This window comes from Pleurodeles waltl, chromosome 1_2 (genome assembly GCF_031143425.1).
Source record: "Pleurodeles waltl isolate 20211129_DDA chromosome 1_2, aPleWal1.hap1.20221129, whole genome shotgun sequence".
Lineage (NCBI taxonomy): Eukaryota > Metazoa > Chordata > Amphibia > Caudata > Salamandridae > Pleurodeles > Pleurodeles waltl.
In genome coordinates, this window is record NC_090437.1 from 1,254,476,152 (window position 1) to 1,254,620,330 (window position 144,179).

The following is a 144,179-nucleotide window of genomic DNA, read 5'->3' on the forward strand; positions in this document are numbered from 1 at the left end:
TGGATGAGGACACTGCAACGGATAACGTTACACCAGGAAATACTGCTCACTACTGCTCTATAGATCCGTTTGTCCGCCCAGCACTCAACTTGACATCAGATGATGTTGACTCATTTTTTAGGTCCTTGGTTGGTGACTTCGATGACACTCTTTAAGATCATGCATACAGCAAATAATTTGATGAATTGACTTGCCATTCCCAATTCAAAATTATGCGTTCAAATTAACATTGCTTTGGCACGCTGTGCTTGTCATGGTTGACATTAACATCTCTGTATGTGTTTTAGTGAAATTGTTTTTATTATTTTTTTAACACTTTTTAAAGATTTTTTAGCTGATTTTTATGCTTTTAGCTTTTAGTTCAGAGTAATTTTAGCGTTTGGGTTCCTGTACCTTCCTCATACCTGTTACGCCAATGGGGAGGGTGTGGTGAATCCTAGTTTGTTTTTAATGGGATAACAGGAGTTAGCTCAGCCTTTGGCTTGCAGACTCGTGCCCCCGTCACCTAGTGACTTTTAACCTACTTAGCTTGCTCTGTCTTAGCCCATTTAAGTATTTAATTCTTCTAAGATGGCTGCCTTGTTAATTTATGAGTTACATTATCAGTGTCACCGCGCTAAGGTGCCAAGATCAAGCAACAAAGACAATCAAACAGTAGGTGTTCACACTTAGGGATTTTCCCTCTCTATATTTTCGAGGGATTGTTTATATTAATTGCTGTCCCAAGAATGTCTGTTATCTATTGTTTGGGAACACACCTACGTCAGGGGTCCTTGTAGATCTGTATAAATACCTCACACTTTAGACAGATAATCTGAGGGATTCCGACCAGAGGGCATTGCCACCATCGCTGATATCGATGCTGCACGTCGTCTTGACGCTGACCCAGTCTCCGTGTCCCTGAGGAGTCTGATATAGAGACCTCATTCCAAGATAACGAGGGTTGGGGGCTCCTCTCATGGACATGGCATTGGCAGATTAGGTTTAACAAACCCAGCTCTCCTTTAGGTAGGAGGTTAGGCCTTTCACATTAGAGTATTAGGGCATTGTATATCTCATATGTCTTTCCTATGCATTGCAAGATAGTGGGGGTCCTTGTAATAATGACTCTCATCTTCAGAAGGCTACTCCTCCCCTGCCTTCACACCATTTTCCAAAGGGAGAGGGTGTAACACCCTCTCTCAGAGGAAGTCCTTTGTTCTGCCATCCTGGGCCAGGCCTGGCTGGACCCCAGGAGGGCAGAAGCCTGTCTGAGGGGTTGGCAGCAGCAGCAGCTGCAGTGAAACCCCGGGAAAGGCAGTTTGGCAGTACCAGGGTCTGTGCTACAGACCACTGGGATCATGGGATTGTGCCAACTATGCCAGGATGGCATAGAGGGGGCAATTCCATGATCATAGATATGTTACATGGCCATATTCGGAGTTACCATTGTGAAGCTACATATAGGTAGTGACCTATATGCAGTGCACGCGTGTAATGGTGTCCCCGCACTCACAAAGTCCGGGGAATTGGCCCTGAACAATGTGGGGGCACCTTGGCTAGTGCCAGGGGGCCCTCACACTAAGTAACTTTGCACCTAACCTTTACCAGGTAAAGGTTAGACATATAGGTGACTTATAAGTTATTAAGTGCAGTGTAAAATGGCTGTGAAATAACGTAGACGTTATTTCACTCAGGCTGCAGTGGCAGGCCTGTGTTAAGAATTGTCAGAGCTCCCTATGGGTGGCAAAAGAAATGCTGCAGCCCATAGGGATCTCCTGGAACCCCAATACCCTGGGTACCTCAGTACCATATACTAGGGAATTATAAGGGTGTTCCAGTAAGCCAATATAGATTGGTAAAATTGGTCACTAGCCTGTTAGTGACAGTTTGAAAGAAATGAGAGAGCATAACAACTGAGGCTCTGATTAGCAGAGCCTCAGTGAGACAGTTAGTCATAACACAGGTAACACATTCAGGCACACTTATGAGCACTGGGGCCCTGGCTGGCAGGGTCCCAGTGACACATACAACTAAAACAACATATATACAGTGAAATATGGGGGTAACATGCCAGACAAGATGGTACTTTCCTACAGTCCGCACCCCCAAGGATCATCTCAGAGCTTCTGGACCCTTGGAGTGAGCTGTGGACCCCAAATGAACCTTAAAAGAACATCTGGGAGAAACCCCAGAAGTTTGGAGAAGTTTGGAGAATTTTTGAAAAAAAGCTCCATAGAGGGACCGACCCACCGCAGCAACTCTAGCCAGCTTACCTCAAACGTCACCCGGCCTGATTTACAGGTTCGTCCCGGTGAAGAAAATCTAAAAAAAAAGTCTGAAGGTAAAAAGTTGACCTGGACCTCCCAGCCAGCGTAACCGAGGAGGGCTCCAGAGACGTCGGATCAAGATCCAGGTTTGCCCCGGTCGAAGGATTTTCACCTCGAAAAAACAACTAAGTCTGAAGGTAAAAATCTCCACCGAGGGCTCCCACGACACGTATCCGGAGAAGAGTTCCAGGAGGTCGGATTGGACTGGCAGGTTCGTCCCGCTGAAGAAAATCTTCAGAAAAACGACTAAGTCTGAAGGTAAACTTTTGACCGAGGCCTCCCACGAGCAGGGCTCCATCGCGGTCGGCCTTAAACTTTGACTTTGCCCCGGTCGAGGTGCAACCAGATGACCCGATTGGCGCTTTTTGTTTCTAGGCGCTAACAGTAATTCTTTGAAAATTAATATCTCAGTTCCCCTTATCCGATTTTATTCATTTTTGTGTCATTTTAAAGATAAAAATATGATCTATTTGTATAAATTGGTTTTGGATTTTTAAACTGTTTCCTGTGTTTTATTTAATTACTGTTTTGTGATATTTGAATGCTTTACACTCTGTCTCCTAAGTTAAGCCTTGTTGCTCGTTGCCAAGCTACCAAGGGTTGAGCTGGGTTTAATTTACTGAGACATAACTGGACCTAAGTGGAGGTTGGTGGCCTATTGCTAAGTGTAGGTACCTATCTGCCCTTACCAATAACCCATTTTTCAACAAGTGTATTATTCCTGGGATATGAGTTATCAAACAAGAGAAAGAGCTTGGCCCCTAACTTTCTAGAAAAATGTGCTCAACTGCACCCTCCTAACACACTTAAGAAATTACAGTCATTACTAGGTTTCTTTAATTTTGGCAGGACATACATTCCAGATTATGCACAACGTATCAAGCCACTTTATGACTTAGTTCAGCCCAATTTTTCTAGCAGACACTGGACAATTGAACACACATGCATCCTTAGGGAAATGCAACAGGACATGCTAGAAGCTAAACACTTGCACACATGTGACAATAAAACAAATTGGGTCATCAGAATAATTGCTGGTGCCATTGGATTTGCTTATGTCACCTTCAAAGCATAATGCTGGATAATGCAATATTGACTGCCGTTAAAGCTTCGGCTGCAGGCAAGCCACTTCCTAAAGGATACCCTACAAACTATACTTACCATATCAGTGCGCAGAATGTTGCTTACACAAAAATTCCTGGGGTTTGGAGATCGAGTGATCCCCAATGAAGACCAGAGATTAGATCTAATTAAAGCAGCACATGAGGGTGTCGCTTCTGCACATGCTGGTATACAGGCCATGATAACACTCCTACAGAAATGCTTCTGGTGGCCTGGTCTGTGCAGACAAACAAAGCAGTATGTCCTTTGCTGTGACATTTTCCAGCAGATCAAGGGCTCTAATATCAAACGTCCACCGCAGACATCCCTCTTAGTGTCCAACAGGCCACTAACGTGTGTGTACCTGGACCATTGTGGTCCCTTACAGCCTGATGGTGCATACAAATACATTTTAGTCGCTGTAGATTCTTGTTCTAGATTCCTGTGGGTATGGCCACAGCGGTCGGCTGACGCCCAGACTGTTATAAAAGACTTGCTGATCTTTATCAGTACATATGCGGTTGGAGCATTCCATTCAGACCAGGGCCCTGCATTTGCCTCTAAGGCATTCAGGGACACCATGGGGACGATAGGTATTGAACTCCATTACTCCTCACCATACCATCCCGAGGGAAATTCGGTCGTGGAGAGGCGGAATCGTGATCTAAAGCAGTCCTTAACAGCTTGAGTATTAGGTTCAGGCGGCATTTGGTTACATCACCTATATGGGGTCCAGAGAGCACTGAATAATCTGCCAAAATGGTCCTTGGGGAGACGCACTCCATATGAGGTTCTCTTTGGGATACCTATGTATGTCCCAGATCTTGATGCCCCTGGTATGGTGGCAGCAGAAACACCATTTGACATAAATGAACGTCTCACTGTTTTAAAGGAGCTTCAGCAATTTTGTGATGATAAATCATCTGCAAGTGCTGCCACCTTGGGAATAAGGGATTTAGCAAAAACTTTGACTGGCTGGATTCCTAAAGTTGGGATCTGGCTCGTGGGAAGATTGCAGTGATGGAGTTTGGTCCATCATACAGAGCACCTGTACCGGTCTTGGGATTTCAAGGCACCAGGACTGTCATCTTACCACCACTGTCTGGTTCTAAAACTAACAGATTCATCTCCATTGATAACATGAAACTACACCATGTGGGCGATCCTTCACAGTAGACCAAGAGGTCCCATGGGTCATTCCCGATCCCCTCTCAATACCCAACAGGACATACATCTACATAGTAGAATGAACATCACTACTACAGACTATGCAACGATGTCAACTGCTGTTCCAGACACCTCCTTGAGCATGGGGAGGGCGGAAAATGAACTCTTGCTAGTTCCTGTCACTACCTCAGTGACCACACCGGTTCACGATTTAGCTGTTATTTACACAAACACATCACAGACTAATTACACTGTCTACCAAGAGCCCCCAGGTGAAGTGGACCAAAGTAGAGATGGTGCACCAGCTCCCGTGTTTGCAAAGACTGCCTCTGGCTATTTCATTGACATTGATGATTTTTCTTCAGATTCATCCACTACTGTGATTGACAATGTTGCAAAAATAAGTCAGCTGTATTAATGGCTTAAAAGGAACTATTTGAAAAACCCATGGAACTATTTATGGTTCTGTTTGACATTTTTTGCATTATTTTTATGGATTGGTTTTCTGACTGTTTTCTTTTTGCTTATAAATGGTCACTATATTCCTGATCGCTCCTCTGTGGAGCCTGTTGATGAAGTTTTAACTCCACATCATTCTTCACATAAGGTCCGAAGAGATTTGTCCCCTGTAAATATTACAGCAATACCGATTTCTGATGGGATTGTTTGGGACAAAGTTCCATTCGATATATATGGGCCTACAGAAATTATTCAAATACCATAAGTGTTCAAAATTTCAATGACTGATGTAATTACACCGGATGTTGTCTCTGATGATTGGGATGTCCAAACAGTTGATTCCATGTTAACTGAAATGAAGGACTATTCCGCTTTTGAAAGTGATGATGTATATGAATATACAATGAATTATGGGGACATGTTCTGCTATAATAACTGGGGACATTACTACCTACACTGTGCCACCAGATACAGGCCAGTATTAAACTATACACAGTGGGAACACTGTTCTACACCACCGGTGGGGAGCCCAAAGTACTATAGTGATAAATGTACAGACTTTTCTGGGCATGACAAAAGAAAAGCAGAGTCGTATTATTTTAAAATACCTCCGCCACAAATTAGGAAAATGTTGCTAACTGATACAAAAACTGATTTATTCAGATCCCTTTGTTTTATGGCTCGTAGTTGAAGGTTACGAATACTGGAAGAGCACTATGGATTTGAAAAGTGTATGGAGAAGACAAGATTGGCAGATACAGGGTAGGGAGGCTTCATTTCGAGCATGCCTGATTCCTGTGCAAATGATTTTCTTAAATGACACTATTCAGCAGACATCCTCTCTAGGGTTAGCAAAAGTTAAACACTTGAACACGCCAAGTATCCCTGCTCAAGCAAAGTTTAAAGATTTGCAATACTTCCTTAATATGACCGAGGACAAGCTAGATGCAATGGTCAAGGCTGGTACCTACAATTCTTCACTTTCCAGTCCCGACGGGTGGTTAATATGGCCCATTGACACTGATGAGTGTCAAGCGCGTTTTTTGAACTCTTCAGGGGGTTTTCCAATTAACAGGCCAGACCCTCGCTTTATAGCAGGTCAACAGACAGGTATAGTTATGACATACAGTGTGGGTAAGCTGTGCCAGCAATGGGTACAGACCAACACGTTAGCCGCAGTTAAGAAACACCTGAACACTGTTTCTGAAGATGTAGACTTGCAGGATTTTCTGCTGGGTCGTAGAAAAAAGCGCTCAAAAAGGTTTTTATATGCTATGTACAATGAAATTTGGAAGCTTTCCCAGATTGAGGCTGCTGCGCGTTTAAGGCAAATGGATAAAGAAAATTTTGAAAAAGCATTAGCTGTTGTCGATAATGGCATGAATACACTGTCCAACAGGATTTATTCACTGTCAAATATAGTGTTGTCTGCTATTGATATCACTCAGACAGACTTGTCTTGGTTATATCATGGGCAAACACAGCTATGTTCCATCATGCAGCTGGGTTAGACTTTACAGACACTGAAAAATTGCCGCATTCCATGGATGTATATTAACGGGAGTGAATTCTTCACTGTTTTTTATTTTTCCAGGGAACAACAGACAGTGGCTAAAAGGGAGGCTAGTTTCACCATGCTTTGCGTAGAAAAGTTAGATAAGCTGCCCTTCACGGTAGCAGAGAGTCCTTCAACTGTCTGGCTCTTACATGGCATAATTAATTTACCAATTTTGACCTTTCGTTTCACGAGCTGCTTGAAACATCTTGCAGTAGGAAGCTACGAGCAACTAGGAGATAGCTATATTAAGGAAGAGTGGGAGTTGCCCTTTGATTATAAATGTCTAAACGGCGAAACAGAGATCTTTCTTAGCAGAAGCAAATGTGAGACTGCTGTTCTTCATTCCATGATATGTAAGCAGGTGTCTCTTCACGGTCTTTGCAATGCGGGGGTCGCAAATTTGGCCTTTTTGCTGAGGGCTACTCCCGTCCCTTTGATTCGCCCGGTATTTCACGTACTTTCCAATGGAAGTTCTGTGGTACTTAACGATCAAAGCTGTTGCGGCATGCGACCAGGAATTGCCTACGCAATCTTGGTCGGGAAGGTCGTTAAGTGTTGTGGACATGTTTTGTTTCCCCCAACACGAGAGATAAAAGTATCTGACATGTGGCCCCACATAGGTACTATTAATGTGAACTATGACAAGCTGAACAGGCTAAAGGCGCTATTGTTTCAAAAACAGGTCGCCTTGACATCTGCAAAAGAGACGTATGCTCTCCAGATTGCGAGATCATCAGCCGAGATACAATAATGCCAACTTCCCCAAGCACTTTGGAGAACTGGTATCCAGAATATTCAATGCTTCGAGCCCCACTGGGATTGTTCATTTCTTTAAGGCTGTCGGGTCTGGTTTCGTGTCCATCTTCCAGATTGTCTTCGGAGTCTTCCCGTCAGCCATCCATTCGCTTTTTTCAAGTGTGTTTGGTGGCTTCCCAATTATTTTGGCTTTGATTGGCGGACTACTACTGCTATTTCTTCTGATTCGCAGTGGTTGTTTCTTTCCAGCTACAAAGAGCAATGGAGCCGCTCCCACCAACTCCACTGTGCCGTGAGTGCATGGTTTGGATCTTCGGTGCAGCCTTGCTGGTGGAACTGGAGCATGACTGGTCGTTGTCATTTTGGCCCCTTCTCTGGTGAATACAACCAGTCTTCCCCTGCATATGGTGCCTCTTTGAACATCTGCCTATGGTCTGTCTTGCTGTTGCACCGACATCTCCTGTGGACCACGAACTGCTGATGTCCCCGATGAGGGTTCATACACGGTCATGCCCCTTAAAACTGAGGTTGCTCCGCGAGGCCACCTATGAACCGTCCGTTTTGAGATCCACTGTGGATGAGGACACTGCAACGGATAACGTTACACCAGGAAATACTGCTCACTACTGCTCTATAGATCCGTTTGTCCGTCCAGCACTCAACTTGACATCAGATGATGTTGACTCATTTTTTAGGTCCTTGGTTGGTGACTTCGATGACACTCTTCAAGATCATGCATACAGCAAATAATTTGATGAATTGACTTGCCATTCCCAATTCAAAATTATGCGTTCAAATTAACATTGCTTTGTCACGCTGTGCTTGTCATGGTTGACATTAACATCTCTGTATGTGTTTTAGTGAAATTGTTTTTATTATTTTTTTAACACTTTTTAAAGATTTTTTAGCTGATTTTTATGCTTTTAGCTTTTAGTTCAGAGTAATTTTAGCGTTTGGGTTCCTGTACCTTCCTCATACCTGTTACGCCAATGGGGAGGGTGTGGTGAATCCTAGTTCGTTTTTAATGGGATAAGAGGAGTTAGCTTAGCCTTTGGCTTGCAGACTCGTGCCCCCCTCACCTAGTGACTTTTAACCTACTTAGCTTGCTCTGTCTTAGCCCATTTAAGTATTTAATTCTTCTAAGATGGCTGCCTTGTTAATTTATGAGTTACATTATCAGTGTCACCGCGCTAAGGCGCCAAGATCAAGCAACAAAGACAATCAAACAGTAGGTGTTCACACTTAGGGATTTTCCCTCTCTATATTTTCGAGGGATTGTTTATATTAATTGCCGTCCCAAGAATGTCTGTTATCTATTGTTTGGGAACACACCTACGTCAGGGGTCCTTGTAGATCTGTATAAATACCTCGCACTTTAGACAGATAATCTGAGGGATTCCGACCAGAGGGCATTGCCACCATCGCTGATATCGATGCTTCACGTCGTCTTGACGCTGACCCAGTCTCCGTGTCCCTGCGGAGTCTGATATAGAGACCTCATTCCAAGGTAACGAGGGTTGGGGGCTCCTCTCATGGACATGGCATTGGCAGATTAGGTTTAACAAACCCAGCTCTCCTTTAGGTAGGAGGTTAGGCCTTTCACATTAGAGCATTAGGGCATTGTATATCTCATATGTCTTTCCTATGCATTGCAAGATAGTGGGGGTCCTTGTAATAATGACTCTCGTCTTCAGAATTCTGTTTCTTGCATTATTTATTATCCTAATCATTGCATCCCATGCAAATTGCAGTTATGTTAAATAAAAACTATTAAAGCTTTACTGCATTTTTGTCATTGCCTGTGTTTGTATAAGACATGATATATCTGTGAGATCGGGGTAATTTCGGTTTAACCACGACACTCCCTGAGATGTCTTATTCTCGAGTCCATGCATAAAGGCTGCCACAAATCACCTTTTACTATTGTGTTTCTGGTGAGGTGCTGCTAGTGAGCCGGTAAGGTTGGTACAACAGTTGAAATTTGTTGTAGGATAGGCATAGTCGCCTACAGACAAAAATACTGTCATCCGTTAACCAGCAGTCTTATCCATAGCAAGAGTCCAAACTACGACACCACAGTCCTCTTACAAAATCACATGCACATTTAAAGACAGCAGGACAGTAGCAGCATCATGCACTAAACTTAACATAGTCAATGTTAGAAACTCACAACGATGCAATGAGGTTGCGAAAGTAAAAAAAAAAACACTAGATATACCTTTATTTTTAAAAAACTACACCTACCCAAACTACAGTACCTGACCTAAACACTATCTAAAAATAACTACATATCTAACTACATCTAGGTGTCCTAAATTAACTGTCTTAAACACTACCTAAAAGTAACTTGACTTATTTTACAGTAACAAATGACATGTTAAACATCAACCCAAACCCCCTTACCACAGATAGGGGAATATTTAAGAGCCCCTAGCGTCACCTTAACGCTGCAATCGGGTCATTTTTTTTATGCTACAGTGGCACTAAAGTTTCTTTTTCCACACCCCATGCATTGCACCACTTTGTAAACCCTTGTGTCATATTATGCATAATGTATATAAGGTATAATGTATATAAAGTGGGTGTTCCGGTGCTAGGAGGCCTGCAAAAATGGCACAGTGGAATTCAACAGACTTCACTGCACCATTTTTGACATTATTTTTAATGCCTGCTCAGAGCAAGTGTTAAAAAGATGCTCCCAAAAAAATCAATTGGCCTTCTTGCACTTTGCTAAACTAGCATCAACATTTTTGGCTCTAGTGTAGCAAAGCACCACAATAGTGTAAAAACTGTTGATGCTATTGTACTAACTGCCACCATGGTGTGCCGTATTATATATATAGCACAACAATGGTGTTGTTAGGTCCTGGGAGGGGGGCGCAGGAAAAGTGGTGCATCAGGTCTGCTGTGCTACTTTTTCTTAAATATGGTCCTTAGAGTGACACAATACAAACATAAACTACACCCATACATAAACTAACTAAACATTAACATCTAAACAAATATAAATTTTTGGGTATTTCTTTTTTTTTTCTTTTTTGGCTTTTAATTTTTTTTAAATAATAAATCCTAAACATTACTCTCCTTCGCACTAAAACCTTATAAATATATAAAAACAAGAACTTATAAAATATCATTGAATCTAAAACCTAGTTTTATCTAAACCAGTCCTATCAACTGCCTAATTAATATCTTAACTAGTAAAATACTACAATGAAAAAAAACATGATAAATAACAATGTTCACACAAGTTTGGAGATCTACTCCATTGCCTCCTCAAGATTTGTCATGCGCATGTACAAACTGATCTACTCTACCCAAACACTGTCCAGTTCTCTGTTCACCTTTCTTAGTTCTTTTATTATGGTTTAGTGGAACACCGATTCCCTCCTGTGAGGCCTCCTGGCTCATGTGGGTCTCTGCCATATGGCTGCAAGGGTAGCCGGTGGAATAGGTGGCTGGGATGCCGGTTGGTAGCTTGGCCCTAGTCTGCCCTAGTCTGTCCTGGCCACTGGCAGATGTAGGCATTGCTTGTGTGCGCTGGTCTAGGAAAATCCCAGGACCCTGCCGCTCTTGCACATTTGTACAATTTGTTCATCTTCCTGGGTGCCTTGGATATACTCCTCACATGGAAGGAACTTCTACGCTGCATCTCATATGTACAGGTTTCATCAGATGTTATGTAGTCTTGGGTTAAAATATAAAAAATATTTAGCACATGCTGTACATGTACATATTGTGCGTGAGAAATAGTCTGCCATTGTAACACAACCACATGTCCCTGATTGAACCAATCCCAGCAATAAATATGGATATAGATTTGGATATATGGACAATATATATTTTCACTACATAGACATCTATTGCATGAGCCACTATGTGAGCCAGGAAAGCTCAGTCAGATACCATGGGTGTGCGTGCTCGAAATGTAACATTAGTCACAATGACAAAAATACCCTATCATACAGGAGTAAAATTCACACTCATGGTGAAGTCCATATTTAAAGTTCGGCACTTAGGCCTGTTTCAACACATTTGGAATTTAGATCTGCATAATGCAAATGTACTGATCATTGATAGACCACATAACTGTAAGTGGAAAAGGAGCATTGCGCCATTTTGTAACCCTTTGCACTACATCATGCCTGTGCCAGGCATAATGTATACAAAGGGGCATTCCCACGTTACGGGGGCCGAAGAAATGGTGCAAGGAAATATGTCAGATTTCCTTGCGTCATTTGTTCCGGCACTTTTAAAGCTGCTCAGAGCAGGCATTAAAAGGGGGCTTCCATTATTTATAATGGGCCCCTATGTACTCTGCAGGAGTGGCGACAATACATCAGTACATCAATAGCGTCATGAAAAATGATGCTATTGACCTCTACCCCGCGCCATGGTGCGCCTTTTTTTAAACACAGCACACACATGGTGGCGGTAGGGGGCGATAAAGGGCGCAAGAAAAGTGAGGCTGCAAATATGCCTCTAAATGTCTACCACTACTTACAAAAGTTATTTGGAAGTTGCATGCATCCAGCCAAGCATTTTCGTTGAAGTTCTTTTCCATTTAAAAAATGGCAATCACTGCATAAATATAATTACCTGGTTTGTGTCTGATATCTAATTTGACACCTTAGGTGAACAGTACGTGATAATGGCTGTAGTTCCCATTGAAAACGACAGCGATGCTCTGTGTTGACGATGTAAGGCTTGAAACATGGAATATGGCAGTGCACATCTGAAAGCGTTTCTAAATGGGTTCTCTAGTGTTCATCATCGTGACATACACAGTGCATGGGGATCGCACTCAGACCAGTGTGTGCCTTTAAAGAAGTATATGCGCACCCTACATGACAGCAAATACAACAACATACTGCAGCAATTAATCCAAAAACACAGCGTCCTCACTTAAGGGGACAAAATTAATTACTTGCGGTTGTATTCCTCGTGCATGACGTTCCTGCACCCACATGAGTCCAGTGGCAGCTCCAGCTGCCACACAAGAAACGCCATGCAGCCACCAACAGCCACCAACAGCACCTCCAATTGATCACGAGGACTCACACAGTATTCTAGGTCTTCATATAAATATTCCAGATCACAACACTGCAAACCAAACCAAACTGTTCCATGACCATTACAAACTGTTAGCCTCTTTAATGTGTGGAGTAAATACTGATATACATTCTAAATGTCAAATGCCAACTTTAGCTCAAAATTGAGAGGAATTCATCAGAGGGATGCTGTTTGCCAAACCATGCTGTATTGTAATTACTGAATGACTCATTGTGGAGTGAGTGTTCAATCCTCAATTGTTCCATGCAGTGCTCCATGCAGTGGTTGAACACACAATGAGTAAATTTACATCTCAGATTAAAGGATACAACTTCTGGACTTTGACTGCAGCTATGCTGGCATAGTATGTGTTAGAAATGGGGTCTTTGGTTGGCAGTCAGGTTACGCAAGGACCCTCACTCTAGTCAGGGTAAAGGAGAATCACCCTTAGTTAAACCCCGCTCACCCCCTTGGTAGTTTGGCACAAGCAGGCAGACTTAACTTCAGAGTTCAGGTGTAAAGTATTTGTACCAACACACACAGTAACTCAGTGAAAACACTACAAAATGACACAACGGAGGTTTAGAAAAATAGGAAATATTTACCTAAACAAAACAAGACCAGAACAACAAAAGTCCAAAATACACAAGTCAAGTTATTGATTTAAAAAGCAAAAAGAGTACTAAATCCTTGAGAAAACAGTAAGAACACTGTTAGCGTTGAAAAGTACCTGGGTAGCATCAAAATAACGGGTGAGTGTGCATCGGAAAAGGCAAGCGATGCGTCGATTTCTCACCTGCAAGCGAGACCGTGCATCTTTTCTCCTCCTCCAGTTGCATCGGCGTGTGTCATTTCTTCTCTCCGCGGGAGAGCGGTGCGTTGTTTTTCCGTGCCCAGCGATGTTTCATTGAAAATGTGTCTGCACAGTATCAGGAAAACCACGCTGTGTGAGTTGCGATGTTATCAGCCTCCATCAGCGGGTGTTGCATGTCTTTTCTCCAGCTGAGTGCATCAATTTACCAGCCACAATACAGGCGTTGTTTCTCAGCTGCGTCTCGGAAAGTGCGTTGAAAATTTTCCCGCACGGCGGTCTGTGCGTGGATTTTCAGTCTTGGTCTGCCAGCTCCACCTTCCAAGGTCCCAGGAACTGGATAGGGCACCACTAGGCAGGGCAGGAGTCATACCAGAGAGTCCAGGTGTTGGCAGGGGAGGTCTTTGATGGCCCTGAGACTTCAACAACAGGAGGCACACTCAGGACAAGCCCTTGGAGACTTCTTCACAAGCAGGAAGGTGAAACAAAGTCCTGTCTTTGTCCCCTTGCACGGGCAGAAGCAGCAACTGCAGGATAGCTCCTCAAAGCACAGCCACAGGCAGGGCAGCACTTCTTCTCAGCTCTTTAGCTCTTATCCTTGGCAGAGGTTCCTCTTGATTTCCAGAAGTGATCTAATTTTTCAGGGCTTTGGGTGCTCTTCTTATACCCATTTTGGCCTTTGAAGTAGACCTACTTCAAAGGAAAGTCTCTCTTGTTTGTGAGATCCTGCCTTGCCCAGGCCTGGCCCCAGACACACACCAGGGGGTTGGAGAATGCATTGTGTGAGGGCAGGCATACCCCTTTCAGGTGTAAGAGACCACACTTCCCCTCCCTCCTAGCACAGATGGCTCATCAGGGTATTCAGGTTACACCCCAGCTCCCTTTGTGTCACTGTCTAGAGAGAGATGCAAACAGCCCAACTGTCAAACTGACCCAGACAGGGAATCCACAAACAGGCAGATTCACAGAATGGATTAAGCAAGAAATTGCCCACTTTCTAAAAATGGCATCTTCAAACACATAATCTCAATATCAACTTCACTAGATAATGTATTTTTAAATTGTGAGTTCAGAGACCCCAAACTCCACATGTCTATCTGCTCCCAAAGGGAATCTATACTTTAATCATATTTAAAGGTAGCCCCCATGTTAACCTAAGAGAGAGATAGGACTTGCAAATGTGAAAAACGAATTTGGCAGTATTTCACTGTCAGGACATATAAAAAACATTAGTATATGTCCTACCTTAAACATACACTGCACCCTGCCCATGGGGCAGCCAAGGGCCTACCTTAGGGGTGTCTTACATGTAAGAAAACGGAAGGTTTAGGCCTGGCAAGTAGGTACACTTGCCAAGACGAATTGGCAGTTTAAAACTGCCCACACCACAGACACTGCAGTGGCAGGTCTGAGCCATTTTTACAGGGCTACTAATGTGTGCAGGCCCACTAGTAGCATTTGATTTACAGGCCCTGGGCACCTCTAGTGCACTGTACTAGGGACTTACAAGTAAATCAAATATGCCAATCATGGAAAAAAACAATCAACAGTTCAATTTACACAGAGTGCATATGCACTTTAGCACTAGTTAGCAGTGGTAAAGTGCTCAGAGTTCAAAAGCCAACAAAAACAGGTCAAATAAAATAGGAGGCAGGAAGCAAAACGATTTCTGATAGGGCTATACTAGTTGTGTAGGAAAATACACCAGTGGTACAGAAAAGTTAAATGTTACCTGTGGACTGCATAGTTTGTGAGCATAATCCATATGGTGGCCTGCAATGAATAATCTACTTTCTAACATGGGTCAGTATTTGAGCAAATTGTTTTCCTTATTTTTACAGCTAGGATAAGGAGGGACAGCAAATGTATTTTCATTTACAGTTAACAAGTTATTTAGCAAAATTAAAGATTGCATCAGCAGAAAACACAGAAACACATCTGCCCTAATACTGCACAAACATGAGTCAAAACATTCGCCATTTACATATATGCAGTAAAAATCATTATTCCTCGTTTGTGCATGCATATGGCTCCAATTACATATGCTTGCACCTTACCAGTTAATAGATGTGATGTAATTCTTTAGTAAAGTCAGCATGATATTTGATGGGTTTGATATCCATACAGGCTCAAAAGGTAACTATGCATTTGGCTCTTTCAATCTGGTCTTTCAAACTAGTGCTCTGATGACCAGCTAGTGCTCTTTATTGGGGTATAGTCACAGGTATTTTAATCATAAATGGTAACAGAATGTAAAGCAGACTGTCTCATGATGTGAATGACATTACCAAAAGCGAAAACAAATTCAAACGCCAAACTATGCAAAGACAGTGTCCTTTTGGTAGGAAATGTATAAGGTTGTCTGAAAAGACAAGAGAAATTAATTGGAAATTGCAAAATGTTCCATCTTTGTCGAGGCACCTATTTTATGTTTATTTTAAGAGTTTCCTTTGTGCTGCATTGAACGTAACAGGGCAGCCAATGTATTTCAATTTACAACACCCAGATAGCATTTTAGCTTTCTTGTCTGGATCATAAAATGTTCAATCTGCAATGAAATAAATCCTACAAAATGAATCCGGACAAATAACTCCTACACCATCCACTGTGGGCTACCAGACTTTAGTACAACCGCACCTAGTACTGTGTACACAGAATGTCAACATGATTTTTCATAGTCAAGGCTTAAGTGTACCTAATTTTATGAGAGGTGCAGGACAATAACGTGCATTCTTTTCAGAAGAAGAAATCAATGGCAATGAAAAAACCGACTTAAAAAAACCCATGTAGGCTCACTCCAATGGATTTCTAAATTGACCAAAAAGCGCTTGTGTAAAATGTCGAGCTAATTAAACACAATGCGTTATGTTTGCATTCTGACATTAAAAATCCTGCTTTTGCTGCAGAGGTTGTGAAATGAAATGCATAAGCATAAATGGTTGAGAGAGATGTAGGTGTATGCCACACATTGACTGCTGACCAGTAGCTATTTGATCACCTGGCTCCTGACTATGAGAGTCCTTCAAGTAATGTCTTTATATGTTACAAATATATTAGCCAAGATTTACCAAAGCATTGAACTAGCTCTCTCGCCACAAAGTTGTGGAAGGAAGTGCATACAGCAGCGACGGTTCCCATATTTATACTTTTTTTGCACCGCGGTTGCGTCACTTTTTGGCGCAAAGGCGGCGCTAACTTCCAAAACACCGCTTTTGAGTCAAAGAATGACCCAAACGCGGCGCAAAAAAAGTATAAATATGGGCCCAGATGTACTCGATCACCACATGTGACGTCAAGTCATCAAAATGTCACGGGTAGCGGAATTAACATCATACCCCATTTGATTTTTTACTTTCTCACACTACCCCCCACCCACCCACACCCACTCTGTCTCCTGCCAGCAAAGGTCCTATTACAGCAAATTGTACTACATTCTTTATTACACAAATAGTGAATAATACCTTATTATTCAATGTTAGTATAATGCAAAACAAATGACACAAAACAAGGAAACTGGAGCCCCCAACGGATGTCCATAAAGATGGTCTGGCTCTTTGTTCCACGGGTCGCAAGGGGCATGACAGGGGTCGCAGCTGTGATCGTTAATGACCCTTAAAACAATGTCCATCGATTAGCATGTTCTGGATTTTTCCAAAATGTAGTCCTTACCCAAAGACATTAATTAGGAGCAGATGAAATTCTTTCATGGAGTATACTCTGGTGGGGGGGGGGGGGGGGTAGATAAATGAGTAGGGCTTCTGACTCCAGGCCCGGTCTGGATTCAGGCTTGCCTATGGTGTTCGCATCCTGGAGCTCATTAAGTGAGCCCAGGGCAAAAGACTAGAGCACTAACCAATATGGCATCCCAGTCTTGTCTCGTTATAGCCTGGCACTAAACACAGCCAGTGATAAAGTACTTTGTGCCACTAAACAGTTAGAAGGCACCCCTCCTTCATTTTAACAGTCTCCCAAAAATTCCAGTAGTAGGGATTTCCTTACTTAAAATCACCAGCGTAGCAGCTTCTAATACATACAACATACAGTTAAAAACAATTTAGAGTTTTGCCAAATGCGACCTGAGCAGACTGACTGTCAGCGTCCTGGGGCTAATTTAATAGCGAGCCCGGACTGAAAGACTAGAGTGCTAATCAAATTGGCATCTCTGCATTGTCTCGTTATAGCTTGATGCTGAACAGGGCCGGTACGAAAATGCTTTGTGCAAGTAAACAGTTAGAGGGCTCCACCTTCAGTTTAACCCTTCTCTGCTAAGCCTTTTCCCCCTCATGTGCTTAGCCTTTTTTTGGCTATTTGGGGTAGTTTGAGCTTAGGCCCCCATACAATTCTGTCCACATTAGTTATCCATGCCAAATGTGTGTCCTTTTTGTCCAACATCCTGGGTATTCTAAGGTACCCAGGGTTTGTGGATTCCCCTGGAGGGAACCGAGGGAATAGCCAAAATGTAGCTAGATTTAGTTTTTTGGGGGGGGGGAGTGAGAAAAAAGTGCTTCAGAGGAAAACATCTGTTTTTTTCGTGCAAATGGCTTCAATGAAGGGTTTGTGGTGCCAAGCAGACTTGGATTTAAAAAAACATTTTTTAACACAGTTTTAGCATTTTACTGGGACATAGTCCATTTTCCTATTTTTCGTTCTTTTAACCTCCTTCCAGTTGGTGACAAAAATGGGTATGAAACCAATGGTGGATCCTGGAAAGCTATACATTTTGAAAAAGTAGACACATTTCTGAATTCAGCAAAGGGTCACTTGTGTAGATCTTTGAAACATTTCCTATAGAATGTAACTGTTGACATAAAAAAAGTTTTGAAATTGAGTTGAAAAAACTGCCATTTGAGTCTACGTTTTCATCTGTAATTTCTTCTAAATATGGAAGATTTTTTAAAGCAAAATACTGTTGTGTCTGTTGGACCCTTCTAGATGCAAGGATATATAGGGCTTGTACGTTCACCTGGAACCCTAGGTACCCAGAGCCAATAACTGAGCTGCACCTTGCAATGTTTTTTTGTTGTGGACCGTGTATACAGATATTCATTTGGTGAAATATAAACAGTGAAAAATAGGTACGAAAGAAACCTATGTATTTCCACAAAGACATGGACTTTGGAAGCAGTAATTATTTGCACATCTCTGAATTTGTGGATACCCTTACTAGCATGTGAATTAGAGGGCATTTCTCAAAATTACATTTTACATTTGGAAGGCGTAAATGCAGAGAAAGACAGTTGGTATAACACTTATTCAATTATTCTAAGTTCCTCTAAGTCTCCCAATAAAAATGGTACCTCACTTGGTATGCCTAGTGCCCGTGAAACAGCTCAAAACGCAACGTGGACACAGCACATTTTTCCACTAAAAGTTTTGCAATGTGTCTAGCTGTAGATTCTGGGCTCTAGCTCATCCCGCACGTAGGGAAACCTAGCAAACCTGTACATTTTTTTAAACTAGACCCGTAGGGGCTCTCACCATGTGTTGTTACCCAGAATCCCTTGAATATCTAAAAGTTTTCCTAAAAACACATTTACCTCACATTTCTGTGATGAAAAGTCCTGGAACTTGGGGGAGGCACAAACATCCTACTAACCGGCAATCTCCCAAACCTGCTGATAAAAAAAGTACCTCACCTGTGAGAGTAGACCTAGTGTCCACAACAGGAAACAATCCAAAACACAGTATGTATGCAGCACATTTTTCCACTGAAAATTGACCCTCCTTTTCCGATGTGGGTAGTTCTAGCTTTTAGACCCTATCTCTGTCGGCACCTAGGGAAACCTAGCCACCCAAACATTTTTGAAAACTAGACCCTTAGGGTGGGCTGACTTGCATAGTTCTCCTCACATCTTTCTACCCAGAATCACTTGCAGACCGTGCAAGGTGAGAAAAAAACATGTTCCTCACATTTCTGTGATGGAATGTTCTGGAAACTTTGAAAAAACTTTGCCCATATGTTTGTAGGACAGCCCCACACTTACACTATTAAACAAAAAAATCCCTGGTGCCTAGTGGACTTTCTGCCCCTCCCCAGGAGGTCAGATCGGGGACTATTGTCCCTATGACTGTGCCCACTTTTTTGGGATGGGGACATGGACAGGGCTGGCCCCTACTCCTTCACTAATAATTAAAAAAAAAATCCTGGTGTGCTAGTCGGCGTTCTGTCCCCCGTGAGGGGGGTTCAGATCAGGAGATAATGCCAATTAAGATGCAATACATTTTTATTTTTTTTACAGAGTTCAGATTCATAATGTATAATAGTGTTGGTAAAAATAACGGATCTCAAAACTAAACTAACAAGCAGTTGCAATGCAATGGGTCTCACGTTTACTTGAGTTAAAGCTATTAGCGTTGCTAACTCCTAACCAGACTTTTCTTGCCACATAAACTGAAAAGTAAAACAGTTTCACATAAGCGAGCTGACGGCCACCATGAGCGCAAAGCAAACACACAAAAGGGAACAGAATTCCGCTTAAAGTGAAATTTATTGGCAAAAGTGCAATTATCCATGTAACTGCAAAAGTGCAATTATCCATGTAACCTGCTATGTATCAGGGTCGATGTCATGCAAAGTGCTCGACTTCTGCCCAGCGAGATCACACTGCCTATGAAATAAATAGGAAAAATGCTGCAGAAACCATACGGAAAACATGCCCCCTAGTATGTTTTCAATAGTTGGCCGGTGCGCTTGAGGCAGGCTAAACACCAGAAGAGGCTAAACACCAGAAGAGCAATGAAATCAAGCTAATTTAAAGGCAAGCGGACGAACAACCAAATGGATGGGCTTGACATGGGCGTGGTTAAAAGCCCACAGAGAGATTACACCAGGGAGGGAGCGCTTTTAGCTCGACCCTAAAAAGGAATCAATCTGGATAAAGGACTGCATGAAGCTGGGGCAGAGCTAATGAAGGTCGGAGCTACAATCACCTAGTCTTATCGATGTAAAGTCTCCAGCTCTGATACACCAGGTCCAATGAAAAAATCTTGAAACTGTGCAAAAATCACCTGATTAGTTTCTGCACAGAGCAACCGTAAGGCATCCTGATGTTGTCTACAGCCTTGTTGTTTACATATTGGGATTATCCAAGGATTCCTAGTGTAAAAGGCACAGAATTTTTTTTTTTGCCAGAGTTTCCTGAGCCTGCGGCAAGTTGGATATGTAGGCCCAAATTTTAAAAAAGTGGTGCAGTGCCACTTTTCTTGGGTCCCCTTAGTGTGCCCCCTAACACCACTATGTGTGCACCGTATTAAACATACAGCGCACCATGGCGCAGGTTAGGAAAAATAGTGTCAACATTTTTAACGCTATTGTTGTACTTTGCAGGAACAGCGCCAGAAATGTTAGCGCTAATCACAGTAAAGTACATGGAGGCCCATTATAAATAATGGTGCACCTCCTTTTAACGCCTGCTTTGTAAAGGCATTAAAAAATGCCACAAAAAATGGCATAGTGGAATCTCTTAGATGGAGGTACACCCACTTGCATACATTATGCTTGGTGCAGGCATAATGTAACACAAGGGTTTACAAAGTGGCGCAATGTATGTAAATATGGCGTGGCAAATTTGGCATGATGAATAATTACACTATTGTGGATTAAAGAGGTGTTAAACCCTTTAAAATTTGGGTAATAGTACTCAAAAGACAGCAGGGGTTTCATTTCACTGGTAGTGACAGCAAGGGTACAGTGCCATATCGAAACTTTAAATATATACTCCTAACAGCTGGCGGAGAAGTATACTGTAATCTAAGAACTGCTCGAACCCTATCATAATCTTACAAGCTAGAAAGTTATCAAGAGCCCCTCCCCCCGGGACATTCCTAGTTTTCTCAATATGCCTATACTCCCAAAGCTTTTTTGAGAGAGGCCCTAGGTAGTTGGTTTGTAGCAGGGCAGGAAGACTAAAATTAATCTAAGCCATGTCCGGATAAGAGGTTTCTTATGATAGATAGCCATTTAATTTTGCCAAAGGTATCCTGAGAAATGACATCCTGAAAGGAACTAAAATAGTCTACTAAGGCAGGTGAATATTGAACTCTTCGCCGATATAGAAGTGGTCTGAATTGGGCCTTGTGCATCATACGGTCAATACCCAGACCTTGTCTAAGAGGAATCAATGGGGTATTTTTTAGTAGATTAGTTAAGGTTTTTATGAAAGTATTCTCAGCCACCCCAAGCATTCTGAAATCAGAGCTATCCCATTATTCGGCCCCTTGTAATATACTCAGTCTTGGCTCTATTCACCCTTATGGCAGTGGATATCAACCTAGCACAAGAGGCCTGATAAATCATTAAAATGGCTGCTAGGTAAGATTCAAACTGCTTCTCTCAGCCTGTGATGTCCAGGACATTGACTTAGTTAACATGATCCCCAAATAAATAAATTCTGATAGTCTATCTAGGGGTATACCCTCCAGAGTGATTGAGCCCCTGAAAGACTCATGAGGACTAATGGTCATAAATGTTGTCTTAGAATGACCACCCCTTGCTCATTACAGAAGTCCTAAAACTTGTCCACTAGATACTGATGACCACTGAGGCCCATAGTTATACTTTTTTTGTGCCGCATTTGCGTAATTTTGTGATGCAAAAGCAGCGCAAACTCACAAAATGCAATTATATTTTGTAAGTTTGCACCACTTTTGCGTCAAAAAATGACGCAAATGCGGTGCAAAAAATGTATAAATATTGGTCTGAGTGTCTTGGATATCAGGGGGGTATCATCAGTGAATATCAGAAGAGGGATCTTCAGACCAGCTAGGTAGAGGGCATCACTTTGGACAGCCTCTAAAGAGTGCACTACATCATTCAGATATAGAGAAAGTAGGGTCGGTGAAGGACACATCTTTTGCGAACTCCATCTTTACTGGCTATTTGGTCAGTGAGTTTCCCACCCCTTTTCCATCTAACGTGGGCATATTTAATCTCATGCAGATGAATCAGGGCATTTATTAAATCATGTGGTACCCCTTTATCTTTAAGAACTTCCCACAGCTTTGCTTCTGGGACAAGGTCAAGTGCACTTTAAGTTTACAAAGGCCATGTAAAGATGTGCTTTTAAGAGAAAAACTATCTTCCAGTTATATCAGTGAAAGCCTAAAAACCTGGTCTATTGTACTGACTCCTTTTCAAAAACCCACCTGCAAAGGTGATAGACTGATAGTCCTCAATCCAGCCTTCCAAAGTCCCCAAAATTTGCCTCGCAAAGACGTTCTGAGCCACATAGATTAGACTAATTGGACAATAATGTAATTGTTAGCCCTGTAATTTTGTATATCTGAAGAATCTTAGCTGGCTTCCAACTATGAGGAATAGGAACCCCTTTGAGAATGCAATTAAATAGCGTATTAAAAACAAAAATGCCCAATCATCAATATCTGCTAGGTAAAGGTTTTCTGGGATGTCATCAAGGCAAGGTGCCTTACCTCTTGCTATTGCTTTTGTTGCTGAGAAGGCCTCAGTGAGCTCCAGTTAAGGAGACCAGAGGAGCTAGTTCACATACCCCAGTTGCAGGTGCTTTATCAAAATCTGTGCTCTGTTTATAAAGATTCAGGAAATGAGATAACCATATCTCCGGAGTAATAGAATCAGCCATAGATTTGACTGATTGTTGATCACCATTAGATTCCAAACTTTCCTGCTGTAATTTAAGAAAAGCAGGTTCATGTAGCTTATCCCACAAATGGGTATCACACTCCCTAGGAGCTCTCAGTTGGACCAACCTGTATTCCTTTCTTTTAGCATGTATCATATCAGCATCTCCACAGACCAAAGCTAGTTGTAACTCGTCTTTCTTGTCATTATAGGCATTGTTATATCAGGTACGCGTGGTCCTTGAACATGAGCGTCCAGAACCATTTTGGCACATGAAACACTCCCTAGCAGACTAAAAAGGTCTGAATTGGTCCTTACATTAGCAGCCTGCCATGCTTCATTGTTAGAGTGTGCTGACGCTAGGATATATAGACCCAAGGAAGCATTCCCCAAGACATTAGTCATATGGTCTCTAATACCTCTAGCCCCTGCTACTTTGACCCATTTGATTCTCCTCTTATCATTTGTTGGAGCAACATTTGGGATTAGGGAAACTGGAACATTTACCATAGGGACAAACAAATCATTTAGAGAGCAATGAAGGGCAATATGACTGCTGCCTTTCAGCACCTTCAAGTCAGCCAAATTGCCCCAAAGATGCAAAGAAAATAAACAAAAGTCAATCCTGCTTGTGTGTCCCAGTTGATTAAAGGTGTGCCCAGCATGCAATTCTGAAGGTATAAGGCCAATGCATGCCCTCACACCATGAGATAAAGTGAATGACAAGAGCTGATAGGTAGCTCTTGCCCAACCTTTAACAGGATCAACATTACATTTCAGGATTCTCCATGCTTTATCTTCATCACTAATAGGAGAATCACAGCCAAAGGTCACGTCGTATTGAAATCTCCACAGCTGTTAAGAGAGTCATGGGGATAAAATGTTACCCTGTGAGAAGATAAGTTGCGTAATGTCTGGGTCTCTTTCCCGCTTCTGCCCACCCTGTTATAAACTTGACATATATAAAAAAATTGATCATCAGCCCTGGTGATAGTGAGATGTGAGATATATGGCAATACAGACATTTTGACATCTAATGCCACTTTGACCCAGATGAGGTTCCCACTAGATGGGCGGCCCCTCCGTGTTGGAATAGACGGTAGATAATATGTTATATAGCCAGATAGGTGTAAGGATTCGCATGACCAGGTTTCCTGTAGGAGACAAAGATCAAATCCATTGATGAGGTTCCCTCACAATGATCCCTGCTATATTCCAGGACAAAATGCCCATGGGATGGAAGGAGTTAGTGGGGGTAGCAACATTTTTAGTCATAGATGGGGCATCAAAGACCTAAGGGAAAGGCAAAGATGTATTATCACTACTAAGGACAGTTCTCACTCCATTCTGTAAAAAGTCCACAACATTGTTAGAGGGAGGCTGAGACATAGGCCATCATTTTGACTTTGGTGGTCTTTTTTAAAGACTGCCAAAGCCGTAGTCATGCTGGTGGACATAGGGGAATGGGCAGTCCCAACACTGGCCCCACCCTACCCCGACACAAGGACTCCACCCCCCATAATACAACCTGCAATACATCCTGGTGGTGTCCTGATGGCCGGACACTGCCAGTGGTGGAAGCGCCCGCTCCCTGCCGGACAACCTCCTCGTTGAACAAGGTAAGTCGGGTGTCTGACAGGGGGTGTTGGGTGTTGTGTGTGCGTGTGTGAGTGGGTGTTTGTCCGCATGTGGGTATGCATGTGTTTATAGATGTGTGTATGTGTCTATGAGTGCTGAAGGGAATACGTGCATGAGTGGTGAAATGAATGCGTGTATGAGTGTTGCAGTGAATGCATGTATGGTTGCATGTGAGTGAATGTATGTGTCAGTGTTGATGACTAAGTGTATGCGGGGTGCGTGTGGGTGTCTGTGTGCATGTGCATTATTCAGGGAGGGGTGCTTGCCCTGGAGGGGGGTTGGAGGAGGAGGACAGGGAAGGGAGGTTGAGGGGCATTGTGCTTTCTTGGGGAAGTCATCTGCCAATGACATAGAAGAAATTCCCTGTCACTAGTAGCTTTTCCCCAGGGTGTGCGTGGCGGTGCTACCGCTGCAGAAACCCTGGTGGAAAGCCAGCTCAAATTACCGCCGACGGTCTTCTGTGGACCACCGGGTCAGAGATAGTCATCTCCGGCCTGGCGGATCCAACCGACCTGGCCATATGAATGGGGATTTGGTGGGATGCCAGAGGCCAATCCACCACACTCCTAAGAGGCAGTCTTCACAGCTAGCCTTTTGGTGGTGAAACTGCTACTGTGGCCCCGGGGGTCAGAGACCACCAGGGTCATAATGAGGGCCATAGTGTCCAGTCACTCTACATAGAAGTTCTAAGGTCACCAGGCTGACTACTAGATGTCACCTTTGGATCAGCTGTGAGCTCAGTAGACGTGGAAAATTCCTCTTGTAGGCAAGTTAGGGATTCAGAATGGGTAGGAGGATTCAAATTAAACCAAATCAATTATATAGGTGAATAATCTCTGCGCATACCCAGGCTGAGTAAACAATTCACAAGGGTTTTCCTCTTCAGGTTTAATTTAGTATAATCGAAGCATCCTATGGGCACTGACAGATCAGAAAAGCATTGTGTCTGAAGAATATCAGATCAAACAACAGTATGGCATTTATACACTGATCGTATATGATATATACATTTGATTGTCAGTGACGTTTTATTTTCCAGGGCTCTCCTTGGTAGTTTGGGAACCTTTACCATGTAAATAAAAGGGGATTTGCCTAGCAGCTGGGACATTACTGGTTTTAGCATGGGTATGTCCTAACCTTCCTGGTGATCTCTGGTAGGCGATACCCTACAATCCCTCCTATGTCGGGTGGATGATGGTGTGCATTTAAGCATACTGGAGGTCGGGTGCAAAAGCCCTGAAGAAGATAGGTCGTTTGTAGGGGGATTAATAAGGTGAGATTCACATCTTTTCATAAGAATGTTATTTTTTCGTCAATCTTTTGGTTAATTAATGAGGTATAGGAAAACCTGCCAACCCCTTGGTTAGTGTCAGGGACAAGGGGTGGCTTGATAAGAATTCTAAGCTCTCCAATTTCTGTAATCAGTATCAAACCACCTCGTCTTGTATATTTTGCAAAATGTCAGCTAGATCAGTAGAGCCCAAAACCCTCCCAGCTTGGCCATCCAGACAGGCTGAGTTTGGGGAAAATGCATGCAGAGAAATAAATAACCTCTGTGAAGTTGTAGCTGCCACTGAGTGAGCGTGGAACTGATCAGGGCTGGCAAGGTGCGTGAATCAATAAGAACATAATATCGAGGGGGAAAGGGGCATGGGTGGTACTGCACTGTTGACAGGCACAGGTTGTTGTTAAATCACTACTAAGGCCGCTGGCAGATGATGTAGCGGCACCCAAATTTATGTCTGAGCTTGCTTGAGACCTGGGTATCAAGGCAGCATTAGACCTTTCATAGGTAATTGCTTTGCCTGTGTATCACTGGGAACACCAACTGCCAGGATACTTTTGACTTCCTTGATTAAATAGTTTATATCCTTGATTGTTAGATTGACCGATGGATTGTCAGAACCCAGGGTTATATCGGATTTCTAGTTCTTGACTCTTTTCTCCTGGAGGGAAATGTAAATTTCACTGCGTCAGTTCTGCGTGGCTTTTTGCCCACAAATGCCTACCTTGCATATCATCGCTGCCAGCTTGCGCCCAAGGGAGAAAAAGTGATGCAGAGGGCCTCCAGCATCACTTTGTAGATTTGAAGTTGTTTTTGCACCACCACAGCATCCCAAAAAAATGTATACTGTGGTGGTGCAAGGGCCTTGTAAATAAGCTAATTAATGCTTTGCCATCTCAAGCCCCAAGGGCATATGTAATGGAACAAAGCTCACAAAACCACACCCCACCAGTAGCAGATTACAGGCTTGGGATCACAGAGCCAAGAATAATAACAAGCCTAAGGCTTTGCCTGGGCAAGGAATAGGCACGTATGGCATTATGGGACTGCAGCACGCCTTTTATCCCAGCAAGATCAGGCACAAGTGTGTTATAGTGGCGGATCATGGGACTAGCAAAGGCAATGGCATCCTTAGCAGCTCACCCTTGAATGTGCCAGTGTTCATCGGGTGGCAGGGCAGTGCGGTTCACCTCAAGATAACAACAGAGCAGGCCAGAAAGTTATAATCCCAGTAAAAATATCACTGGCAGTCACAAGCAGCCCCGAACCCGTCCATTAAGTCACTATGGACAATGTGTTGTGAAAAATTCTAATGCTGCATAAAGAGAAAGTGTACTTAATGAGAGATAGCATATAATGCAATTTGGGGAAGAAGTGTGCAGGCAAATAATGCACTTTGGAGTACATCTTAGCAAGTGTATGCACCATCCAGAAATTTGAGATTCCAACTTATGTCAAACTACAGCACTTTGTTCCAGCTCAACGTTTAAGACCTTGTGACTGGAAAAACCATGTGATATTTCCAAGCTATCCGTTTCAAGCTGTAGAACACAGGTATGTAGGCAAATGTATCTTTTTGTCTGACCACCACCAACTGTTTCGTTCTGATGCTGCAATTAAATTTCACTAGTAGACTGCAGTACCCACTTTGTCACCACCTCAGTAACAGTTCAAAACATCACTGCAGGTTTACTATTGTAGCTTGGATGAGCAGTTCTGAAACTGATAATTTGACCTGCCAAAAAAAGAACCCCTTTTGGAGGGCCTGAGCCATCCTTTTATATTGTTATAGGTCACCCCTAAGTAAGCCCTACTGCTATAGGGGAAGGTGCATGGTACTTAAAGGTAGGACATGTAAAAGGTTAGAGTTAAACTTATCCTTAGAGTGAAGAGGACACAAAAGTTATTTCAATGGTAGCAGTGTTGTATGTCACATAGGAAATCACAGGAGAGATTATTATAATTATATTATTAACATCATCATTGTTATTATTTTTATAATTTAATTATGTTCCATTTTAGTTCAAGCATTACAAGCAATAGTTACTATACTGTGAATGGTAGAGAAATCTTGAGAAGGGAAAGCAAACTGTTCAGTGAAGAATCATTTTGGAATGTACAAGTTCAGTCAAATCCTCCCTAGTAGTCTCCTGGACCTTCACCTTGGGGTCAGCCTCCTCCCAGACCGTGGGAGTTTCAGAAGTGGGTTTACTACAACCCTTGCCCTTCTTCTTCTTGGCAGGCTCCTGGACAATTCTTCTAGGCTCCAGGTCCTTCTGACTACCCTCTCTGGCTCCCATGGACCTCATGGTCAGGAACACCCACTCAGGCAACCCTAATATCTCAATGTGGGACCTGAGCTTCACCTCCTTCCAGGGGGTTGCTTGAGGTCTTTGCCAAATAGACATTCTACAGGCATCAACGGACTCACAGGTACCCTCAAGGAACCCGAAAACCCCTCTATTTAAATCGAACCAGAGCTACTGTGTAGTGACTTTCACAGTTGTCAGCTGCAACAACTTTTTGGATTGCATAAAAGACATCCTGCTCTGAGGACACCGGATGACATCTTATAGTTGTCATGCTGGCTTCAGTATATCATCTGATGAAGCACAATAGGGCCTGCTTAGTGCTTCCATTTCAAAATGCACATTTTCACTTAGCACTTCTTTTCCGATGGTGACCTTTTACATGACTTTCCACTCATGTGGTAATGCACTGAGAATTCACTGTACATGCAACTTGTTTGTTGTAAGCCTTGCTGCCATCCAGTCTGTACACTCCATCTAAGGCTAGGCATACAGAATGTAACACCCTAGTATTATGATTGTCCTTGTAGACAGCTCCTGACTTGCAGACATATCATTGTATTAGCCATGTACCCATGACACAGTGCGACACAAATGGTGCTTGCATTATATAAACTGCTTCTGTGACACATTTAGCTGAGGAGCACTTCTGCTAGGATTATCCTGAAAAAGCAGTGCACAGTGGCCGAGATGCAGCTTTGCTGACTTTGATGCTGATTCTGACCTCTACCCTAAACAGGACATTAGCCTGCACTACACCAGACTGGGTTCCCATTACATCTTACCCATGTATGAGGAGTTGGGGTGTTTCAATCAATCTGTCAGAGGGTATTCCCACTATCCTCTCTAGCATAGGTAGTAACAGATAGGATTGTACCAACATAATAACATTATCATGGTTGAACTGTTTATCATTTTCACCATTTTTGTAATTCTGGTTACCATGCTTTGCCTTGTTGCCTAATAATCACAGCTCATATTTTTTTTACGTAAGAATAAGATTGTTGCAATAAATGTTTGAAACATTTCTGCAACGTTCTTGTGTCTCATCTTGGGTATGCAGAGTGACAACAAAAGGGTAGATATGTGTCCATGATTTCCTTGGGAACATGAGTAGTCATGTTCAAGGTTGCAAATACCATCTGGTTACCTGGTGTCAATGTCCCCTGATGGTATAGATGGATTGAGTTCCTATACATTGACATTTATGTTGACCAGATACACAGTCCTACTTAATTCATAGGAACAGTGTAACACTCTCAGTGTCACGGTTTCGGGTGGGTCTGATCAGGACTCTGGTTGGGACACCCCTTCAGGTCACAGAATATCCCAAAGAGGTAGTGTACTGGGGCAGAAAAGCAGCTAAAGGCATACACGAAAAGGACAGCTATGGACAGACACAGGAAACAGGAAAGTGAAAACAGAGAAACCCTTGTGTGAACAAACAGGAAAAGGATTACTAATGGACAAACACGCTGGGGTTGTACACAGAGTAGGGCGCAGAACCTCCCACAGTGACAGGGAATGTAAATGCCTCTGTGCAGTTTGCTCTTACAGATAGTCACCCTGCCAGCCCCATAGAATGGAGGCAGCAGAAGTGATTCTGTCTCTGGACCCTAGAGTACAAGCAAGGATAGTACTTACATACACATGACACGCTCTTTTGGGTCCAGCTGGAAACACAGTGGCAATTCCTGGAAAAACAGCAATAGCACACTGTCACTGTTAGGCACGAAAGACAACGTATAACACTAGACAAGGATAGGGGCTGGAATTGCCTCCTGGAAACCAGGAGCCAACCCCAGTACAAAGGAGGACACTTATACACTGGTGAAGTCTGATAGAACACTTACCAGACACAAATACAGAGAGGAAACAGATACAGAAGGAACAAACTAAGAGGTAGAGGCAGGAACTGGGAACAGACCCAGGCTGAAGCAAAGGCAGGACTAGGACTGGAAACAGGGCGCAAATATCTGGCTGGAAAAAACAGAGACAGGAATGGGAAACAGAGAGCAGGCTCTGGCTGGAACAAGCAAGGGCAGGGCTGAAATACAGAGAGTAGGAATAAGCAGAAAACAGGACTGGGAAACAGAGAGCAGGCTCTGGCTGGAACAAGCAAGGACAGGGCTGGAATACAGGGAGTAGGAATACGCAGTAAACAGGACTGGGAAACAGAGAGCAGGTTCAGGCTGAAACAAGGCAGGAGCAGGACAGAGAAACAGGGAGCAGGCTCTGGAGGAAACAAACAGGTACAAGGCTAAGAGATAGTAAGCAGACTCTGGCTGGAACAGTCAGGAGCAGGGCAGAGAAACAGGAAACAGGTTCAAGCTGGAACAGAACAGAAACTGGAGCATCATCTGAATAGGGGTCTGTAACACAAAGGAATCGAACTCCAATGCACGACAAAGGATCTCGAGGAAACGGCTGCTTATAAGCAGTTCCAAGCTGCAGAAAACCCCAGGTGGAACCACCTGATTGGGCTGCACAGGAGAGGTCTCAGGTGTGTGTAGTTGCAGATGCTCGCAAGCCCTGGAGGAGAGGATCTGGTGAAAAGGAGCAACTGTACTCTCCCCTAGAAAACAATAGGAAACATAATCCATGCTTTCCTGACTACCAGGCTGTGCATTATGGGATTTGCAGTCCCAGGAAGCAAATGTAATACTATAAAAGTATACCGTGGCGAAAAGAGAAACATACGGGAGTCAGCAAGGGACTCTAGATAAGTGTTCAAGGTGCTTCCCAGGCTTCCAACAGTTCCCTTACAGCACCCCCTAGAAATGAGACAACAGAGTCGTAACACTCAGAGCCTCCACCCTGTGCCCATTGATGATGACCCACTGCCTATACTTCTGAGGGTTGCTAGGCATGAGGGTCCTCTGTACCATCTCTCTGTCACCCAGGGACATTAGGGCAACCTTTACTCTGTCCCCACAGTATCTGGGACCATCTCCTCCTCAAGACCTACACTTGCCAGCCCCAGTGACTGCCCACGGTGGGGGGGCTGTGCCACTTTGGACACATGACATCCCCCTTTAAGTGCCCTTCCTGTCGGCATTCACAGCACTTAAGGGGTACCTTCCCAAAAGATTTACTATCAAGGAACCATCTCTTTTACTTTTCAGTTGGGGAATGTGAGTCGTAAGCCGAGGAACTAGTTTACCCTTTGTAGAACTTCTTGTTTTTGCTTTTATCTCCACCTCCTCCTTCTGATGGGAACTGTTGAAGGCTGATTATTAATAGAGGTAAATACACTCCTACGGCTAGCCATAATGCCCCCCCAACAGTTTTAGGCTCAGTCAAGGTCACAAAATATTAGCACCTGGCTCAACCCCCCGGTAGCTTGGCAATGGGTAGGCAGGATTACCTTAGGGGAGAGGTTTGCAAAGCATTTAAATATACCAATACAGTAAATAAGCAGGACACAACACACACTAAAAACCCCACATCAATTTATAAAAGGAGGAAATATTTTTATCTTTAACATGAAAACAAAACAAAAGAAATATAGGAAACCAGAGATATTAATTGTTAAAGATTAAAAGTAAAAATAGCACTTATAAGCAAATAACGCTGAAAGGGAAGGTCGCACTGGACAATGACACAGTCAAGAGTTCCAGCTGTCTGCAATGTAACACTTTTACTGTTACTTCCAGAAGTGTTTCTTGATGCAGGGAAGTGATTTGCAGCCCTAATCCAGGGTTCCAGGATCTCTGAGTTACTCCTTGGGACTACAGCTCCCACAACTCACCTGGCCAAGACCTTGTAAGTCCATTGGACACACTCCAGGCTGTAGAATTGTGAAAGCTGGTGCAGGAAAGCTCTTTTAACATGTTACGTTCAAGGAATCCACTCCTAAGTCCTTTTAAAATCAAGGCAAAGTCCTTGGGGCTGTTGTTCCAGTGTTCAATAGGAGCAATACTTCAGTATGCAGTCCTCTGGATTGCAGACCAGGGTTCCAGCAGGACAATCCTTGTTCTTCTTGAGGTTTCAGGTAGGATTTCCAATGCAGATCAGCCACTTTTATTCAATCATCTTGGGGGACAGTCAATGGGCATCCTTGCCCAATGAGCTGCAGGGTGCCACCCAGAAGCATGACAACTTCCTCAAATGTGTGGCATTTTCTTGTCCATAAAGCACTGCATTTCAAGATGGGTGATTTTCCTCCAGAGGACCAAGACCTGGCTAAACCAACCCACTGGTTTAGCTAATTTACATTAACTCAACTTCTGGACATCTGCAAATTCCTTTCCTAAGCCCACTATCTACCTGCGGGGTACATTGTGAGAGGGCAGGACTGGCTGTATTCCTTTCTGACTGGCTTCCTTTTGAAGCCTCAGCTTGATTTACTCAACCACCTTCCTGGCTAGAACTCCCCCATCAGATAGCTTCTGCTCAGGGCAGGTCACTTATCACCTCATCAAAGCATCCTGGCTAATCCTGTTAGGCCTGACTGATCAAGAGAGACCACTAGCAGGCTGGAATTTGGCTTACAGAAAAGAAAGTCTGATAACTTCTTTTCTGTACTAGTTATGATACAAGGACAAGATGCTGGATTTATCATTACCATTCATTTGAGTCCTTTCATGACAGATTTAGCTCCCTCTTAGCCATACTTAGTATTATGTAAAATATTCCCATTTTAACATATGGAGCTGGAGCTAAGTATCTACAATGGGGATGGAAATAAAAGGTGCAGCTTTTCCCTCACCAGGGCACATAATATATAACATGATGCCCTTGGTTATAGTTACATGGCACCCCACCCCTGGGGCATCTAGGGGAGAACTTAGGGTGATTTCTAAGTAAAGAGAAGGTCATTTATGCCTTGGAAAGTACCTTAAGTCCCAAAGTCGAATTTGCACACATTTGACTTTTTAAAGACAGTCTGCAAGGCAGGGCTGGCTTTAAAAATGACAGCATGCACCACAGTAGGCACCACAGTGGTGCATTCTCTAGTGCAGGAAATCTGCAAAGCCTCTAAACCTCCTTGCCCTATTATATACTAGGGTCTCATAGATAGTTTAAATCCCCCTTGCCCTATTATCTTTTAGGGACCAACATGGTTGGTCATTGCCAGTTGAAATTTTAACATTGTAACATTTGACCATGTACCTTTTATTAGGAGCACTGGCCCTGGGTCTGTTTAGCAGAGCCGAGGGTACAGTCAGGGTCAGCTACCACCAGTATCAGTCAGAAACATTGGAGTTAACATGCTAAAAGGGTGACTTTCTCACCAGGATCCTGCCTACTCTTGTGCCGAGACCCCCAGACACCTTCTTATGGAATCTAGTGCTAACCCAGAGGTCCACCTCTTTAGCAAACTCCCTGGGGTCAGAGAGCTTACTGTAAATCAAGTGTTGGTAGAGAGCTGAAAAACAAAGACTGGGCATCATGTTGTACAGCCCCTGTACATCTTTTACTTCACTACCCTTCACCCAACCATCTTGTGCCCTGCAAATGAATCAATACAATCCACCCAGGTCTGTGGAGCCAGCTTCTGAATGTCCACAAACTTCTGCCTGTACCTTTTTGGGGTCAAACCATATTTCCTGATAAGGACCTCTTTCATGTGAGGATAACTCATAGTGTCCTTCTTTTCCATAGCTGGTAGGGTATTCTTCCCCTTGCTAAGGTTATGCCCCCACAGACTAGCTTCCTAATCCTCCCCAGGGATACTGTGCATCAATAAGGCAACATCATAAGCCTCAAACCTCTTTTCAATATTGTCTCCCACAACAATGTCAGGCATCAGACCTTTGGGAATGTATATCCTCTTGTCTCCAGAGGCAAGGATTACTGCCACCATTACCACTGGACTCCACTTGCTAAGCTCCGATGTCAAAGCTTTTTTTTATGTCTTTAGCTCATGGGGCATCCTTCTTTTCTCCAAGGCTATTTTTTTCTCCTCTAAGGCTCTCTCACCCTTTTCCGTTTCCTATTACGAGTTCAATTTGGCAAGCTCCAACTTGAGCTTTCTCTCCACCGGTCCCTCTGCATTTCTGCAGATAGGCCTGTTGAAGTCACGTTCATCCCTGCACCCGTGGGAGGGTTTTACCCTCTCATTTACCAAGTTGCAGTACAAGGCCATCCTGTGGCTCCTGCCCTGATCCTTCTGCATTATCCAGCTCCTCCTCATCATCTGTTGGGGTCTGGTGGACCTCTGCACAAGCACTCAAGGCCTTTTGAAGCTCTGCCTTTTTAGTGCTCCTCTTAGCAGGTCGCTCCCTCTCCTGATTAAACTCCTTGAGCTGGGCCACCATGTAGCTCTCCATGTTGGTCAGCTGAAACTCCAACTTTGCAGATGGTTACAGACACAAGAGACAGGTAGAGAGAGGATACGTTTGGAAAAATCAAAAAGGCCATTCAGGAAGAATTTACTCTAATTGGTCTTTGATGTGGGATGGTAGTGTACACCAAATCACTGTATGACACTGCACAAACACATGCCTTACCCTCACCGCTGATCACAATGTGAGGGATTGAGTTGTTGTTTGACTGGGGTGTGTGTGTGTGTAAGACACAAGCTAACCCCAATTTAACCTGTCCACACCCTCTGGAGGCTTGCCACAAAGCAGACAGGCTTAACTTGAAGGCAAAGTGCAAAGTAATTGTGTTAGGAAAACAGAACCTAATGTAATAAATAAAACAAGACCAAATTAACAAAAATTCCAACAAGGAGAACTTGAGTTCTGATTTTTTATAGAATAGACTGTAAAACAGTGCTTAGAGGCTGAAAGTGCCATCCAGTCGCTCCAGACCAGGACAAAGTCAAAGGTTCAGGATAAACTCGATTGACTGTGTGCCAGCTACAGAGGTCCCCGTTGATTCCAAAGCAAAGTACCTTTGCAGAGCATTGCGTTGGGTCCAACCCACGCCATCAAGGAGATGCGTTGAAGTTCTGCACTCAGCAATGGTGCAAAGGTGCGTTGGAGTTCGGGTGAAGGTTCTGCCAGCGTTAATTCCGATGGGGGCAGAAGCTGCGATGCGGAGCTTTGCTGCCGTCAATGACGTTGTCATCGATAGAGATGTGGGGAACTTAGACCAAAGAAAGCACCACAGTGTCAGTTCAGACGACAATGCACCAGTTCTGTTCTACACAACAGTGGTGATCCATCGATTTTGCCCATGCAACAGTAGAGATGCGTCAGTTCTGCCCACGCAGCAGACAATGCGTCAGTTCTGCTAGAGTAAACACCTAAGGCCCACTGCCTAGGACCCAGGACTGGGGTGGCACAACGTGGCAGGAAAGACTCACAGATGGCAGAGTCCAGATGGAGAAGCAGGGTGGTTCAAAGTCTGTTATGTCCCTGAGACTTCAGATCAGGAGGCCAGCCAACTAACCCTTGGAGTTACTCTGGGGTTGGAGAGATTCAGGTCCAGTCCTTTACACTCCCAGTCAAGACGGCTGCAACCACAGATCAACACAGAAGAGCAGGAGTCCAGCAAAGTGGCAGGCCTTCAGCAGCACAACAGTCCTTCTTCCTGGCAGAGTATCCACAGGTCCAGAAGTGTACTAAAGTGGTGGTATCAGAGGTCCAGAACCCAGTGGTGCCTTTGAGGTGAGAGAGACTTAAAAGACATGCCTTTGAAGCACACAGAGTCCATGTCCTTCCTGCCCTGTCTTGAGACTTACTACATGGGGTTATGCAGGCCTTTGTGTGTGGACAAGACACAGCCTATTTAAATGTAACTGAGTCTGTGTCCAGCTCCTCCCCCCATGCTGCCCAGATGGCCAATAAAGGCCATTCAGGTCACACCTAGGCTTCATTGTGAATGACGGTCTAAGAGGAATACGCAAAGCCCAGACATGTGATCAGAGACAGGCAGTAGTCAGCAAATGGCTAAAGTAAGAAAATGCCAACTTTCTAAAAGGGGCATTTTGATCATTGTAATTATAATTCAAAATTCTATCTCTTCCAGGCAGTGAATTACACTTATAAGAAGTAGTAAGGTAATCCCAATGTTAACCTATGATAGAGATTTGCAGTAGTGAAAAACAAACTTCTTAAGCGCACTACTCACCCGGTAGGGTCTCAAACTAAACTTAATAGTAAATGTGCAATGTTTAAATTACACTGTACCCTGCCCTTTGGACTGTCTAGGGCCTACCTTAGGGGTGACATAGGTATATGTTGGACCTGACATTCTTGCTGTGGTTTCCATTTTTGTTGGCTTTAGGACTCTGGGTACTTTACCACTGCTAGCCAGTGCTAAAGTGCATGTGCTCACTGCTCAAAACATGGTAACATTGGCTTCTCCACAATTGTCATACTAATTTTACTTATAGGTCCCTAGTAAAGTGCACTACATCAGCCCAGGGTCTGTAAATTAAATACTTCTAGGGGTCCTGCAGAATTGATTGTGCCACCCACTTCAGTAGCCTTTCAAACATGTCTAAGGGATACAATTAAAAGCCTGTGTGTACAGTTTTAAACAGCTATGTCGACATGGCAAGTTAACCCTCTTGCCAGCCCCAAATCTTCCTTTTTAATACATACACCCCTAAGGTAGGCCCTAGGCAGCGCCTGGGTAGGGTGCAGTGTATTTTAGTTTTACATGGTCTAGTAGTGAAAAACTCTTACATTTGTTTTTCACTACTGCATGGCCTATCACTTCCATAGAACAACATTGGGATTGCCTTATTACATTTTATAAGTGTTATTTTCAACTGGGAAGAGATGGCACCAACAAGTCCGCGGTCTCTGGAATCACAATTTGAAATCACAACTTACAAAGAAGTCAGATTTAAAATTATAATTCTGAAAATGCCATTTCCCTAAAGTTGGCACTTCGTAGTTTAATCATCGGGTGCATTCTGCCTGTCTGAATACATGCCTGGGTAGGTGACAGCTGAGCTCTTGTGCACTCCCTCCAGCCAGCCACACACAAAGGGAGATTAGGTGTGACTGATGGGATAACCACAGCCTGATGGGCCATCCTTGGCAAGATGGGAGGGAGGAGCTGACACTTGCACCTCAATGAGCTGTGTCCTGATCCCACACAAAGAGCTCCATATCCCACTGTGGTGAGTCTGGGGCCAGAACACGAAGGCCAGGGACTCTGTGCACTTTAAAGAACTCTCTTTGAAGTCTTCTCCACTTCAAAGGCACCACTTGGTATAAGAACTGGACTTCAGGCACCACCAACTCAGTAGTCTTCTGGACCTGTGGATAATCTACAAGGAGGAAGGAATGCTGTGCTGCTTAAATGACTGTCACTCTGCTGGACTCCTGCTCTGCTGATCTGCTGCCTGCTGCTCTCTTTGCCTGGTAGTGAGAAGGACTGGACATGCATCTCTCCAAACCAGATCCAAAGTGGCTCCAAGGACTTGATTGCTTGCCTCCTGTTCTTCAGACATCTCAGGGACGCCAAAGACTTCTCTTCATCCTGCAACAGCACCTGGACTTTGCTTACTGCCCTGCCAAGTAGTTCCAATCTAGACGTGGACCCTTGAAAGTGGGTATATAATGCTGCAATTTCTAGAACTTGCACATTGATGCTGTTGTGCCGATCAAATATGGTGCATCCTCATCAATGCAGATGCATCGCTACTGCTGCAAGGTTCAAGGACAATGTATCACTGTTGACGGCTAAGTATTGTCCCTGCTGCGAGGATTGAGGACATTACATCACTATTGATGCCAAAGCATTGGTGCTGCTCCAAGGGTTAGAGGCACCATCCTGAGAACTCTGTGCAGCTCCGAGCCGACACATCACCCACATCTTTGGGATCTTCGCATTGCCTCCCTTGCTCCTCGCATTTCATCCTTGACATTGATGCATATCCAAACCAAGGTACTGTTTCAGCGTAGCAAAGGCTGGTTTCTGTATCTATCCCGAGCTTCATCACGGTCGGCTTGTCCCCAGTAGGCACTTCCTGCTTCCAAGTGTTACAACTCGGTTTATTTATAAAAATTCATATCTCGACTTTTACTGATTGAATCTTAGTCATGTTGGTCTTGGTTTGTTCATTAAATCAAGATCTATTTTTTCAACTTAGTCTGTCTTACTATTTGAAGGGTTGCACTTACTTTACACATTGCCTAATAGGTTAAATCCTGACTGCTACCAGATGGTGAGAACAGGTTAATTTATGGTGTGTAGATGACTTACCCTGACTAGGATTGTGGTTCCTGATTGGATAGAGTATATACCTTTGCCAACCAGAAACTCATTTTCTAACAGTATTAAAATGGAAAGTTTGGGCCTGGCAAAAGGTTTACCTTCACAACAATGCTAGTGCACCGAACAGATGCACTAGACACAGAATGCACTACTATAATGCCTGGAGGCTCAAAATATGAGAAACTTGATTACTCCTGTTAATCAATGTTCATACTTTGTCACGCATCCCAACACTTTTTTATTGTTGAGCAAGCAAATGCATCGTTCCATACAATGACCAGCCCCAATATTACTTCGCACTTGAGCTTGTGTAGAATCCTCACAAGATGACATACAGATGAGACATAATTTTAAGCTGAAACCCAATACATTTCAAGTGTAAACCCATCATCAGGGGTAACTGTAAAAATATCAAAAATGGAAGTCAGGGGCAAACCAATCCATAACTGCATCAAAACATGTTGTGACCACTAAGCTGCCCAAACAAACTGAAACGGAGTTTCTCAAAAACATTCAGGCCCTGATTCATACTTTTTTGGCACAAACTTATTGTATTTTATAATTTTGCGTCACTTTTGTGCCAAAAAATGATGGTAATGCAGCGCTAAAAAAGTATAAATCAGGGCCTTCGTTTTTAACCACCTAAGCGTGCACAGGCTCTCAAGGTGACTATGCTCCATACAAAGCCCCAAAGCTATGTGGCATCATAATAATGGGTGACCTTGTGGTGTCACCGAATTTATGGATTAATCAGGTGAGCGATGCTGCAAAACTCTGGTAAAAACATGCAAAAGATTCCTTGCAAAAAAGTGAATGTGACAATAAACTAGGAACAGGGCAATCTGCTGACAAAGGGATAAAAACAAGCATGCCTACAAAAACTACCCAGCCCCTGGGAACAAATGCAAGTGTACGTAGTGCAATGTGCAACATAAAATCCTACGGCACTGCTCCGACAAAGCTCTGTCCAAACATCAACAATCAACGGCCAACTAACATTGGTAATGTAGCTCTGAAATGAGAGGTAGATAACATAGATGTCACTCGGCAAATCAGGAATGTGTACAAGATCCCTAATGTCATGACCACAAAATGGAGTTGACGTGAGTCCCTGTAAGTAAACACCACAGTTAAAAACTACACCCGCTAGCCCTAAAAAGATGCTCAACGAGTATCGATATAACAAAAGGTGGCACTGTACCTTGGGTAAACGATATGCCGCTGTGAGTTCATGCGAAGATCTCTCCAATGTGCGCAGGAGCATAGGATAAACCTGGATCTCAAATGCCTTCAAGTGAAGACCGACGTGACATGAATGGGACTGAAGAAAGGCTAAAAGTAGACAGGCCGTGTCTTTTTGCATCCTGCCAGGCAGAAATTAAAAACCCAAAAGGAAACAAGAGTGATATTCTAACGTGAGTCCAAGAAATTAGAACATTTTACACAATAAATGCAAACCAAATACATAAGCAACATAGAGATTTAACTAAAATTACACCATTGATGTAAACAGTCAAATTGCCGTACATGGAAAATCATAAACAATCACTGATGTGACTAATCCATGAATACATCCCCTCAAGTGTTTAATATACAACATGAACTTTCCTAAAGGAATAGGACTGAAAAATCAGAAGAGGAAAGCGAGCAAGATTATACTAAAAACATGATACCGTGACCATGAAGACCTTCCCACATATATATTATGCACTATATAGAAATGATACTCGATATAAACACAGATCAAAATATGTATGTTATGGTGTTCCAATAAGCCCAATGTAGCCTTTAAAAATAGCTCAAATTACGAGAGTTCTAACAAACTTCGTATGTAGTGATGTCATAAAACAAGAGCTTCCTGTGTGTAATCATGTTGCAGGCCAACCGATACTGACAAAGCTTCAAAACGAACATCCCTGTAGCAAAGATGGACCTCAGATGAGTCAATGTACATTGTAACCTGTGAATACAACGATTCTTGGCAAGAACACACAGATAAGAATAATGTGATTTAGTATGGTGAGCCTTGTGTGCTGAACTGTGTCACTGGTTGGTAGTATGACTCTGAAGAAAACCTCTAAAGAAAACAAAACATCTCTAATTTTTCATTGAGCTGATTTGGTGGAAGACTGTCAAGATTGTAATCCAAAAGGTCTCCCTTTGGGATAATAGTCTATGATTAATACTTTCAGGGTTGAATGCCACTACTTCCAGAATGGCAAACATGGTACACTTCAGTTGAGCTATACTGTGATTGTGGTCAAGCCAATGTGACACTAGACAAGAATTTCTGTTCTTGTTTTTGATCATACTTTTATGTTCGGTCAAACAAATCTTGATTTTGCGTTCTGTTTTGCCTAAATAAAGATGGGATACAAGGGCATATGATGGTATAAACCATGTTTGACGTGCTGCAGTCAGATGTGTGATGCAATTGCAGCAACCAACCATTGTTGGGTTGAGCTTTAGTATTGCCCCCAATGACATTCTTGCAGTGAATGCAATTGTGACATTTCTTCATGCCTCTATGTTAAATGTCAGACTTTAGTGTAGGATAAAATATCTTTGAGCTTCCCTGAGCTTGTATGAGCAAAGATTTTGTTGGAAAAAAGACCCTTAAAATCAGGTTTGGATTGAAGATTTCCCCACGTTTGCAAATTATGGGGGTCATTATGACCCCGGCGGTCGGTGTAAATGTGGCGGTAGTACATCCAACAGGCTGGCGGTACATACTGCCACATTATGACATTGACAGGTTGGCTGAAGCCAACCTGCCAACATACCACACTGACCGCCATGGCGGTAGAAGCCGCCGGGTCGGAGATAACAATCTCCAACCCAGCGGACGCTTCTGAACTGCTGGCGGCAATATGACCCTGCCTAATGCCATGGTTTTTGTGGCATTCAGAACACCACGAAAACCATGGTGGTAGGCCCTACCTGTGACAGGGAATTCCTTACCTGTCACTGGTAGGAGGGGAACCCACCTCCCCAACACTCCGCAGACAACCCCCACCCCCCTCTTTCCACGCTCCCCTCCTTCCAATCCTCTCCCCCATACACGCACTCGCAGGCACACACCACGAATTCCCACACTCACACAGGCATACATGTATTCATACATGCATGCATCCATTCATTCACGCACGCATCCATACACACATTCAAACTGACATGCAGACACGCATTCACATTTCCATTCATACACGCATTATCACAAATGCATACACGCATTATCACAAATGCACACACGCACGCAAACAACACTACACACTCATTCACATTCACGCACACACTCACATATTCATGCACCCCCCCCCCCACACACAACACCCCCCCCATGTCGGAAACCCGACTTACCTGCATACAGGGGGTCTTCTGTCAGGGGACAGAACAGGGCGCTGGTACAGACTCTGGTCACATGTAGTGCACTCTACTAGGGTCTTACAAGTAAATTAAATATACCAACTGAGCATAAGCCAATGTTACCACATTTTAGGTCAAGAGCACAAGCACTTTAGCACTGGTTAGTAGTGGCGAAGTGTGCAGAGTACTAAGGCCAGCAAAACTGAAGTCAGCAAGAACATGTCTTAAGGCAAACGGTTAGGGGAAACCATGCACAGATGCCAGGTCTAACAAATCCATTGCTTGACTTTAGGGGCATGACCCCAACCCCGTCCGCAGGCTACCAGATATTTGGCCTACAATAGGCCTACAAAAGGCCAGGTGCTACTGATTTCCTGTCTGATGCTTCAATGTCTTTTATGTATGCAAAAAGGTCTATGTGTGGGTCTGTAGTGATCACACCCCCTGTGATTGTGGTCAGGGCCAAAAAAACCTCCTCCCAGTATCAATAGACCACAGGAAAGGTCCAGACCAGGTGGGGGAATCCGGCAACCATCACTCCCTGTATCACAGACATTGGCCATTTGCCATCAGGCCATATCTATGCAATTGTTTAGGGGTATAATAAGCATGCTCAGGAACTTATAATATATAGTATGCAGTTTACTGCTAGAGGATGTCTTCCCAGTTTTCATGCACCCAGAACGAGGGCCTTAATCTCCTTGAGCTTTACGGTAAAGCATATTAATCAGATGTCCTGTGGAAGATAGCATGGAGAGACCTGTCTAGTGTGGTAAATACAACGGGCTCATCGGGGAACTCTGGGATCCTACTTCTACAACTACTTTTAATGAGATAGTATGTGGAAATTACCAGGGCGTATCTGGGCACTCTCCCAGGAATTCTACCAGGGTTAAAAAGAGGCCCTGTTGTTATATGCCACCTCAGTTGAGCAGAACCCTCTCTTGCAATTTGGACAGCCTTGCTGCCAATGGTCACCGCTAGAACAAATAAAAGTGGCAGAGGGGACATCCCTGTCTGGTGCCATGTGCAAATTCAGAGGGCTATCACATTGCTGAGTTTATGGAGAGATGTACCATAGGTTTGTTGCATAATACCCATATCCATCCCAGAAAGGGACACAGAACTTTCACTATCACAAGTATAAAGAAGAGAAAGTTCCACTCCAGAAAGATGAGTGCCTTAGGGCCTTCGAGGAATAACACAGCTGCATTAAGTTCAAGATCAAGCAATTGCAGTACAGCTAACAAGGTGCACAAATTCTGTGTTGTGGAATGCCCTGGAACAAACCCTGACTGGTGAGGCCTAACCAAGTGTGGCATAAGGAGGCAAACCAATTGACTACTACATTGTCCAACATCACAATTAAGCAACAACAGTGGCTGGTAGAAGTCACACTGATCGGTAGCCTTCCTGGCTTCAGAAGTGTCATGGCACCACCTCCTACATGGTCTACGGTAGTATTTCCTTTTGTCTGCCTTCTTTAAACAGCACAAGTAGCTTGTGGCCTAGGAGTTGAGCATAACACATATAGAATTCTGCCTGAATACCATCCATTCCTGGTGTTTTACAAGTGGGCAACTAGCCTATAACAGTCAAGAGTTCGTACAGCATCAATGGCTGGTCCAGGAAGAGAATGTGCTATTCATCCCAACCCCACTTTCTTGAGATATTGTGTAAGGGATTCTTTGAGCTGTGGCCCCATGGAAGGATTAAGCATCACATAATAAGCTTAGAATACATTTTATATATACTCAGGAACCCGGTAGGTCATACCCTGCTTGTTTTTTTTATATCAGTTATATAATTGAAGATTCTTGGATGCTTAATCAGTGTTGCTAGAGTCTTCTTGGTTCTCTCCCTCTGCAGAGCTTCAGACCCATGCATATCTACACCTGAATTTGCATTTCAGCTTTATTCAGTGATCTCAATCACAATGTGCTCTAAATTATCATTGCAACCTCCCTTTGCCAATGTTACTCCAGGACCTTGCTTTCTCACGCTAAACCTGCTAGATCTCTGTGAGAAATTGGGTTGTTGTTTGACTGGGGGGTGAGTCGCAGTCAAGCAACAGAAACAATCCCTTGCAGGATGAACCACAAAAAAGTCACTAATTTAACCTGTGCTTAGCCCTGGGTAGCCTGGCACATACAGAAGACAGGCTAAACTTAAAGGACATGTGTTAAGTATTTATGTTGCACACAAACAGCAATACAGTGAAAACACAACACAATAAACACCCCAGACCAATTTGGAGGAAATTGTAATACATTGTTTGACACCAAAACCAAGAAAATCCAATCAGTAGAGCCAGAGTTATGAATAATTAAAGTTTATGGTTCAAAATAGCCAGTCCTCAGTTTTGGAAAATGGCTACCTTGGCACATTTAGCTCCACAACCATGGGTCCAGGAGTGGAAGGAGACCTTTTAGGGGGTTCAAGACTTACTCAGCCTGGGTCCAGGTGTGGGTTCAAGATGGTGGGAGCCTCTTATGGCCCTGTAGCTCTGAACAGGAGGCCAGTTAAACTAGCCATTGGAGTTACTTCTGTAGTCCTAGGTGCAGGTGAAGATGCAAGACTTGATAGGAGGGCTGACCTCTGGGGGTTCAAGGCTGGCTCCAGGCAACAAAGTAGACCTCCCATGTACTGTAGCAGTCATGTAGGGCAAAGCAAGTCAAAGCAGCAGGCAGTCAGATCTAGTAGTAAACTGTAGCACCTTGCTCCTGGAAGCTGGGAGAAGTTTCCAGAAGGGTTCTTTGAAGTTCCAGGGGTTCCTGCCCCCCTTGGCCTGTCTCCTAGCTGGCTGCACTGACATTACAAGGTTGTTAAACCTATTGGGTGGTGGAAAGGCCCAGCCTATTCAGGTGTTCGTGGGGCTGCACTTAGCTTCGACCCCCATCAAGTCTGTTAATGGAGCATTCAGGTTCTTCTATTCCCACTATTGTGTGACTGTCTGAGGTGACTTCACAAATTCTTAATTGTCTGTTATACACAGGCATGTCCCATAATTCAGGCTGCAGGCACAGATGGCTAAGGTGCAGGAAAATGCCAACTTTCGTAAGAGTGCAATTTTCAAACTTGCAATGGCAAATCTCACTTTACCATTGAAGAGGGTTTAGCATTACAAGTTCAAAGATACCAAATATGATATATCTACTACCTCTGATTTAGGAACTACAACCTATAAAATCTAACAAGGAATCCCTAATGTTATCCTACGGGAGTGGTAGGTCTGACAGTAGTAAAAAAAATGACTACATGAGGTTTGCACTACTAGAACATGGAAAACTAAAAAGAACATGCCCTACCTTTTAATTACACCGCAACCTACCTCATGGGCTACCTAGAGCCCACAATAGGGGTGACTTATTTGTAAAGAGTTTTACATTATAAGTTGAAATGGCAATTGGACACTACCTTCAGGCTGAAACAGCAGGCCTTAGACATGTTTTACACTGCTACTCAAGTAGGTGGCACAATAGTGCCGCAGATCCACTGGTAGCATTTCATTTACAGGCCTGTGTATATGGTATACCACTCTGCAAGTGACTAAAAAGTAAATTAAAGATGCTGATCAGGCATATGCCAATCAACTCATGTTTTAGGAAGAATGCACAAGCACTGTGGCTCTGGTTAGCAGTAGTAAAGTGCACAGAGTCCTAATGCCAGCAAACAAAAATCCAGCAAAAAGTTGGAGGAGGACAGCAAAAGGTTTGAGGGTGACCTTCTAGAAAGGGCCATATCCAACAATCTCCAGTCAGTTATTGGAGAATTTCACTATCTTTGCGTATACAAATGTCCCTAGTGGTAACCCTAATGGCTTCCTAAATGCTAGCAGATGAGTCCTCTGTCTCCTCATTCCTTTCAATGAGAATTCTATTTTCTCCTCCCCTGCGGCTCCACCTCAAACACTGGGTCAAAAAGAACTTGGGAAGAAACTTGTCAGTTACAGCCTGTGAGGAAACCTTAGGGATCCCTAGCCTAAGCTGCACTGGGGATGTGAGCTGAATGGGTGTGTGCAGCATGGTCATCACTGTGAACCGATGTTGCCAGCCAATGCACCAGTCCTGACCACCTCCCCTCTGTGCACTCCAGATTAGATTTGTTCGCTGGCATTAATATGTCTGGACTTCTATACACCACATAAGTGATATTCTCTCATTGATGCACTTAAATGTGTAGAGGCTAGACTGTGGTAGATGGGGGGGTATGTGACCTATCAAATCTTTTCTGTATCATGCAGTTTAAGCCTCCTCTCCAGATTAGTTCATGCAGGTTTGTCGATATTATCTTCCACCAAAGCTGGTAAAAAAATTCAGGAACATCTGCAGTCTGGCTGTAGCAAATTACAAGTGTAATCTTTGAGGTGCTTAACTTCACCCATTGTGTGGAAGACATGCTGCCCCTGCTCATCTATGCATGTGCCTCCCTCACAGGAAATTATCTCATCTTTGATTAGTATGGCAACTTCTCGTGCATATAAGAGTAAGACTGTATGATGCCCATTGCATGGAAAAGCTACTTGGTGCAAGTTCTGTAGGCTGTGCATTCACTCCCACCTGATTCACATTGCAGCACAATGTAAATTTGCACATCCTCTCTCTAGTAAATTCATCCCATCAGACTAATTCACCTGCCCTGATTACAACAATCAAGATAATCTACTAAACAAAAACACCACATATAAACACCGTGACATTAATCATGTGCAGGCGTTAATCCATTGGGTAGTAACAAGTGCCAGTAACTGACCCTCAACTAGTGTCTAGGGTGCAGGAGAAGCCTGTAGTATGTCTATTGAGTGCCCATGGTCACAGCTAGTTGTAGATGGGAGGCTGGTCGGGCATCATATAGGATGTAATCTGGTTTTCCTTGAGGACAGCATCACTTCAGCACTGGTAGAAATAGGCCTTCGCTCAACTATATTAAACAATACCATATATATTGCTGTAGCGGTTGTCACCAGCATGGTCCTTGAAGCAGGGTGATTTTTTGCAGCAAGCGTTGAATAGGCAGGACAGCCCATCCTAGCTGATTGCAACAGAATCATAGGCCTGTCACATACAGACTAGTTTGATGAGCTGGAGGGTACGATCTCCCAGAGTCTCTGTGCAAGGGAGATGCCCACAAGTGATATCACTTTGTGAAGAAATTGAGCAGCTTGCTGCCAGGATTGAAATATTGTTTGTTTTCCCTGGTAAGAGATCTGCTGCCTCGCTAGATAGAGCATTACATATTGTATGCTTATTTACTGCAGTTTATTTATCTGACAGCAGTGAATTTTTACCCTGCCTCTTGTATTACAATGATGAGGACTAGGAAGAGAGACACCAAGTTCCCCTCAAACAACAGAGTATGTCCCTCTCTGGCAATGCAAAGGGCAGTATAATGGTCTCTAAAGTTGAAGGGGTGTACCATATTGAGTGCAGAATGTGTTCCAGGTGCCGGTCTGTTGACTAAGGATATGTTGGCCCTCTCTATCATGACCAGCGCGGAGAAGCCATCCACGCCAAAGAGCTTTACCATCATCCCTTTCACCTATTGTTCCATTCTCCCTGTGTCCTTGGATTCAGGCACCCCCACAATGTAGATATTCTAAATCTTTAATTTTGGTATCTACCAGGTTGAGTACCTTTTCCATAATAGGTATGTGTTAGAAATGGGGTCTTTGGTTGGCAGTCAGGTTACCCCCTGTCCAAGCCAGGTAAAGAAGAATCACCCTCAGTTAACCCTCGCTCACCCTCTTGGTAGCTTGGCACAAGCAGGTAGGCTTAACTTCAGAAGCAATGTTTAAAGTATTTGTACAAACACACACAGTAACTCAGTGAAAACACTACAAAATGACATAGCACAGGTTTAAAATAATAGGGAATATTTATCTAAACTAAACAAGATCAAAACTACAAAAATCCAACATACACAAGTCAAGTTATGAATTTTCAAAGAATAAGAGTCTTACGGCCTTATGTATGAACACTTTTTGCCATAGACACAGAATGGGTAAAAACCTTTGCTACATCTGGCCCTTAATCCTTAGAAAACCGCGAGAACCCGGTTAGCGCTCAAAAGTACCTGGGTAGCATCAAAATAAAGCAGCACGGGTAAGTGTGCGTCGAAAAAGGCAAGCGGTGCGTCGATTTCGCACTCGCAAGTGCATCGTTCCTTCTCTGGTCGGGTCGGCGTGCATCATTTGTTTTCTCCCACAAGAGAGCGATGCATCGATCTGGGCAGACACCTCGGATCCGAGCAGGCTTTGCCTTTTTTTCCGCACCCAGCAATGTTGTGTTGAAAATCCTGTTGCACGGAATCAGCAAACCGCGCTGTGAGGGGTTTGAGTCATTATCAGCCTCCGTTAGTGGGTGTTGCATGTCGTTTCTCCAGCCATGTTGCTTTGATCTTCCAGCCGCGATGCAGGTGGAGTGTTGATTTGAGCCATGAAGCCAGTGGCGTGTCATTTATCAGCCGCGTCACGGAAGGTGTGTCAAAAGTGTACCCGCACAGCAGTCTGTGCGTGGATTTTCACTCTTTGTCTGCCAGCTTAACCAATCAAGGGCCCAGGACAGGGGACCACTTGGCAGGGCAGTAGTCTCAGCAGATAGTCCAGGTGCTGCCAGGGAAGTCTTTGATGGTCCTGAGACAGTAACAACAGGGGGCAAGCTCAGTTCAAGCCCTTGGAGATTCTTCACAAGCAGGAATGCACAACAAAGTCTAGTCTTCACAGGCAGAAGCAGCAACTGCGGCATAGGTCCACAAAGCACAAGTCACAGGCAGGGCAGCACCTCTCATCTCTCCAGCTCTTCTCCTTGGCAGAGGTTCCTCTTGATTCCAGAAGTGATCTAATTTTCAGGGGTTTTGGGTACCTTATACCTGTTTCTGCCTTTGGAGTAGGCCTATGTCAAAGGAAAGTCTGTCTTGTTTGTGTGATCCTGCTTTGCCCAGGCCAGGCCCCAGACACACACCAGGGAGTTGGAGACTGCATTGTGTGAGAGCAGGCTCAGCCCTTTCAGGTGTGAGTGACCACTCCTCCCCTCCCTCCTAGTACAGATGGCTCATCGGGATATGCAGACTACACCCCAGCTCCCTTTGTGTCACTGTCTAGAGAGAGGTGCAAATAGCCCAACTGTCAAACTAACCCAGACAGGAGATCCACAAACAGGCAGAGTCATTGAATGGTTTAAGCAAAAAATGCTCACTTTCTAAAAGTGGCATTTTCAAATATACAGTCTCCAAACTAACTTTACTAAAAGATGCATTTTTAAATTGTGAGTTCAGAGACCACAAACTCCACATGTCTATCTGCTCCCAAAGGGAATCTACGCTTTAATCACATTTAAAGGCAGCCCCCATGTTAACCTATGACAGATAGGCCTTACAACAGTGAAAACCGAATGTGGCAGTATTTCACTGTCAGGACATATAAAACACATTAGCATATGTCGCACCTTAAACATTCACTGCACCCTGCCTATGTGGCTACCCAGGACTTACCTTTGGGGTGCCTTACATGTATAAAAAGGGAAGGTTTAGGCATGGCAAGTGGGTACGCTTGCCAAGTCGAATTGGCAGTTTAAAACTGCAGACACAGACACTGCAGTAGCATGTTTACAGGGCTACTAATGAGGGGAGTACAATGACTCGATGTCCAGTGTGACTAATAACTGTGTTGTTGTATTGTAGTCACTGCCTTCTAGAATATTTATCATGTGCATCGAGTCTCTTAGATAAGATTTTGTAACCCACACCAGGGAAGAGACTCGATGCGCATGATAAATATTCTAGAAGTCAGTGACTACAATACAACAACACAGTTATTAGTCACACTGGACATCAAGTCATTGTACACCAATATCCCCCAAGACGAAGCATTAGAAATCATGAAGATTTATTTATATTTATTTAGAAAAAAGACCCCTACCACACAAAGTCCCTACTAATTTAATCACTACTCTCGCCTCGTTATGTCTGAAAAACAATATTTTCACATTCAATGGAAAAATGTCTCTACAGGCAAAGGGAGTTACAATCGGATGCAGTTTTGCTCCAGAGATTGCTAATCTAACAATGGATTTTTTTGAAAACCAGTGGATTTATCCTGATAACAATCCATTCAGGGAACATATAAAGAAATGGCCACGATATATAGATGACATATTTATGATATGGGAAGGCACAGCAGAAACACTTATGGCATTCCACGGGTGGATTAACCATCGCACCCCTGATTTGAGGCTCACGATTTCTTCAAATCCCACAAAGATCAATTTTTTTGATTCATTGATCAGTTCAGAAGAAGGAACAATCAATGTGAACCTATATAAAAAGGAGACAGACAGAAACACCTTATTGCATTTTACCAGCAACCATCCCCGTAACTTAAAAGAAAATCTTCCCTATGGCCAATTCTTGAGAATATGCAGAAATTGCACAAATAAAGAAGAGTCCTACGCAAATGCAGATGATTTGACATTAAGATTGATACAAGGAGGCTATCCCAGAAAGTTAGTAAAACAATCATGCAATAGAGCCTGGTACACTCCCAGAGAATATCTCCTTACCACAAAAGAGAAAGAAAAAGATAAAACAATTCCCCTCACATGCGTTCTGACCTAAAATCCGAAGGCCAACAGAGTCAGATCAATTATAGAAAAAAACTGGAAGATACTATGGCCCTCATTCTGACCTTGGCGGGCGGCGGAGGCCGCCCGCCAAAGTCCCGCCGTCAGATTACCGTTCCGCGGTCGAAAGACCGCGGCGGTAATTCTGACTTTCCCGCTGGGCTGGCGGGCGGTCGCCTTCAGACCGCCCGCCAGCCCAGCGGGAAAGAGGCTTCCACGATGAAGCCGGCTCGGAATCGAGCCGGCGGAGTGGAAGCTGTGCGACGGGTGCAGTTGCACCCGTCGCGTATTTCACTGTCTGCGCAGCAGACAGTGAAATACATGTAGGGGCCCTCTTACGGGGGCCCCTGCAATGCCCATGCCAGTGGCATGGGCACTGCAGGGGCCCCCAGGGGCCCCACGACCCCCCCTACCGCCATCCGGATCTCGGCGGTCCGACCGCCGGGATCTGGATGGCGGTAGGGGGGGTCGGAATCCCCGCGGCGGTGCAGCAAGCTGCGCCGCCGTGGAGGATTCAGTGGGGCGGCGGTACACTGGCGGGAGCCCGCCAGTGGTGCCGGTCCGACCGCGGCTTTACCGCCGCGGTCGGAATCCCCATTGGAGCACCGCCGGCCTGTCGGCGGTGCTCCCGCGGTCCTCCGCCCTGGCGGTCAAAGACCGCCAGGGTCAGAATGAGGGCCTATATCCACTAGGCCTCCAGAAACCTCTTTTTTCTTTTAAAAGAGGTAAAAACATCCGCAACACCCTAGTACACGCTGCTTTCACCACCGAGAAACAAAAGAATGACCTGAGAGGCATGTTAAGTCTTCCTCCCTTAATTGGACATTTTAAATGCAACAGCTGTACAGCGTGCAAATACACTGAAAATACAAAAAGTGTAGAAATAAATGGCAAGGATCACTTTCAGCTCAGGTTTTCCAATTGCAACACAAAAAATGTGATATATTGCATTACCTGCCCATGCAAACTGACGTACATTGGACAAACCACACAGCCAGTAAAAACATGTATACTACAACATATGTCCAGAATCAGATGCAAAATAATTACAGCCCAGCTTGTCGAACACTACATAGAGAAAACCCAGAGAGATGACAAACTAAGGTGGTCAGTAATATACGTGGCAGAGAAATTACAAACTGGTAAAGAACATTTCACTATTTTGCGCAGAATGGAGGCTAGATTGATAGAAAAATACAACACTGCGAGGGGAGGCTCAAACGACCTAGATGAACTATGGTCTTTGATAAAAGAGCAATAGAATACTATATTTGCAAGTAGGCTGTATGATCCAGGTGGAAGACGTGCCCTGCTTAGAACATTTCTAAACTCCTACTAGAGGTTACAATACAAGAATCCTATTAATTTAAACTGCATAGCGTGTGAGCCTAGCCCCTGCTTGCAATATCCTTATAACCTCAGTAAGCCTTAGCACATTCCACATAGTCAAAAAGCGGTCACGAACACACTTGTTCATGGAATAATGTAGAGGACCACATTCATTCACAGCACGCCTGTCTACAATATCTAGTAAACCTTTTTCGCGTTGCAACATAATTCAACAGTACAATATTCAGCAGGACGAACACACAGTACGTCAGTTTCAAAATGGCCGCCATGTTTCACATTACAAACGTAGGCAGGTTACTCTAAGTCCTTCTTCTTTTTCCATTCTTCATTCTCAGGCGGACGAAAGCCAAAAAGCATTCAAATCTATCTACACGCCCACGCCACACATATGCTGGACGCGACAGCTGCGTGAGGGCGTCGCACAAACAACTCAGAGCTACCCTACCGAGGTAGGTTTTCATGAGGCATGAGCGCGCCTGTTAGGACACTACAACGCTTAGTAAGGCTAATAAAACCATAATATTAGCGACCCTAAAACTGCCCTCTTTGTCCCTTTTTTTTTTCACAGTCCCGTAACAAATGGAAAACGGACCACGGGCCGGCTACGCCACCCGCTTGCAAAGTAAGATAGATTAGCTGATTCTAACTTACCGCCATGCTTATTTTGTTGTAGCTTTCATATAGTTTATATAATCCACAGTAGATCTCTAACAGACGACAAAGGCATTTGCAATGTTCCTCGGCTATTCCTAAAACAGTGCACACTTCATGTAAGTAGGACAAAGTGCAGACACACAACAGAGTGCACACCTATGCAGGCATGTCCTTTAATAATTCCCCGCCCCCCATTTCCAATCACAGGGATGGAAACCGAGTGAGGAAACATTCACAATCTGAATGACATGGTTAGTTGCTTTTCCATATTAATAAATAAAGTAGTGAGCACCTATAACACTAATAGGGCTTAACAACCTACAAAAAACAAGTCACTATGTATTAACTTTATATGTCTGCAATCATGTTTTGAAATCAACAATCATAACAGGAGGTGTGTTTTCACCTGTGCACTTACAGTGCACATACATGGGTGCATGTTGGCTTCACTGATGGGTGCTATGATAATTGATTTACGATTAGTTTTAAATCTTAAAACCGCTTAAGAGAATACACAGTTCAGTGCAAACAGAAAGGTGCTCTTTTGAGCACTGGTGGTCCTTCAAACATCTATGTGATGTCCATAGAAAGATGATATAACTATTCATTTTGTAATATAGGCACTGAGTGTCATGTCCTGAATGGGCCAAACAAACCACAAAGGCCGAAACGCATAGACAATACAGATTTCGGAGGAATGCCCTTGGAATTTAAAAACTATGGTTTAAAGAGACAACAGATGGTACCATAAATACACAGGACGACAAAGACCCTATTAAGTGATACCATGAGACATTCCTTCCGGCACAACAGACTGCTAGCTCAAAAGAGCGGCAGCATTTAAAAAGAAAGACTCCAGTGCAAAATAACTGTGTCCTTCATATATTCTTTTTGAGTTTTGTTTGTTACATTCATTTGTTTGTCTATATTTAATGTCATGTAAGAATTATTGTGTGATATATGTGTAGCATGGTTCCATAACACCAATATGGACCACTATTTTTAAGAAGCCTTCTCACAAATTGTTGTTCAAACTTATTTATAATAGTAAGATTGCTGAAGGGAAAAGCTCCTAAAGAACAGACTAAAAGCATTGAAAATAAACAAGACAATAAATGTCTTCAAGTGAGTAATTTATTTCCTCACTCTTGACAGACGGCATTTCATATATGTATCTCACCTGTATACCCTAGCTCATATCATGGTCTTTTTGGCAGCAAAGGAAGTTGATGAGTAGATGGGGGAAGAATGCTATTGTGGAGGAAGAGGATCGAAACCTGCAGGTTGATATTGTGGCGAATCAGAATCTGACACATTGCCTCTGAGATAAACCTGACTGCTCATGGCAAGCTACCAAGGGGGTGAGCAGGGGTTCTCTTAGCTGTGTGACTTTCTTAGCCTGATTACAGTGAGGGTCCCTACTTGGACTCGGTACAAACCACTGCCAACTAGAGATCCTATTTCTAAAAGTGTGTATCACCCAAATCAACACTCTTGAGCAGATGCCAAATAAGAATCACCCACAACCTGTCAACTCCATCAGCGTTGCATTCGGAATAACTCTGCAGCCATCATGTGCATTTCCAAGAGGTAGGCTATGTGAATATCTCTGCACTTCAAATAAGAGCACATGTGATGGCACTGTCTAACAAGCTGAAAATGCTTGTTAAACAGATATTATAATGAGGTTCTTCCTTATATGTTTATGTTTCTGGTCATTAACAACGGGAAAATTAAAGCAATCAACTGATCTTTATCCCATATTTTAAAGGTTCCTTATCTTGCCAAGTGAAAGGGAAATATACATAACTTGAACACCTGACAATTACATTTGTTAACTATTCTCTAGAATGACTGGACCAAAAGTCACCAAACCTTGAAGAGCAACTAAGTGAGGCTGAGATCTGTGTGCTTTTCAAATGCTGTGCTTTCCCGCTGACAGTGAAACTTACTGTTAGAAATTGGGTCTCTAGTTGGCAGACATATACACCCTTGTCCAAGAAGGGACCACAATCCTAGTCTGGGTAAGTCACCACACAACCCAAATTAGCCTGTGCTCACCCTCTGGTAGCTTTGCACGGAGCAGGCAAGTTTAACTTGGAAGGCAATGTGTAAAGTATTTGTACAATAACGCATACAGTAACACAGTGAAAACACCACACAGAAGAATAGATAATATTTATCTGAATAAAATAGGGTCAAAAGGATGAAAATTCAATGTACACAAGCAAAGTTATACATTTAAAAAAATTAAATTGCGTTAATGCACCTAGAAGCACAATAGCTTCAACTGGGGCTATCACAACATCGTTGATGTAGCCGTTCCCAATAACCCAACGGCACAGACACCAGTCACAGAGTGACATGGACCCCCAGACACAGTACCTTTGGAAATGAAGAAACAAAGACATCGCACAGAGTTGTGGAGGTGATGCGTTTCTGGAGCCGGTGTGGCGTTAGTCCCTACTGGAGTCCAGGGAGGGAGATGAGATGTCGGTTCTGCACTGCGAAGCAGGGGCGGCAAGGCATTGGTTCCATCTGGCTGCAGTGGAGTGGAATGGGGCGTCAGTGGCAAGGCGTTGGTTCCTTGTGACCCAGTGGGGTCAATGGCTCCAGTTGGCCGACACGATGTGTTGACTTCACAGTGTCGCGATCATCCTGCGGGACATCATCATGATTGCAGTGATGTCAGACTTGTGTTGGAGACTGCAGTTGTTGTGTGTAGCGAGGACCATGGAGCCAGAGCATGCAGCACGTGGCGTCAGGCAGCGGCATCTGTGCTGGAGTCACTGAAGTCGGTCTTTGAGTCACTGAAGTCAGAAAACTAGTTGGAAACTAGGAGGTGAAGTCTTTGTTCACTCTCAGTCTTCATAACAGGAGGAATATGAATCCCAGCCGCTGGAGAGCACTTCTGGTGGAAGGCAGAGTCATTCCAGAAAAGTCAGAAGCCAGAGGCAGCAATGCAACAAGCAGGGCAGCAATCTTTCTCTGCAAAGCAGTCCAGACGAGTCATTTTGGCATCCAGGCAGTTTCTCTGATAGAGTTAAGGTGTAGGCCCAGAAGTGTCTAATTTGGTGTGGTCAGATACCCAATTGATACACCCCAGAATACATTTGAATGCCTTTGAAGTGGGGGGAACTTCAAAGAGTGGTTGTGAAGTGCACAAGTTCCCCTTTCAGACCAGTACAGTCTTCCAGGATCCCTGTGGTGGAGTTATCAGTCCTTTGTGTGAAGGCAGGCCAATGGCCTTTGAAAACCCTTCCTGCCTAGGTTGACCCATTCAGTATGCAGATGAATGCAAATGTGACTGAGTGTCCTGTGTTTATGGTTGTCTCGGTGGAATACACAAGGGAAGCTGTCAACTAGCACAAATCAGATGTAAATTGGAGACAGGGCTGTAAGGCACAGACGGCAGTACGTGCAGAGAAATTCCCACTTCCTAAAAGTGGCATTCCTAAAATAGTAATATTAAATCCAACTTCACCAGTAAGCAGGATTTTCAATTACCATTCTGGTAATAATAAACATGACAGTGCTACTCCTTCCAGATCAGAATCTACCACTTAAAAGTATATGAGGGCAATTCTAATGATAGTCTATGGGAAAAGCAGGCCTCACTGTAGTGAAAAACGAAATAGTGAGTTTTTCACTAGCAGGACATGTAAAACACATAGGTACATGTCCTGCCTTTTACTGACATACTGACATAACACCCTTCCCCACGGGTTACCTAGGGCCTACTTTAGGGGTGACTTCTATGTAGAAAAAGGGGAGTTTAAAGCTTGGCAAGTAGTTTTTAATGCCAAGTCGAAGTGGTTGTGAAACTGCACACACAGGCCTTGCAATGACAGGCCTGAGACATGGTTAAGGGGCTACTTATATGGCAGGCACAACCAGTGCTGCAGGCCCACTAGTAGCATGTAATTTACAGGCCCTGGACACCTCTAGTGCACTTTACTAGGGACGTATAAGTAAATTAAATATGTCTATTGGGTTGCAACTAATGTTACCATGTTTAGGTGAGAGAACAGAAACACTTTAGCACTGGGCAGCAGTGGTAAAGTGTGCAGAGTCCCAAAACCAGCAAAAACAGGGTCAGAAAAATGGAGGGAGACCATTAAAAAGAGTGGAGGATGACCACCATAAGGCAATCAGGTCTAACAGTTACTTATGGGTGTTTCAACCCAAAGTGGTACATTGGAGTGTACTGGCCTTTTGTGGTGCATTTGGTGCAGGGTGGACTTAGTGGGAGATATTAATTATTAATGGATTCACATTAAAACTATCTCTAAAATATGTTTGTGTGCACCTGTCTATGTGTTTGTTCCTATGTTGAGCTAATGTTGCCTATATTTAGTGTTCACGTTGCACAGCATTATTTAATCACTTAGTCAACGACTATTAATATTATGTAGCTGAGATTTGAAAAATTGGAGTGTCTAAAATTGTCACTCAAATTATTATTTCTTTCCTCTGTCTATCATAGTTGATGGTGACTTTTCAATACACATACTCAAGAGTAATCACTAACAATATACCTTGGAATGTGTGTTTGATCCTTACACAATTATCCATGTGCATTGCTTCAAAGACTAGTATCTCAGATTTTATGTGTAAATTATTGCTTTGGGGAATTAAAGTGAAATGCAATTATGAACATCTATAAACCCCAAATAGATATTTAAAAAAGTCGTAAATAATATGTGGCACTCAAATATATGCCTTTGCATCCTTGCTCATCATATGATAACCATCACCATAACTATCACCTCTAAATCAATTTCAGCATTGCTCTATTAAACTTTTCTAACCTATTCTATTCTTCAAACATATTTTATGTATTTGAGGTATTTATGTTCCATTGTAGTCAAAGAGGACTTTAAGTAATCTATTGGAGTCTTTTTTTCATGCATATTGGGGAAAATAGTAAAATAAAAAATAAAATAAAAAATGTATATTCTGTAGCTCTTTATGATTTAAAGCTGGTATTCGCTACCCACATGGGGAGAGAGGGGGAATATGACCCAAGCACATCCTCCATGATGTACACATTCAACTTAATGAGCACCTAGGTCTAAAGTTGGTTTGCACAAATGCTGTTATCTGGTGTTTTCGCTCGATAATATCATAACCTTTGTTTTGTTCATAGTTCCATTCACCTGTTGAAATCGATCACTATGTGCCTGATTTATACGTTTTTAGCACTACATTTGCATAATTTTTTGACGCAAAAGCGGCGCAAACTTACAAAATTCAATTTAATTCTGTAAGTTTGCGCCACTTTTGCAAGCACACTAAAAAAGTATGAATCAGGCCCTTAGTGATCTTAGTGGTGTGTTTCAATAATAACACACCAAAAACGTTTAAAGAAAGCTTTTATATGTAAAGGAAGCTCTCTACCCCACAGGAATGCAGTAATAGTAAATATAAAATCTTGTCAGTACTAACACACAAGACGAATGCTTTTAGGACGCAATCCTTAATATGGTGACAACAGAGATCTGAAAGTCCCGAAGAAGGCCATCGACTCATATTGGTGTGAAATTTCAGCTTAAGCATGTTGATTATCAAGAGGTGGTAGTGTGATCATTTCTCAGTGACCATCCATTCTTTGATATATTTTTTTAGTCCTGTCAAAGAGACCTCACAAATAAAATCCATCTGATTGGTAAGTGCTTTAGTCAGCTTAGCTTTTTAAAAGTCTTCTAATCCCTGCCATGTAATCTAGAGCCTAACATATTTAGGGCCAGATTTACAAGGCACTAGCGCCACCGGAGTGTCACTCCGGGGGCACTATTCACTACACCATATTTACAAGGAGCATTTAAGCCACTTATTGTGGCTCAACACCTCCTTGTAAATATGGGCCTCTCCGATGCAGTTTTCTGCGTCAGAGGGGCGTGCAATGGGTTTTGACGCTGTCTCAGATTTACAAGAATCTGTAAATCTGTAGCAGCTCCAAAATATAACGGCAACCCAGGGGTGCTGTTCGCATGGTGCAATGAGTAGGAATACTTTTATTCCTCCTCATTTTTGCTTTTTTTTTATGTCTGCTGCATTTTGCAGCACACATAGAAAGAGCAAAAGGCCCTGACTGATTGCTCATGTGTAGGAAGGTGTCCATTCCTGCACATAAACAATCACACCTCTCAATGTAGACACCCTTGCACCATGGTGCAAGGATGCCTGTGTTGGCAACTAAATTTAGCACCTGCGCAGGGGGAAACACAGGGGTGCACCGTATTTTTGTAAATACAGAGCATCCCTGCCTTTCAAATTTTGTTGCAGTTCCGCGATGCGCCACTTTTTTGTTAATCTGGGCTGCAGGGGGTCCACAAAGGTATATAAAACTGTACCATCAGTGTTGTAGCTTTAACCACGCTGAAGCATAGCGTACTAAATGGAGAGATATCTTGCAAAACGAAGTGGATGTGTTTATAACCTTCATCAATCTACTTAATGTATGGTGATAGTAAATATGTTTTCAACAAAAGGAACTAGCTAGAGTAAGACATTCCTTTTAGTTACCACTTGCATACAGGGATATCATGGTACCCTTATGTCGGAAGGTTAACAAGACTGTCAAGAAAAGCCACCACTCAATTGCAGAAAACAAAGGCCTCAATCTTAAAATTATCTGCATATGTAGGTCAGATTTAAGCGTACAATGAACCTAACTTGTGCATAATCACCTTTCCAATTCACGAAAAATAATGTTGCACTTGTTAATTGATGTACTCAAGCTGGTTTCCTGGTGAGTAAATATACTCCTGCAGGGTGGGGAGACAGTGTTTCAGAGAGGAAATGTCATGTAAATTTGCACACAGATACTAAAAGATCGTTTTCTTGTCCTTCCCCTGAGAAAAAGGTTAGTTCCTAAAATCAGTATTAAATCCATTTCTGTGGTGTGAGAACATTGAAATTGAGTTAGTCTCAGCTTGGATACAATAGGTTCATTTGGCTACACTCTTACAAAAATAATTTTTGATTCATCACTGAGTGCCATAAACGAGGTGAAAAAGAAGTTACCTTTTCTCTAAAAATGCATGTAGCCTCATCAAGCAATTGCTTTCTATTTTCTCAATCTAATCTAATCTGCTTTTTTTTAAGCATTTAATGCTGAGTTCTCTGAAGTAGGGTGGGAGAAGTTGCAAAATTATTTTCCACACTTGGAGGCAGATTTAAGAAAAATGGCACTGCACCCAGTACAATACAACTTACCTTGTGCCCTTAGCGCCCCTTACCTCCACCATATCTGTGCATATTTAAAATACTGCACACCATGATGCATTGGAGGGGGCAATTGCATCAGAATTTTCCACACTATTGATGTACTGTTCAGGGTTAGTTCCAAAATATTGGTTCTAATACTGAAGAGTACATAGGAGCCCATTGTAACCAATAGTGTGCCCCCTTTTAATTCCTGCTCTGAGCAGGAGCTAAAAATGCCCCCAAAAATTGCGCAAAGAAATCTTTCAGATTTCTTTGTGCCATTTATTTGGCCCCCACTTGTATAGATTATGCCTGCAGCAGGCATAATGTGGCGCAAGGGCTTACAAAGTGGAGCAGTGCATGCATTGCGCTACTTTGTGACTGGCACAGCGATTTTGGCCTTGTTGGGCCACTTTGGCGTAAAAAAAACTGACGCTAATGTGGCGCAAGGAGGCGCTAGGCCCTCTAAAATCTAGGCCTTAGTGTCTTTACTTCTCGCAAAAGAGCTATTAGTTTTTATATTTGTCACTGAAGGGTGGCAATCCATTTGAAAATAAAGTCATTGACAATATTTTTTATCTCAAGATCCCCATGTTCCCCAATTGTTCAGAAGACTAAGGGCCTATGATATGGCCAATGGATATCCTTCAAATTCGTGATGGAGTAACTTGTCTGCTGAACTCTAAATCAGGCCCTAAATGACTTCCAGTGGCCTGCCCGTGTGGTTGTCCTCTTTCCAGTTTGCCATGAGGCAAATGGGTGCGAGATATGCATTTACATACTAAAGGCTTTATACAAACAAGCACCAAGATATGTCTATCCAGTAGAAGTGGCTTAGATGCCTATTCACTTTCTGGAGGTGAATATTTCTGCATGATGAATCTTACAGCATGGCACATGTGGCTGAGGAATAGTTCCTGCAGGATATTTTTGTTCCAAATAAGTCTTATGTGAGAGGAGCTATGTGGTCAGCTGTAAGGAAAACTTGGGATTACACTAGCAACAGCAAATATTAAGACCTACAAGACATTATACTTGCAGAATTACAATCGCACAAGGCTCGAGTTCTGTAATTCACTCACATGCAATTTTCTGATTTATTTGTTGTTCTTTACATCTCTTCAGAAAATGTAAGCATCATAGTAGTTTCGTATGAAACTAGTCGACAGGCCGTTAAGCAGAAAAATTACCAGATGATATTCACTGCTTGTGCTTTTCACGTCAAAAGAGACCATTGATGGATCAGGGCTGAGTGTGATTCTTTTAAGACTAGAGATATAAACAAATTGTAAAAATGTACCCTGACAATTCACATAAGAAAATCCACACCGGAATACCCACGCTATAAAAAAGTATCATGTACAAACCTTGAAAGTTTACCAAATTTAAGGATCATTACAGAAAGAAAAAGAATATAGTTAGTCAATTAATTCAACCTTACTTAAAACATAACTAAATGAAAATCGGTATTGGAGGTAGAAGCTGACCTTTAGTTTAATCAATAGCCAGAACGGCTCACGGTCAAGTAAATAATAAATCAATGAACATTCTGTGACAAGGACCGTCCTTGCTGCCTCACGGAGAGAGGTTCTCCTAAGCAAATGAATTCTCACCTCAACGCAGAAGCTGGTATCTGGTCAATGGGTTTGACTGAATTGTGGTTACAAGACATTGAAACAAACCTGTCTGGCTCGTAAGCTACACTCCTTTTGTTGCCTTTCCGATTTCTAAGGTAGAAAGGTTTGCAAAAGTCTCATGAAACAGCGTTAGTTTATTGGAAAAAAAACATTTTGAAGTTGTTAACCATGTGAGTTTACGAGTCCCAGGGTTTGCAGATAACTAACAAGGCACCATTTTAAAGTGTATGTCAATATCCTCTTTCTTTCCATCTCAGAATTGTAGTAAAGTAAAAAAAAAATCACACACGGATTTACAAAATAAATATCAAAACGTAAAAAAATCTTCCTAAGTCAACGTTTTACCATTTATACATGTCTACAACATCCTATGTCCCGCATGATTAAAGCCTTCTTTCCACATAACGGCCCAATCAAATAAAAGTAATAGATGTCCATTTAATCTCTGTGGTCCTTTTTGAGCCCTTTGTGCACATTATTAATTTGAAATGCCCATACATGTGAACCAATAACATTTTAGTGCGAACCAGACTGGAAGCAGATTTGTACTGAAAATTCTACACTATTGATAGGATTGTGTATTATTGATAATAACATACTTTCAATGCATAGCATGCCTGGATATATTCACAGAGTTGGCTGTGACTGTCACACTGGGGCTTCAAGAGATCTACAGCACACAACACATGAGCCCCAGTAGTCCCCAGGAAAATCTTCTGCTGCAACATTCAAATGTTTCTCTTTCTTGCAGAGTAATTTAAAGAACATTTCGGAATGTCATAAGCTTATTAACTCTTCCGCCTTAGGCTATAAACTTTGTCAAAGGCCCCTCTCTGTTGTTAAATGCCCCCATCTGTGTTCCAGGCCTTTAACTCAGATAGAGGGACTTTAACATATGAACTAGCCTCTTCTGAGGATATATCTCTATAATAAGGTCTGCTTTCAAGAACTCTGAATTATATAATGTAATACTGTTTCATCAACCAACCAGAATGTAATTTTCACATTTTTGAATTGCTCACTGTATTTTGTGAAAGACAGAGTTCAAGTAAGCACTCACTGTTTCTTCCCAGTTCTATATTCAATGTAGATTATAGAGAGCCCTTTGCTCAGATCGCAAAATGTTGGTGGTGGATACAATTGTTAGGTCCTTAAATAATACTCGCTTATTTTAACATTCTCTTGAATGACATGAACACGATTTCACATTCCCTTTGAGTTTGGTAAGAGTGAATTGGGAGTTTCTGTAACTTATAACGACTGGAGCAAAGTTAAAACCATATCCGACAAAAAAATGCTCGGGAGAAGCGACAGTAATAAAAAAACTCTGTGAATGGAATTAGTGTGTTGATCTCAAAGTTAGATGAATGTGGCCAACTTCCTCGGTCAAAGACCGTTTACATTCCATTACATTGGCATTCTCAGAATTTCGTCAGCAAAATAAGGGTTGGAAGATTGCTACACTACCTTGAGAGAGAGTTACTTACAAGTGTACAAAAGTCACTTTGATGAAAAGGCAGTTGCTCTTGCGTAACTTATTTGTAAGGAAAGTGGTTATTAGTTGAGAAAAATGTGAGTGCTTGATGAGTAAAAAGTCCAAGATCATCTCAATTTACGCACACACATCCAATAATGTACACCTGGGTGTTGAACTTTTTTGCTTATGCAGGGTCATCCCCAATCTTTTTGCCTCCTGCCTCCTATTTTTTCTGACCTGTTGCTGTTGGCTTTTGAACTCTGAGCACTTTACCACTGCTAACCAGTGCTAAAGTGCATATGCTCTCTGACTAAATTGTATGGTTGATTGGTTTATCCATGATTGGCATATTTGATTTACTAGTAAGTCCCTAGTAAAGTGCACTAGAGGTGCCAGGGCCTGTAAATCAAATGCTACTAGTGGGCCTGCAGCACTGGTTGTGCCACCCACATAAGTAGCTCTGCATTGTCTGTGTGTGCAGTTTTATCTGTAAATTCGACTTGGCAAGTGTTCCCACTTGCCAGGCCTAAATCTTCCCTTTTCTTACATGTAAGACACCCCTAAGGGCAGGGTGTAGTGTATGGTTAAGGTAGGACATATAGATATGTGTTTTATATGTCCCGACAATGAAATATTGCTAAATTCGTTTTTCACTGTTGCAAGGCTTGTCCCTCTCATAGGTTAACATGGGGGCTACCTTTACATCTGATTAAAGTGTAGATTCCCTTTGGGAGCAGATGGACATGTGGAGTTTGGGGTCTCTGAGCTCACAATTTAAAAATACATCTTTTAGTTAAGTTGATTTTAACATTGTACGTTTGAAAATGCCACTTTTAGAAAGTGAGCATTTTCTTGCTTATACCATTTCCGTAACTCTGCCTGTTTGTGGATTCCCTGTCTGGGTCAGTTTGACAGTTAAGCTGGTTGCACCTCACACTAGACAGTGACACAAAAGGAGCTGGGGTGTAGTCTGCATTTCCTGATGAGCCATCTGTGCTAGGAGGGAGGGGAGGAGTGGTCACTTACACCTGAAAGGGCTGTGCCTGTCCTCACACAATGCCGTCTCTGACCCGCTGGTGAGTGTCTGGGGCCAGACCTGGGAAAGGCAGAATTTCACATTCAAAAGAGACTTTACTTTGAAGTAGGCCTACTTCAAAGGAGAAATTGGGTATAAGAAGGGCACACGAAACCACAGACTTTAGATCACTTCTGGACATCAAGAGGAACCTCTGCCTGAAGAAGAGCTGGGGAGAAGTGCTGCCCTGCCTGTGGCTGTGCTTTGTGGAACTATCCTGCAGTTGCTGCTTCTGCCAGAGTAAGAGGGCAAAGACTGGACTTTGTGTGCCTTCCATCTTGTGAAGAAATCTCCAAGGGCTTGATTTAGAACTTGCCTCCTGTTGTTTGAAGTCTCAGGGACAGCAAAGACTTCTCTCTGCCAGCACCTGGAGTCTCTGGAGAGACTCCTGCTCTGACAAGTGGTGCCCTATCCAGTCCCCGGCCCTTGAAAGGAAAGCTGGTGGAAATCCAAGGAAATCGACTTCGGACGACTTTCTGACCGATGCCGCTGCTGAATCCGGTGACGACGCCTGCAACGACTCCGTGATCTTCGCTGGAACACGACCACCTTCGCAGGTCTGACGCCACTGCAGCCCCGCTGAAGTCCGCAACTCCGTGGAAGTCGCCGCACCATGTCGTGAACGACGGCAGTCGAAGTGCGCGGATTCAACGTTTCGCATAGATGCCGCGATCCCCAACTTCGCGCATTGACTTGTTTTCACTCTTCACCAAAGGTACTGTACTTGGGGGTCTACGCGACTCTGTGTCCGGCGCTGCTGGTGTCGGATTGTTGGGAACGACTCCGTCACAACGCCGTGTTAACACCTCATCAAATGTTTATGTTTCTAAGCGCTATTTTTGAATTTAATCTTTAAAAATTCATAACTTGACTTGTGTATTTTGGATTTCTTTTGTTTTGGTCTTGTTTTGTTTAGATAAATAATGCCTATTTGTCTAAACTGGTGTTGTGTCATTTTGTAGTGTTTTCATTAAGTTACTGTGTGTGTTGGTACAAATACTTTACACCTAGCACTCTGAAGTTAAGCCTACTGCTCTGCCAAGATACCAAGGGGGTAAGCAGGGGTTAGCTGAGGGTGATTCTCTTTTACCCTGACTAGAGTGGGGGTCTTTGCTTGAACAGGGGGTAACCTGACTGACAACCAAAGACCCCATTTCTTACATTGGGCTAAACCCCTATGACACCGAGGAGATGGGATTGTTTTTGAAAGGATAAGTGTGCACAATAGCAGCTCCATAACGAATGTTATACATCAACAAAACGTTAATAAGAAAAATGACACAAAAATGATCAAATTTGAATTATACATTTTTGGAGTAAAAAGAAGTGACAAAGAGCAAAGGGTATCAGAACTCACTCTACGTGGTTAACTGCGACCTATATAAATATAGGAAATTTCAGGGAGACTAGGATGGTCAAAGTTTTTACCTTCTAACTTTGGGCTCGAGGAGGGCACCTGTGGACCCATTCCATGGTGATTAACCATGGAAATGGGTCTAGAGGTCCCCTGACGCCTGGTCTGACCCAGGCGTTAAATAATGGTGCAAAGCAAGCTTTGCACCATTATTTAGCCCCTCCTCCCACCCATGCATCATTTTAGCATGGAGGGAAAAATATGGGGCTATGGGGTTAGCACCATTTTTTAGATGGGAACATCAACTTTGCATCTCATTGACGCATGACGCACGGTAGGTTCACACATCTAAAACATGGTGTAAACTCCAATATTTTGACATTAGATGTGTCTAAAGTCAAAATATAAATATGGAGTTAGTTTTGTGCTGAATTTGCATTAAGAAATGATGCAAATTAGGCACAAATGGAGTACAAATATGCCCCTTAGTGTTTTGTTAACAGAAGTTGAAATCCTCCAGAAAGGTGAGCTTCCAGGCTGTCTAGAACAAGGTCATACTCAATTACCTATTGGCCAAGATCCTGCTGAAATTGTTTTATTGGCAGGAAAAGCTCCGAGCAGGAAAATTCAAATTTCACACTTACCAAATTTCTCTTGGTAGACAAATACATTTTGCTCCTTCAATCAGTCAAGATTTGTACACTGGGATTACTCTCCTTGTTTTGGAACTCAAATGCATCCAGTAAGCTGCTGCCAGGCAGGTCCCACTGATGCCAGATAGCTTAGCCACAAGGGTCCACTGAAGTCGTCTTTTTGGGTGGCAAAAATATCCAAGTAGGGACAACCCATTTTTTTGCCTGCATGGGCAGATAGCCTGGGGTGGTTACTTCTCTCTCAACATCAAAACATTTCAAAGTCCCAACTTTTTCACCTTTTTGAAGTCCTCCTTTTGGTTACTTCTAAGACTCCCAGGACCCCAGGGACACTGCTTAGAGACCTGGCCCCACTGTAACAGATACCACCAGCACAGTCCAGTCCAGATCAACTTGCCACAGAGCAATCGGTCAATCCTAGAAAATTCCTCATGCAGCTTTTGATGTCCCTGTACACAAATGGGAGGTCAGCCAACTGACCCTTTGGTTACAATTCTTAGTCATAGACACAAGTGGGAGCAGGACTAGTCCTTCAGGTCTCCCACAGGCCACAGACAGCAAGACCAGTCCTCTTCTGTTATTCACAGGTCCAGATGTGTTTTGATGACTGAGGGAAGGTTGCACTTTTGTTGACATCACTAGCCAATAGGTTAGGGTGGCTCCTGAACACTCCCATATTAAAGTCCCCAGGGGCAACACCTCCCTCTTTTCCAGCACATCCTGACTGACTTACTACCCACTAGACCACAGTGCACTTTTCATTGCGAAAATCACACCTTTCCTGCCCCTAGAAAAGGCTAGAATCCATTCAGGAGTGTGTCTGGGGCAATGAACAGACCCTTCCCCCTTGACCATACCAAATATATTCTGGGACCGACTCCCCCTCCCACTGGGATAAAGCCAGGTGGGATACAGCTGATCCTTCCTACAGTTGGCACTGGGATCAAAGGACCCCTCTTTAATTTATAGTTCATAATGATGGGCAGGTCACATTCTGATGGCTTTCAAGTTGCTTAAACCCTCACCAACCCCACCCCAATAGGTCTTCCTATTAAAAGGATCACGGTTCTATGAGTAGTATTGACATCAAGTGGAAAGCACTCAGAGGGAGGCACCTGAAAGCAGGCTAATAAAAAATAGTTTGCCTCAAGGCAAGGAATTTTTATCAAAGATCCATCTCTATGATGGAATTGGATCTGTAATAAATGTTGCATCAGATTGGCTTTGTGCATTTTGTCTAAGCATCCACATACAAAGGAAGCTTAGGTGTGACTTGATGGGTAATCCACATCCTGATGTTCCATCCTGGGCAAGATGGGAGGGAGGAGCTGAACACAGCCTTACACTTATATCTGAATAGGTTGTGTCCTGTTCCCACACAAAGGACTGCTTACCCCTCTGTAGTGAGTCTGGAGCCAGGGCAGGAAAGATGGACCTCTGTGCACTTCAGAGCCCCTCTTTGAAGTCTCTCCTACTTCAATGGCAACACTGGGCATAAGAACTGAACTTCTAATCCTTCCACTACATAACCTTTTTAGACCTGTGGATACTCTGCCAGGAGGAAGGACTGACGTACTGCTGAAAGTCTGCCACTCTACTAGACTGCTTCTTCAGAAGTACTGCTTTCTTGCTGTGCTGACCTGTTACCTGTTGCCCTGCCTGCCTGGGTGAGAAGGACTTGATCCACATCACTGAACCAGAGTGACTTCATGACTTATTGGCTTGCCTCCTGATTGAAGTGTCAGGGACATAAAAGACTTATGACTCACCTGGTATGGCACTTGGATTGGGCCATCTGTGAGTCTGTCCTGTCAAGTGGTGCCAACTCAGTCCTGGAACCTTAGAAGTAGGTTTGATGTGTTGCTCCAGCAGAATCCATGCAATACAGACGAAGCAAGGACTCAGACCGGAGCATCCACTCCACAACAAATGCATCATCACGGTTGCAAGTATTGACTGCAGCGCATTGCCGTCTGCGTGGTTCATCACCTCCATTCTCGACAGATCTCTGCCGTTGCATGGCTCAGACCAATGCATCACCTTTCTTTGTGGACCAATGACAGTGCATCGCCTAACCTGTGCCCCACATCATGTCTTTGGCTATGATGCAACTAAAGTACTTTGCAGCTGTCCAAGGCTGGTCTCTGTATTCGTCCCGCATTGCATCGTAGTCAGCCTGAACTTTTCACTTTGTCCCAGTCCACCTGACCAGATACTTCTGGCCTGTTGGCACTTTTTGCTTCTAAGCGCTATTTTTTAATTTAATCTTTATAAATTCATAACTCTGGTTCTACTGATAGGGTTTTTGACATTTTTGGTCTTGTTTTATTTATTAAATTAGGCTATATTTTCCTATCCATGTATTGTATTATTTAATTTGGTATTTTCACTGGTTCACTGCTTGAAGTGTTGCACAAATACTTTACACATTGGGGGTCATTCTGACCCTGGCGGTAATTACCGCCATGGCGGAGGTCGGCGGTAGCACCGCCAACAGGCTGGTGGTGCACCGCTGGGCATTCTGACCGCGGCGGTTCAGCCGCGGCCAGAAATGGAAAGTCCGCTGCCCTTGAGAATCCTCCATGGCGGCGGAGCGCGCTCCGCCGCCATGGGGATTCTGACACCCCCTACCGCCATCCTGTTCCTGGCGGGTCTCCCGCCAGGAACAGGATGGCGGTAGGGGGTGCCGTGGGGCCCCTGGGGGCCCCTGCAGTGCCCATGCCAATGGCATGGGCACTGCAGGGGCCCCGGTAAGAGGGCCCCACAAAGAATTTCAGTGTCTGCTTTGCAGACACTGAAATTCGCGACGGGTGCAACTGCACCCGTCGCACCTTCCCACTCCGCCGGCTCCATTCTGAGCCGGCGTCCTCGCGGGAAGGGTGTTTCCCGCTGGGCTGGCGGGCAGACTTTCGGCGGTCGCCCGCCAGCCCAGTGGGAAACCCAGAATGACTGCCGCGGTCTTTTGACCGCGGTATGGTCTTCTGGCGGTTCCCGCTTGGCGGGCGGCTACCGCCGCCCGCCAAGCTTAGAATCACCCCCATTGTCTCTTAAGTTAAGCCTGAGCGCACTGTTCCATGCTACAAGGAGTTGAGCACAGGTTATTTTAGTGTGTGTTTGTGACTTACCCTCACTAGGCTTGTGGTTTGTTACTGAAAACATAGGAAAAGGAGAAGGCCCATTTTTGCAAATGCATGAATTAGGAGGAAGATGTGCAGAGTCGTACATGATCAGAGAAGAATACAGGCCCAGAATGCTTATGGCATCCAAATAGAGAGCTCAGGACAGGAAGCACGGAGACAAGATAAGGACAAGCAGAAACATTTATTCATGATGCAGCTGCAAGTAGAAGGCCATAGAAAGCTTGAGTCATAACGTGATAACATACACACAGGGAGAGCGTACATTCCAATCCACGTTCACAAGGGAAGGCCACACCACAGTGGTTTTAGAAAGGGAACATGATAAGCTTTGATGCTTGAAGGCCAGCAGCTGTGCAAGGGAGGCCAGACAGACATGGTTCCAAGTCTGGAGTTAGTCAAAGGAGAAAGTACTGATATCCGTCAGAACGTGGGATAAAAGACATTGTGGTTTATTAACAAATGTGCTCATGACAGATGTGTAACCTTCTCTTTTCTGTAAATGCGCAATTAGATGCTTTCTCATGAGAAATGTGGCTTCATGCTAACGTAGGTAGAGATACAATGTACCAAGCAGGCGCTTAAATGACAAGTGATAAGACGCATTCAAGGTGTCGTAAATGTATAAAAAGGGCTGTTTGAACTGATAAAGTTGAGTGCGGTTTCAGTCACAGAGCTGTGCTGCCCTCCCAGCCGTTAGTCATAAATGCTCATATTAATTGCCAAACTGAGTCTTGTCGTTCCTTTATTCCTGACCCTACAACATCTGGCTTAGCCAGCCAGGAGACGTTCTTCTCTTCCCCCAACCGCGGCTGAAGGAAGCACTGCCTGCACTGCTTCAATAGAACACTGTGCGCAACAAAAACAGGTGAGCTTACACCTGCCTATTCAAACAGGCAGTAGGGGATTCCAGATGTTGCTGGCCTAAAGGGTGGAGAGAGGTTGGGCTTTGTACCTTATTATTTTTAATTGCATGATTCTTTTTTGGCAACTATAATATGACAAGATGCATGCATGATTTATGTGGGGTTTAAATGTAATTGTTAGAAATGGGGTTTCTGGTTGGCTAGGGTATGCACCTCAGCCAGGCAGAATTTACCCACTCTAGTCAGGGCAAGGGAGTTACACGTCCAAGATAACCCCTGCTCACCCCCTTGGTAGCTTGGCACGAGCAGTCAGGCTTAACCTGGAGGCAATGTGTAAAGCTTTTGCACAACACACACAACACATGTGACGCAATATCCCCACCACAAAGGAAATACAACACCAGATTATATGAAAATATACTGTATTGTACACAAGGCAATTATCAGACCAAACATCACATATCAGTACTATCCTGCTACCTTAGCAGTTGTCAGAACGTTACACATTAGTTACTCTGCAACCTAGCAGTAGTCACACATTACACACAGGTTACTCAGTATTCTGCAACATAAGCAGTAGTGAGGAAAACACGTTATTACATCACAGCACTATTCATAAGAATATCATAAAATGCCCATAGTAGGAACATTAGAAAACATATGGCAAGTTAGAAAAACATATTAGCAAGCATGTCCATAAAAGGAACATTTGCATACACATATGTGAAAACATCAAACGCAGGTAGGTAATATATGAATCAAACAAAGGTCTGTAGAAAGAACTTTGCATTGCAACTATATTGGTCCTTTCAACAGTACCTGGTTGGATGAAGGCACCTCCAGTTCCTAGAATGCAAACAATGGGACCCCTGGCGCTCCTATGCGCAAAACGGGGGCCTCCCTTATACTCTGGGGTCAGAGGAGGGTGACATGCACCTCCTCTCTTTTATAGACAGGCCCCTCCGGGGACCGTGATTAATGGGGGACCCCCAGGGCCTCAACCGGCCCTCACGAGGGGGGCCAAAGCCAGCAAAAACAACTTAGGGCAGAAGGGGGGCACCACGCATCCCCTCCAGTTTAATGACAGGCCCCTCCGGGACCCACGATCTCTGGGGGCCCCCCTGGCCTCCACTGGCCCTTCCACCAAGGGGGGGGCCCACAATAATGCCCGTTTTACCTAACAGCAGAAAAAGAGCGTCCTGCTCCTAATGCAGAGGCCAGGGGGAAGGGGGGACTCCCCGTGCCTTCCCCTGGTCCTGCCGTGAAGCCACAAGAAGATCAGACCCCTCCTGGGGGCCGAGCAGCCACTTGCCTGCACCCGATGCGGTGCGCAAGTGTTCTTCCAGCTTCCCGGGCCGCTGCAGTGATCTTATTTAAAGGGGCACAATGCAGCAAGGAGCCTACGAGCTCCCAAGGCTCCATAAGCGCGCTGCAATCAGCGCTATGGCAACCGCAACCATGGAGAAGCACCCCTCGTGAAGAAATGGATGCAGGGGTAAAGGGCCACCGCACCCTGCCCCTGGGGAGCAGAATCTTAAGACAAGGTCCTCAGGTGGAGGGCCCAGCTACAGGCCAGCACAAGGGAAAGGCAGCAAGTGGCAAGTCCTTCACAGTGACCAGGCAGGTCACAGGTCACCATAGCAGCAGCAGTCCATGGTGGTTCCTGGTGAGTCCTTTCAGCCTTTGGTGTCCGGTTCCAAGATGATTCCAAGAGTCTACAAATTGTGGGGAAAATTCCCCTGTACATATAATCAGTTCTTACAGTGTTTTACAATGGTAGGGAGAGGAGGTTCCAGCCAGTTACAACTGGTTCTGGGAGTGCCCCCTCTCTCCTTTCAGCACAGGCTCCAAACATCAGTGGGGGGTTAACGACCCTATTGTGTGAGGCAAAGGCACAGTCTTTACAAATGCAGGTGTGTCCCGCCTCTCACTTCTCTCAGCCCAGGAAGACTATTCAGTATGCAGATGCACCTCTGTGACACCTCCACCCTCCCTGTGTACAGGCTGTCTGAAAAGTATGCACAAAGCCCCAACTGTCACTCTGCCCAGACGTGGATTGGAGTCAAGCTGCATAAGCACAGTTAAATGCGCACTTTCTAGAAGTGGCATTTCTGTTATAGTATTAAAAAATACACCCACACCAGTAAGCAGTGTTTATAATCACCATCACAACCATACCAAACACGCCTACACTACCCCTCATAAATCAGACAATACCCTTTACACATAAGGCAGGGCATTTCTAATGCAATCCTATGAGAAGGCAGCACTCACAGCAGTGAGACACCAAGTTAGGCTGTTTGTCACTACCAGGACAGGCCATGCAATATGGCACATGTCCTGCCTTTCTACATACATGGCACCCTGCACATAGGGCTAGCTAGGGCGTACCTTAGGGTTGACTTACATGTAGTAAAAGGGGAGTTCTGGGCCTGGCAAGTAAGTTTAGATGCCAGGTCCCTGTGGCAGAAAACTGTGCACACAGGCCCTGCACTAGCAGGCCTGAGACAGGTTTGAAAGTCTACTTCAGTGGGTGGTGCAAGCAGTGCTGCAGGCCCACTAGTAGTATTTAATTTACAGGCCCTGGGTATAGAGATACCACTGTACAAGGGACTTATAGGTAAATTAAATATGCCAATTAGGTATAAGCCAATCATACCAACTTTAGATGGGAGAGCACCTGCACTTTAGCACTGGTCAGCAGTGATAAAGTGCTCAGAGTCCTAGCGCCAACAGCGAGAGGTCAGAAAAACCAGGAGGAAGGAGGCAAAAAGACTGGGGATGACCCTGCGTCAGGCAAAAAGTCCAACAGTAATGTTATGTTGTTATGGTGAAAATGAACTGTGATTTCCCGGTTAGACCGGTAGACTAGCTAGGGTTGTAATGCAATGTTTTGATGGTAGGGTATAAATGAATTGTGATTTGCCGGTTAGACTGGAAGGCTAGCTAGTGCGACAAGCAGCGGTGCATTACCCAAGGGGCAGCCCCTGGAAGAGACATTCATTTGGGAATGCCTACCAGGTATCCCAGTTACATCCGGAGGGTCAGAGTAGAAATAGTGAGGTGGACCGAGTAACAAGTGTGCACACTTTGCCATGACTGAGTCAGATGCCCGGTTCACCAAATTCCCAGATTTAGTAACATCTGGAAGGCGGCCTTGAGGGAGAGCGACCAGGGCTGAGATATCAGTGGGAGTCTGAGTACAATCAGACCCTTGGTTTCAAACCTACAAAGCGCAACAGGGACAAGTCAATGCATTTCATGAGTAATGAGTAAAAAAAGAGGACAAAAATAGTACAGTGTTTTACAATCATAAGGGTCATGTTATAGAGAAATGGCAGATGTCCCCACCAGTTGTCACGCAGTCAGATATAAGTAAGGAGGAGAGGGTGCGAGATCTCTGCCATATTTTTGACATCCCAATAGACACCCTTAAAGTGTACCGTAAAGGGGAAATAATTAGTGTAAATAAAAACACAGGAGGTCCGAATAAACAATCCCAAAGTAAGTAAAGGTTGATAATTAAGCCCTATGAGTGAGGTTGATGATTCTCTGTGGCAGGAGACAGATACCATTGAGTTAAAATTAGTATTTAAATGGGCTCACGGGCAACCCCCATGCCCATGCAACACCCCGCGGTTTGAAATAATAACACAATCACCCCTTATATTAGAGGCTCTTCTTGATGCATTTCTCACAGATATTCATAATTTCACAGCCTTAAACAATGAATGACTCAACACATCCCAGAGCACCACAAATAGTCATCTACATACATGACAACGTTATAACATGCATTGCGTCAGGTACTAATCCACTCAGACCCCACATAAATTCACCCGCCCCAGACATCACCATAGAAGAGGTGTTACACAGATTGGCGATAAGTATGGCTGTTGTTCACCAATACGGTCTCACAACCATATATGTAAAGTCAGGCAATACTGAGTAAGACTGTCCTTACACAACACCGCTATAGGTCAGTAAAAGTGGTAAAGCAAAAATACACACAAGACGAGAGACAAGAAGCTGAAGAAAGATACACAGTGCAGCGGTCAGACTGCAAGGAGCACGCATAGGAAATACCCGTCCATTGGGAATCATGGATACCCCTCTGGACCATATGATAAAAACGTTCCCTTCAGATAAGAAAAGAATACTAAAATATTGCAAGCAGTGACATAAAGGTACCGAGGGTCATGCTCAACCATGGCCAAAAGAAGGGACATTTGACAATGACATAGCTGAACACACATTGACTCACATTCACTCAACATATAAAAAAAAGAAAAAACTGAAGAGGGAAGCTATTCTGTCACTATGGCGAGTATTCTGTCATGAAAAACAAAAGGAAAAGTCTATTGCACCCGAAGAGGCTATGGCACAAACACAAACAGAATCCCCAGGAGAATCACCAGCTGCAGGGTACCAAGATCCTGTTCGGGTTGAGCCTAAGGAGGAGAGGTTAGTGGCACAGGGAGCTGAGGCAACCCCAGCTCCTGTCCCATCAGCTCCTCGAGCTGACCCAGAACAGAGCGGAAGAGACAGACTAGTAAGTGAATTGCAACACATGGTGAGACAGGCAGAGCAATCTAGGAGCCTTGCCCCCCTCCGGGGACAATGGACCACAGGGCACGTCATTCTGAGGCTTGGAGACACATCTGCAGACACACTGAGAGAGGCAGCAGATGAGTGGATAGAAGAGGAAAAAGAATGGGAGGGAGGTGTAGAGATGCCACAATACGAGGAGCCCCCGGATGGCTCAAAGGTCGTAACAGGGCAGAAGATGATGAGGATTGGGACAGTGGGTTTAATAGGAGTGCGCATGAGCAAGGAGTTAACAGAAGGTTATACAATGTTCGTCCACACCTTACACGAGAACTAGTAATGACAGCCAGAGATGGCGCAGATACAAAAAGCCGGTCAATCCTCAAAACAAGGTCAGAATTGATTCCTGTTAGAAATGTTTTTTTTTGGTGGCAGTCAGGTTACCCTCTGTCCAAGCAAGAACCCTCACTCTAGTCAGGGTAAGTCACACACAATCCAAATTATCCTGTGCCCACCCTCTGGTAGCTTGGCACGAGCAGTCAGGCTTAACTAAGAAGGCAATGTGTAAAGTATTTGTGCAATAAATCATACAAAAACACAATATAGCACCACAAAAATACACCACCCAGTGTTTAGAAAAATATATTATATTTATCTGGATAATTGCAGGTCAAAACGAATAAAGATGCAATATGAAATTGTAGAGCTATCACTGAAAAGTGATATAAAGGCCCTCATTCTGACCCTTGCGGTTTGTAACCGCCAGGGCAGAGGGCAGAGGAAGCACCGCCAACAGGCTGGCGGTGCTTCTGGGACAATTCTGACCGCGGCGGTAAAGCCGCGGTCAGAAAAGGGGAGCCGTTGGCATGGGCACTGCAGGGGCCCCCTAACAGTGCCTCATTAAGATTTTCAGTGTCTGCTTGGCAGACACTGAAAATCGCGACGGGTGCAACTGCACCCGTCGCACCCCAGCAAATCCGCCGGCTCCGAGCCGGCTTCATCTTTGCTGGGGCTTTCCCGCTGGGCCGGCGGGAAAGTCAGAATGCTCCCCGCGGTCATTTGACCGCAGGGCGGTGTTTGGGCGGTTTCCGCCCGGCGGGCAGCGCCCGCCGCCCGCCGGGGTCGGAATGACCCCCAAAGTGTCTTAAGTCTTTAAAAAGCAAACAAAGTATCTTTCAAGCACAAAGTACCTGGTTTAAAGTGTAAAATCTCCGCAAAGGTCCGCAGAGGAAGAGATACATAGAAAAATGGTGTGTGTGTCGGTTTCTCCCCTGCACACACGGACTTGCAGCGTTATTTTTCGCGCAGGGAAGTCGTGCGTCGTATTCAGGCGCGCGGACAGTCTCCTTCTGTGGTCACGGGATTACAAGATGTCCAGGGGTCTGTGCGTGGAATCCTAGGCTTGTTTTCCTGCTGCGTGTCGTTCCGGTGGGCTGTGCGTGGAATCTTCTCCTTCACGGCAGGCATTGCGTTGATTTCTTCTCTGTAGTCAGGCGGCATTGTCCAGGCGAGGCCGTGTGTCGAAGTTCCGGTCGCACCGCAGGCGTTGCGTCGAGCGGCGTCTTTCCGGATCAGCGTGCAGTGAATTTTTCACCGCGGAGCAAGCTGTGCGTCAAATTCTTCGGCGCACAAGGTGTCCAAATGTAAAAGAGAAGTCTTTTTGGTCCTGAGACTTCAGGGAACAGGAGGCAAGCTCTATCCAAGCCCTTGGAGAGCACTTCAGCAGCAAGGCAAGAGTTCAGCAAGGCTGCAGGGCAACAGCAAAGCAGCAGTCCTTTGTAGAAAGCAGTCAGGTGAGTCCTTTAGGCAGCCAGGAAGTTCTTCTTGGCAGGATGCAGGTTCTGGTTCAGGTTTCTTCTCCAGCAAGTGTCTGATGAGGTAGGTCAGAGGCCCTGTTTTATACTAAATTGTGCGTTTGAAGTGGGGGTGACTTCAAAAAGTGGCTAAGAAATGCACCAGGTCCCCTTTTAGTTCAATCCTGTCTGCCAGGGTCCCAGTAGGGGGTGTGGCAGTCCTTTGTGTGAGGACAGGCCCTCCACCCTCCCAGCCCAGGAAGACCCATTCAAAATGCAGATGTATGCAAGTGAGGCTGAGTACCCTGTGTTTGGGATGTGTCTGAGTGAATGCACAAGGAGCTGTCAACTAAACCTAGCCAGCCGTGGATTGAAAGGCACAGAAAGATTTAAGTGCAGAGAAATGCTCACTTTCTAAAAGTGGCATTTCTAAAATAGCAATGTTAAATCCAACTTCCCCAGTCAGCAGGATTTGGTATTACCATTCTGGCCATACTAAATATGACCTTCCTGCTCCCTTCAGATCAGCAGCTGCCACTTCAACAATGTATGAGGGCAGCCCCAATATTAGCCTACGAAGGGAGCAGGCCTCACAGTAGTGTAAAAACAAATTTAGGAGTTTTACACTACCAGGACATATAAACTACACAGGTACACATCACCCTGCTCTAGGGGTTACCTAGGGCACACATGAGGGGTGATTTATATGTAGAAAAAGGGGGGTTTTAGGCTTGGCAAGTACTTTTAAATGCCAAGTCGAAGTGGCAGTGAAACTGCACACACAGGCCTTGCAATGGCAGGCCTGAGACAAGGTTAAGGGGCTACTGAAGTGGGTGGCACAACCAGTGCTGCAGGCCCACTAGTAGCATTTAATCTACAGGCCCCAGGCACATATAGTGCACCCTACTAGGGTCTTACAAGTAAATTAAATAGCAATCATGGATAAACCAATCAATAGTACAATTTACACAGACAGCATATGCACTTTAGCACTGGTTAGCAGCAGTAAAGTGCCCAGAGTTCAAAAACAACAAGAACAGGTCAGAAAAAATAGGAGGAAGGAGGAAAAAAAGTTTGGGGATGACCCTGTCAAAAAGCCAGGTCCAACAATGCCTATAGAGATAATAGAGCAAGAGGAGGGTAGCTATTATTTTTACCCCTTCTCAGAGGAACTGGCAAGGTGGACTAAAAGAAAAGGAAGGAAGCCATGGCCCCAACAAGGGTATTTTCAACCCTTTGATTTAGCAACTGCAGAAGATTGCATACGGCAGGAACTGGGTGACCAAGGTTGGAACTACCCGTACATGCAAGAATGCCTTGCAGTTTGGGAAAAGTATGCCATAGACAAGCCAACTAAAGTGACACGCAGTACTAGACCAGATCCAAGGTTAAGTCTCATGTCAGGAAGCCCTTGGCCAATAACTCAGTTGTCCCTTATTTTTAAGGGAGGGCAAGTGCCAACATACGTACCATGGCCACAAATGGACAAAGAGAATTTAAAAATAGCACTACCCCCGCTGTCTGAAGGTGCATGGAAATGCATAGGATGTTTTGAAAAACACACTGCCGGGGTCAAACTTGCCTTAGGTGATGTCAAAAGCCTGCTCAGCTCATTAGTAGGAGATGAAGTAAACACAATTTTTGTGAGGGCAGGGTTCCCTCAAGTAACATTGATAAATATGCAGTTTGATGGGTCATCGTTTAACAATGTCTGCCAACATGTTTGGGATGTGCTCTGACGGACGTATCCAGATAGGCCAGACATTGGAGCCCTTATGGCAGAAAGTATAAAGCCAACTGAGGATATTGCAGAATTCATAACTAGAATGAAGGAACGATGGGTGCAGGAGGAAGAATGTAACTGGGAAAACACAGGAGGAAACACAGTTTTGTTTTATAATGTATTAAAACGAGGCCTTCCCACAAATTTAGATGGAGTGGTGGGAATAGAGGCTAAACCATGGCCCGAAATACAGGCCCACATAATACATTATTTTAAGCGAAAACAAGAAAAAGACAAAGAGAGGACAGAACAAGCAGAAAGGGCTGCAGCGAAGTTGGTGCAACAAAAACTTAAGAAGCTGAGTACAGAAGGGGCACTTGTGACTGCACCACCAATGTCTGTCACAAAGCCAGTACAGGTTCAGGCACCAGGAGGACAACCAGTAAGTGATACAAGGAAGGGACAGAGGAGTTTTACGGGAGAGCAAGAGACAACACAAGGGAGAAGACAGGGAAGCTATAGGGCAGGACAACAATGTTATTATTGTGGTAAGATGGGCCATTTTGAAAGAGAATGCAGAGCCAGGAAAAACGATGAGAGAGTGCAAGGTTGGAATACCCCACAGGGGCAGATGAGGCCTCAACAAATGCAATGGGTGCCCCAGCAGCAAGCAATGCAGGGACCCCCACAGGGCCCCCAAGCCCAGTGGGCTGCACCTCAAGGGCCAATGTCACAAGGCGGGCCCCAAGGCGTCAACAATCCTACGGGAGGACAGTCACAGGTACAGGTGGGAGGGGTAACAGTGCAAGGAGGCAACCCCTTCCATGCATCACCCCAAATGTTTGGGGGAACACCAACTCAAAATTATACGCAATGACAGAGCCCGCAGATAGCCACTGTGTGTCCAATACTATTGGTAACCCGCAGGTCAGATGAGGAACCCACTGTGACGGTAGCCACAGAAGGTCGCCCCTATATGTTTTTAATCGACACTGGGGCCACCAAATCGTGTATTAAGGAGGGAACGCTACCACTTTCTTGCAACTCAATGGACACACAAGGGTTTTCTGGGGCTGTGAGCAGGGTTCCATTCACCAAATCAGTGAACATGATTGTGGGAGATAAACAAATTGAAGGACCACTAGTGAACTCCCCAGAGTCACCAGTCAATCTTCTTGGGAGAGATTTAATGAGTAAACTGAATATGACCATCTCCTTCTTGGAGGATGGGTCAATGGTATGTTACACACCAGGTGTCACACCGAGCAGGATATTGTCCCTCATAGCTCATGAGGAGCTAGGACAACAGGTCAGAACAGCTCCTGTCGACACAGAGGCTTTTTTGCACAGTGTATATGCCTTGATAGCCCACACACCAGCACTACAAGGGAAAACAGTGCAGTTACCAAAGGAACTGCTGTTCAGGCCTTACGAGCCTGTGGATCCTATTAAAGAACCTGAAATGATATTGGAAATATCCGCTCTTGAAATAAGATCAATATATGCCGTGTTGCTGGCAACTGACAGAAGAGAGGAGATGTGGGCATCAATAATATTCACAGATCCTGGGGTTAAATTAAGAGATATATCAGATGAAGAACTATTTGATGTTTGCCCACTAACTGAGACAGTTGTGTTTGAGATGGACATTGATATTAGAGTGCAGCTATAATACAGAACAGTGTCCAGACACGCACAAGACCCAACAATAATTGAGAGAGATTTGGCAAAAGTCCCAGAGGTGTTGTGGACAAAGGGTCCATATGATGTGGGACTGATCAAAGGGGCTGAGCCTCTGAAGATTACCTTGAAACCTGGAGCAATTCTGTCCAGGATAAGCCAGTACCCCTTGTTCAAGGAGGCAGAAGAGGCCATTCTCCCTGCATTACAAGCATTACTTGAGCATGAAGTAATATATGAGAGGTCGACACCGTGCAACACTCTGATTTTCCCGATACGCAAGGCAAAGGAGGGAACTTGGTGAATGATTCAAGATTTCCACTCTCTTAACGATGTAGTGATACCAGAATTTCCAGTGGTACCTGACCCATCAGTCATACTAACAAAAATTCCTAAAGAAGCCACTTATTTCTCAGTGGTCGATCTCAAGAATGCGTTTTTCAGTATTCCACTGCATTCTGACAGCCAATATTAACAGTGAAGAAGGATTTAGCAAACATAAACTGCAGGATTACATTGTTACAATACGTAGATGATATCATGGTTTGCAGTGCCACTGAAGACATATGTAGAGATGACACCATTGGTCTCCTCTGCATGCTTGCAGAAAAAGGTTACAAAGTGGATAAAAACGAATTAAAGTACGTGCAGACAGAGGTCCACTACTTGGGACAGATAATATCTAAAGATGGGAGGAGGGTGACACCGGACAGAGTAGAGAGTATTAAGAACATGTCTAAGCCCACAGCCACAAAACAAATGCAGAAGTTTTTAGGACTCTGCAATTATGTGAGACAGTGGGTATTTGACGACGCCACTCTGACTGCACCACTTCTCACTGCTTTAAAAGAGTCCCACACAAACACAAAAAAAGTAGACTCGACCGATAAAAGGGAGACAGCCTTCCTGGAGCTAAAGAGAGCAATAACAAATGCTCCAGTGTTAGGTACACCTGATTATAATAAACATTTCTACCTCTTCTGTCATTGTAATGGAACAACGATGACAGCAGTACTAACTCAAAAGCCATCTATGGGACACAAACCAATTGCCTACTACAGTGGGCTGCTAGATCCCGTCATGAAAGGGCATAATTCATGTGAGCAAGCTCTGGCTACAGCAGCTTTTGCAGTTCAAAAGAGCACCACCATAGTGATGGGATCACCTTTAACACTTTATGTAGAGCATGCGGTATTCGCTATCTTGCAAAAGAGCAAGAGCACCCTTCCAACTCAGAGGGTATCTGGATATGAAGTAGTACTGTCAATACCATCCTGCGACATTCTTTGCACACCCAGTTTCTGATGATGAACAAGTACATGACTGTGCCACTTACACCCTAGAGAAAGAGAGTGGTATAGGAGAAGACCCCATCCCTGGGAGCATGCTGCTGTTCGTCGATGGGTCTTCTTTTATAGATCAGGAGACTGGGATTAGGCACTCAGGAGCACCTGTTGCAAAAGCCGAACAGCAGGGATCCTCTGACACCTTACAGATAGTGAGTCAAATACCCCTTCCATCCCATTTTTCAGCACAAGCTGCAGAATTAGTAGCTATTATTGAAGCGCTGAAACACACTGAAGGACTAGAAGTTACCATTTATTCAGATTCAGCATATGTCACCACCACCATGCATTCTAGCATTCACCGGTGGGAAAGGAGGGGATTTCTCAAATCTGATGGGTCCCCTGTAATGCATAAAGATCTATTGGCGCAATTGATAAAGACTTTGACTCCGCCATCTAAGGTAGCACTTATAAAATGTGCAGCACACACCAATCAGCAAGACCTTGTCTCCAGGGGAAACGCCCTGGCAGTCTGGGCAGCAAAAGAAGCAGCTAAAACATCTCCAAATTATAGTGAACAGGATGAACACACGTTAACGATGATGACAAGCAGACAACAGAGTGCTACCGAGTTACCACCCCAGACACTGAGACAGCACGATTACATTTACGCGAATTGCAAGAACAAGCACTACCTCATGAAAGGGAGCTGTGGGAGCAGCGAGGGTGTATGCAGTCTCCAACAGATTTTATCTATAGGCAAGAAAGCACAGGTAAGCAAGTGATGCCACAAGCCCTGCTGTATACAGCCCTAGAGCAACTACACGTCCCTGCACACACTGCCAAGAAATATCTTCTTGCTACGTTACAGACAGACTGGTTCATTCCACAATTATCTGAAATGATTACGATGTATATTGCAGAATGCGCACTATGCCAACAATACAGCCCTAGGCCCACACTAAAAGTATTTACATCAACAGTACCACGTCCGACAGGCGCATTTTAAAATGTACATATAGATTTTGTTTACATGATTGAGAGATGTAATAATTACAGATACCTTATCGTGGTGGTCTGCCCCTTTTCAAGGTGGATCGAGGCAGGACCTTGTGTACATAATGATGCCAAAGCAGCAGCCAACTTTTTGATAAGAGGGGTCATACCTAGGTGGGGAATTGCAGAAGCGATCCGCTCAGATAACGGCACACATTTCAATGCAATGCAATGTTTCAGCACATCAGCACCTCTTTAGGAATAAAACATAAATTAGCATCTGTTTATCATCCCCAAAGTAATGGTATAGTCGAACTCCTTAATGGCCTGTTGAAGAACAAAATCAGTAAATTATGTGTCACAATGCTGAAGAACTGGCTGTATTGCCTTCCCCTAGCCTTATATGCTCTCAGGAACCAACCAGGAAGTGACCATCACTTGACCCCTCACCAGATGGTAACAGGGCGGCCCATGCCAACTCCATTAACAATAGCTCGTCAGAGGACAGATGCTCAAAAGACAGTTGAGGACAGGAGATGTCAAGTTCTTCTCTAACAGGTGGCAAGACAGGAGAAGTGCACCACCGCAGCCCAGCAGACCAGTCCAATTTCCGTGGGCCAGCAAGTGTACATCCGTAATTTTGTACGACGATGGAGAGACAGCAAATTTGAGGGCCCCTACTTAGTTACTCACAGCACCCCTACAGCGGTGAAGGTGGAGGGCAGAAAGCCATGGATACACCTGTCAGACGTTCGATTATCTCCGGCTTCATGTCATACATCACCATCTTCACAGGAACTTTTAGAGGAGGACAAAGACAAAGACGAAGGACAGCGTCCTTCCTAAAAAGGCCAGCGGAGCTCCTATTCGACACTGCTGGTGGACAGTTATGTATTTCAATTTTGTTTTTCTGTTCATGTTTTGTTATGTTAGCAATTACCTTTCAATGGTATTTTAGTCCACGCATGGCAATGTATCAGTATACTAAGCGCTTGCAGAGAGACGAATATAAGTATGAAAATGTATCCCACAATATTCATGTTAGCTTACTAGACAATGTATGGTATCAGCACATGACAGAGATAGGCATGCAGACTACTAATGAATCATCTTTTGTTTGTTTCCTGATTCCGCATGCTAGTGACACAGACAGGCTGCATTCGTCAAAAGAGGTATCTCCAAATATTACTCAATGTTTATTACATTTGTACCTTTGCAGAATGAGAGCACGGATGCAACCCTTACAGATAAGAAAGGGGGCGTTCCTAGTAAACACCACACAATATGAGGAGGAGCCGATATAACAAATGTCCTGATAGATCGCAAGGAGTTCATAGTGAAGTTAGAAAAAATGGCTGAGACAGGGGTAATGAAGTACAAGAGTAAAAAATGGAAAAATAGAATATTAGAGCAGGAATTCCTGGGAATATCACGATCTACACTTTTCTGTAAAAACTATTCAGCCACACTTATGCCCCAAGATTGTCAGGAGAGGCCATATTTTCGAGTAAATGGATCAGTATACGTCCATGGTCAGTGGTACCACGGTGCAACCTTTGGATGTAGAGCTCTCTCTTTATGGATGGGAAATAAGAGTGACAATAGCACACAGCAGAGGTGTCAGGCTATATGGACAAAAACATATCTAGATTAACTTGGGTAGAAACGCCATCCACTCTTCGAGCAGGTAGAACACCAATTGTTTTCTTTTTATGTTTCTGAGGGAATGGAACAGTCCCGGTAGGGAGAAACATCAATTGCATCACCACAAAGTACAATGCTGACATGCAATGGGGCACCTCCAGTCTGATGGACTACTATTGGCAATGCAGAGAATGGCTGTACTCGCGACTTCCTTCCGGATGGAGAGGTCTTCGTTCCTTGGTGTGCACAGTCACAGTGACTGTGCACACCCCCTCTCTGGTGATTCCAGGGGTGGACATCTCAAAGTTACATGATCACCCCATGAGCCGTCCATCGACCTTGCTTCACCACCGGAGGAAGTGATATGCAGATTATATGGGTATTACAACCTGGGGAGACGTTCCACAAGAGCACAGGTTGTTTAATGATGCCCATCTTCGGAAGCATCTTCCCCTTTGTCCAAGCAAAGGCTACTGCCCGCTGGCTGCAAATAACAAGATGAGAATTGATGAAGACCATTAATGCAACTGAAGATGGGTTCAATGCAGTCAAAGAAGAGATGCGGGCTGTGAGGGTGATGCTTATGCAACATAGGTATGTGCTAGACTTGATGACGGCCCTGGAGGGTGGGGTCTGTGCCAAAATCGGAACTGCCTGTTGCACATATGTGCCAGCCAATGATGCAGACAACGGAACAATAACGGAAGCCATAATGACTCTACATGACTTACGAAAGAAGATGGCAGACGAGGGGGGTGCCCCCGACGAATGGTTGTCAGGGTGGTTTGTATGGATGCCATCCTGGTTGTCAGGACTGGTTAAGGGGTTATTCCCGATACTTGTGGTGATCTTATTGATGTTTTGTATCTTTCAAATAGTGGTAGGATTCTGCAAGAGAGTTAGCCAGAAGCTGGGTGGGATGTTCACTATTAGGGTAGCCAGGAAAGTACAGGAGGCCGAGGACAACATATATAAACTAATGAGTATATGTAGCAGGGAAGGTGAAGAAGTATTTGAAAGTTCAACTAAAGGGGGGAATGTTACTGAAAATATAGGAAAAGGAGAAGGCCCATTTTTGCTAATGCATGAATTAGGAGGAAGATGTGCAGAGTCGTACATGACCAGAGAAGAATACAGGCCAAGAATGCTTATTGCATCCAAATAGAGAGCTCAGGACAGGAAGCACGGAGGCAAGACAAGGACAAGCAGAAACATTTATTCATAATGCAGCTGCAAGTAGAAGGCCATTGAAAGCTTGAGTCATAATGTGCTAACATACACACTGGGAGAGCGCACATTCCAATCCACGTTCACAAGGGAAGGACACACCACAGTGGTTTTAGAAAGGGAACACGATAAGCTTTGATGCTTGAAGGCCAGCAGCTGTGCAAGGGAGGCCAGACAGATATGGTTCCAAGTCTGGAGTTAGTCAAAGGAGAAAGTACTGATATCCGTCAGAACGTGGGATAAAAGACATTGCGGTTTATTAACAAATGTGCTCATGACAGATGTGTAACCTTCGCTTTTCTGTATATGCGTAATTAGATGCTTTCTCACGAGAAATGTGGCTTCATGCTAACGTAGGTAGAGCTACAATGTACCAAGCAAGCGCTTAAATCAAAATGCATAACAAGTGATAAGACGCATTCAATGTGTCGTAAATGTATAAAAAGGGCTGTTTGAACTGATAAAGTTGAGTGCGGTTTCAGTCACAGAGCTGGGCTGCCCTCCTGGCCGTTAGTCATAAATGCTCATATTAATTGCCAAACTGAGTCTTGTCGTTCCTTTATTCCTGACCCTACAACAGGTTCATGCTTCGGCAGGGTGCATACCTCTGCCAATAAGTAACTCAATTTCTAACACTGCTGGTCAGTTGTGAGGATAGAACATGTGTTTGTGCAGTGACATACAGTGACTTTATGTTCACTACTATTCCACATCTAAAGACTACTACGATTTTTTGAAATTCTTCCTTAGTTTATGAATTGGCCACTTTCTCACTTTTCCAAATTTAAGTGACCTAACTTCCTTTTTATACCATGGATGGAATTTCAGCAGGTCTGAGCTGCTGCAACTCTGAAAGCAAAAGGAATTGAAAGCAGACAAAAAGTCTACCAAACTGGATCTCCAGGTAGCCTGTGGGCTTTTGAGGAAGTGCGGAGATGGTAGACCACCTCAGAGGAGAATAAGGTGGAGAACAATGAGGAGGAGGGAGCACTATCAGAGGAGGAGTAGAGGGAGGACCCAGATCTGAGTCCTGACTATGAGTCCCAATCAACCCCAGCAAATGGCATAAATGCTGCTAATGCTCAGGATGGAGCAGGAAGCAATGTATCTACCAGAGGCCAGTACCGACGGGAGTTGGAGGACAGGAAGGAGGAGAGGAAACCTAAACTGGAACTGGCCTAACTGAGAATGGAGGTGAAAAAGCCAGCACATGAACTCAAACTTAAGGAGCTGGACTTCAAGGTCAGTCAGGCAGAGTCCAGCAGTAATGGTGGCAGCATATATACAGTGTCCACTGGAGAAGGAAAGGCCCCCATACCAAAGGATTTGGTGCCCAATTTTGTGGTGGGAGATGGCATTGGCAAGTGATTTTTAGCTTATGAAGTGGTTCTAAGGATGCACAGGGATCCTGAGGAATACTGGGGGTAGTTTGTTCAGATATACGCACACAGCAGGGAGGGAATCCCTCCTAACACTGGAGGTGGAGGACCAGACACAGTACACTCCTATAAAGGCCATTCTTGACAAGAAATTTAGGTTGACACTTGAGGAATATAGACGTTCAAGGGCAGCCACAATCTTCCTACACAGACCTTGGCAGATTTCCCAGACTATTCCAGCAAGGCACTGAAGTGTAGATATTTATACAGGGCTGTACAACCTAATTTTGTGGGTGCAAATGCATGACATTTATTTCACAGAGATATTCCAACACCTGGTTGATAGCAAACTGACTGACCCCAGGAAGATTGCTGAGGAGGCAGACCTTTGGGTCAGCACCAGAGTGTCCAAAAAGGGATCTGGGGGACTCCCAAAAAAGTGGCCAGGGTCCACAACAGAAAAAGGAGGAGATAAAAAGAAAGATTTCTCACAAGGCCCCAAAACAATTCCCAAGGGAAAGGGTCTCATTCTGAATCTGACCAACAGAAATGGAGTTGTCCTGATACAAATCAGAACAAGACTCTCAAGTGTTATGAGTGCTAAGCGTATGGGCATTACAAGGTGGAATCCCAAATGTTACAAGAGGGAACAGTCTCCCACTGGAGGTAAGACAGCAGGGTTGGCCAGTGTAGTGCTTGGATAGGAGTTTCTCCCAGTCAGTGGGGCGAAGTCAGTGAGAATACCATAGTGTCCCTGGGTGATGTGGAGATGGTGCCTAAAGCCCATATGCCTTCAAATACTGCAAAATATAGGCAGTGGGTCACCATTAATGGGCAATGTGCTGAGGCTCTGAGGGACCAAGGAGCTTGCATGACTTCAGTATGGAGTCAGCTGGTGGCCCCAGAGCAGATTTTACAGATACATTCCACCAGGTTGTAGTAGCTGACAACTGTGAGGGCCACTAGTCAGTGACCCTTGTTCTATTCGAATGTGGGGGGGTTGCTGGTTTCCTAAAAGTTGCTGAAAGCTTTGCCTGAGGGATTGAGGCAACAGGCCAAAGCCCAAGCAGCTGGTGATGCCTCTGGGAGTCACCACATTTATTGGGAGGATGGCTTCTTATATAATGACCCTAAGGTACCTGTGCAAGGGGCGACAAGAACTTTGCCAGGCTTGTCCTCCACTTTTACTGTTCGAGAATGAAGAGTTCCTTGTATACTTTTGTAGAACTTGCTTGACCTTTCAGGCAAGTTGGAAGACAGGGTAGATGCTGAAAGTTCCCCTGAATCCCTTGCCTGTCATTGGCACCCCCTTTGAGAGGGTCACCAAGACTGATGCTCATCCCATACCCCGGGCTGATGGGCTCAATAATAGCTTAGGGGCTGCCCAGTTACTAAGTACATTTGATCTGACTTCAGGGTACTGGCAGATTGCCCTAACTAAAGGAACCAATGAAAGATCATCCTTCTCCACTCCAGAGTGCCACTATCAATTCAAAGTGATGCACTCTGGATTAAAGAATTCCCCTGCCACCTTCTAGAGGCAGGTGAACCAAGTCTTGGCTAGAATGGAGGCCTTCAATGCTGCTTACTTAGATGACATAGATGCCTTCGGTAACAGCTAAAAGGATCATCTGTTTCACCTACAATATGTGTTTCAGGCTCTGCAAAATGCAGGCCTGACTGTAAAGGTCATTAAGTGTCGGATAAGGCAATGGTCGGTGGTTTACTTAGAACACCAGGTGGGTAGGGGTAAGGTGCAGCCTCCCTAGGCCAAGATAGAGACTATCATGGCCTGGGAGCCCCCCAAAACTCAAAGTGAGTTGAAGGCCTTTCTGGGCCTTGTAGGATATTGCAGGAGGTGTGTCAAGGGATATAGCATCATTATTGACCCCCTGACTGAAATGACTTCTAAGAAGCAGCATTGAAATGTGATTTGGAAAGCATTAGATTCTATAACATTGGCCATATGCACATCCCCTGTGCTTAAGGCCCTGATTTGCCAGGGAATTCATTGTTCAAGCTGATGCCTGAGAGCATGATGTGGGCAGGTCTTTCGCAGCTTAGTGATGAGGGCCTAGATCAATCTGTAGCATTCATCTCTAGGAGGTTACTTCCAAGGAAGAGAAGTGGAGTGCTATTGAGAGAGAACCCTTTGCTGTGGTCTAGGCACAGAAGAAGCTGAGACCATACCTGTTTTGGGAATCACTTCTGGATTCAGACAGACCACAAACCCCTCAGGTGGCTAATGCAAAGGAAGGGTGAGAATCCCAAATTCTTGAGGTGGTCCATCTCCCCACAGGAAATGGACTTTACGATGGAACACAGACCTGGGTCAGACCACACCAATGCTTATGGTCTCTCTAGATTCGCCTGCCTTAGTAATGAGAACTCTCAGGAGGTTGAATAGATCTTTCTACTTTCAGTTGGGGGTACATATGTTATGCCTGTCTGCTTTAGTGTGGTCTTTACCCTACCTTTTTGCCTGCTTGCCTCCAATTTTGCTGAATTATTTTTTGTTGGCCTTAGGGCTCTCTGCACTTTACCACTGCTAACAGTGCTAAAGTGATTGCACTTTCTTCCTAAAACATGGTATATAATTACTTGGCAGACATAATTTACTTCTATGCCTCTAGAAAAGTGCACTACATGTTCCTAGGGCTCGTAAATTAAATGCTACTAATGGGCCTGCAGCACTGCTTTTGCCACCTACTTAAGTAACACTTTCAAACATGTCACAGCCCTGCCATTGCAGCTTGATTGCAGAGTTACACTGACATATTGACTTGCTTTTAGACTGACAGCCTTAGGGTGGTCACCCCTAACTTTGTGCCTGCCTCTCTCCACTTTTTTTGGACACTGTTTTTGCTGGTTTTAGGACTCTGAACACTTTACCACTGCTAACCAGTGCTAAAGTGCATATGCTCTGCCCCTTTAAAGATGGTGACATTGGATCATATCAAATTGGCTTATTTAATTTACTTATAAGTCCCTAGTAAAGTGCACTATATGTGCCCAGGGCCTGTAAATTAAATTGTAGTAGTGGGCCTGCAGCACTGATTGTGCCACCCACTTAAGTAGCCCCTTAACCATGTCTCAGGCCTGCCAATGCAAGGCCAACATCCTCCGATCACACGCAATCACTATACTCTCCTACGCAGATGACACCCAACTCATCCTCTCCCTCACCCTCAACCCCACCACTGCCAAAACCAACCTACATGCAGCTCTCCTCGACACTGCCAACTGGATGACAACTAACCACTTCAAGCTTAACTCCAACAAAACCGAGATGATCCTCTTTGACCCCAACAAAACCGTATGGGACGACTCCTGATGGCCCACCGCCCTAGGACCCGCACCCAGCCCCGCAAACCACGCACGCAACCTCTGCATCATCCTGGGCCCCTCCCTCTCCATGACACAGCAAATCAATGCTCTTACCTCCTCCTGCTTCCTCACACTCCGCACTCTAAAAAAATCCTTCAAATGGATTCCCCCAGAGACCAGGAAGACAGTCACCCATGCACTCATCAGCAGCAGACTAGACTACGGTAACACCCTCTACACCGGCACCACACTCACACGCAAACTACAAAGAATCCAGAACACAGCCGCGCGCCTCGTCCTTGGCCTCCCCCGCCACGAACCAATCTCACCACACCTCAAAACCCTTCACTGGCTCCCCATAAACAAGAGAATCACATTCAAGATCCTCATCCACGCACACAAATCCCTCCACAACACCGGCCCGACATACCTCAACGAAAGAGTGAACTTTCACACTCCCACCTGCAACCTCTGATCAGTCAACCTCGCCCTAGCCACAGTCTCCCGCATCCAACGCACCAACACAGGAGACAGGTCCTTCTCCTACCTCGCCCCCAAAACTTGGAACTCCCTCCCTATCAACCTCCGCAAAACCAAAGACCTCCTGCTCTTCAGAAAGAACCTCAAAACATGGTTGTTCGAACAATGACCCTCCTGCCCCCCCCGCCAAGCGCCTTGAGACCCTCACGGGTGAGTAGCGCGCTTTATAAATTTTTTTGATTGATTGATTGTGTGTGCAGTTTCACTGCCAATTCAACTTGGCATTTAAAGTTAGTTGCCAAGCCTAAAACTCCCCTTTTTCTACATATAAGTCACCACTAAGGTAGACCCTAGGTAACCCATAGGGCAGAGTGCTGTGTAGACAAAAGGCAGGATATGTACCTGTGTAGTTTACATGTCCTGGTAGTATAAAACTCCTACATTTTTTTTGCACTGCTGTGAAGCCTGCTCCTTTCATAGACTAACGTTAGGGCAACCCTCATATACTGTTTGAGAGGTACCTTCTGATGTGAAAGGAGCAACAAGGTCATATTTAGTATGGACAGAATGGTAATACAAAATCCTGCTGACTGGTGAAGTTGGATTTAATATTACAATTTTAGCAATGCCATTTTTAGAAAGTGAGCATTTCTCTGCACTTAAATCCTTCTGTGCCTTACAATCGACGTCTGGCTAGGTTTAGTTGACAGCTTCCTTGTGCATTCACTCAGACAAACCATAAACACAGGATGCTCAGTCTCACTTACCTACATCTGCATATTGAATGGGTCTTCGTGGGCTGGGAAGATGGAGGGCCTGACAGTTACATGTCAAAGGACAGAAGCCTGCCCTCACACAAAGGACTGCCACACCCCCTATTGGGACCCTGGCAGACAGGATTGAACTGAAAGGGGACCTTGTGCACTTCTAAGCCACTCTTTGAAGTCTCCCCCACTTCCAAGGCACATTTGGGTATTTAAACCGGGCCTCTGCCCCTTCCAACTCAGACACTTCCTGGAGAAGAGAACCTGAACCAGAACCTGCACCCTGCCAAGAAGAACTTCCTGGCTACCCAAAGGACTCACCTGACTGCTTTCTGAGAAGGACTGCTGCCTTGCTGTTGCCCTGCTGCCTTGCTGCTCTCTGGCTGTGCTGAGAAGTGCTCTCCAAGGACTTGGATAGAGCTTGCCTCCTGTTCGCTGAAGTCTAAGGACCAAAAACACTTCACTCCCTGTGTGGTGGAAATCGATGCACAGCCTGCAGAAAATGACGCACAGCCTGCATCGCAGTGAGAAAATCGCTGCATGCCAAACCGGAACGAGGCAGACTGACTTCGCAAGGAGAACAACAACGCAACACCAGCGTAGAGACTGGAAGTTCAACGCACGGTCCACTGGCTCGAAGCAAAGCTGAGCAAGAACAACGTAGCCCTACTTCCTGAGAGGAATCGACGCAGCACTTGCCGTGCAGTAGAAATTTCCACGCAACTCCCACCAGATCGGCACAGCCCCTGTGACTTCGTCCTGCAAGCGCCGGATTTCAATGCATCGTCCCTGGGGTGTCCGAAAACCTAGCAGCCCAAAGATGATACCAGTCTACGCGCCGGAAATCAATGCAAAGCCTGCCTTGCGTGAAAACTCAATGACGCATCGTCTGTGTGCGCCAGAAAAATCGACGCACACCTCCCCGTTTTCCACGCATCTCCTCCTCTGCGGTCCCTTGCGGAGAATTTGAACACAAACCAGTTACTTTCTGCTTTTAAGAGATATTTGTTGCTTTTAAGAGACTAAATACACTTTATATCATTTTTACAGTAATATTTCATCATATACTTATTGCATTTTAATCGTTTTGACCTGCATCTTAACAGATAAATATTATATATATTTTCTAAACACTGTGTGGTGTATTTTTGTGGTGTTCTACTGTGTTATTGCATGATTTATTGCACAAATACTTTACACATTGCCTTCTAAGTTAAACCTGACTGCTCAGTGCCAAGCTACCAGAGGGTGGTCACAGGATCATTTGGATTGTGTGACTTACGCTGACTAGAGTGAGAGTCCTTGCTTGGACAGGGGGTAACCTGACTGCCAACCCAAGACCCATTTCTAACACTTGCCATTTAAAACCCCTTGACAAGCATTAAACTCCCCTTTTATCACATAGAGATCACCACTACAGTAGACCCTAGGTAGTACATAAGTCAGGTTGCTGTGTAAATAAAAGGTAGGACATTCACTTTTAAGTTTTACATATCCTAGTAGTGAAAAACTCTCAATTTGTTTTTCATTATTGTGAAGTCTACCCCTCTCGTAGGATAACATTGGGGATTCCCCATTGCATCATTTAATAAGCTATAAATCCTAATTGAGAAGGGATGGATCTGTTATGTTTGGTACCAATGCAATTGTAATGATAAATGATCTTTAATGGCAAAGTTGAATTTATCATTATAATTTTGAAAATGCCACTTTCAGAACGTTGGCATGTTCTGCAGTTAGCCCTGTGTACCTGCAGCCTGTCTCCAATACACATCTGGGCTGGGTGACAACTGGGCCTTGTGCATTCCCTCTAGACAGCCACACACCAAGGGGACTTGCTTGTGACTTGAAGGGCCATCCTGGGCACGATGGGAGGGAGGAGCTGGACACAAATTTACACTTACACCTGAATAGTCTGTGCCCTGGCCTCACACAAAGGTCTGCTTAACCCCTTTAGTGAGTCTGGATCCAAGGCAGGAAGGGAGAACCTCTGCGCACTTCAAAGTCCCCCTTTGAAGTAGGGAGACTTGGGTATAGGAACTGGACTACAGATCTTACCACTTCAATACACGTGTTGATCTGTGGATCCAATGCCAGGGAAAAGGACTGCTATGCTGCTGAAGTACTGCCACTCTGCTGGGCTGCTCCTTTGGAAGAACTGCTTTCTTGCTGTGCTGACCTGTTGAGTGACTCCAAGGACTTGCTCGCTTGTCACCTGATTGAAGTCTCAAGGACATATATGTCTTCCAACTCACCTGAACTCTGCCATCTGTGTGTCTGTCCCGCCAAGTGGTGCCAACCCAGTTTTGTACCCTTGGAAGTGGGTTTGAAGTGCTCCTCCAGCAGACTTCATACATCAACGTTGATGCAAGGACTAGGAACTGGTGCATCACCTCCACCACAAATACATCACCACCATTGTGAGGATCAACTTTAATGCATTGCCGACTGTGTAGTATATTGCCTCCATTCTTGATGCATGACCGTCATTGTGTGTATCAAAACCAACACATCACCTTTGCTTGTTGACCAATGACATCACCTCACCTGCACTCCGCAGCTTGTCTTCAATGACAGCAGAACTAAGCTACTTTGCAGCAGGCCAAGGCTGGTCCTTGTATTCAACCTGTGCTCCATTGCGGTCAGCCTGAACAGCTGTCCCCATTCAGCATGACCAGATATTCCCGATTGGCTCTTTTGGCTCCTGAACTCTATTTTCCAATTTTAATCTTTAAAAAAATAATAACTCCGGTTCTACTGTTTTGAATTTTGTCATATTGGTCTTGTCTTATTTATTAAATTAAGTTATATTTTTCTAACCAGGGGCCAGATGTAGGAAGCCGTTTGCATGGTGCAAACTGCGAAAATCGCAGTTTGCGCCATGCAAACAGCCTTATGCGATGCTTATTCACAATTTGCGAGTCGGTACCGACTCGCAAATTGTGAATGCGACTCGCAAATAGGAAGGGGTGTTCCCTTCCTATTTGCGACTCGCATCGCAATTCGCAGTTACCACCAGTGTCACACTGGTGGTAACTCATTCGCAAAAGGGAAGGGGTCCCAAAGGGACCCCTTCCCCTTTGTGAATGTTGCCCAAAAGGTTTTTTTAGAGCAGGAAGGGGTCCAATGGACCACTGCCTACTCTGAAAAAACGAAACCAAATGGTTTCGTTATTTTTTTTATTTTGCAACTCGTTTTCCTTTAAGGAAAACGGGCTGCAAAATAAAATAAAAAACTGCTTTATTTAAAAAGCAGTCACAGACATAGAGGTCTGCTGACTTCAGCAGGCCACCATCCCTGTGAGTGCAGGGTCTTGCTATGGGGTCGCAAAATGCGACCCACCTCATTAATATTTATGAGGTGGGTCTTTGCAACCCCATAGCGAGTCGCAGACGGTGTCTGAGACACCGTTCTGCATCCGATATTGCGACTCGGAAATTGCAAGTCGCACCGACTCGCAATTTCCGAGTCGCAATATCGGAAATTCGCACATCTGGCCCTAGGTTTGGTATCTTTTTGTGTGATGTTTTCACTGTTTTACTGTTTGAAGTGTTGCCCAAATACTTTACAGAATGCCTTTTAAGTTAAGCCTGACTGGTCTGTGAGCACAGGTTAATTTAGGATGTGTTTGTAACTTACTCTGACTATGATTGTAATCCCTGCTTTGACAGGGAGCATACCTCTTACAAACAGTAGCCTGGAACTCAGTTTCTAATAATTAGGATCATGAACTAGCCTCAGTGTTTTCTCTGCAAGGACATGAAGGGTAGCAAATCAGTTTTAGAAGCTGAAGATGTCATTGAACATGACCTTTGCTTGTCTTGGCCGTCTCTGCAGAGTCACCCCAAACTTGTTCCTGTTATTCCCTTCCATTGTTGAACTTGTTTTTTTTTTGTTTTTTTAGAACACTGCTAACCAGTGTTAATGTGCTTGTGCTCCCTCTCTCTAAAACAAGGTAAAATTGGCTTACCCCTCATTATCATATTTAATTTACTTATAAGCCCTGAATATTTGGTATCACATGAACCCAGGGCCTTTAAGTTAAATGATACGAGAGGGCCTGTAGCACTTTAAAACATGTCAGCCTGTAGTGCGGTTTTAAACTGCCACTTTCATTTTTTTCCCAGGCCTAAACCTTCCTTTTTAATATTTATAAGTCACCTCTTAGGTAGGCCCTAAAGGCTCAAAGGGTAGGGTGCATGATATTTAAAAAGAGGATGGGTGGGTTTTAATTTTATATGCCATGGTGGTGAAAAACTTCTAAAGAAATATTATTTTTTACTAATGTAGGGCTCATCTCTCCCATCGGCTAACACTGGGTTACATTATTACATTTAATATGTGCTAACATTATATTGAGAGCAGATAGAGATATGCTGTTTAGACTCAAATACTTTTGCCATTTAAAATCCTCTTAAATGCTAAAGCTGGAATTCAATTCACAGTTCTAAAACTGTAACTTTTAGAAAGTTTGCATTTTTTTGTCCTAATCTTTTGTGTATCCTGCCAGTGTCCTGGGTCACATAACAGTAAATAGCTTTGCTGGTTGGGTGTGTATATTTCTCCCAGAGAGTGACACAAAGGGTACTGGCTACGGACAGGATGGCCCATACTGCCAGGATGAATGGGGAAGAGCAGTGCCCTTCCCAAATTGCACTTTAAAGGGCTTGCCTGCAGCACACACAAAAGAGCCAGACCCCAGCATTTTGTCATTCTAGCCTTGCTGTTGGAAGGGAGGAACTGTCCAGAACCAGATATGGGGGCAGGACACGGTGTCCTCATGGATGAGCTATGGGCTAACAACAAGCTCCAGATGCCTCCCTGCAACTGCCCAACTGATTTGCTGCAAATGGAACTGTCTGAGCTTGCAACTGGACCTGCATGAGCACTGCTGCTGGTCCCTGCTGGACTGAGTCTTCATCCCCAAGAGGTTCCATCAAATCCAACGCAGCGTTAAGCAACTCGGCACAGGACTTGGCATTGCATTTCCTGATTGGCACAGACGTAGCGTGATGCAGCTTAATGCAGAACTTCACACCATAAGATTCACAGCTCCTGATTGAAAAATTGATGTACTGTGATGCAAGTCAGCCCAGGACTTTCCATTGCAGCACTGAGCAGCTCCTGATCAGAACTGACACCAAGCAACGTGAAGCCTTGCATAAGGACATAAGGTACAAATCTCAGAGAAACTAACCTGGTCCCTGTATTTTGCCCACACTCCATCACGGTCAGACTGAACTTGTGGCTTTGTCCCGATCCGGAACCAGCTAGTAACCACAGCTGGCACTTTGTGCTTCTTGGTGCTATTTTTACTTTAAAAACTTTAAATTGGATATATCTGATATACTGATATACTGATTAGATCTGTGTTCTTCTTGTATCATTGTATTCATTAAAATGTACTTCACATTCCTATATTGGTTTGACATTTTTCTTGTGTTCTGTTTTCACTTTATTACTCTTTGTGTACTTTATATATTGCCTACAACTTGTCCTAACTGATTTCTGCCAAGCTACCAGAGTGTTAAGCACAGGTTTATTTAGTGATTTCTGTGGTTCCCACTGACAAGGATTGTGGCTGATGCCTGAATGGGGCTTCCACCCTTATCAACCAATATTCCAATTTCCTGCACCGAGATATGCCAAAACTGAAGGTAGTGGTTTTAAGGCCTATAAATGAGGGTGGGAAAGCATTATTTTCGAAACAGAATAGTAACATCTCAGCTCCAAAACCTACTTGTCAGAGGAAGGATTAAAGTGAGTTAATGTTGTCACTGAGGTTGGTCCAAAGCCACTGAAATGGAATCACTTGAGGTGCCTCTGGCAAAGCTATGGCCCTTTCTTAGTAGACCAGCAAGAACTCTTTGGATGATTCAGGGCAAGAGGAAAACGTTTGTGCAAAGATGTTGAATAGGCAATTTATAGGAATGTGGTAGACAATGCAGTATGTAAGTTGGATATCTCCCAGTGACTTTCCAGGGCTCGGCATCTATGCTTATTGCTATTTTGCCCACAGAGTACATGTAGTTTTATAGTGCCTTGATAATTTGATTTTAAGTAGATAGTGTAATAGCCCAGGTTTCCTTCTTAGCATTCAACTTTTTCTCTTAAGAGGCTTAGCAGCATAGGTGTCCGAGGAGAGAAAATCAATTGCATGTCCATGTGCTAACACACTCGTTTCAACCTTTTTTGATTGAATGACCAATTGTGCATCTAGCCAACACATACAGTATCAATCATGTGCACTATCTAGTCATTATTATTTGTTTCTGTTTTTTCTAGTTTTACATGTGTTACATTTCGATGTAGCTATCATATTGTTAGGTGTCTATTTATGTACAGTAGATGACCAGCTCACCTAGATCCAGTAGTTAAACCAGGACAACCAGCAGACACCATCCTGCTCAAATGTACCTTAAGTATCACAGCAAGATTACCTTTAGTGAATGTTCATATTTGAAGTACACATTCAATCTTCTCAAAAGAGAAAAAATAATGGAAAATTATGAGCTATTTCTGCATAGCCACTGGAGCTTGGAAGGAAAACGCATCGTATGACATTTTATACCATTTAGATTTCTTAGGCAGTAATGATTTCATTTAGGAACATGTTTTAAATCAATACAGCAGAATCAAAGCTTTCTAGTAATATACTAAAGAAAGGCATATTTTTTCCTAGTAAAAACATATTTATCTTAAACTGTCATGATCCCGAATCAACGATGTAATATATTTATTAGCCTTAAAGGTAAGGTTACTGGAGGAACATTACCATAACAGTAACAATGGCCTATGTTTCTGAAAAGTGGCTCATATGAATAGTATTGTGCACATAACCTGCAATTATATTTTACAGCACCACTGACTGTCAGTCATAAAGCCTAATGCGCCTGACATAACTGTGTGTGAGGCACATCAAGTTAAAAACTCCGCTATTGCAAAGGGCTGTCTAAATATGTCACCCTGATTCACTAGTTTCCTAGCCTGACATCTCTGCCTAACCCATCCTCAATTTAAAGTCAAATTCGCAAATTGATCTAATTTATCAAATGGTCAACCTTTGGGTAAAGTAAAAAAAAAAAAGAGAACTGTGCATCATTGTATCAGATTAGAGTGGCAGGCGAGGGCAAGCATTGCAGCATATCTATGGAAACTGACAACTTTACCGTGGAATATATACAGATTATAGTTCCATAAAATATTTAAAATTCAGACAGTTTAGGTTTAACAGGAAAGAAAAATCCTGTTCTATTTCATTAAAAGCTTGCATTTTATTTAAACAAATGCACATGTCAAAATGCAGCAGTAAACCTTTGAATAAACACCCTTATTAAAAATTCACCTAAAAAAAGCAGATATTTGTCAAACATGTATTAAATTGTCTACAAGGCGGGTGCATTTAACCACGTCTGTAGTATATTTAAATGCAGATGTATTTATGGGCTGCATTAAGTGCTGCATGTTCCCATTGGATGCCATGAGAGCGCTATGCTGTTGATCGTTTATTTAGACTTTTTACTGATTTCAGGCGGAATACTGTGCACAGATGGTTTTGTCAATGATATGATGCCAAGAGTTTAACATCACCGTAGGTGGCACATTAACTCCGTTGCAGAACAGCTGACTGAAAAGGCATTAGGGAGCGCAGGAGTCCAGAACAAAGAAGGAACATAATCGGGCTCGAGTTCAGCCCTTAAGTCACTAATAGCCATTTGTCACCATTAGTAACAATCATCATAGTCATACATTATTCTCCAAAAATCAATGCTACAAACAATCGACCTACTAAGCTGTTTCAACTTGTAGACGTCTTAATTAATGCCACCTGCGGTAGCCACTATATCATGCAATCCACTGCTTACTGCAATGGAACTCCAAAGTACCTCGACTAATGAAAGGGAGTGAGTGCCGCGCTGGAGCACGTCCAACGCGTTCTTTTAATCCTCCCGATGTGTTCTTTTAATCGTTTTAGAGGACAGCCAGCATTTTCGGCTGACCTAGGATATTTTGACTCATTGGATATTCATGATTTTCCTGTTACTCAGTTTCTACATCTAGATGCTGCTAGGCTTTGAGTTATGCCCACTTTTAAGGCATCCCAATCGATGTGTGATCTTCTAATGTGTAGGCGCGAATGTCATGCCATGTCCAACAACAAAAAAGATGATAATTCTTTCAGAGGAGGAACAGAGATTCAGAATAGCTGAAGGTGGCAAAATAATTTGCTGACTCTAGGCCTCATGGCATGTCCGTGGTGTTTGGGGGTGTTAAGACTCCGTCTTGTAAATAGTGGTACGGCTGCGTGAGTATTTACTTGGTGTGGTATTAAGTTCACCTTTTGATTTCCTCATCTCGGAATGGGGGACAATGCGGTAATCCCACTTGTTTTTCGCCAATTCTGAGCTGCACAACTTGAAATGCACTTTATTTGCTCCTGAGTTGGCATCAACATAGCCTCTGTAATAAAGGCCTCCGATTTTGTCCAATACATCTGAGAGACACGCAATAACCAGTTATTTTTCAAATGTAAACAAAGATAGTACATCATGTCAGTTGTTTGACACATTTTTAGGGTTCTCCCAAACCCTAAGTGCCAGGAAAGACCTTGTAATACTAGATCTGTCTATTGGCTATTCCTGTGATATGGAATAAGCAACGATTGTTTTTTCTTCCTAGCTACTAACCTCAGGGTAGTAATAATAGTGTGCTGATCAGTGTCACCTCATGAAAGTGGTCAACCGCAGACCTTTGAGGAACGTTCCCGCTCCCCTCAAAGGGCTACTCGGATATCAATGGATTTCAGTGCGAGATGAGGGGATGGCTGACGGTTGGTGAATCAGGAGTCTGTGACCAGGAGAAACTCTAGCGAGTATTATCATTATCTTGTGTGTAGGTCTGCGCTATGAAGTAGCTGGAAATATTTTAGTGTCCTGCCTGTGGGGGATGAAGGCCGTGTCTGCAGGTGGGGATAGATAAGATCATATTTGTAAATGGGATGCCAAAGAGGGATGAGGGAAGAGGTAAGTGGGTGAATTACTTATTGTGGCCATGGTGCATTGCAGGGAAACATGAACGGCTTGCCTTTAGACTCATGTACCTGCTCTTGGACCTATGGCTGAACAATTGAACATCAGTGCTGGAAACTTGTCCTAAGACAAGGCTGATGCTGGGTTACAGAGTTTGTCTCTTGCTCCTCTAAATACTGTCCATGAGCTATGTGACTATCCTGAGGCCTGGTCCTTCAGCTCTGTAGAGGCCTTGGGCTTTGCCTAGATGGCTGAGTTATGAAGAGGTTGTCTTCCTCAGGAGAGCTCTGGGGAGGAACTCCTTGTTTTCCCCCATATCGATAGAAATAAATAACTTTTTCCTGATATGATTGCCTATATATAGATCTGTGTGTCAGACAAACTGATGTGTTAAGACACTTGTTGCTCCACCTGGGAGCAGAATGAGAAGTGTGTGCTGCCGCACATACCAGTTACTTCCCTAAGTTTCTTAGGCAAAAGAGAGCAGCAAGCAGGTACATGTATATCAAGTATGTAGCAGCTACAGTAGCAATGGGACTCAGTGGTGCGAAGGCCACTGCATCCCAATTAATACTTCTATTTTGCTACTAAAACTGCTGTAATGGTCAGCTATGTGCCTTGTTCGTATTAGTGCCCATGGCTCCCTTTTGACGCTACTGAAACCTTATTATGGTAAATATACATATTCAAGGCCTCATTTTCAAGAAACAGAAGCATCGGCCTGAAGCGTCAGATTTCATGCGCTGCCGAACGATTCCCTAATGATGTAATGGATGCACTGTATTTACTATACAGAGCTCCATGGCGAATGTTTTTTAACAGATGCATCAGAAATTCTGACGCATCTGTGGCACTAAAGTGGAGCATTGCTGGACGAGCACCAAAAAAGGACGCTACTCCAGCAATGCGAGGAAGGCTCCCACTGAATGCATGCGTCAGTTTAACACCTGCTCAGAGCACGTGTTACAATTCTGACGCAGTGAAGACGCAGAACGACAGTGAAATGTAAATTTCACTGTGTCAGTTCTGCGTGGCTTTTTGCCTGGGAATGCCTACCTTGCATACATTATACCTGGCGCAGGTATAATTTGACGCAAGGGTTTACAAATATTTGTAAATATGGAACAATGTAAAGCACTGCTAGCTCCATCGTTGCATAAAGAAAAATGATTCAAAGGCGGCACCAAGGCTTGTAAATGAGGCCCTCAGTTTCGTAAAGCTTTTGTTTTGCTCTTTGCTTTGAGTCCATCTCATTTAAATGTGCAACTGTTTATCAGCTCTGCTAATTTGCAACCACGATTTAGACTGGTTGCCCTGCTAATAAATATTCATGTAGATTATATTGGCCAAGTCAATAAACTGTCAGCAAACGTTTACACTAGTAGCATAAAAAGCTATGAGCACGCACATCTTATCTTAATCGTGTCATAGTAGGTGCTGCGAACCTCTTTATAATGTACATCAGTGTGTGTCTATCCAAGCTCTGCTATGTCAGAGCCCACACACAAGACATGATGAAGAAGAAGCTAAAATTACTTAGTAGGAGAAAAATGACACTCATATATCGAACTCTAGTCACAAAACAGTCAATAATTTACTCTTGCATGCTCATGTTTACATTTAGATTATATGTATGACTATTATGGAATTCAGGGTTGCCTCATTCCTCCCTTAAATCTGCGACAGACGCAGATTCCCAGGAGACAGTTCCATGTTACTTCCAGGCAGTCCTGTGCCATGCGGCAGTGTTTGTACTTTGAAAGGTTTTTTTTTCGAGAAATAAACTCTAGGGAAAATATTTACCCCATGGAAAAAAAATCTCTTTCGCCTACACCCTTGCCAAATGAGATGGGCTCAATCCTGTTATACACAATGAATATTAAGGGCAAAAGTTACTAAAAAAGTGGTGCGCCAAAAATTGCAGTGCTGCACTGCGTCACTTTAGAAATGCAGGAATACATTGTGCATACTAAAACACGGTGCACCCCGTGTTTCCCCCTGCACTGGCACTAAATTTAGATGCCAACACAGGCATACTTGCACCATAGTGCAAGGGTGTCTGCATTGAGGGGATTGATTATTTATGAGCAGGAAGGTGTTCCTTCCTGCACATAAACAATCTATAATGGCAATTTATGGCAGAATGCGGCACACATAGAAGTACCACATTGTCATTTTTGAATGATTGTTTATGTGCTGGAAAGTGTCCTTACTCCACATAAACATTCATTCATGGACTTTTGCTCTTTCTATGTGTGCTACAGAATTTTCATTACTATACGTCAATCCAGCCACTCGGCCTCACCCGCACCAAATTTCTGCAACGCCCTGGGTATGTAGTGGGCCTTTGGTCCTGGGACTATGAGGGAGCCATACCTAAATCATCAATGTCCAGGAATTTGGCCCACCAGGGGGATTCAGAATAAAGAAGTGTGGGAGATTTTTAGCCCTGGGGCTTTCTTCTGGTACCCCCCACCAGAACTAAGACGTCAGGATGTCTGTACCCTTGCCACTTTTCTTATTTTTCAAAAAATTTCAGGGACTTGGCTGAAGCCGAGTCCTAACATGGCTGCCAACACTTCCTTGTTGAAGTGTTGGCAGCCAATCATTTCTCAGCACAAGATCGGGAGGATTTACAAAGCCTTCGCATCAATATATAAACAAGAGCTGCATTTTTACCAAATTGGGTGGTTTGGGCACTATCGCTGTTAAAAAACATTATGGAAAAATAAATGAGAAAAAGGTGTTTTAGGGCCCCCCTTTTTCTCACCCCCCACAAACAGACGCTGAATTGAGCATCATATTTTCTCAGAAAATGTCATGAAGATTCATCAAACAGCATCAAAGTTATCAGCAAAACAAACATCACTTTTTCAATAGAAACTGTGACCTAGCTAGAACTACCTAGTGGCGACGACCACTATAATATATATATATATACATATATATATATATATATATATATATATATATATATATATATATATATATATATATATACATATTGCATCACCTATGATATCTTCTATGATATCATTGATGACATCTCAAATGACATCATCCAATGCATTTTCTAGATAGTTTACATAGCACAGGTTACTTCCAGCCTGTGTCCAGCTAATTGATGTAAAGGGTTTTGAAAATGCTTGCGCTTCTAATGCATCATAGGTGTCTAGAGGTATTGAACATGTTATAAATCATTGTGCTGAAGAGTAACTTTGTGTGCAGATGACAGTTAATGACATGTGTCCAGCATGTTACACACAAGTTTTTTTGTTTTTCAGAAATTTGACATTGCTCCCGCCAGGTGAGAGCAAACACAGGTTTTCCTGCCAGTGTGGGCAGGGAAACCACTATGTCCTGGTGTAGGCAAACTGGAACATAGAAAGAGCTGACCCTGGGGGATGCGGTCCCCGGCACCATCAATTGCTCTGGTAGGTGGGAGGGTCTGTGCTATTGTGGCTAGGCCCCAGGAAACGGGGCCCATGGGTCCAAATCAGCCCAGGGAGGGGGGTGAGAGTCCCCTTCCATTTGGAACATTGGGGGATAGGGTCCCTGTGCCAATATCAGCCTTGGAGGGGGCCGTGTGCCCCCCACCACTTTTGATAAGGCCAACCCCCTAGGGATGGGGTATTAACATTATCTGGGCACTGGCAGGTGTGCTCCATCCCCATATTATTATAAAGTAGTCCTTCGGGTTCTGGCCCACACGGGGGGGGCTAATAAAACAAGCACAGGAAACCATGCTTGGTTTTTAAAAAAAGTTTATTGCTGAGCCTCGGCAAATTTACAGCAAATGTTTTAACATAAATAACATTTTTGACCACAGACAAGGCCCCTGTGGGACTCCACCACTAGCACTCAGGGTTCAGGGTATTCCTACTCTACCCCCTTGTGGTATTTTTTATCTTCTTTGTGGGTCTCAGGCCGAGTACCAAGACCCAAGAAGAGTTACACCACTTCCTTGTGGTGGCAGCCAATCAGGTCTCAGTATGAGGTCTGTTAGATCTTCCAACAGAAAACCTGTCAGCCACCTTGGCTGTAAGCCTACCAGATTTAGATGTTGGCGGTCCCATAGACAATAACTTGCTTGAGTCCCACCGACTCCACCAAGTATTTCCATCTGCCGCCAAAGCACCACTGACTGCGGGACTCCAGCTACACTTACTGCTGAGCAGATTCAAAACTGACTTTCTGCCAAGTAAATGTGTCGGTCCACTTCTGAGTTGGTAGATTGAGTGGGGAGAGAGGTAAAACTCACCTGTTTTCCCCATTGTTTTCCTGTTTTTGACTGGACACCACCCTCCGTTGCTGCTGCCACTGGACTCTGGAGAAAACACCAACCCCCATCTCTGGACACAAAGGTAGGGAACCCACATTGGCTGTGTTCGTTGAGGAGTCACTGCACATGTGCTCGGGACCACTGCAGACATATATATGTCACAGTAATTTTTTTAAATTACTGTGACATGCACACGTCAAGGACAAGGGTGGTTCAGACATGACTGGGGACACACTGGTGCACAACACATATCGCACACATACACAGCTGTCATTATGATGCCAGTACTTATTGGCAAAGGAATTCTGGCACCACAATGATGGTCCATTTGTGCACATTGCCAGGGAACCTGTACTTGCCATGTTGTGCTTTGAGTTGTGTGTGTGAGTCAGTTTGTTTATGTGTGTATACGATGCGATTGGCTGGGTGAGGGGGAGGGAGCTGGCGTTGGCACTGTGATTGTGTCAGTAAGTGTGCCACTTGCATGTGTCCTTGATGTTGTTCTACATGTTGTGTTGCATGTTGTGCTGTTGCGTGCAACAATCATGTGAGTGGTGTTGTGTGGCATTCGTCTCAATGATTGTAGTTGTAATTGTGTGTGAGTGTGTTTGTGTAGATGAATGTGTTGGGTTGGTTGCTATGGTTGTGTCATGTATAGGTGCAGTGTCAAAGGTGTGTGTATGTTGTGTCACGAATGTCGGTCAATCTGTGTTTGTGCCATTTACATGTTGTGTTGTGGTGGAATGTCAATGGATACGAGTGTGTATGTGGTGTGTTGTGAGTGATGCGGGGAGCAAATATGTCAAAGGTACAGTGTGTGTGTGCATGACTTACCTCTATTCCATAGCCACTGCCATTGTACAATGCCCATTGGATCCCTTGATGTCCTCCCTCTGTCAGGGAACAGCCACCAGTAAACTGCATGCTGTGACATCTAAATATGGCTGGTGAAACACCATCAACTTGACAGTCCTCTCAGATCCAGCTCCGACGTGACTGGGCGAGGCAATCGCCAAGATTTATATCAGGCCCTAGGTCTTAAATATAACTACCTACTGGCGATCAACAGTAGGTCAAAAACGATATATATACATATTTATTTTATATATATATATATATATATATATATATATATATGTATGCATACAGTGATAACTATTTCAGGCTAATAACTTTGTGTATATATATATGTATGTATATATATATATAATAATAATATATATGCACAACACTCCAGTGCTCCAGTGCTGAATGACCACCAAAGAAGACAGGCTCTCCCGGGTACGTGCAAAATCAGTTTAATTTATTAAAGCTGATTTGATCCGTACAGATGCGTTTCAGCTAGAAACCCCTTTCTCTTTCTCAAGGTAGATGAACCCCATCACCATTGAAAAATAAGTACAAACAGAAGCATAAACACTGAAAAAATACTACACAGCTCGAACAATGTCCAGCTGACAATTCACTGTGTCAATCAACATAATATTCTTATTAAAGAGCACAATTCATTCTAAACCACCTAATATAATGTGATTATTTAGAAAAAACAAAATAGAAACATAACAAAGAAAATATATTGAATCAATCATATATAAAAAAAAAAAATGTAAAGCAATAAAATACCCAAATCCATTCCCAAATTCATTCTAAATATCTGGGGTAAGACAACGGTATTACTGCATACCGCACATCATACATGGATGCATTGTATCTGTGACTGTGGGGAAAACATATATCTATACTTACATATAGAGCTAGATAGATAGATAGATAGATAGATAGATAGATAGATAGATAGATAGAGTGTGCTTAGATTCTAAAATCCTTAACATTTTGTATATATAACATACGTACATGTGTTTATATGTTCATTGATGACGATAAGTATGTTTCCATACACACATAACCACACACACAGATTGTAATCCATATATTTTTTATGTTATTTATTTAATTGCGTTTATATGCACATTCATGGAAATATATCTCTATTTACACACACACACACACACACACAAACACACATAATACACTAAATATGAAAACTGGGGGAATGTTTCCTATTCTGAGTGATGATTAGTGGGTCATGTTGTCAGGAAGGGTGTCATAAGTGTATGTCAAGCCATGCTGGATATTGTTATTGAAACAAAACAAAAAAAAGTCAAAGGTGAGAAAGGGGTCACCTAGGTGATATCATGGTATCAGGCAGCTTTGGAGACAAGTTTATGTTGATGGCCAGGAAAAGAGTAGAAAAGATTTCAAACATGGTGGAGCTCATCCATGAGTTCTCTGTTGCTAAACAGACCTATCTCTATGGAAGGGAAGTGCAACTTTACTGTGCAATATTTTAAATGTTTTAGGTTGTAAATTAAAGATATGAATATTATTGGTTACTCAGTTTCTTGATTTGGTTGCCTGTAAATTGTTACATGTACTACATTTTAACTATTGTAAATAGTACTAATAATTTATGCCTTTTTCCTCCTTCCAAGACAACAAAAGAAGACTAGAGGAAAGAAGAAGGCCAAAGCTCGTAAGTGGTGCCAGGCACCAAGATTAAAGGTATGACCATTTCTCTTAAGTTTTGTTTTTATTGTTTGATCTAACAATGATTAATATAACCTTTTCTTATACAGCATTGAGTTGTATATTTTCCTTATTTTGTATTTTCCTTTTTCAGTTTCTATATTTTAATACAGCAAATCTTCTGTGTTTATCTTATCATTAAGATTAACATTCCTTTCTATTTCCTCAGCCTCCTTTGGTGCTGATCACATTTCTCTATTCCTTCACAACTTTTTCCCCTACTATGACAGCACTAGTAATTAGCAAACAGGGCGTGGCTTCGGGCGTCAAGATGGCGGTCGCACTCTGAGAGTGCTCTGGACCCCTCCGTCATCCGCCAGAAGAAGCCGGCAACATCCTGCTTGAAATACCCATCTGATATATCTGTTGGGCTCCCTGATCCCTTCAGACCAGCCTAGAGCCCGAAAAAGAATACGGTGAGGTGCAACGGGGACTCGTGAAGACACCCGTCTCTGCAGCCAAGATGGCGGTGTGATGCGGCGCTCCCGGCTGGGTTACGGGCCGTGGGAGGCGCCGCGCAGACACCAGGAATCACCGCTGATCCTGCCTTCAGTTCGTCCTGGGCCTGAGCGCTGATGTCTCCGAGCGGCCGTGGAGGAGCAACGGTGGAGCAGGAGGAAAGGAGGCCCCTCGCTCCAGTGGTGTGCCTCCCCCTGCCTCCGGGGCTCGCCGAGAGGGTGGCCGGGACGAGGAGCAGATGGCTTTGGGCCCAGGGCCAGGCCCTGTGCGAGTGGCTGCCTCTGTGCCGGAGCGGCCGGAGCGGCCGGAGCGGCCGGAGGTGAGAAGGCGCCCTGCCCGGCCGCATTCTTGGAGTGGCCCGGGCATGCGCAGCCTTCCGGAGGTGGCCTGGTTGCTGGGACACGGCTCGGGGGACGACCGCAGGACTCACCTGGAGGTGCTGGTCACCAAGTGGGGCGGCGGCCTAGAGGTCGTGCTACAGGGCTCTGGTGGGCAGACGGCCCCGGCTCTGATGGGCGGAGACCACAGGACTCACCTGGAGGTGCTGGTCACCGAGTGGGGCGGCGGCCCAGTGGTCGCGCTACGGGGCTGCGGCGAGCAGACGGCCCTTGCTCTGACGGGCGGAGGCCGGTGTCCCTGAGACTCGAGGGCCTAGCTCCTGATTGGGCTTGGCTGGGCGGCACCCCCCTGGAGTCTTGGTGCTGGGCCTGGCGAGCCGGTGGCCCCATCACCGCTGGGTCCGACTGGCGGCGCCTGGGAGTCGGCGGAACCGGCTTGTTGCTAGAGTTCGCCAGTACAGCCATCTGTTAGGGCCTGAGGTGTGTGCCCCCGCTGGTCTGGAGGAACCCCCCCCCCCGGAAGTGCCCAAGTGAGACCTGGGGGCGTGGGTGATAGTAAAAACACGGGAAATCAGACCTGCAGTCCAGGAGGTGAGGAGAGAAGGCGCCGTACCCGGAAACAATCATGGGGAAAGGTAGAGCGAACAAGCAGCCACCTCCCTCCCAACAAAAGATCAACCAATTCACTACAGGAGCTGCTCCCCAGAGCGATAGGGACGCAATCGCCAGGGGCCCTGCGCCAGACGGAGTTAACACTATCCTTCAAGCGATCCAATCTTCTCAACTGGCCCTGGAGACCAAAATAGGGGAGGTCAGAGAAGATATGGGCCTTATTAGGCAAGATCTTAGAAATGCGGTGGGTCGGATCACGGAGGTAGAAGGCCGAGTCTTGCAGGCTGAAGACGACTTGGCTGACCGAAGAACCAAGGTGGCCCAAGTACAGTCCCGAACAGGAGAACTTCACCGACACGCCGAAGATGCCGAAAATCGCTCCAGGCGCAATAATCTGCGCATCATAGGATTCCCTGGGGGTGCGGAGGAGAATAAGGCTGATGAATTTCTGGAGCAGTGGTTTAAGTCCTGGATGCCGGCGCGGGCCCTCTTGCCTGTGTTCGCAGTTGAGCGCGCCCACAGGGCCCTGGCGCCGCGGCCCCCCCGGGCGGTCCCAGGAGACCGATGATAGCGCGCTTCCTGAATTTCAAGGATCGGGACAACATCCTGAGAGAGGCCTGGAACACGGCCAACATTCACTGGGAGAACAACAAAATCCTAGTATTCCCAGACTACACTTGAGAAGTCCAGACACGGGCCGATCATATGAGCTTGTAAAACAAAAACTCAGGGCCATGCAACTTTCCTACATGCTCTTCTTCCCGGCACGTTTAAAGGTCTTGATGGCTGGAAAGTCCTACTTTTTTGAAACCCCGGAGGAGGCGTGGGACTGGCTGACTGAAGAGGGTGTTGGGCCACGAAGAGGCCCCACCGGGCCGGATGGGGGCTCCCTCGGGAGTGGACCGCCCGCCCGGGCGGGGCAGCGGAGGGGCCAGAGGCGTACCCGCTCCAGACGCGGGGGGGCCGAGGGGCCCTGGTGACCCTAAAGGAAAGGGTGAGAGTCGAGGCTCTGATCCAGAGACAGAGGGCGTCCCCGGAGGGGCTCTGGGAGCCCGAGACCCGGCACGGACAACAGACGGCGACCGCTTGAGCCAGTCCCCGATGCTTGGCTGATGCAGGTTACTTAACCTCACTCATGACCGACGGATCTTGAGAGACCCACACAGAACCGGCGGGTGCGGTTTGGAGCGAGGCCCACTGGACAGCTTGGTGCCTCCGACCGCAGCTAAAACTCACTATTCTTTCCTACTTTGACTTCTGTTCATCGATTGTACATGATACGATTTGCATGGAGGGGTCCACCACTCCACTCCAACGACAGCTCATCTGGCTGTTTTGTGTTCGCTTTTGTTGGGTAGTTGGGCGACAGATGCTTCCTGGGTAGAAGTATGGGGTGGGGGGTGGTTGGGGAGTGTAAATTTCCTTATTGATTCAGTTGGGATGGTATTTGCAAGTTTCCTTTTTGGTTTGGGGTTTTTGTTTTGTTGCTTAAGACGGTCACCTTGGTGCCCAGTGATGGGCATTCAGCGAATCTACACACCTCTTCCCCTCATGCGTGGCCCACACTGACACAAGTCTTATCGTGGAATGTGAATGGCCTTTTAGATAAGATCAAGAGGCCTGCAGTGTTCAGTACTCTTCGTAGATATGCCCCCCCGGGTGGTCGTACTACTAGAAACGCATCTCCTTGGGACTAAATGTCCCATGCTCGCAAGGGGGGGTATGACAGAGTTTACCATGCAGGTTTCTCCAGGGGCTCTATGGGGGTGGCCATTCTTCTGCACCGTTCACTGCCCATGGTAATTACAACCTCACGATCTGATGCACAGGGTAGATACATTATAGTGTCCGGGTCGCTTCATGGGATGCCGATCAGCCTCGTATCTGTGTACGCCCCCCCAACAGGGTTTGAAGCCTTTCTGCACTTGCTCCACAGGTTTTGACCGGACTCCCTAACGGAGCTACGTTAATAGGGGGGGATTTCAACGCCGTCCTGGACCCCAGATTGGTTGTGTCCTGTAATGTCACTGCCCCCAGATCTGTTCGGACCTCGATCCTGAGGGGTTGGGCCGAAAGTCTGGGCCTGTGTGAGGTGTGGAGATCCTGGCACCCCATGCCTCCTCCGGCCGGCCATCAAGACCTGTGTACATTTATCCTATGTTGCCCAGATGAGGTCCAACACTGACCGTCTGCAATCACCAGTTGGTGTTTTGTAATGTGTTTTTGTTTCCCTTTTCGCTTTTGTTTTTATTTCCGTGTTCTTCAAAAATCAATAAATCTCTTTATTAAAAAAAAGTAATTAGCAAACAAGATTCCTCCATAACCTCCTGTAGGAAATCCTCAGATTCTACATATTTAACCCAGAAATTTTGAATTTTTCTGGACTGTATTTATGCTGGACTTCTTTGCACTTTACCATGCTAAACAGGAGTAAAGTGCTGTTTCTTTACCGTATTTAACTTTCCTGGAAGTTCCTGGTATGTAATATGGAAAATGTAGTCAGGTTCTGGAAGTTAGATGCTAGCTGTGGACAGCAACACCTCACGTAGCCTGACAACAGTAGATTAAAACCTGCTGCATAGACTTGTCAAAATCACCCTTTTGACAGGTAGGAAAATATTAAATAAGTCATCTCTGAGTGTATCCTACTGTCTATAGGGTAGGTTGCATATTATTGCATAAACTTGTGCATGATCTCTTGACAACTAGGCCCAAAACAACATTATTAGTCAGACTGTGTCCGGCACAGAGAAAAATATCAAAGTATAGATTACACACGTAAATCTATAAATTTTGACCTATTCCAGCTAGAGAGACCAATCAAAATGTTAGTTTTATATTGAATAAATAGCCTATCTAATGTAGAAGTCCGATTTTTATATGCCTTTTAGAAAGTTATCTTTACCCTGCTCCAAGCTTCTAGAGGCTATTTTACTTTAGGTCTCCAGAAACTGCGATGACTCTACATTGGCCAGAATTCAGTGTGAAAGAGGTAGTAAAACTGCTCCCAGAGCAGAGAAAATGGCTTGGGACTATGGAGGTAGTTTCTACCTCTGGCATGGAGACAGGTTGTGGTGGGCCTGAGCTTCTAATTCACTTTCAAGATGCCTGCCTTTCTTATGGAAATGTTAGATGATGCCTGGGAAGGCCCCTTTCTTTGTCCCCATAGTCAGGCTGGCACCAATCCCAGTGGGAGGAAAGCTTACCCCCAAACCAGTTATGCGTGAGCACAGAGAAGGACACTACTCATTATTCTGGCCATACCACTTGGTGAGCACACATGCTTGCCACCTCCTTAAGAATACTTTCTAGACCTGTGGAAGACCATGAGTGGATGGAAGTGCCATCTGGAAAATTGAGAGGCCCTCTGAAGGATCAGACCTGCTCCCTTTCATACCCAGGGCAATGTTGTGGAGTCAAAAGGTCAATTAGATGACCTCCTGTGATCCTGTCTGGATACAGGGACACAACAAGCATCAAGAAGCATTTTCTGAAATGTCTAGCAGACTAGTAGCAGCTGGACTTTGATGGACATCTGCTGTTGGCCTCTGCTTTGCACCTTCAGAGTCTCTCTGACCCTCCCCGAGGACCTGGGGTGTGCTGTTATGGTTGCTTGGGTAACAAAAGAAAATATGGAAAGTTTTCAAAACTTTTCCTCCAGAGTTTCAAAACCTGTGGTTGCTTGGGAAGCAGGAGAAAGTATGGAAACTTTTAAAAACTTTTCCTTCAGAGCTCCAGTGCCTTAGCGGGACCTACCGGAAAAGGTATCTGCCCCTCTAAATTGGGCTAGTGGACACAGAGCCATTTCTCCAACAGCCCTTACTCCATCAGGTGTCTGAGCCATTTGGCCACGGCAGAGACAGATTCATCTGCCAAGCTATGACACGGTGGGCAGACCATTATGTTGGCATCTGTTGTGATGGAGTATGCTTACTGCCAATATATAAATTGGCCTGGAGGTCCAATTCTGCCTTTGGACTTTTGACATTTTTAGCGAAAAGGCTCCAAAGCTCTGGCGGGACCAGCTTGGTTCAAGTATCTGGCTTTTGATTTGGAGGCTACAATTTCAGTGACATAGTCAGTTGCTGCATTGGAACGTAGAAACTATTTGAATGATTTCTTTAAAAAAGTGATAAACTCCCTTTCAGAACTCGGCCTCAAATTGCACCTAGGACCTAGTCTACTGCTTCTATAGGCTACATTGCTTTTTGGCACAATTTCTACTTAAAAGTTTTAAATGGTTCCTTGTTGGATTTTTATTATTTTGTTGTCATTTTCTTTATTAAATATATTATATTTTTTCTAATTCAACTTTGGGATGTTTATCGATGCTGCATAAATGCATTACAGATTGCCATAGGTTAAGCCTGCTCTTTTCCATAGCTACCAGAGGTTGTACTCATGTAAAATTGTGAGATTTTCAGGATCCATTTAGAATTGAAGCAGGGCAGTTGCGCACCCCAAACATTAATCCACTATTTTAGATGCCATTTTAGTTATCTCCTCTTCCTTCCCTTCATTTTCTCCCTTTATTATTTGTTTTAAGATCTTTTGCTAGCTATTATTGGAATATTTTATTGTGTCAACATTTTGGCTTTTTAATTTTTAAAATGTAGAAGTAGACCTCTAATAGTCATAATGTGGCTAGTAATTATTTCAAATTTTTTGGGTGTTACTTTTTTACTTGTACAAATATGTTGTAGTCGGTAATTATATCACTGAATGTGTGCCTTTTCTACAGCTTGTCCTGAGAATCTAAGGAAGGAGGATCAGCAGGACAACCACAGTAGGAGGGGCCAGGAGCAAGTGACTAATGGGCTGAGTGGTAAGTCAAGATCCTTAATCCCAATGACAGCTATTGTATTTGTTGTCATGTTCTCCTTCTTACTATGTTTATGCCTCCACCTATTAACAATCAAATGCACTGGATAGAAAAAGTATGCTGACCAGTACCCAACTGCCTACCCATCTCTTATACCATGTACCAACTTTACCCTGGGCCACAGTTATCTGATACCTTCTTCCTATGTTTCTTCTTGTGCCATGACTTTCACCTGTCTTTCTTCTACCTTCTATCAATCACTTACTTAACCAATCCAAAGCTAATCCTAACACTAGCTCAAGTTTTGACTGCGAGCAAACATAGACGTAAGGAGTAACACTCACTCCCTGACCCTAACAAGAAATGTATAGAGAAAATACAAATATATCCTTTCTTTGGAAAAACCTGCTGCTCCATTGGAGGCCAGACCTGGCTGATGATCGACCTGTGGGAAGAGGAGGTGATGGCAGGACCATTTGGTTTCCAGCTGGCTACTGGTGACCATCACAGATTGTGACTATTCAACATCCCCCACCTTCATTAAAGCAGCTAGTATGAGACAGTCAAATCAAATCAAATCAAATCATTAACATTTATAAAGCGCGCTACTCACCTGTGCGGGTCTCAAGGCGCTAGGGGAAAGGGGGGGTTACTGCTGCTCGAATAGCCAGGTTTTTAGGAGTCTCCGGAAAGCGGGGTGGTCCTGGGTGGTCCTGAGGCTGGTGGGGAGGGAGTTCCAGGTCTTGGCCGCCAGGAAGGAAAAAGATCTCCCACCCGCCGTGGAGCGGCGGATGCGAGGGACGGCAGCGAGTGCGAGACCAGAGGAACGGAGGAGGCGGGTGGGGACGTAGAAGCGGAGGCGTCGGTTGAGGTATTCCGGTCCCTTGTTGTGGAGGGCTTTGTGTGCGTGGGTGAGAAGTCGAAAGGTGATCCTTTTGCTGACTGGGAGCCAATGCAGGTGTCTCAGGTGTGCGGAGATGTGGCTGTTGCGGGGTACGTCAAGGATGAGGCGTGCCGATGCGTTTTGAATGCGTTGCAGGTGATTTTGGAGTTTGGCTGTAGAGGGTGTTGCCGTAGTCCAGGCGGCTCGTGACGAGGGCGTGGGTCACGGTTTTTCTAGTGTCGGCGGGGATCCAGCGGAAGATCTTGCGGAGCATGCGGAGGGTGAGGAAGCAGGCGGAGGACACGGCGTTGACTTGCTTGGTCATGGTGAGAAGAGGGTCCAAGATGAAGCCGAGGTTGCGGGCGTGGTCTGTGGGGGTCGTTGCGGTGCCGAGGGCCGTGGGCCACCAGGAGTCGTCCCAGGCGGACAGGGTGTTGCCGAGGATGAGTACTTCCGTTTTGTCAGAGTTCAGCTTTAGGCGGCTGAGCCTCATCCAATCTGCGACGTCCTTCATACCCTCTTGTAGGTTGGTCTTGGCGCTGGCTGGGTTCTTGGTGAGGGAGAGTATAAGTTGGGTGTCGTCGGCGTAGGAGGTGATGATGATGTCGTGCTTGCGAACGATGTTGGCGAGGGGGCTCATGTAGACATTGAAGAGTGTCGGGCTGAGCGATGATCCTTGAGGTACGCCGCAGATGATCTTGGTGGGTTCTGAGCGAAACGGAGGGAGGTAAACTCTTTGGGAACGGTTTGAGAGGAAGGAGGCGATCCAGTCCAGGGCCTGGCCTTGGATCCCGGTGGAGCGGAGGCGGGTGATTAGGGTGCGGTGACAGACGGTGTCGAAGGCAGCCGAGAGGTCGAGGAGAATGAGGGCGACTGTTTCACCATTGTCCATCAGGGTTCTGATGTCGTCAGTGACTGAGATGAGGGCGGTTTCCGTGCTGTGGTTGGTTTGGAATCCGGTTTGTGAAGGGTCGAGCAGGTTGTTGTTTTCCAGGAAGGTGGTCTGCTGTTTGTTGACGGTCTTCTCTATTACCTTGGCTGGGAAAGGCAGAAGAGAGATGGGGCGGAAGTTTTTCAGGTCGCTCGGGTCAGCCGTAGGTTTCTTTAGTAGGGCGTTGACTTCGGCGTGTTTCCAGCATTCGGGGAAGGTAGCAGAAGAAAAAGAAGAGTTGGTGACGGTCTGGAGGTGCGGGGCGATGATGTTGTCGGCTTTGTTAAAGATGAAGTGAGGGCAGGGGTCCGAAGGGGCGCCTGAGTGGATAGAGTTCATGATGGATTTGGTTTCTTCAGTGTTGATGTGGGTCCAGTTGTTGAGGGTAATGGCCAGGGGTGCGGGTTCGGTGGTGTTATGTTGGGTCTGGTGTCCGAAGCTGTCGTGGAGGTCGCTGATCTTGCGATGGAAGAAAGTGGCGAGGGATTCGCACAAATACTGTGAGGGCGTGATGGCGTTGGCGTTGTGGTTGGAGAACTCCTTGACGATGCTGAAGAGTTCTCTGCTGTTGTGGCTGTTTTTGTCCAGTCTGTCGGTGAAAAAGTTCTTTTTAGCAGCGCGGATCAGGCGGTGGTGTTCACGGGTAGCGTTCTTGAGGGCGGTCATGTTGTCAGCGGTGTGGTCCTTGCGCCAGGCCTTCTCGAGGGCGCGACAAGTTTTCTTTGATTCTTTGAGGGTGTCAGAGAACCAGAGAGGTTTTTTGGTGTTGGTCTGTCGATACGTGCGTTTGGGGGGAGCAAGGTTGTCTGCGCAGTTGGAGATCCAGTTTGTGAGGCTGAGGGCTGCGTCGTTGGGGTCGGTGGTGAGGGTGGGTTGGTTGGCGGCGAGTGCTGAGAAGAGTTGCTCTTCGGGGATCTTGTTCCACTGTCGACGAGGGATGGGTTGAGTGCGGAGGTGGCGGGTCTCGCATCGGAATGTGAAGTGGACACAGCTGTGGTCGGTCCAGTGTAGAGCGGAGGTGTGGCTGAAGAAGACGTGTTTGCTGGCGGAGAAGATAGGGTCAAGCGTGTGTCCGGCGATGTGGGTGGCGGTGTTCACCAGTTGTTTGAGGCCGAGGTTGGCGAGGTTGTCGAGCAGGGTGGTGGTGTTGGGGTCGTTGTTTTGTTCCAGATGGAAGTTGAGGTCGCCTAGGAGGATGTAGTCCGGTGAGGCGAGGGCGTGCGGGGAGATGAAGTCTGCTATGGCGTCGCTGAAGGGGGCGCGCGGTCCGGGAGGACGGTAGACGAGGGATCCTCTGAGGGTGGTCCTCGGGTCGGTGCGAATCTGAAAATGCAGAAAGTATCACTACTTGTCAGTGCAGTTAGCCCTTAGCCAGATGGGCTTGGAAGTGGGAGTGCCAAAGGTATTTGAGAGGAGCTGGGCTAAACAGAAAAGAGAGGTTGGAGAAATGAGCTGGTGCTAAGTGGGCAGCATGAAAGATGTGCCTAAAGTGCACTTCCAAACGACAACTTAAGCATGGCTACTCTGCTAACATTTGTATCCTATGCGTTGCAGGAAGGCATAGAAATTACTGATTCCTAAGATCTACAAGGCTTTGATCCATTGGATGACATTTAACTGGCTTATTAAAGTGACATACAAGTTGTTGATTGCACCCTACAGTGGTGGTAAAATGCATGATTAGGCAATAATTGGGTTCTACTTGCTGGGCATGGGGCACAGACCTCTGCCCAATATGGCGTCATTTATTCACCTAACTCCAAATATAATTGTCAGAAATTAACCAAGTCCCCAATGAAACCCACAGTTAACTGCAATATTTGACTTAAGGAGTGAAGCACCTCCTGTGCAGATGTTTCACATAGAATTGAAACGATACAAGCCATATATATGAAAAAAAACACTGACCTAGCATTATGTAGCTCTCTCGCAGCATATGAAGGATTATGTTCCATTGTTAGATTTATTAATGGGGTATTAGGGACCACTAAAAGACAAGCCTGCATTCTTTGCCTTCGAATAACTCAGCTGCAAATGAGGTTAAGTGATAGCCCACACTGAAATATGATCATTTCACAGGATGGTGGATTGCCATATTTAATAAAACCAGGCTCCTTTTGCTGAGAAATCAGAAAGGAAATGTTGTGAAATTTGAAAAATGGGCAAGTATTTACTGTAGATGTTGCTTTTATTATATTTAATACCTGGAGGAAATGAGGACAGGTTATTTTCTACATTTTGTGTTTCCTTCTTCAGTGACAGCAGTTGTCCATCCATCATTGCTTTAAACATTTGATAAAAGAGTAAATGAAATGAAGAGGCTCATGTGACTTAAGACTAAGGAGTAACGAGTTCCTCTCTGGGGATGTGTGGATTTATTAAAATTCTTAAAGTAGGTCTGGCAAACAGGGCTTAGATCTACTAAGGTTGGCAAGAGCTCTTGAGGGGTGCTGTTCAGTTTGCAGAAATCAACACAATGCTTTGTGTCGCTTCATGCTGCTTTGCACCGGGCAAGCAGCAGCGCATAACTTTAGTAGATACGCCCCTCCTCATTAGTAATAATTGACTGCAAGTTCAATTCCTTTGTGGATCATGTCTTCCATAATGCAGCAAGCCTTTTAGGGCACCGGACGGAGAGAAGCGAGCAAAGTGCTGGTGTTCTTACTTATTAGTGACTGAGGGCCTGATTTAGGTCTTGATAGAGGGAGTATTCCATCACAAACGTGATGGATATCCCATCTGCAGTATTATGATCCCATAGGAAATAACAGGATTGTAATACGATCCCCATAGGAGATAATAAGTTTGTAATATCTGTCATGTTTGTGACAGAGTATTTCCCTCCCCCAAAACGGAAATCCGGCCCTTGTTTATTTACAGGAGTGCTTTCCTCTGCCATGCTACTAGGATAGCACGATCCATATCACATTTTCAGAACTACCATTGACAATACAAATATGAACAATTTGATTCCTTGTTTGTATACGTATCTAAACCTGAAAATGTTGTATGGATAAAACCTTTCTGGAACTATATTGGGCACCCCTGGTCTAGGACCATGCAATTGTATGTTCGTGAAATAGCAGTAAAGCTTATAGAACATTTTAATTTGCAAATGTGAGAATCCTTTTTTCATCACCTAGGTAAAATATGCGAAGGCAAACAAAAAATATTGGAAGGTTAATGCTAAGGCCATACTGAAGCTGTTAGAAATGGGGTCTTTGGTTGACAGTCAGGTTACCCTCTGGTCAAGCAAGTACCCCCACTCTAATCAGGGTAAAAGAGAATCACCCTCAGCTAACCCCTGCTTACCCCCTTGGTAGCTTGGCAGAGCAGTAGGCTTAACTTCAAAGTGCTAGGTGTAAAGTATTTGTACCAACACACACAGTAACTTAATGAAAACACTACAAAATGACACAACACCAGTTTAGTAATAGAGAAATATTTACCTAAACAAAACAAGACCAAAAATCCAACATACACAAGTCAAGTTATGAATTATTAAAGATTAAACTCAAAAATAGCGCTTAGAAACAAAAATGCTCCGATGAGGTGTTAACATGGCGTCGTGACGGAGTCGATCCCAACAATCCGACACCAGCGGCGCCGGACACGGACTCGCGTAGACCCCCAAGTACAGTACCTTTGGTGAAGAGTGAAAACAAGCCGATGCGCGAAGTCGGGGATCGTGGCTTCTGTGCGAAACGTTGAATCCGCGCACTTCGAGCGGTGTCGGTCACGAGGTGGTGCGGCGACTTCCACGGAGTCGTGGACTTCATCAAGGCTGCAGGGGCGTCGGGCCTGCGAAGAGCGTTGCATTCCAGCGAAGGTCACGGCGTTGAGTGCAGGCGGTGTCACCGGATTAAGCAGCGGCGTCGGTCCGAAGTCGATTTCCTTGGATTTCCACCAGCTTTCCTTTCAAGGGCCTAGGGACTGGGTAGGGCACCACTTGTCTGAACAGGAGTCTCTCCAGAGACTCCAGGTGCTGGCAGAGAGAAGTCTTTGCTGTCCCTGAGACTTCAAACAACAGGAGGCACGCTCTAAATCAAGCCCTTGGAGATTTCTTCACAAGATGGAAGGCACACAAAGTCCAGTGTTTGCCCTCTTACTCTGGCAGAAGCAGCACTGCAGGAAAGCTCCACAAATCACAGTCACAGGCAGGGCAGCACTTCTTCCTCAGCTATTCAGCTCTTCTCCAGGCAGAGGTTCCTCTTGGTTCGAGAAGTGTTTCTAAAGTCTGTGGTTTCGGGTGCCCTTCTTATACCCAGTTTCTCCTTTGAAGTAGGCCTACTTCAAAGTAAAGTCTCTTTGGAATGTGAAATCCTGCCTTGCCCAGGCCAGGCCCCAGACACTCACCAGGGGGTTGGAGACTGCATTGTGTGAGGGCAGGCATAGCCCTTTCAGGTGCGAGTGACCACTCCTCCCCTCTCTCCTAGCACAGATGGCTCATCAGGATATGCAGGCTACACCCCAGCTCCCTTTGTGTCACTGTCTAGTGTGAAGTGCAACCAGCCCAACTGTCAAACTGACCCAGACAGGGAATCCACAAACAGGCAGAGTCACAGAAATGGCATAAGCAAGAAAGTGCTCACTTTCTAAAAGTGGCATTTTCAAGCGCACAATCTTAAAATCAACTTTACTAAAAGATGTATTTTTAAATTGTGAGCTTAGAGACCCCAAACTCCACATGTCCATCCGCTCCCAAAGGGAATCTACACTTTAATCAGATTTAAAGGTAGCCCCCATGTTAACCTATGAGAGGGGCAGGCCTTGCAACAGTGAAAAACGAATTTAGCAATATTTCACTGTCAGGACATATAAAACACATTACTATATGTCCTACCTTAACCATACACTGCACCCTGCCCTTGGGGCTACCTAGGGCCTACCTTAGGGGTGTCTGACATGTAAGAAAAAGGGAAGGTTTAGGCCTGGCAAGTGGGTACACTTGCCAAGTCGAATTTACAGTTAAAACTGCACCCACAGACACCGCAGTGGCAGGTCTGAGACATGATTACAGAGCTACTTATGTGGGTGGCACAACCAGTGCTGCAGGCCCACTAGTAGCATTTGATTTACAGGCCCTGGCACCTCTAGTGCACTTTACTAGGGACTTACTAGTAAATCAAATATGCCAATCATGGATAAACCAATAAACCATACAATTTACACAGAGAGCATATGCACTTTAGCACTGGTTAGCAGTGGTAAAGTGCTCAGAGTTCAAAAGCCAACAGCAACAGGTCAGAAAAAATAGGAGGCAGGAGGCAAAAAGACTGGGGATGACCCTGCATAAGCAAAAAAGTCCAACAGAAGCTATCAGAGGACATTTGAATTTTGAATCTTTTTATTCGGGCTCCCTACATTTCAGTAGTTAAAATAGGTATGACTGTGGTCAATAGCATGCTCACTTTGTAAGTGAGAACAAATACTACCTGCTGAGTAAATCACAGCCATTTGTGATGTTGAATAGAGTGCGAAGTGGTTAGCAGCAACTATTTTTCTACCCAAGTTTTGGGGATTTTCACTTTTCTTCTTTTGCTGCCGCCACCAAAAACACAAGCAATCCATGAACGGTTTCTAGCCCAAGTTCATCAACCACTCATTTCAACTTGACACGGTTTCTTTCCACCTTGCTGTTTAAATCTGCCTATCTCGGATCAATATGGCCCTGTTGTTTCATCCAGAAAGATGTCCTTACAATTTCTCTCTCCCTCACTTAGCTACAATCTAAGATTAGGCCCAGATTTATGAAATTCTCATGCAGAGGAGTAGTGAAAAAAGTGCTGTGCTATGTTAGAAGGAGAGAGCAGAAGAGCACCTTATTTACAGAGGTAGGGCACTCTCCTTCCCTCTCCGTAGTGCAGGTGCAGAAATGTGCTGCCGTGCGCCAGGCATACACCTTCACACCATAGTGCAAGGGCATGTGTGTGAGTCTAGCTGTTGGAAAATGGGTTATTAGTAAGGGCAGGTAAGTACCTACACTTAGCAATAGGCCACTAACCTCCACTTAGGTCTAGTTAGGTCTCAGTAAATTAAACCTAGCTCCTCCCTTGTTAACTTGGCAACAAGCGACAAGGCTTAACTTAGGAGACAAAGCCTAAAGCATTCAAATATCACAAAACAGTAATTTAATAAAACACAGGAAACAGTTTAAAAATACAAAATCAATTTATAAAAAATAGGAAATATTCTTAGCTTTAAAATGACACCAAAATGAATATAATTGGATAAGGGGAACCAGAGATATGATTTTTTAAAGAATTAATGCTTTCTAGTGCATAGAAACAAAAAGCACCAATCTGGTCATCTGGTCGCACCTCGACCGGGGTAGAATCAAAGTTTAAGGCTGACTGCGATGGAGCCCGGCTCGGCTACAGCCCGCGGGAGGCCTCTGTCAAAAGTTTACCTTAGGACTTGTTCGTTTTTCTGGAGATATTCTTCAGCGGGACGAACCTGCAAGTCAGGCTGGGTCGCGGTTGAGGCAAGCCGGCTAGAGTTGCCACGGCAGGTCGGTTCCTCTATAGAGCTTTTTTTCCAAAAGTTCTCCAAACTTCTGGATCTTCTTTCAGATGTTCTTTTAAGGTTCTTTTGAGGTCTAAAAGGCTAAGTGTAAGTGTAAGGGTAATACTTTAACTGAGGCCTCCCGCTCACTGTAGCTGAGCAAGGCTCCATTGTGGTCAGCCTCACATTTTGACTTTGTCCCGAGTGTGACCAGATGTCCAGATTAGCGCTTCTAGTTTTTATGTGCTAAAAAACATTTATTCTTTAAAAATTCATATCTCCGCTTCCCTTTATTGCATTTTTGTCATTTTAGTGTCAGTTTAAAGATGAATATATAATCTATGTTTATAAATTGGAGTTTGATTTTTATTGTGTTTTGCGTTTTACCTATTCATTTTTTCCCGATTTTTTAATGTTTTACACACCTTTCTCCTAAATTAATCCTAACTGTTCGCTGCCAAGCTACCTAGCGTTGAGCTGGGATTCATTTATTGAAACCTAACTGAACCTAGTGGGGGTTAATGGCCTATTGCTAAGTGTATCTACTTACCTTCCTTACCAATACTTACTTTGCCTTACCAATAATCCACTTTCCAACATTGTGCAATTCACACAAAAATAAACCTAATTTATTGTCTGGCATTTAACACTTAAGGCCAGATTTACAAAGCACTAGTGCCACCGGAGTATCACTTTTTACGAACATAGGCATACGAGGGACTCACATAAGCTCCTGTGTGTGTTGAATACCACACAACTGAATGAACTCTTACTGCAGGTGAGTTTGATATGTAATATAAACAGAGCTACCACACCTTGATTTTACAATACTCTCTGACCTTGATCTTTACAGATATTTTCACAGGATTTTTTCCTGTACTGGAGCAGATATAGATATTGTATGTTCCGAATATATAACAAATCACAACAAAAAATGTGCATGTGCATATTAACCGGAATAGACATGTTAGATTAGGGATCAATTGGTCCTGAAGAAAGTTAACTGACCCATAAAGGCAATGGGGAAGTTGGCAGAAGCATGTAGACCATAGATTAGGCTGATCATAAAAGCCTTTCCTATATCAACTTTTGCTTTTGCTTTTGTCTTTGATGATTAACAGTTTCCCCTTTGGAATAGGGAAATAGTAATGCAAGTTTTAGGAGTCCTAACCATCAAGAACCCGCTTCTCTGTAAATCAGGCATTGTAGGACACTCAGATGCACTAGGCATCTCGGATGGGAACCCGGTGATGATGAAGCATGCTACTAACTGATGTTAGTGGATGAGTGTTCTTCTAAAATCTAAATAGAGGTCCGCTAATCATTGGATCAAAGGTGGATACAGAATGTAGGTAACAGGCTTGCTTTTTGTGATTGTTTTGATATATTTGTGTTTCCATATTTATGGGTTGTATTTATAATTACTTATGTTTCATATATAGGTGATCATCTGTATGGAAAGAGTTGCTAAGTCTAAATCAGTGTGTTCCAGTGCCATGTAGTTTGTATGGCAGTTCTTCATGAAGCTGGTATGGAAGGTTCTGTTTGCATGTATGATTTTGTTAAAGTACTGCAGCATAAATGTTTTGCCTAAAATATTTCGTTGCACTATTCTTTCTTGGCCTCTTATGCATTATCTGTGCTAGATGCTGGGTTCTGCCTTTAATTTCATGTTGTACTTTGATTGAGTGGGCTTGAAGGCTTCTAAGTTTTGCATCATTCCTATCTTGCCTATTCCATGACTACAATGTCACATCTCTATGATAAATGTGAGACAATGGTATTACTTACACAGTTAGGTCCAACAGCCTGTCCGTAATTTTTATTATCTCGGGTCAGGTCAGGCACTTCAATTCACCCTGGCGATGCAAAATTTTCAGTGTTATGCCTTAAGGGCATATTGTATGAAGCAGTAGTTTGTTTGGCAATTGCACAACAGTAGCAATTTCTTCCTCTTGTCTGGAAGACTCCTCCGTGTTCTTTGTTAACTTAGATTTGTATTTGGATACTGGAGGAAAACCATCACTCATCCTCTCTCTACAGTTTCTGCTATGCTGTGTGCTAAGGTTACTTCAGTTCTCAGCAAATGTGTCTGCATTTATTCCGTTTTGTTTGTGGCTGAACAGTCTAGATAGAGTCTGGATAAGAGGATACACTGCAGGACTACGGGAAGTATTTTGGAGTGGTGGATGCAATTTGCAACCAGTATTTTTGTGACAAGTAAAGATTTTTAAGAACCGACCTATAAACTAATTAGATGGTTCTTCCAAATCAAAATCATAGTGGGTCAGCCCCCACTCTATCTGGTACATATTAATGAGGCAGGTCTCAAATCCCAAGTCACTAGGATTCATTGCCATTAGAGGAGTGGTGACCTGATGGAGTGAGTGAACCACTATGTCTGTCATTACGTTTAAATAAAGTATTTTTTTATGCTCGTAGTTTATCTCTAAGGGCCTGATTTATACTTTTGTAGTGCCGCATTTGCTTCATTTGTTGATGCAAAAATGGAGCAACCTTACATGATATAATGGAATTTTGTAAATTTGCACTGTTGTGCAAAAATAATGATGCAAGTGAGGTACTAAAAAATTATAAATCAGGCCCCAAGTTTTTTTGTAGAGCAGGCAGTGATCCCATGAATTTGTCTACTCCTAAAATTATTTTTTGACTATTCACAAAGGAGAATGGGTCTCTGAGAACCCCTTCCTGTTTGTGAATGAGTCACTACTACTGGATTTCAGTCACAAAACATTTAATACATACCATAGGAAATCAGTATTTGGAAAGGATGTCCCAAATGTCCCACTTCTAAATATCGATTTGATATGGTTTACTAAACCATTTAGCGATTCAGTAACCTGTTACCTAATCACTAAATGGGTTTAGAACATTTGAAAAACACATTTACTGGTTGTAAACCCAACGATTTACTGAATTGCAGGGTTTGTAGCCAGCAAACGTGTTCTTACATCTGGCACATATGGCCTAATTTACAAGACACTGGTGCATCGGAATCAATGCACCAGTTTTCTTGCGCCATCCTTGGGCCGCCCTAACTACACCATGGTTACACTGTATTTATGATACAGTGCTCCATGGCACACATCTCCACAGATGCAATGCTAGGGGGCTCCAGTGTTGAAAAGCCCAGTGTCACTTTAACTCATGCCCTGAGCATGCGTTAAAAAATTGACGCTGTGAAGGTGCAGAATGGATTTCACTGTGCCAGTTCTGTGTAACTTCTAAAGGGGAACACCTACCTTACATACATTATGCCTGGAGCAGGTATAATGTGGCACAAGGGTTTGCAAACTGGTGCAATGGTCCCATTGAGCTAGTTTGTAAATGTGTTGCAGAGTAGGAGACTGCTTGCGCCACCACAGCTTAAAAATAAAAGTGGCTCTACCGTGTAGCAAGGAGCATGTAAATAAGACCCAGAGGCCCTGATTTAAACTTTTTGATACTAAACTGCGCTAATACAATTTAGCGTCAAATAGTATACCACTGGCTAGCGCCATCCCAAGGTGCTGGTCGGGTGTCATATTTATGGTATGACGTTAGCCGGCGATAAGGCCAGGTTAGCGTAAAAATATTTGATGATAACCGGGTGGGGGAGGTGTAGGGAAAACTGGAGGTTGCGGGTCAAAGAATGACGATAGTCAGGTGAGAGGCAAGAAAATGACTCTAACCTGATAGCGTCATATTTCGATGCACAACCCCCATGGACATGACTCCTGTCTAAGGAAAGACAGGAGTCATGCCCACCAGCCCAATGGCCATGCCCAGGAGACCTATGTCCCCTGGGCATGGCCATTAGGCCCAGTGCCATGTAGGGGGGCCAAGATTAGGCCCCCATGACACTTAAAAATATATATATTTTAATCACCTCTACTTACATGCGATGGGTTCCACACATCCTTAGGTGTCTTCCTGGTGTGGGTGGAGGTGTCCCTGGGGCCAGGGAAGGGCACCTGTGGGCTCTTTCCATGGAAATAGGCCCACAGGTCCCCTAGCGCCTGCCCATACCCAGGTGTTAAATAATGGAGCTAAGCAAGCTTAGCACCAATATTTAAGGTCCCATCCCCCCATGAATGATTTTAGCACTGGGGGATAAATATGGCACAAGGGCCATAGTGTAGTTTTCTGCATGGGAACGCCTACCTTGCATCTCATTGACGCAAGATAGTTTTCCACATCAAGAAAATTGGGTTAACTCCATATCTTTGGCGCTAGAAGTGTCTAGCGCCACAGTACAAATATGGAGTTAGGTTTATGCTGAATTAGCGTAAAAAATGATGCTAATTTGTTGCAAACCGAGTATAAATATGCCCCATAGTTCCTTATTTTCCTTTTTAGGGCAAATCTATTGTTATTGGTCTATGGTGTGTACAGTTTGGGACCTGATGTACTAGTTTGCTGTAAGCCATGGAAGTATTCTTAAATATTTGAATCCAGTTTTCACATCTTTATTGCTTTCCTAGTGATTTGTTTTGGGCCTGTGGACAGCCTTGAATGCATGACAAATGTGAGACATGATTTTTCTTTGTTTACAACCTTCTTCTTCCCTTGCATTGTGCCTCGTTGCCATGTTGTTCACTATGTGTGTGGGTGGGAGTTTCTTTCTCGTTTGCTTAATTCTGTTCATCTTAATTTTTTTGCATACAAAATCTTCAGGCGCTCAGAAGAGCACATTGTCACATTATTTTTATCAAATATAATAGTAGCGAAATTCATTGCGTGTGTACCTTTAAAACAGTGGCTGAATGACACGAGTGTAAGGTGCATTTCTGTAAGAACAAATGATAGCACTCACCTAGTGATTACAGATACGTTCACATTAGCAAACATGTATTAACAGAGCCAAACGCTGTCACATTTTGGCAGAACTGTTGGCTTTGCCAGTGCTTTTTGCAGCTGCGAAATAGGATAAGCAAAAAAGTAAGTGTAATGTTGCCAAAGCATGCACGTGCGGCAACGCATGTATTTGTTGTCATCACGTTATAGTGGCTCTGGGATGAATACATATGCATGTAAATGTCTCACCACGCACGAGCTCACAAGTCATGATGTGCTGTTGTTTCACTTTGTTTTATCTTTAATGTGAGTAGTAGGAAGGGATACCTTTAATCACCATATTAAAAATGACAGTTATCCCGCCCCGGATATGATGTCATTTCCGGTGGCTGGGACTTCCGTTGTCCCTGAAAGCCCTCCCCGGAAGTGACGTGTGTGCCTGGGGGTGTCAATTGGGATGGGCCCTCATGGTGTCACGTGTTAGCCCCCCTTTTTTTGAAATGTTGCATATAAGGAGCTGGTTAGAACCGGCTGTCAAACCGCGAACCAGGGCTGAAACAGTTTGGCAAGGTGCCATGAAGAGATACAATCCGATCGCAAGAAAAGCCGCCTCCTCAGGGGCCCTGAACACTATTGGTAGATATTACCGGACCCTAGCCCCTCTTACGATGGATGAGAATGCACAACAGGGTGTCCCTGCCACCCAAGATACCGATGTTACCGGTTTTGAAGAGGAACTTTGCTACCGGCTTGAAAAGCTCAACCTCAAGGAGGTGTCGACCCAGATATCCCCTATTAAGGGGGCCGACAGCGATAGCAATGCCTCGAAAGATGAATTAAGTGTTGCATCTAACTTCATAGACATTGAAGATGTTGAAGAATGTGTAGCACCACCGAATTCGCCCATCTATGAAGCCATGGGCGTCCAGGAGGACCCCGAGTCAGAGGCCGTTATTGTACAGCCATCAGGTGTAAGCTCCGGCGATGTTTCGGCCCCAATGGACCTCTGCGACTCCCAGGTTTTCAGAGGAGCCTCTGAGTGTGATGCGAATATGGAGGTTGGTAATGACAGTTTTTTTTTTTTTTTTTTTTTTTATGTCTGTATACTCTAATGTCATACATTTAACTAATAATGTGCCTTGTGCTTTCTGTTTGAACCCTAGAACGTAGCTGAAGAAAGAGAGCCTCTAGAAGGGTCAACTCCAAAGGTTAACGCCGTAAATTTTTACTGCTTATGCTGTTCCAGACAGTCTGGAAGTATTACAAGCCAGAACAAAGAGCCTCGTAAGAAATGTGTCTGCACCTACACTAGCAGCGATTTTGAAAAGGAAGCTCCGGGCGTACCCTGGGCCACCATATGGCCAGTTAAAGGTTTTGCAGCGGCCGCTGTGAACGCATGTGTTAAACGGGATTATTATGATCTTTGTTACGGGCATAAAATTAATGAGCCTCAACAGGAGGCTCATGAATGTTTATACGATACATACACAGCAAGAATAATTCGTCACATTTGTAGTCGGATAGACCCTTACCGGGTATATAAGTTGTTAAGGGTTGTGTATGGGCTGTCTGCTGTGAAGAAAGGTGTCCACAGTGATATGATTAAGGTCTTGGCTGCGGCTGTCAATGAGATCCGATACGCTGCTGAGCCCTTCTCAAAACTCGACCGCATGCATGGGATGTGTCCCCACTTTGACATAAGTATGTTAGAACGGGTTATAAAAAGACAAATGTGTGAAATTTATTATAAAAACAGAAGAATGATGTATTTAGCCCCACGAAAGCTGTTTTAAAAAAAAAATTTAATAAATAAATACATTTAAAAAAAAAAAAAAAAAAAAAAAAAAAGTAGACCATAAATGTGTTACTTAACGCTCCATACTTACTCACTTTTAGGCGGGGAATCCGGGTATCGAGATGCAAGATGTCTATGAGTTACAACCGGGCTACATCTGTATCGGGAGATTGATTTTTGTGCTGGTTAAAGAAAGAATAGCTGAAATACATCCTATGACTCTGCGGTATCTGAACATTTCGGAACCTTCGGCCTTGTTGCAATGTAGCAGTCATATGTGTATCGCCAAGTGGTGTATCAATGGGCGGCTAAATGCATCTGTTAAATGCCAGACCTCGGACAAAGACCACAATCGAGAGTTAAGACTTTCACCTGAGACGGGGATACACGAGGCTTTGGAGAACATGACTGAAGATTATCTCACAAATAAAGGTTCTGAATGGTCCTGGTTAGAACTGTATGAACTGTTGAATTCTGTCAGTATCCTGAGTGTTCAGAGTTATAGGCGTGGGGAGCGGGAAGTCATGTCTAGAGCTATTGAGAGTATAGCTATAAAAATATCAAAGTTTGTGGTGCTTAGGGTTTGTAAAAGAACATGCTCTGAGTAACATGTGTAGTGGGTGTTGTACTATGTATACGATTGTAAAAAGACCACAACGGTCCAGCATTATGACATCTATAAGCTATGTAGCACAAAATGTCAAATACACGTTGGTTGTGTAGCCCAGCCGCACTTTTATGTTTTTCATGTTTAATAAAATGACCTTACACAAAACAGGCGTCTTTCATTTCGTGGTGTTGGTGGGAGACAACATGACGGATGCAGATTTAAGGAAGCTTTATTACGATAAACATGGGGTTGGAAGTTTAGGAGGCTCCGAAGCTCTATTTAGAAGGGCTCGAGCTGAAAATGAATCTGTAAAACGTGCCAGTGTGAAGACTTGGTTAGCTGGGGAAGAGGCTTATTCGCTGCACAAACCTGCCAGGAGACGCTTTAAGAGGAGGGCCACAGTTGTTAACGCACAGCTCGATTATCAGTGGCAGGCCGACATAATCAGTCTTCAAGATCTAGCAAAACATAACGATGGCGCCATGTATATATTAACCGTCATAGATGTCTTGTCCAAGTACGCCTATGCAGAGGCATTAAACGATAAAAGTGGTACCAGCGTTACAGCTGCTTTTAAAGACATCTTCGCTAGCGGGCGTGTGCCCCAGAAAGTACAAACAGACGCCGGAAAGGAATTTTTAAACAAACATTTCCAAAAATTATTAGACCTGCACGCTGTTCAACATTTTGTAACGCACACAGAGGTAAAGGCTGCTGTTGTAGAGCGTTTTAACCGTACTTTAAAGTCGAAGATGTGGCGATATTTCACCGCCAACAACACCTACAGATACGTGGATGTTCTAAAGGCTTTTATAGATGTTTATAAGGCCACCTACCACAGGACAATCAAAATGGCCCCTGTTAAGGTAACAAGGGATAATTCGTTAACGGTGTGGAGAACGGTGTACGGTGGGCGTCTCACGCCGAAGGTCAAGAAACCGAATTTAAAAGAAGGGGATCATGTCAGGGTTTCAAAGTTGAAGGGGGTCTTCACCAAAGGCTACCAGCAAACATTCAGCGATGAGATATTCATAGTGGAAAGTGTGCAGCTTAAAGAAGGGATATATATTTACAGGTTAAAAGACTACGCTGGGGAAGAGGTATCGGGTGTCTTTTACACCGAAGAGTTGCAAAAGGTGCCCTACGATCCGAACAGGGTGTACAGGGTTGAAAAGGTTCTGAAAAGGAAAGGGAGCGGTGCCCGGAGACAGGCGTTGGTCAAATGGCGTGGGTGGCCCGAGAAATTTAACAGTTGGGTCCTGGCCAGCTCATTGCACGGTGTGTGAGGTCAAGCTGTAAGCGCCATGATGGAGAACTCCCCTTTTTATATCACGCTGCCATCCAATGCTTCGAAGGACATGTTCCCAGACAATCAGATTTCGAGTTATACGGTGAAACTTGCAAAACCAGTGGATTTGAAAGGCCCGTGGGAGGTGGCACTAACGGAAATACAGTACCCTAGAACTTGGAATACCTTTACAAAGGCCGATGTTAAATTTCATATAAAGCGCCCTCAGGATACCCTGACCTATCACCTGTCTTTCCCACACGGCTATTACCCCACCGTAGCGACGGTAGTCAAGGCCATCAACAAAACTATAGGCAGCATCGAGACGTATGCGAATATATATCTGGTATTGGATTACATTAGAAGAAAAGTGTTTCTTAAAGCCCCAGAGCTCAGTACTGTGTTTAAATGTAGTGGTAAATTACAGCGGGTTTTAGGGACCGTACAACATCAACAAAGGCAGGTGGATCCAGACCCTACATGTCCCGATATTAACGGAGGATTTTATACACTCTACGTTTATAGCGATATTGTAGAGCCGCAGAGGGTCGGGGACAGTTATTCACCTTTGTTGAGGTGGGTCCCTGTGCAGGGCGAAAATAACACAATGGTTAATATACAACATCACAAACTCGACTATGTTGCAATTTCTAAAAACCATTTTGACACTATAACCATCATGGTGTACAATGATCAGTCGGAGCCGGTTGCCTTTAAATACGCGAAAGTTATTGTCAAGCTTCATTTAAGGCCACGGCGCGAAGGTGACTATTAGACAGCTGCAATGGTCATCATGAAAACCTACGGGGATCCATCTATGTACAGGGACTATTATAGAGTTCAGGCGGGGTATGGAGGCCCCCAGCCCTACTTTCAAGGGGCTCCGGTTATGTATGGGGCGGGATTGGGTGGTTTCTTCCGGAGCATGTTTAGGAGAGCCATGCCCTTTTTGAGAAGAGGGTTCGAAATTGCAAAGCCTCATGTTAAAGCGGCTGCTACAAACATCGCCCAGGATGTCGTGGGTAGTGTAACGTCTGCGGTAGCCGAACGCATGAACAGACAGCCCCAAGAAGGAGCGGGGTTGCTGTATAAAGCGCATGGTGGTGTTAAAAGGAAGCGCAGGGCTTCGAGGCGTAGGGGTCCACCGAGGCCCTATAAGAAGCGCCGGACTACTTCAAAAGGCCCTCACAAAAGAAGAGCCGTAAGACGGAAGAGATCGACCAGGAAGAAGAGAACTCGTTCTAGTGTGAATATTTTTTAAAACATCGATCATGGCCTTCGTACACTGTGCATCGGGTGAATGCGCCAAATCCGAGTTAGATCTGTTTTCTCTCAAACCCACACAGACTAGCATTGAAAACAGTTTTTTCATGGAAGTGTCGCCGATGGCCGCTCTGACACCCCTTGCACCGATAGAGTTTTATGTGTCAGGGTCCACGGATATGTACCTTGATCTCAACAACACTCTCCTGCACCTCGTCTGTAAAATAACCAAAGCGAACGGTGACAACATCGAGGATGATGCTAGAGTGGCCCCGATAGCCTATCCCATCGCAACAATGTTTAATCAAGTGGACATTAACCTAGGCGATCGCCTTGTCACACAGAGTGATAACATCTATGCCTACAGGGCATACATAGAGAGTATTCTAAATTATAGTCGCGATGCGCTGGACACACATCTTTCAGCGGGGCTCTTCTACCGAGATACCGAAGCGCATTTGGAGAACACGGCTTTGGACGGGGACAATGAGGGATTTTAAAAAAGAGCTAGCTTCGTCGCAGGCAGTAGGCATTTTGACCTCCTGGGACGCGTACATTCAGACCTTTTCTTCCAAGACAAACTGTTGGTCAACGGTATCGATCTTAAGATCAAACTCAATCGTAACAAAGACGCTTTCTGTCTCATCAGCGGTGATGCAGAGCAGTATAAACTGGTTATATTGTCAGCGAGCCTGTTTGTAAAGAGAGTGAAAGTGTCCCCAAGTGTCAGACTGGCCCATGCTGAAGCTTTACAATTATCGAACGCCAAGTATGCCATTGAAAGAGTTGCTCTGAAGATATTCAGCATCCCCGCCGGAAACCGATTAACGCAGCAGCAGAATCTATTTCTGGGGCAATTACCGAAACTCATCATCATAGGGTTTGTGGACAATACCGCTTTTAGTGGCGCCTACAACTCACACCCTTTCAACTTCAAACACTATGATATCAACTATGCTGCTCTGGTTCACGAGGGCGCCGTGATCCCCGCAAAACCTTTCACGCCGAATTTTGGAACATCAAATTTTGTCCGGGAATATCTAGGACTGGTCTCGATAACGGGGAAACAGCTGAGGGACTCTGGAGTAGTTGTTTCAAGAGAAGGGTATGCTGCCGGCTACACTCTGTTTGCGTTCGACCTGACGCCGGACATGGAAGACGGCGACCATTACAACCTGATCAAAAACGGAAATCTAAAAGCGGAAATACGTTTTACACAGGCGCTGGCGGCCAATGTGAACATGGTTGTGTTCTCGGTATTCAACAGCGTTATCCAGGTCAACCACGCACGTCAGCTTATGTTTGACTACCATTGAAAGAGTGTAAAATAAAAAACAATAAAAATGGTAATTTTTTTTAAAATATATAAAATGGACACTACGGAGATACGGGACTTCTTAAGTAGACATAAACATGCTAAGAAATACTTTCTAGGGGTATACCCTAGCGATGGACTACCTGAAAAGATAGGTCCAGAAACGCCCCGCACCCTCGTCTTTAACACCGATCCCCATTACAGGGGTGGTGCACATTGGGCGGCTCTGTTTCTGGATGTGGACAAGGTTATAGTGTTTGATAGTTTAGCCGAATTCCCTGAGCATAGTATTTATACAAAGCCGATATTCAAATATGTAAAAAAAGCATCACCCACTGTTGTGTATAATAAACTTCGGGTACAGGATCCTATGGCCATCACATGTGGGGAACATTGTATATACTTTATTAGTAAAATGTCTGAAGGTATAACGTTTAGAAATGTTTTAAATCTGTACTCAGACGATCTAGTAAACAACGATGATGTTGTTATGAAATATGTGAATTAAAACTCCAGGACAATGTCGCACGTTGTTAAAGCAGAATATGGTCTTTGTCAAAAGTGTAAGGTACTGTAAAGCTGTTATTTGTACTTATGTGTGTGTAAAATAAAAAAAACATCTTAAACATGCTTTCATCCTTGGCATTTTTTTTTTTTTAAGTCACACTGCGCACATTTTCAAAGCATTTATAAACAAAAAGATGGCAGACTACTGATGAAAATTTAAAAGTGTTTATTACAAGCATGTTTCAACACTAACATTTACAATGTTAAACATATAAAATGAAGCACAATTTTTCGAACCGTAAAAACTTTTAACAAAAACTGTACAAGTGTGCAAAATTAGAGCGGTAGCCAGGTGTTCATTTTGAATAGTCTCTTTTTAGGCTCCATAGGAAGAGCAGCACTGTTCCGAACGGGTGTTAGTTGTGGAAAGAAAGGTGATGTCGATATAGCGGGGCTCCTTGTAAAAACAGCTGGGGCCGGATCTTTTAATCTTTCAAGCTTACGGCGATTCTCTGCATTACCGATAATCGTGGAGGGAATGTTGAGTTCCACAGCTGCACTTAGGAACTGCTCCCAGCCTCTAGGAGCGTCTTGTGTCGATAGGGTTTTACCGTGTGTGAGACCCCGGACCAGATCATACATATGGGAACCAGCAATCGGCTGCCCTTTGTAAACGAATTCACCCCGGTCGTTCCAGGTGGTCAAATCTTTAGTAGTAGTCATTTTACTGAGCAACATTTGAGCAGCCCCTCTATATTTCTGACTGATATTTTTTAAAAGGTCTAAGACAAAGGCATCCGTTGTGGTTGTGGGGCCTATGTCTTGAGACGCCGTAGAGGGTCCTGGCTGCTGTTCAGCATCTGGGGTATACAGCGTCAGTTTGTTTTTTTCAGAGGTTAGCTGCTTGTAGTATTGTAGAAAGTTTTGAAGGGCTCCTGAGTAAAGCCCTGCTTTGTCGTGGGGTTTTAAATCAGTTCGGTTCAAAATGGCTTTGATTTCAGCACCGAGACGCTGCGTTTCGTTTTTGCGTATGTCCCAGACATCCGTGTTAGAAGGGCCAAGATGTTCCAGTTGTTGCCGTGGTACGAGGTACATTTTGTGGGCGTGCTCCATCAGGACCTCGACAGTAACCCTGTGATTAGGGGTATAGCTATACCTAACAGCGACCCTATAAAGCCTCCTGACTGTTTGAACAGTTTTCTTTTGGAAAGGAGCGATGCCCTATTATTGCTGAGCTTCTTAATAATGTGGCGCTTCTTCTTCAGAACGCGGAACTGGCTCGTTGATATCGGGACATTACCTTTTAGGGTGTTTAGGGCTATTTCTGAAATGGCGGCCACTAAGTCGTCCGAGGCAGCGCAAAGGATTGCTTTTCTTTTAGAAGGGCTGGCTGTGATCAACATTTTTAGAAGGCCTAAATTACGCCGCAACCTCGCAGACATTGTGGGGTCCTTATATTACAAGGTTTAGAGTGTAAATGTTATAAACATCTTTTTACTTGTTCTTTTTATAGGTTTTGGGCATTGTTTTAGGCGTGTAGGCAACTGGGAAGTCAGGTGGTAGTATGCCGGCTCGTAGTCTGTAGTCTTCAAGAGTGTTGGGTTTCAAATCCACCAGTAAGTAACCATGGGGTTTTGCTGTAGCATCGTTAAAGGCCTCCATGAAAAACGGGGTGTTTCCGGGGTACATTTGTTTAGCTATAATTGAGATCTGAAGTTTGTCTCTGGGGTTTTTAAATAAGACCAGGTATGAGGCGTTGAGAGTTATGGATCGGCTGCTCTTGCCCTTGTAAAACAGGTTCTGCACTATATAGCATATGCTCAGATTACGGTGGTGTGAATATTGCGTAAAAGCCCGCTCAATCTCTGGGTGGTCCCCGCCTTCACGCATGAGGTCATCCACCACGACCATGTTTACAAGTTGTTTTGGTAGCAAATCATCGTCGTTGAGTTTATCGGGGATACCCTCTATAAACCGAATGTGGGGGAACTTTAGGGTGAGCTCCGTGTAAAGATCCTGCCAGCATGAATAAAGCCACACAATGTTGTTTGGGGTCTGAGATAAAACACCGGGTGCATTTTCTAGCAGTTTCTTTATAAAAAAACTTTTACCGCTGTTGGAGGGACCTGCTAAAACGCAGGAGAATGGGTGTTGTAGTCTAGTGTCCATGTCTGGGTGGAGTTCACGCCTCTAATGTCATTTAGTAACCGTAAGGCAGTGTTTTGTAGTCAGATGTGAGGACCCGTTTGTCAAACACTACTCTTAAGGTTTTATACATAGGTTGGGTTGTAATTTCCCATTTTTTCTTGGACCTGACAATGCTAGGGTGGTTTACAACAATGGCTTTGCTATTTTTGTGATCTCTCTAGGCGGAGTATTCGTGCACCAGACCCTTCAGACTGTCAAAGTTTATTTTAATCGTATTGTTGACGTTTAAAGTGATACCTTTGACTTTCATGCAAACCTTGTTGTTTGAGGTCTTATAACTGTACGTCTTAGGGCCTGATGAGGTAAATTCCTGTATATACTCCCCCTTTTCGAGCTCGCTGGTCAAATCCCCTAGATAATCACCCAGGGGAGGATCTTCATCACCCTCTTTACTCACAAAGATAACCGAGTCAGTGTCATGGTACAAACACCGTTCCTGAAGCTTGTCCAGCAACCTGTAAAGCTCTAGCCTGGCGTGAGCGGTTGTGAAGCAGGCTATAAATATGTTTATATTGTTACACGTTGTGGGGTACTCTTTGGCGTATTTCCAGCATAGAACGGCCGTCTCGTCGTCAATAAATTCACAACTGGATATGTCATAAACAGGTGTGAATATGTACTTAAAAAGCTCATCTGGATCTGTGACGATGGATGTGTTTGACAAATTGGTACGTTGTGCGAACTTTCCCCACAAGGAATTGAGACAGAGCTTAGCTAGCTGACGGCGGGCGGGGTTAACCTTAATGAACGCCGGTCTCAGTTTAATACCCTCGCGAGCTTTGTAATCAGCGATATACTTTTTCTTTGAGGGCTCATCGACACACAATTCTGGATACCCCGAGGCCTCCTGCTTGTCTCTGAGAAACAAGTTGATGTACTCAGAAAAGAGCTGGGTTGTTGTGTTTGGAAAGTGCCAGACTTCCAGGATTTTACCTAGGCGATACCCTTTCTCTAGGGCCGCCTGCACCTCGATGGTACACCATGTCCCTTCCAGCACCCTCTGCTCATCACTATGCAGACATTCGCTAAGCTGTTTACTTTCAGCGCAGGTACGGCATAGGGGGAACATTAGCTTACCCTCGACTCTATAAGGGAGCACCGGAAAGTAAAGTTTCCGCGGTGGGTGAATCTGACACTTAATGATTCCAAAGTACTCTTTGAGAGGTTTAAAGTTCTGGTATATGATGGTAGGATGGCCCATAGGGTACAACTTCACCTTGTTCACAAACGGATACAGACTTGTGAAGTCGTAGTAATGTATTTTCTCACCAGGGCCAGCTACACGGTACAATTGAATGGCGTTTGTACGACCACCGAATAAGGCGTCACGGGGTTCCAGCGGTGAAGGTAACTGCTGGCTCTTAATAAAAGTGCTCAGTTCACCATCTTTCGATAGCTCAGTTACCCAATCATGTTCCCATAGAGTTCTCAAAACAAACCCACAACTCTCAATATACTGCGCCTTCGCCATAGTCCTGCGGTGCAGATGTTCAAACATGGTTCCCTGCAGTCTATTAAACTCATGGGGCTTGTAACACTGAGGGCAGCCATGGTAAAAACACCCGTTGAACTCAAAGGCCGTTGGTACACCGTTAATTAATGCATACCCGTCTAGATAGTAGCAACCCAGCCGGTATTCGCCGCCCTGCAGAGCGTGCTGAATGAAGATGCTCTCACTCGCAGAGACGTACATGAGCCACTGAATAGAGGGGGTGGAGTAACGTTTCTGCTTGCCGTTATAGAGGTCAGGTGGTACTAAGGCGATAGTTTCAGGCAATAAAAACATGTGTTAATAAATAGACATGCACATTGAAGCCAGAGTAATATTTTGAAATGGGTCCAGGTATACAGTTATTTTTTTTTTACTCTTGAGTGATTCGGTTTCAACAAACAGGACCCGCTTTGTCATCGCCACCACAATATCTCTGAAAAGGTTGCATGCTTTTCGCAATATCATAACATCCGCCTGACAGTATGCTTTCAATTCAGTTTGAAAATGAAACCATTTTTCATGGTTTTCATCGTACCACTGTAGAAAACTCTCTTTTTCAGAGGGCATCATGTACTCGCAACCATAACTGTCGGGCGGAGGCATAGGGCCGCTGTAATTCTGATTAGCCCAGGTGTTAAAAAAGTGAGGGAAATAACCTTTACAGCCTTCAAACCCAAAGGCTTTTGGCAGTTTGCTCAACTTCATGGGCAGAAAATTCAAGGTGTCTATGAACCTAATGTCAAAAGGTACAACCTTAAGCAGCATTAGTTTGGAACCTTGGGTTATGAGACTAATGGGCAGCTTTTCATGTATCAGGTCACGGATAATGAAGAATGAGTCATATGCTTTGGAGTTGTGAGCCAGAAATGTATAATCCTGGTATCGAGGTTGCATGAACGTGATGAGGAAATCATTCACGCATGACCGTCCTTCAAACTCCCAGCTCTCATCACCTGTTAGATGGTGGGCGTAAATATAGTTTGGCTGGTGCACCCCCGTCTCTTGCGTACACTCTATATCAAATACGATATAGTCTTCTGTTTTTTTCGGGTAGTGACTTCTGAGCATGTAACACTCATGTGTTGTTCCGGCTATAAAAGCAGCGGTACACCTAGGGCATTCCATGCCTTTACATTCGTGGTCGACAGGTTTATAGCGACCGCATGCCCCACAGTCGGCTTTAAGAACACATTGGGCCAGGCCGATGTGCGTGATTAAGCAGTCTTGCGACCGACAAAACAGCTTACACTTTGTGCAGTTCACTTTCTGAGCATTGTCATTGACACAACCGTCCCTTTGACACATTTTACAGTGAGATTCACACTGGTGTTTGGTCCGATTGTTGTATATATGATCGCAATGCTCGCACACATACTTGGCCCCTAGAAAACCCTTCAGGTTCAAGACACCGTAAAAGTGGTTTTCATGATGCAACACATACACGGTCTTGTTTTTCACCCCTTCATTGGTAGTGAAGTATTTCCAAGAACCGGCATGGTATAGAACTTTAACCGTCACTGCAAAGTGATTCTCAAAAAGGCCCAGATCCCCAAAACCGACCATTTTGTCAGTCGGTATCTTAAGTGCCTCATGTGCCGCTACAGCCATCGACATAATGACGGCGTCTGGGGTAGAGCGGTCCATCAATAAGCCCGCAATGCTTGCGGCCAGACACATGTTGGTAGCTCCGGTGTTAAAATCGAGCAACCACTGAGATTTCTTGCCAATGATTTTACTGTACATAACGCTCTTTAAGGCTCTGGAAGCACCACCCTCACGACCCCTAACAACGAGGGCGATGATTCTAAAGGACCCGTACGCCAACAATTCAGCCTTGCTCTGTAAAAGTTTAGATAGGTTTTCTAAAAACGTTACAGCGTCAAACACATCCCGAGATGACCGTCTGGTGAACAGGGGACTATTGAGACCCTGTCCCTGAAAACGCATCTGAAAGAAATCATTAGGACCCACATCGTGTAACAATCGTTCGATTAGCGCTTGCACAGCCTGATGTATAGCTATAATGCCATGATCTGAGGAGTGTAGGCGATCTAGGTTAACAAACCTAAACTCCTCATAGTGCTCTGTAGCGTTAAACCGCTCTACAACTCGACTATACCGTCTCACACTTTCCATAAATACTGGTTCTGAAGCCTCAGTTTGAGAATTACTGGTTGTTGGAGAGCTCACCGGGGTATGGTTAGATGTAGATGTGTTTTTAGACCTTCTGGTAACGCAGAGTCTGGCTTTCTTTAACTTTTTTATTACAACCTTGCGTTTTCTAGAGCTACCAAGCCACTTTGGCTTCTTATGGGCCCATCTGGTTTTTGGTAACTGTCCCCCGCCGATCTGAACAATATTTGTGTTGTTTACAAATGGTGACACTGACCCTACACCTACTTCGGATGGGGCTCCTTCAGACTGCTTAAGGCTGAGACGGCTCGGACCGTCACCCCCAGAGGACCTGTAAAGACCATCAGCACCTCCTAACTCTATATTTTGAGGTCTTATGGGTGTTGGTTTTGGGGGTTGACATGACCTCTGACTATTGAACGCGCGTAAAACTCTTAGAGCTCTACTAAGTAGGTGCTGTGGCTTCTTTCCATATTTAGACCTATGGCCCATTGTACTGGTAAAGGTACCTCTAACATTCCCCGTGTATGTACGCGCGCCTAGTCATGATGGAAGCCATCAGCTGTTTTAAAGCCTTTATGCTAGCTCTGGATGCCGCTATATTACCGCCGTTCTTACACAGTTTTAAAGTTTTTAGACGGAGCTGGCATTTTAATTGTCTGAACGACTGATGGATTTCTTTAATGTAGCTGTCTAGAACTCTAGCACGGTTTGAAAGGTTGGTTTCAAGGCCCGTACTTATGACATTAGAGGTATGATTGCCAACTCCCTGAGCCACCCCGGTTATAGGACAATGGCTGGCGTTATCACCACCTCTCACTGTTGCTGGACCAGAGCGGGACGTAAAAACAGGGTTCCAGTGTGAACACCCAGGAGTTTGAGAGTCCTGATCATCGCTCGAGGGTGTTCCAAAACTCTGATTTTGCGTTCTGCTACACCCTATACTGCTGTCGGGGTATATTGATGAGGATGGTGAAGACCACTGCGCACGGGCACTTGGCGAAGGACTGGTGGGGTCGTATGCCCCCGGGGGTGTATCGGGGGACATCAGACATGGGGAGGTTAAATGTTTATCGCAATAATGGATGGCCGCTGATGTAGAGGCAGTGTTGTGGCTGGGTGTTACTGATTGAGACCCTACTGATTGTATCCCTGAGGGGGTCATCTTAGAAGTATCACATGGGGATGCCGGGGCTTCAGAACTTTGGGTAGTACCAGCTAGAGCCTTAAGAAGTTCTATACAGTGGGAGTAGGGATCCTCTGCAGGGTGATCATTTTCCAAGGAGGGGTCATATAACACAGAGGGGATAGTTGTACACCCTGTAGGGGTTAGGGTGTGGCAGACACCCCGGTATTAGAACTCTGGGCCCTAGGGGGAACCGGTTGTACCTTAACAACATTTTTAAAAGACAGGTCTAAAGGTCCAGATTGCAGCTCAGGGGTCTGGAACTTCTTCCTACGACTCTTTAAGGACAACCGATTTATTTTAGGACTGCTGCACTGTTTTGGGGACCCTCCAGAGACCTCACACGGTACAAACAGTTGGGCGTTTGGTGTTGTACGAGCGATAATGTCCGTTTGTCCATGCCCCATCCCCGGGATAGTTGTTGCAGAAGTGTTCGCTGTACTAGGCATTCCCTTTATGACGGTTGGTGTGGTGCCGTTAAGAGTTGTACCTGGACCATGATCGGTGGCTGTAGAGAGGTTGCAGGGTGGGTCTTGATGTTCGGGTTGGTTCACGTGTACCGATGACGCGGTGGGGTTTTGAGCAGTCCCAGTGCAGACCTTTAAAGACGACATCCGCTGCTTAGGCTGAGGGCCGGCGTCTCCGGAGCTCTGGGGTGATGATTCTAGGATGTAAAGATAGCAAAATACATATTAGGGTTAGTTATAGCTGCTATACCGGTGGGTGTGAAAGACGTTTAGACACACTAAGGACAGTATACATCAGACTCTACATTTTCTAAAAAATCAGCTTTGGTTTTTTGGCTTGAGGGGCCCTTCTTAATGGGCGGGCCGTCCTTAGAACCAGGTGACTTCCTTTTGCGGGGCTGGCTTTTAAGCTTTGCATCCAAATTCCGGATCTCTTCATCCATAGGGACCCCTCGGGATAAAAAACATAAAAAATAATGTTACACATACAAGATAATACATAGACTATACGAACTCACTAAGATGACCAAATATAGGTCTGATTGTAGGGCTTGTTAGGTTTTCAGAGGGGGTTACAAAAAGAACCCTAATATTTACCTGCTGAAACGTTATCCTGTGACAAGGTGTTTGACCCATCTTGAACATGAAGAATTTGTTGGAGAGAGGCAAGCGCACACCTGAGTTCGGCATCATAACCTATGCAAACACATGGGTTCCCATTAGCAGTAAAATAAAAATAACATTCCTGACAACGTCGTTCAGAACGACCTATGGCCTGTAACTCACCTTGCTGCACGGTCTCCATTTCCACAGGGGGTTCCCCAGACTCTTGACAGTCCTGTGTACAAGAGAGACAGATTTACCTTTAAGCACCCCACAATTCATCTTCTAGTGCAGAACCCTTCATAAAAGCACACCGAGTGTTGACATTTTTTTTTTTTTTTTTTTTTAAATTTGAGAAACAAAAAAAAAAAATATATATATATTAAAAAAAATATATATATATATCCATATATATATCAAGATTCAAATTGTTGAATCCCTAGGTTCTGTAAGTATAAATACATATTGACAACTGTAAAACTTTTCTCAAAAACTATACACGGTTTAATAAACAAATTCCACATGGTGGCGCTCTTGCATAATACGAGCTCTAAGATTGTCTCTATAAGACATAGCCAGGAAACTGGATCCTAGGAGCCATGCCTGGTTTTCACCTTAGCTGAACAAGGCTGTGAACCATGTGTGGGGGCGGAGCTCAGTCTAAACTCCAAGCTGAGCCAATTCCAACACCACACAGTCTTTGTTTAAAAAAAAAAAGAAAATGGCCGGATGTGGATGCAACATGTGTGAGGTCCTGGGTTTTTCAGGGCAACAAAATCAGATCCAATGCCATCCTGAACTCTGGTGAGTGGTGTGGGGTACTTGAGGGGTCTGAGGCTCCCTACCAGGGATAGTTATTTTTTAATCATTATTATTTTTTATTTATTTCAACAGCTTTTATTTTTTTTAATTTATGTGATTTTCTATTTTAAAATATTCTAGACTTCAGGGTCTCCTAAACCCTTGTTACACTTGCAACATTTTTTTTTTTTTTTTTTAAAAAGCAGGCCCCAAGGAGACCTGTGGTCTCTGAACCCTGTGCTCAGGGCCCTCATATTTGTATTTAAAAAAAAAAAAAAAAATGCTGCCCCAATCCCAAGGCCCCCAAAACGCTATTCATTTATTTATTTTATTTATATATATATATATGTGTGTATGGGCCCCTAGGGCCCTAGCGCGCGTGGTCAGGGCCCCATAGGCCATGGCCACGCGCCATTAATCCTCCTCTTTTTTTAAAAAAAAAAACAAAAAAAAACAAATGCCGCACCATGGCGGCAAGCGATCGGATCACCGAGGCCTCGGTGAGCCGTTCGGATGGTTTAATTACAGAGAATGCCGCGTTGAAACAAACACGGCATTCTCTGTATTTAAACCATCCATGCGGCTCTCAGAAGCCGCTAGGGAACCCCCAGCGGCTTCTGAGAGCCGCCTTACTCGTGTAGGGCCACATGGTCCCCACCCAGAGACCGGTGTAATTATTCATTAAAGCTGTAATGCTCGCAGGGACCGCGTGGTCCCTGCGAGCATTTTAGCATTAATGTATAATTACACCGGCTTCCCTAGCGGCCGCTGCCGCCCGGGAGACCCGCTGTAATTATCTACTAATGCTGAAATGTTCGCAGGAACCCTGCGGTCCCTGCGAGCATTTTAACACTAGTGAATAATTACAGAGGGGTTCCCGAGCGGCCGCCCGGTGTAATTATTCACTAGTGTTAAAATGCTCTCAGAGACCACGCGGTCCCTGAGAGCATTTTAACATTAGTGAATAATTACAGAGGGTTCCCGGGCGGCCGCGGGAGCCCGGGAGACCAGCTGTAATTATTTACTAATGTTGAAACGCTCTCAGGAACCACGCGGTTCCTGAGAGAGTTTCAACATTAGTGAATAATTACAACGGGCCCCTGGGAGGCCGCGGGAGCCCGGCTGTAATTATTTACTAATGCTGAAACGCTCTCAGGGACCGCGTGGTTCCTGAGAGCGTTTCAACATTAGTGAATAATTACAACGGACTCCTGGGAGGCCGCGGGAGCCCGGCTGTAATTATTTACTAATGCTGAAATGCTCTCAGGGTCCGCGTGGTCTCTGAGAGCATTTTAACATTAGTGAATGGTCTCTGAAAGCAGCTTTGTTGAGTTAATCACTAGGGCCCCAGAGCGCAGTATGGCTCTGGGGCCCTAGTGATTAACTTAACAAAGCAGCTTTCAGAGACCTAGTGGCCTCTGAGAGCAGTTTTGCTAAGTTAATCACAAGGGCCCCAGAGCTCAGGCCTGCTCTGGGGAACCCTTGCTATGAACATTTTGGCGCGGCTCTCAAGAGGCCTCGCGGTCTCTTGAGAGCCGCGCCGAAAAGTTCATAGCATGGGCATCCCAGAGCTATGGCTGACCCCTTGGAGCGTAGTTATTAATTTTAGAGCTCTGCACCCCGGAACTCATTGCGCTGAGCTCTAAAATTAACAACTATGCCACCCCCAAAAGCTCACCACTTAAACACACTATTGCGGTCATTAGTTGTGGGAGCATATAATACTGGCCCATACCATAAAATACACATAAAAAATACCTAAAGAGCCCCATAACATTTCCTGTACAAATTAAATACAGCCCCACCACTAATACCATTAGCTACACAACCCCTGAACCATGACGTACACAATAAGCCCACCATACAGCCATCAAAACAAGTGCAACCCCACAAAAATACCGGCCCTGACATAACACAAGGCCCCACATGTACTAATTAAGCATGGCCCGCCGCCCCCCAAAATAAGTGCAGCCCCCAAAAATACACGCCCATACACAACCCCTGAAACATCAAGTACAATTTAAACCATGGCATCACTCCACAAAACAAGTGCAGCCCTTCAAAACTACATACAAATGCATAACCCCAGAACCCATAAGTACAAATTAAGCATGGCCATCAGCCCCCAAAATAAGTGCATACCCTCAAAAATACATGTCCATACATAGCCCCAGAACCACCATGTACATATTAAACAGTCCCAATACACCCCACACCGCAAGTGCGCTTGCGCTGAAATACATGCCTATGCATAGCACATAACCCCCGCAAGTACCAATTAAACAACCCCGACCCATAAAACAAGTGCAGACTTTAAAAAATACCTACAGATACACAACCCCAGAACCAGCATGTACAAATCAAGCAGTACCAACACAATCCCCAAAATAAGTGCGCCCCCGCAAAAATACCTACAAATACATAGCACAAGCCCCTACAAGTACCAATTAAACAAAACCAACCCATAAAGTAATTACAGTATCTCAAAAATACACTAATAGCTTTTAAATTTGTATTTTTTTTTTTTTTTTTTTTTTTAAAGCAGGCATTTTACATATCTATGTATAGTTAAACAGGTTGGGGCTAATGTCATTGTTAAACTTTAGTAAAACACATACACACACCACACTGTTACAGACCTTAAGTAGAAGATGTTCAGCATCACCAGTCTGAGCTCTGCCCTTCATGTTTCCAGCCATGATGTCCTGATACAGCCCTGCTTGCCACAACTGTCAGTATGTAGTTCAGAAAAAAGAGGTCTGTGAAGGTGGGGGGTTCTTATACCATGCTCACTGTGGTAATTATGCCTGTGCTCTATGATTGGTGGGACCTGGAAATAGACATCTGTTATAGG